We start from the raw sequence: 144,179 nt of genomic DNA on the forward strand, positions 1-144,179 counted from the left end.
CTGTCAACCAGAAGCTTATAGACACTTGCCATTTCTCTTCATCTGTCTTCTTCTGCATCATAGTGGCTCTTAACGTTCAAGCTCTAAAATGTGATGATAATTCTCAGCCTCTCTTGATTGATATCAGATGACAGCATGCTTAGTCATTACATGACTAGTGAGTAATAGGTACTTCCCAGGGGCACCAAGACCTTACTTTCTCTTCTATCTAAGTCACTATTCCTTTGTACAGAACTAAACCCCATCAGTTTAAAAACAAAAGTACTAGTGTACTACAATTTTATTCACCTCCTTCTATATTCATGGAAGCTGTGGTGGCCATGTGATCATTCCACAGATATGACACTACATAAGATATAACTAAAACAGTAAAAGATAATAGGAAAAGCCAGTTTGTCACACTGAGATAGAGAACATTCTTGGAAATACAAACTGTGTGGACACAGAAAGACACAAAGTCAGAAAAACACAAATTTTCCATCAGTATGGTTAATTCTACTGACCAAGAGTAAAGACCATTACCCAAATTAAGCCAAGCTTGATTTTCTGTCAGACAGGGCTATCTTTCTAAAGTGATGTTTGGAAGAATAGCATCAAACAGAGGAAAGGTTGGGATTTATATAATGCAAGAATAGAGAGGGTTCAGGGTTTGGTAGATTTCCAGGGGGATTGTAGTTATGTAGGAACTTTGCTGAACATTTCAAAATTGTGTGGCAGAACATCTTATCAGGGCTCATCCAATGTGTGAGGCAAACTCCATAGGGTGGGGAGCATTGTCAAACTTGAGAAACAGGTTAAAGCACAGTCAACAATAAATTTTATCAGCCAACAAACATGAACTTAATCTGATCTCATAACAAAATGGTTTCCACCCTTAAGATGGAGTCAGGCTGGTCCATCAGTATCTTATGTGTACACTTCATATTCTTCTTTATCCTGGGGAAAGACATCACTGTGTCTGTCTCATCAACAGGTTCTCATCCATGATTTCTCGCTAGACATAGGTAAAGCCTTTCATTTATGTCGGTAGAAAAGTAGCTTAATTCTCTCTCATGTCTCCCTCCTCTCCCTCCCCCTCCCCTTCCCCTTCCCCTCTGTGTGTGTGTGTGTGTGTGTGTGTGTGTGTGTGTGTGTGTGTGTGTGTGTGTCTGACTGACTGAGAGAGAGAGAGGCAATTATTCCCACATCAAAATGTGTGCTATAATGTATACTGGAGATGGAAATCATTCATCCAATCCTGTCTTGTATTCTGTTGATCTCCTTGTCTTTATTGTGTGAGTACTGTGCTATTTTTTATTAATTGTTCCATTTGTTTACATCACAAATGATATCCTACTTCCCAGTTACCCCTCCACCAGCACCCCCCAATCCCACATCCATCTTCCCCCCTATCATTTGCCTGTATGAGAGTGCTTCCCCACCCTCCCACACTCTCCAGCCCAAGATTTTTTTTTAATTACTATGGTCCTATAACGTAACTGGAAATCCAGTATGGTGGTACCTCCTGTCATACTCTACTTTTCAGAGTTGCTTTGGTTATTCTGATCTTCCCTGCTTCTACATGTTTTAAGATTGTTCTAAGTCTATAGATCACTTTTTGGAGAATTGCCATTTTCACAGTATTAACTCTTCCAAATCCATAAGCATAGAATGTCTTTCCACTGTCTGGTTTCACACTTCATTTCTCTTCTTTTTCTCTGATGTCTCAAAGTTTGTGTGTCCTATAAAATTATGCAATCCTTTTCCTAGAATCCAGAAGTTTTGTTTATGCCAGAATGCAAACTCATATTCTTGTTTCTTAAAATGTCTTAAATAAGAATGTTAACAGCAGATTTATTTATAACAGCCAAAAGTTGGAAATAATACATGTCTTACATATATCTACCAAAATGAAAATAGTTAAATGTCATAAATACATACAATAAAATAAATGTATCAGCCTTAAATGCTGATGAGGGAATATCATAGCATGGATAAGCCCAAGTACATACATAAAATTAATCTAAGCAAAGTGAAAGGCAAAACAAAACCATAAGGGCAAAACAAAACAAGATCAGAAGCTTGTACAGTGTCTGACTCTTATGGTAGCAAGAACAATAGGAGAGTTGAAGAAAATTTTCAGAGGAATGAAAATGTTCTATTTTCATTGAGATACGCCTACATGGGTGTATCTTTTATGCAAACATGTCAACTATTTGCTTCTAGTATTAGCATATCACTAATCCATTATAATCCAATTATAGCCCATTATAATTGTGACTCAATTTTTTAAATATTCATGAGAAAATTTTATGGTAACTAAATAAAGTCTGTGAGCTCTTAAAAATCAAAGAGAAAAAACCTTAAATGTATCTATTATATATTAAGAAGCATGGGAACGTGTCACAAGGGACTTTAGGTAGAAGGAAGGCTAGGGCACTGGGAAAGGCCTGAAAAGACTGCTCCTGGGAAGTAATAGAGGGTGTGTGAGAAACTGTAAGAAGACAATCTACCTTACACCCTAGATATGCATATCAGTTTGTCTGCTTACAGAGCTCATACTTGTCAAACTGTTAGATTGTCAAAGACATAAATATAAAGATGGTGACTCAAAGCTCTGAATGGAAATTTCATGCAGGCTTCTCTTTAAAAGGCAGGAGCATAAGAGCTGGCAAGATGCCTCAGAAGTTATGGGGATTTGCTCTTGAAAGGACCTGAATTCAGTTTGCATTACCAGTGTCACTCACAACTATCTGTAACCCTAATTCTAGGGGATCTGATACCCTCTTCTGGACTCTTCAGAATGTACGTGGTGCACATGCATACATGAAGGAAAACACTCACATACAAAACAAAAATAAATCTTTTTGAAGAGAAACAGGATCTATATTTACTCATTCAATAGGTCTACCAAAATTAAAGAAAACTGGGATTATGTAGCTAATTATTTTAATATAATCAAGACAGAAAGTATAAAGACTGGAAAGAAATATCAGAAATGTTGGGGCTACAGAGATGGTTCATTTGCTACAATGCTTGCTTATGCAAGCATGAAGATATGAGCTTGTTCACCAGAAACCATGTTATATTAAAAAATAAAATAAAATAAAAAAACACCTGGGCAAAGCAGAGAAGCTCTGTCATCCTAATGCTGGGGTGATAGAGACAGACAGCCCTGGGCTTGCTAGTCTTGCCAAATAAGTGATCCCTATGTTCACTTTGGAAGGCTCTTTCTTTAAGAAAGAAAAGATGAATAGTGATAGAATAAAATTCCCAGAATTAATCTCTAACCACACATGTGTATGCACATGGAGACATGTATCCACAAACACACACACACACACACACACACACACACACACACACACTGTGACATCTGTTAGTGCCATCAAGTGCTATAGGGAAATAAATTTTGGATGTTTTCTACAGTGCTTTAGCCTCTGTCAAAGGAAGGATTGTCTCAAAGTGGCATCCTAGTGTTTGCCAAGCTCACAGGGCCCGAGGTGAGGTTCTGAGAGAGGCACTTGCAGAGACGCTAAATTGGGTGATTGTTTGACAGTTCATAGCTCATAACTCATGAGGATGATTCTTATCTTAACTGCTCTCAAGTCAACTGAATCCACTGATCAAGGCTAAGAAATAGTCCCCCAAACTGACTGAAGAAACGCTGAAGCCATTACTATGTGTCCAAAATTGAGGCTCTCAACCACTCACCAGAATGTCTATGACTGGGAAAGCCTGATCCTCAAAGGGTCCAGCATGGCACATAGAGAAGCAAGTAAAAGCTATAAAACATCAACTTCCACTGCCTAAAGTAACCAAGAGAGGAGTGAGGAACAGGGTTGGCACAGTTGTTAGCACAGGACAGGAAAACTGTCACCAGATAAAGATGATAAGAGATGCTACATGATAATGTCCAAAGAAGAAATAGGAGATACAAGAGAGCCAAATATCCCCTATCCCTGTAGCTTTCCTCAGCAGACATAATTCTGGCAGTCCAAAAAGGAGAAAGGCCAACACCAGAGCATGATGGTCTTCTCCCGCCCGTTAAGTGGGATCCTACACAGTGGGGCTGGAACATGCCTGCAGAAAATCACAGATGGGACAAATCACCCATGCAGTCGTGATGAAATTAAATTCTCAACTGTGATCTTGATTAACATTCTTAAACAGGAAGCTGTGGCTGTACCCTTCTGAGGTGCCCAGTAGCAGAGAGGGAGTGCAGACTAGAAAACACATGATGTCTGATATAAATCTTGAGCTGTATCAGAAGGACAGCGTGGGACTAGGTATTCCAAGACAATCAGGACTACATAGAGAGACCCTCTCTGAAGACACGAAAACAAAAGAATAGGAAGAAGTAGAGGGAGAGGAATAGAAAAGAGGAAGAAAAGGAGGGCAGGAGGAGGAGGAGGGGAAGGAGAAGGGGAGGAGGAGGGGAGGAGGAGGGGAGGAGGAGGGGGAGGTCTGTCATTAGATGGATATGCAGTGCCCAGAGGTAATGGCACCTAGCATGTTCCAGCCAGCACCATAGACAAAAGGTTATAAGATGGTGAAGACTCAAAGATTCAGATGCACAGAAATGCAATTGGTAACTGAACTTCTCCAGGTCATCAGTAATCTGGAAGCAGAGAGAAGTGGTGCTGGTCATGTTGAAAATGTAGACAGGGAGGCATTTAATATCAACTTACCAAGCCAAAAAAAAAATCAACTGTAATTTCATTCAACTTAACCAATCCCTGTTTCATATATATATTTGCAGATTTCTGTTTAGTGAATATAAATATGTCAGGCACTTGGATTTTAAGCTGTCATGCTTACTTTTTGTTGTTTTGGTTTTTATTTGTTTGTTTTTATATGTTTCATTCATTCTTAGAATTTCACGCAATGCATTTTGACTATACTCAATCCCCTCAACTCCTCCAAGGTGTAGCCTCCTTCCCTACCCATCCAAGTTTGTGTCCTCTTTTTTTTTCTAACCCATCCAGTCCAATTTAGGCTCCCCATATATTCTTGGGTATCTAGACATCATCCTCTGGAGCATGCTTGACCTATGAGGGACCCCAGTCTTTTACATTAATTTATTCATTTTACATCCTATTATCCGCCCCCTCCTCCCGGCCCCCTTCACAGATATTCTTCCCCATTTCTTTCTCCCTTTCTCCTCTAAGAAGGGAGGGGGCTCCTTGGTACCACCCTACCCTGGAACATCAAGTCATTGCAGAACTAGGTGCTTCTCTCCCAGTGAGGAGAGATGAGACACCTCAGTTAGTGGAGTGGGATACACAGGCAGGCAACAGGTTCAGGGGCAGCCTACCCTCCAGTTTTTTAGGGAACATGCATGAAAACCACATCTGCAACATCTGGGCATGTGGCTAGGTCCAGCCCATGCTTGCTTTTTGGTTGATGGTTCAGTCTCTGAGAGCCCCCAAGGGTCCAGGTCAGTTGAGTTTATTGGTCTTCTAGTGAACTTCATTATCATTTTTGCAAGGACCACACTCTTCAAGAGAGATTTGAGGATAATTGTAGGAAGCATGCAGAAAGGGTTTGAGAGGCATGGGCAGTGGATGACTACAAGGAAAAGTTTTCCAAACACAGCAGAGAAGTTATTTATATAAATTCATAGCAGCACACACAAGAGGACAAAAATCCCAGCATGGAGAACACAGAGGGGAGGGGCTATGCAAAGTCTCTCCCACCCAGCAGTGGAACTATTGGTAATTGATAGCTGACTAATTCACTTTTAATTTCCAGGGTAGAGCCTGACACACACTGGCATTTAATAAGTAAGTATGTGTAAGTGGATGTGTGATGTTTGTTTTAAGAAGAACAAGAAGAAGATGAGGAGGTGGGGGAGGAGAGGAGGCAAGGGAAGAAGAGGAGAAAGAAGAGGAGGAGGAAAGGAGGAAGAAGGAGAAAAAGAGGAATAGGAAAGTGATTAACCTAGGACAAAGAGAGTACTGTCTGCCCTACTTTTCCATTTCTAAATTCTTCCAGGTCCATGTCTCATGCAAATTCTGGACAGTACCAATATTAAGTGAGAGAGGAAAGGCTATATCAGAGTGTGCTGAAGTCACTGTCAGTTTAGAAGATGTAGCCTTTACTCCCAGCTCTGGCCCAGTGAAAAAAGAACATACTAAGAAATTAAAATAAGTGAAGTGCTTGAAATTAGTTAAATATAGAAAAGTTCAAGATGAAATTAACTAAATTCACAATCTTAAAAATGTATGCAAAAAGGAAAAAGGAGACAGCTCAACAAATCAAATTATATGCTGTGTATTAGACATTGACTGAAAATGGAAAGAAAAAAAAAACAAAGGAAAACTACTTGTCAGGTAATGAACCTGAACTAAATATTAAACAAAGACAACTAAGTTGCATTCATACTGTACAGCTGTAAAATGGATATACAAGCTACTATTCTTATTTGAAGTTATTATATTTCCTATATAAGAAAAATCAAAAGCATAAATTTAAAAGATATCATAAATGTATAAAAAGTGAACCTGGATTGTCATGAGTTCTAGGTCAAGGTATGTATCTGGATTATAGACATAGCAAGTTCCAGACTAACCTTGATTATGGAGTAAGAAACTGTCTTTAAAAAAAAGAAAGTGAGGGGTTGGGGATTTAGGTCAGTGGTAGAGCGCTTGCCTAGCAAGCGCAAGGCCCTGGGCTCGGTCCCCAGCTCCGAAAAAAAAAGAAAAAAAGAAAGAAAGTGAGCCCACAAGATGTCTTATAGGGCAAAGGCAATTACTTGCCAGCCCCCCAAACCCACTTAAAGGTGGGAGAACTGGCTCAATGGCGAAGTGTGCTGGCTGCTCTTCCAGAGGACCTGGGTTCAATTCCAAGGGATTTGATGCCCTCTGCTGGTCTCTGCACACACCATGCACATACACGATGCTCAGATGTACGTGCAGGTAAAACCACTCGTACACATAACATAATAATAATTAAAAAATCTCAAGGTGAGAGGAGAGAACTGACTGCACAAAATTGTCCTCTGGTCTCTACATGTATACACAGCATATACACCTGCACACACACACACACACACACACACACACACACACACACATGCTAAATAAACAAATAAATAATAAAGACAATAAGTTTAAGAAACATCTAAATAAATGAAATGATAGCAGATGCCCATAGAGAGAAAAACATACCGAAAATTAAAATGTCTCCATTTCTTCCATTTTATATTCAATATTACTCCCCTGACATTCAACAAGTCTTGTGCACAATTGTGGCAAGCTGACATTTAAATTAAAAGGAATCATCAGATAGAGAAAATATGATTCAAGAGAATCCTGGGAAGAAAGACCCACTCTTTCTCCTGAAGCTGTAATTTTAAGAATTAAAATTAATTTTAAGCTACTTTCATTCTCTATCTGTGCCCAGAGCCTGGACTGTTCCACAGTGCTTGGACCCAAAACCTGCCCACAGAGAGCTGGTCTGCCAGGAACGCTCTCCCTTCTAGGCCCTCAGCCCACAGGTGAGACCCCACTATCTCTCCATTGACTGTCCGAGGACAGACCCCACCTGGAGTACACAGGACTCTGGAGCTGCAGGGCAACCTGGGATAGAGCCCTTCAGGTCTCCATCTGAGCACAGAGCAGGGGCTGTCCTACAGCTCTCAGACCCAAAACCTGCCAACAGAGAGCTGGTCTGCCAGGAGTGCTCTCACTCCAAAGACCACAGGTTCACAGGCTCACAGGAGGGAAAAGCTCCAGTCAGAGACAGCAAGACCAACTAACATCAGAGATAACCAGATGGCAAGAGGCAAGACCAGGAACATAAGCAACAGAACCAAGAATACTTGGCATCATCAGAACCCAGTTTTCCCACCACAGCAAACACTGGATATTCCAACACACTGGAAAAACAAGATTTAGATTTAAAATCACATCTCATGATGATGATAGAGGACTTTAAGAAGGACGTAAATAACTCCCTTTAGAAAAAAATACAGAACAACACAGGTTAACAAAAGCTCTTAAAGAGGAAACATAAAAATCCCTTAAAGAATTACAGGAAAACACAACCAAACAGGTGAAGAAATTGAACAAAACCATCCAGGACCTAAAAATGGAAATAGAAACAATAAAGAAATCACAAAGGGAGGCAACCCTGGAGATAGAAAACCTAGGAAAGAGATCAGAAGTCATAGACACAAGCATTACCAACAGAATATAAGAGACTGAAGAGAGAATCTCAGAAGCAGAAGATTCCATTAAAAACACATTGACACAATATGCAAAGAAAATGCAAAAAGCGGGTTGGGATTTAGCTCAATGGTAGAGCGCTTGCCTAGCAAGCGCAAGGCCCTGGGTTCGGTCCCCAGCTCCCAAAAAAAAGAAAAAAGAAAAAAAAGAAAAGAAAAAAAGCAAAAACTTCATAACCCAAAACATACAGGAAATTTGGAACACAGTGAGAAGACCAAACCTAAGAATAATAGGTATAGACAAGAGTGAAGATTCCCAAATTAAAGGGCCAATAAATATCTTCAACAAAATTATAGAAGAAAACTTCCCTAACCTGAAGAAAGAGGTGACTATGAACATACAAGAAGCCTATGGAATTCCAAACAGATTGGACCAGAAAAACATTTCCTCCCATCACATAATAGTCAAAACACAAAATAAAGAATATTAAAAGCAGTAAAGGAAGAAGGTCAAGTAATATATAAAGGCAGACCTATCAGAATTACACCAGACTTCTCATCAGAGACTAAGAAAGACAAAAGATCCTGGGCAGATGTCATACAGACCCTGAGAACACAAATGCCAGCCCAGGTTACTGTATCCAGCAAAATTCTCAATTAACATAAATGGAGAAACCAAGACATTCCATGAGAAAACCAAATTTGCACAATATGTTCCCACAAATCCAGACCTACAAAGGATAATAGATGGGAAACTCCAACACAAGGAGGGAAACTACACCCTAGAAAAAGCAAGAAAGTAATCTTCTTGCAACAAGACCAAAAAAAGATAGTCACACAAATATAATTCCAGCTCTAACAACAAAAATAACAGGAAACAACAGTCACTATTCCTTAATATCTCTTAACATCAATGGACTCAATTCACCAATAAAAAGACATAGAGGAACAGACTGGATAGGTAAAGAGGACCCAGCATTTTGCTGCATACAGGAAAACATACTTCAGTGACAAAGACAGACACTACCTAAAGGTAAAAGACTGGGAAAAAATTTCCAAGCAAATTGTCCTAAGAAACAAGCTGAAGTAGCCACTTTAATATCAAATAAAATCGACTTTCAACCACAAGTTACCAAAAAAAAAGTAAGGAAGGACACTTAATACTCAGCAAGGGAAAAATCTACCAAGATGAACTCTCAATTCTGAACATCTATGCTCCAAATGCAAGGGCACCCACATTCATAAAAAAAACTTTACTAAATCTCAAAGCATACATTACATCACACACAAAAACAGTAGCAGACTTCAACACACCAATCTCATCAATGGACAGATCATGGAAACAAACTAAATGGAGACACAGGAAACTAACAGGAATTGTGAACCAAATGGATTTAACAGAATCTATAGAACATTTCACCCTAAAACAAAAGAATGTACCTTCTCCTCAGCACCTCATGGTATCTTCTCCAAAATTGACCATATAATTGGTCACAAAACAGGGCTTGATAAATGCAAAGAGATTGAAATAATCCCATGCAGTCTATCAGATCACCATGGACTAAGGCTGGTCTTCGATAACAATAAAAACATCAGAAAGCCCACATACATGGAAGCTAAACAACGCTCTACTCAATGATAACTTGGTCAAGGAAGAAATAAAGAAATTAAAGATTTTTTAGAATTTAAAGGAAATGAAGGCACAACATACCCAAACGTATGGGATACAATAAAAGCAGTGCTAAGAGGAAAACTCTTAGTTCTGAGTACATCCAAAAAGAAATTGAAGAAAGCAAGTACTAACAGCTTGACAGCACACCTGAAAGCTCTTGAACAAAAACAAGCAAATTCACCCAAGAGGAATAAATAGCAGGAAATAATCAAACTCAGAGCTGAAATCAACCAAGTAGAAACAAAAAAGAAAAAAAAAACTATACAAAGAATCACAAAACCAGGAGCTGGTTCTTTGAGAAAATCAATGAGGTAGATAAACCCTTAGCCAGACTAACCAGAGAGCATGGAGACCATATCCAAATCAACAAAATCAGAAATAAAAAGGGAGACATAACAACAGAAACTGAGGAAATTCAAAAAATCATCAGATCCTACTACCAAAGCCGAAACTCAACAAAACTGGAAAATCTGGAGGAAATGGACAATTTTCTAGAGATACCAGGGAGCAAAGTTAAATCAGGATCACATAAAACATCTAAACAGTCCATAACCCCTAAAGAAATAGAAGAAGACATTAAAAGTCTCCCAACCAAAAGAAGCCCAGGAACAGATGGGTTTACTGCAGAATTCTATCAGACCTTCAAAGAAGGCCCAATACGAATACTTTTCAAACTATTCCACAAATTAGAAAGAAAAGGAGCACTACCCAATTCACCCTTTGTAGCCACAACTACAGTTACACCTAAACAACACAAAAAACGTACAAAGAAAGAGAACTTAAGACCAATTTCCCTCATGAATATCGATGCAAAAATACTCTATAAAATTCTCACAAACAGAACGTATCAAAATGATCACTCATCATGATCAAGTAGGCTTCATCCCAGGGATGCAGGGATGGTTCAATATACAGAAATCCATCCACTTAACCCACTATATAAACAGACTCAAAGGGAAAAAAAACACATGATCATTTCATTAGATGCTGAGAAAGCACTTGAAAAAATGCAATACCCCTTCAATAAGTCTTGGAAAGATCAGGAATTGAAGGCCCATACATAAACATAGTAAAAGCTATATACAGCAAACCAGTAGCCAAACCAAATTAAATGGAGAGAAACTTGAAGCAATCCCACTAAAATCAGGGACTAGACAAGGCTGCCCACGCTCTCCCTACTTATTCAGTATAGTTCTCGAAGTCCTAGCCAGAGCCATCAGACAGCTCAGGTGACAATAGATGCTAACTAGGATGTGGAGAAATAGGAATACTCTTCCATTGTTGATACAACAATGGAGGTACAACCAAGCTTGTACAACCACTGTGGAAATCAGTCTCCAGTTCCTCAGAAAAATTGGACATAGTACTACCTGATGTCCCAGCTATACCACTCCTGGGCATACACCCAAAAGATGCCCCAACGTATAACAAGGACACATGCTCCACTATGTTCATAGCAGCCTTATCTATACTAGCCAGAAGCTGGAAAGAGCCCAGATGTCCTTCAACAGAGGAATGGATACAGAAAATGTGGTACATCTATACAATGGAGTACTACTCAGCTACTAAAAACAATGACTACATGAAATTCTTAGGCAAATGGATGGAACTAGAAAATATCATCCTGAGTGAGGTAACCCAGTCTCAAAAGGACACATATGGTATGCACTCACTGATGAGTGGATGTTAGCCCAAAAACTTAGAATACCTATGAAAACAAAATCCATGGATCATATGAAGCCCAAGAAGGAAGACCAAAAAGTGGATGTTTCAGTCCTTCTTAGAAGGGAGAACAAAATACTCATAGGAGGAAATACATGGACAAAGAGTGGAGCAGGGACTGAAGACAAGGTCATCCAGAGACTGCCCCTCCTGGGGACCCATCCCATATGCAGCCACCAAACTCAGTCACTATTGATGATGCCAAGAAGTGCTTACTGACTGGAGCCAGATATGGGTGTCTCCTGAGAGGCTCTGCCAGAGCCATACTGATACAGTTGAGGATGCTTGCAGATAACCATTGGACTGAACAAGGGGACCCCAATGGAGGAGTTAAAGACTGAAGGAGGGAAAGGGGTTTGCGACACTATAGGAAGAACAACAATATCAACCAACCAAACCCCACTAGAGCTCCCAGGGACTAAACCACCGACCAGTGAGTACACATGAAGGGACCCATGACTCTAGCCACATATGTAGCAGAGAATAGCATTGCCTGGAATCAACAGGAGGAGAATCCCTTGGTCCTATGAAGTCTTATTTCCCCAATGTAGGGTAATGCCGGGTGTTTAGGTAGGAGTGGATGGGTGGGAATGAGAGCATCCTCACAGAAGCAGGCAGAGGTGGGTAGGGGAGAGAGGGAAAGGGGGATAACATTTGAAATGTAAATACATAAAATACCCAAGAAAAATAAAATTATTAAAATGACAAAAAAATAACAAGGCTATTCATGGTGATGCTTGCCTTAAATGAGCCAGAAGCAGAGGCAGATGGAGGGGGGGGGTGTCTCTATGAATTCAACACCTGTGTGGTCTACAGGGAGAATTCCAGAGTAGTCACCCAGAGCTACACGTCCTATCTAAAACACAAAAATAAATTTAATCTTAAATTTGAAAAGTAAACCTCAGACCAATTTCTCTTATGAGCATTGATGCATAAATACTCAATAAAAGACTCCTCAGCCTGATCCAAACATCGTCCACTGTGAACGAGTAGCCTCATGCCAGGGAACCGGGGATGGTCAAAGACATGAAAACCCATCAAGCTAATCCAGCATATAAACACTGAAAGAAAAATCACACGATCATCTCATCAGATGCTAAGAAGGCCTTTGATAAAATCCAACAACCCTTCATGTTAAAGATATCAGGGTTACAGGGCACATACCTAAGCATAATCAGAGCCATATACAGCAAGCCAATGGCCAACATCAAACTAAGTGGTGAGAAACTTAAAATAGTTCCACTAAAATCAAGAGCCAAACAAGGCTGTCCACTCTCTTTTTCTCTATTCAACATAGTACTTGAAACCTTAGACAGAGCACTAGGACAGCTAAAGGAGATCAAGGGGATACGAATTGGAAAGGAAGTAATCCAAGTATGGCTATTAGCTGATGATATGGTTGTATACATAAATGACCCAAAAAGTTCTACCGGACAACCCGTACAGCTGATAAACACCTCCAAAAAAGTGGCTGGATACAATATTAACTCAAAGAACTCAGTAGCCTTCCTTTATACAAATGATAAATGGGTTGAGAGAGAAATTAGGGAAACAATGCCCTTTAAAATAGCCACGAATAATATAAAAATAGTCCCCCTTTATACAAATGATAAATGGGCAGAGAAAAAAACTTAGGAAAACAGCACCCTTATTCAGTAGTCATGAACAATACAAAATACCTTGGTGTGACTCTAACCAAGCAAGTGAAAGATCTATATGATAAGACATTCAAGTCCCTGAAGAAAGATATTGAAGAAAATGCCAGAAAATGGAAAGATCTCCCATGCTAACATAGTGAAAATGGCCATCTTACCAAAAGCAATGTACAGATTTGATGCAATCTCCATCAAAATGCCAACACATTTTTTTATAGACTTTGGAAGAGCAATTCTCAGTTTCATATGAAAAAAAATCCAGGATAGCCAAAAAATCCTGAACGATAAAAGAACTTCAGGAGGAATCATTATCCTTGACCTCAAGCTGTATTACAACAGAGATTTAAAAAAAATCTTCATGATATTGGTGCAGAAACAGACAGATTGATCAATGAAATATAATCAAAGATCTAAAAATGAACCACAGACCTATGGACACTTGATTTTTGATAAAGAAGCCAAAACCATACAATGAAAAAGAAGTCATCCTCAACAAATGGTGGTGGTCTATCTGTATGTTTACATGTAGAAGAATAAAAACATATCCATATTTATCACCCTGAACAAAATTAAATGGAAATCTACAACTAATGGGGGTGAGGAGGTGGGGTGCATGTCCAGGACAAGACAGAGACCTGGGACAAGGGAGACACCCAAGAATCAATGGCACTGGGGAAATGGGACCTGAAGAGACCACCTCCTGTATCCAGACAGGAACCCCAGTGGAGTGATAGGGACACCAACCGGCTCACAAAACTTTAAAGGTAAAATTTATCCTGTCTACAATAAATGCAGGCATGGGGTTGGGAGACTGAAGGAATGGCCAATCAATAACCAGCCCAACTTGAGACCCATCCCATGGGGAAGCACCAATCCCTCACACTATCATTGATACTCTATTATGCTTGCAGACAGAAGCATGTTGTCCTCTGAGAGGCTCCAACCAGCAGCTGACTCAGACAGATGCAGACACCAACAGCCAAACGGTGGATGGAGCTTGGGGACTTTTATGGAAGAATAGGAGGAAGGATTGTGGGTCCCAAAGAGGATAGGAACTCCACAGGGAAATCAACGGAATCAACTAACCTAGACCTTGGGGGCTCTCAGAATCTAAACCACCAACTAAAAAACATACATGGACTGGACTTAGGCCTCCCTCACATACGTAGCAGATGTGCAGCTTGGTCTTCATGTGGAACGACTGAAGCAGAGCTATCCCAAAAGCCATTGCCTGCATGTGGAATATGTTCTTCTAGCTGGGCTGCTTTGTCTGGCCTCAGTGGGAGAAGTGCCTAGCCTCACAGAGACTCGAAGTTCCTGAATGTGAGATATAAAGGGAGGGCCCTATGTGCTCAGAGGAGAAAAAGGAGGTGTCTTAGGGTCTTATGGCTGTGAGGCCACACTTTCTAATAGTGCCACTCCCTGGGCCAAGCATATGCAAACCATCACATTCCACTCCCTGGCCTCCATAGGCTTGTTTAAACACAGTAAGGAGGCATACCTAACTAAACTTAACATAATAAAAAAGTACATTTAGTTCAACTTCCAGAGTCCCCCCAGTCTACAGCAGTATCAACAATGTTAAAAGTCCAAAGTCCCATCTCTTCTGAGATCTATCCAATCACTTAACTGTAATCCCCGAATTAAGACAGGTAACCAGCTGGACAGACTTCAGACTTTTCCATCTCCATGTCTGATGTCAAAGCGGTCTTCAGATCTTCAACTTCTTTTTCATTTTTGTTGACTACAACAAACATCTTTCTCCTGAGCTGGTTCCACTCCCTGTTAGCTTTCCTCAGCAGATAGCCCATGACTCTGGCATCTTTAACATCTTTGGGTCTCCAAAGGAGCTTCAATGTAACAAGCTTGTTTCAGTGTCTGCCATCCACACATGATCCTCCAAAGGGCTGGCTTCACTTCTCCAGCTCTGCCCTCTGTAGCAGTTTAACTTCAGGTTGATCCACACTCCACTGTTGCTGTTGTTCTTGGTGATCATCCCATGGTACTGGCGTCTCCAATACACTGGGGTTTTCTGTTGCATCTAGGCTTCACCAATAGCCTCTCTTGGCTCTCTTCTGGTGCCAAGTCTCTTTTGCCTGACTCCTTCAGTCCTGGGCCATCAATTGCAACTGAAGGTACACCTTCACCAATGGCCTTCCACGGCGTCTCCCAGTGCCCAGCCTCAGCTGCTCTTCATGACCCCTTCATGCCTTCAAAACCGGTACCACCTGGGTGACTCTTACACATTACCAAGTCCAGCTACAGCACGAGGTACAACCTTGGCATCTCTGGAACACAGCTATCTAAAAACACTTCCCAGAAGATTTCACCTCAGTGATGCTGATCTCTTCCTTAGCTCCAGCTAACCAGCATCGTCTCAGTGTTCTCCTTCTCCTCTTGAATATAAAGCCAGAGACATATGGCTGAAGCCGCTGAGTTCTGCTGCTTGCAGGAGTTGGAACATGGCCCCCTGTTCTATTACATTTCTAACTCCTTCACTGCCAAAAACTTGGCTGTCCTGGATCTTGCTCTGTAGATTGACCATGAATTTAGAGATCTGTATGCCTGTCTCCTGGGATTAAAGGTGTATACCACCACACCAGGATTTAAGTTTCTTTTTCACCTAGAACTTGCCCTGGTCCAGGCTAGCCTTGAACTCAGATACCTGCTTGTCTTTACATCCTGGGATTGGATTAAAGGTTTGTACTGTAAAGTTGCCTGGAACTAACTTAGCTGAGTGGGATCTTGCCCCAAAGTGAATACTCCCTTAATTCAATTTAATATCCTTGAACACAGGAGTCAGCTCCATTTCACTTCTGGATGTCCCTTTAATATTCAAACCATATATTTTGTATTTTTCCTTTTTCAACTTCCTTTTTTCATTAAAATGCTCTTCATGAGACTTAACCAGAGAACAAAATCTATGATGGGCATTTCTGAGACTTCCTTTGTCAATGCAATTAATCTGAGTCTTTTCACCTTAGCCTCAGGCAGATTCTTCGGATAATGGCAAAAAGCACTCACATTCTTCACCAAAATACCACAGTCTTTACAGCACTTACCGAAATTCTCCTCTGAAACCTCTTGGGCCAGACCTGCACAATTCAAATCACTCTCAGTAACGGACACTTCCGCATCCCTACAAAGATAGTCCATTAAGCCCCATTTAAAGCCTTCCACTGCTTTCCAAATCCAAAGTCCTAGTTAGGGTCTCATTGCTGTGAACAGACACCATAACCAACATTATAAAAGACAACATTTAATTGGGGCTGGCTTACAGGTTCAGAGGTTCAATCCATTATCATCAAGGCAGGAGCATGGCAGCATCGCAGCCCCCAGGCAGGCATGGTGCAGGAGGAGCTGAGTTCTACATCTCCACCCGAAGGAAGCCAGGAACAGACTGAGCATCATCCCCAGGCAGCTAGGAGGAGGGTCTCCAAGCCCACCTCACAGTGGCACTCTTCCTCCAACAAGGCCACACCTTCTGATAGTGCCACTCCCTGGGCCAAGCATATGCAAACCATCACAGGAGAGATGGGGGAAGGATTTGAGAGGGGGTGACCGAGACGGGGCAGTGAGCAGGATGTAAAGTGAATACGTTTAAAAAAAGTAAAATAAAATAAAAATTTAAAAAACATGATACAATGCAAACTACCCGGTACAACAGCTGATTCACAGATGCGGAGTAAGTCCTGTTATTCTGCCTCAAATTTCATTGCCAAGTTTCAGGTTAAATTTAAGATCTCCCCGAAAAGTTTCACCATCGTGTACGTGTAGAGCTGAGTAAGATATACATCATTGTTGTATTTTAATTGACTTATAAAAGTTGTACATATTTATAGGGTGCCATATGACACCCAAACATATGGGTATTTTGTACGGTGCTCACATTAGGATAAGCCTACCTATTTCCTGAAACACCATTTCTTTATGAAAAAAAATTTCCTTTAGATTTTTGGAAAGCATATTACCATTTTCTATAACCAGCTTACTGTGTGCTGGCACACCAACACTCACTCTTACCTAACTGTAACTTAGTGCCCACTGGTCATAACTTTCTATTCTTGCTACTTCCGCATTTGACTCAATGGTTAAAAGTAGAGTTAACATGTGAGATCACGTGGTATTTGTGTTTCTGTGTCTGTTTTATTCGAGTAAGATTTGAATGAATGAATGAATGAATGAGTGAGTGAGTGAGTGAGTGAGTGAGTGAGTGAGTGAGTGAATGAGTGAGTGAGTGAGTGAGTGAACTGATCGATTATTTACTTGCTTTTAGAGATCCTAACACTAGGAGAACAAAGAGCAAGCTTTTGAACATTTTGGCTTCAGATTCTCAAAGGAATCAAGTCAAACCAGGGTTTGTAAAAGCAAAATGACGCTACCATGTTTGAACACTAGGTGGCAGTCCATGTGCTAAAATCTTGTAATTCTGTACTTTGACAGTGAGCAGGGAAACAGGTCACACTGCATCAAGCATGCGACCCTCATCTTCATCATCTTAGCTGTCCCATTCTCTTCCTGAGCCTCTCCAAAACCTCTGAAAGCTCGTTTTGGGGTACAAATCTCCGTGGCCAAGCAGAACTGAAGCTGCTTGGCATACAGCTGACGCTTTATCTAGCGTGGAGGAGAGAGGAGGGCTGACACCAGAAACAAAGTAAGCCAAGGTTCCCGGCCGGCCTGCGACTGAGGGAAGGCCCAGTCTACACCTCTGCTGCTGCTTCTCTGTCAGAGCAGATGCCTCCTGTGAGCAATGCCCACAGCTGGAAGCCTATCAAATCGGTGGGGACCATTGGGGTTTTTGTAATTCTCTCATCATTGGAATCAAACCTTGGAGACTGGCTGCCCCATACAGTGTCTCTGAATCTCCGGGCGCCTCAGGGACTTCCATGTCACTCTCTTCCCAGAAGCCTTCAGAAATGACTCCACCTAGTCAGGCCTGCCAGCCTAGATTTTCCGAGCAAGTATAGGGCCAGGGTGGGGCAGGGAGCATGTTAACGGCCCTTGGGTGGGTGTGGGAGAGGTGGTGAGGGAGAGGTGGTGAGGGTGTCACGGTGGGTCAGGGTGTGTCTGAACGCTTTGGCTCAGTGCTGGACGACAGAGCTGGAGGACCAAGGTTCAGGCACACATCTGAGTCCCATTTAGGCTCTCTGCTTAGGAACTGAATGACTAACTCCCAGGCGTTCCATGCGGTCTGGGCTTTACTTGTTGGATAAAAGAGGCTGAGTGGCTTCTGAGTTAAACCTGCTCTGGAGATGAGGTGCAGGGATACTTTCAGACCTGGATGCATTTACTGAAGAAACAGATGGGATGGCGTGGGGTAAGAAAAACAAAGTTACAGAGAGTGTAAACTAGACCTGTTTCCCATTCGTACGATGTGGGTGTTACTAGGGACGACTCCTTGATACGCCCTCTTACCTCTTTTGCTCCTGCCACCTGCCATGAGAACTTCTTTATGCCCAGATTCCCTGAGCTCATTTTTGCCTCAAGACTTCAGCATCCTGGTGTAACTGGACCAGAGTGAGCGATGGCGACATAGAACTTGAGGGTTAGATTTATCTAAGGTCAAAGCCAATGAAGGCCTCTAAAGAAGAGAGACCCTGAGAGCCAGCAGCACCGGATCTTGCTCAACAGCCTCTGTGGCCCTGTAGTGCTAAACGTTCCCACAAGAGGGCGCTGATAGACCTCTTTCACGGAATCCACCTTAAATTTCCCTCTGCCCAGCTGTGTGTGCCTATGGTTAGGTTTGTGGGGTTTTTTGTTTGCCCTTCGAGTTTAAAAACGGTGTTTTTCTATGATGAGGGTAGAAGAAGGTTGCACCCACAAGGACCCTATCTCTTCTGGTATCTGGCACCCTGTATGCTGCTGTATTGTGTTGACTTTTGTCCCCCCTGACCTTTGATCTAAAGGAACATACATTAATATTTCCTTGATCATAACACTGTACTTGGCAATGACCCGATAGACTTCTCAGCCAATTGGGTAAACTTAAGGTTGGAAGGTTGAAAAGGCTGGTTGGAGTTTATTCAACACAATAAAAGGGAGGGCGGGTTGGTGATTAACTTGGCTCTAATTAGAGGAAGCTGTGGCTTAGTGGAGAAAAAACAGCCTCCAAAGACAGTTGTGTAAGCCCCCCCGGCGCTGGCAGTTTCTAGCTGAGTGTGGTGTCTGCCTGTCTCAGCTAAGCTCACAATGTCAGCAGCCGGTGGGCATGCAGAGGTCAGCGATAAAATGAGGGGTGAGCCTAACTGTTGCCAAGGTGGTTAGCTTGAGACCCCACCCCATCCCAACCTTGTACTGAAGGTGCCCCCTGTGCAATGTGGAGTTGAGAGAGGACCTGGGGAGTGACTGAATGTGTCCCTACCTTCCCCAAATCATGACACACATGGATGTTTGCTTTCTCTTTTCTTGATCACTCCTTTTCTTCAGGGTGTAGCTACTCCCGAGGACTGCTTTTTGCAGAGGCATCGCCAATGCAGTTCTGCACCCTGCCTCAGAAGGGGGTTAATGAAGGGTACCAGCCCTCCCTTTCTACCTAGCAAATTGTTGGCTTAACAGTTCCATTCCGTGCAATGGCATAAAACTCCTCCTCCAGTCTTCGCCCGTTTCTTCACACATGTATACTTGGATCTGTCTTCGTGCTGGCATGGCTGTCCTGCCTTAAAGTCTGTCCTGTGAGTTGGAAAGTGTGTTCCAAAAGAGGCTCTTCTCGTGTGTCTGTGTCTGAGAATCCAGACACTGCTTCAGCCTCACTTAGTGGCTCATAAGACATTTACCTCTCAGGCTGTTCCCACATCCCTGCACCAGAATCCATGGTTCCCCCAGTGTCCTGGGACTTACCCCTGTTACAAAGCACAGCTTTGTCTTTCTATAAGATCCAGAGCAGGAATGGGTAAGAGTTTGTGTGGTGTCTGAGAGTGGGACCAAACCAGACTCTGCTTCCTTCCACCTGCTCCTCTCAAGGTCCAGTTGCTCAAAGAGAAAGATGAGGATCCATTTTGACAACTCTGTCAACTGCTGCCTTTCAGTCCCTCAGAGAGCACAACTGACAAAGAGTCGGTTCTGAGCAGTTCCCGACGCAGGCATGGCCACTAGGAAGTGGGCTCAGAGCTGTTCTGCCTGGAGCTTTCAAGGTGACCTTGTGCCTCCTGAACCATCTCCTGCCAACAGCTTCCTTCACACCCTCCAGTCTGTGTGACTGCCTTAGACTTAAGCTGACGGCAGAAGACCGACCAACCCTGAGTCCCATCGCTGCCCTTCTTAACTCTCAAGGAAGGTAAGACACTCCCTCTCTCCCAACTGCAGGCTGAGTGCCTGCACCATCAAAACCATCAGCTAGTAGCCATCATAGACTAATGAGGGTTTCTTAGAGCCAGAGACAGGACTGGACTCTTCGGCTGCAATTGAGAATGTCTGACTGGTACAGTTTTCATCCTTAATGGGAAAGGCATTCATTAAATATCCACGGCCCAGCCACAGAGATGGAACTTTGTCCCTCCACATACAAAGTCTGCTTCTCTGGGAAGAAGGTAAACGGAGGAAGCCATCCTGGGTCTAGCACTTAGAGCAATAAAATGACATAGGAATGAATTTGCTTTAAATTCCCAAAGTAAAATGCCCCCATCTTGTGCTCCCCATAAGGTTCGCTTTGTATTCAGCCTCCCTGCCCCCTGATGTTGTGATGGCCTCTTGCAGTATCCCCAAGCTCCACCAGGAAGCTGGGACAACACCTCCATAAACCCCACCTCACACTGTCCCACAGCATCCCTGTACAGAGGAGATGTAGGGTGAGGGTGGACTTAGAAAGACCCAGGAAGGCACAAGGCTCGGAGAGGAGAATGCTGGGATCCACAGTCAGTCTGCTCTCTCCATCAGTAGCCCAGTCAGGGGGAAGTTTGGGTGAGAATGTGGGTCTGTGTGACACCACATTCCATTTTCTAGTCTAGTCCTTAGCACCGAGCAAAGTACTGGGCAAAATAAGTAAATAAGTAAACACTAGGTAACTGTTTGAAAATGAGTGGATCTTGACACGGGAAGATAATGTGGGGTTTTGCGTTGGTTTTGAGTGCCCATGATGGACAAAGGTCACAATTTCACAATGCCAGAGACGTCTGAACTTGATTCATGGATGGCTATACTGTGGCTCAGAGAGGCTGAGTTTCTTAGTCGCAGAGTGAATGAGTTGTTGAGGTAAGGTTTAAAGCTAAGTCTTTCTGAGGCCTAAAGCAGTACTCTCTCCCATACCTCCCTAAGGGGGAGGATTTCACCTTGGATAATGTTGCCATCACCAGTGGCTCTGAGGAGAGGTACATACATCCCTGTAGTTCCAGAGGACAGACCCCCATAGCAGCTGGTGAGAATTACTCAGAGATGGATGATGGCTGGAGCCGGAGGATAGCACTCTGGAGCAAGTGAACAATGATCCGAAGATGCTCATAACCAGGGGTGTTGTATCCAGAAAGCCCAAAGAGAGGAGAAGCCCTTGGTCCTGCCAAGGCTGGAACCCCAGCCCCCATGTAGGGGAATGTCAGGGCAGGAAGGGGGAGGTTGGGGAGGGGGAACACCCTCATAAGAAGGGAGAGGGGGAGAGGATAGGGGACTTACGGACAGGAAACTGAAAAAGGGAATAACAATTGAAATGTAAATTAAAAAGTATCCAATAAAAGTTAAAAATTAAAAAAGCCTCGGTTTTCTCCAATGTTTTATTACAAGCCTTATTTATTGAACTCAAAGGTCCCCAAGAGAAAGTTCTCATAGGAGAGCTTTCAAATGTCACAGAGTGAGTGAGTTGTTCAAATGGAGTTCAGACAATTCAGGCAAGTTTTAAAGTAAGCATTCTTTCCATGAATAATAAGGGACACCACTGAATTTAGCAATATTGAATGCAAATGCAAAAGGAAGGGAGGGAGGGAAGAAGGAAGGGAGGGAAGGAGGGAGGGAGGGAGGAAGGAAGGAAGGAAAGAAGGAAGGGAGAGAGAGAGAGAGAGAGAGAGAGAGAGAGAGAGAGAGAGAGAGAGAGAGGGGCCAAAGAAATGCCTGCCTGGGGCAACTGGCACAATGACCTCTGAGTTACCTTTGCTGTTGCTTGTGTCAGATGCTGCCATTCTCTTGGCGGACTCTGGGCACACCCTCAAGAATGACTTAATCGTCCATAATCCTAGTGGTTCAGAAGCACAGCTTCCTCCTCCAGGTTCCGACAGGGTATTGGCGAAAGTCTGAGTTGTGGAGGAGATCTGCAGAGAACGCTTAGTGGCTCTCCAGTCAGCTTTCCCTTTCCCAACCTCAGCCAGTTGAAGAGGCCTGGGCCCTTCCACGCGTAAGTGGTTCATAAACGGGCCATAACCAGCAGGTTCTAATCTTCAATGTCATTGTTGAGGGGACCCTGAAAGAAATGGAGCCCACTGGGATCTGCAACTGAATGTTGCCTCCCTGAAATCCCATCTCTCCTTGAGTAATCCGAGCTCAGAGTCGTGAATGTTTGTCTGTGTTCGTGTTTGGACTCTGCAAACGTGGTGAGTTGAGCCAAAGTTCACTAGCCTGAAGCACAGACACCTACTTTTCACACTAGAATCTTCTCAAGCTGGAATGTCAAGAGTAACGATTTATGCTGGTACAGAATTCCAGTTAACAAGATGCTACCAGTGTTGCCCCCATTGAAGCTGGGAGGCTCTCTAGGGAAGGAGATCTGGAGGCCCCTCACCCACCCACATATCATGTTTTAAGATGCTGGTAGAGGCCCAAGGCCCTAACAACTCAAAGGTTCTTGGTCTTGGTTTCTAAAGAGCTCATCCATATTCCTCTCTGTCTCTCTGTCTCTGTCTCTCTGTCTCTCTCTGTCACTCTCTCTGTCTCTGTCTCTGTCTCTCTCTCTCTCTCTGTGTGTGTGTGTGTGTGTGTGTGTGTGTGTGTGTGTGTGTGTGTGTGTACAGGCACATTTTGTATGCACAATGCACATCTGTGTGTTTGAAGGTCAGAGGTAAACCTTGGGTGTCATTCTTCAAAATACATCCACCTAATCACTTGGAACTAGCCAATTATCTAGGCTGGCTGGCTGGCTGATGAGCTCCAGGGAGCCAATGCTCCATACCTCTACACTACTGGGGTTACAAACAGGTACAACCACTGCTGGATTTTTATGAGGATGCTAGGAATTGAATTAAGTTCCTTATACTTTTATAACAAGAACTTTAGCAACAAAGCTGCCTCTCAATCCCTGATCTATATTTCTTATTTATATGATTTGTTTATTTTTATTTTCTATGTATGAATACAAATATATATACATATATATAATGCGTTCTTGGTATCTCCAGAATCCAGAAGAGGGCACCAGATCCCCTGGACTTAGAGTTACAGATGGCCGTAAGCTGCTGTGTGGGAACTGGCGATCAAACCTAGGTCCTCTGAAAAAGCAGCAAGGGCTCTTAGTCACTAAACCCTTTCTCTGGGTCCTGATCGAGAATTCCTCAATCTAAAGCTAATGATAGGGACTTGCTTCCTCTCTTGGAAGAGTCTTTTCGCTTCTTTCGTCAAAACAGACTTTCAGATTACTTAAGTAATCATCAAGTTCTCATAGACCAATACCACACCTTGTCTCCCAGCTTTACCCAGCATATAACCCCTGTGAGGCTCTATTTGGGTGACAATCAAATGCCTGTCTCATTTCACAAGAGACAGCAGTGTTGGCATGTGACCCAAGTCCAAGCTCTGCATAGTCTTGGACAAGTTCACTAATCAACCTTAACCTAAGTTTGAACCATTGACTGTGGGGAAAGATGTTGATAGCTGAATGAAATCATGTCCCTCGAGAACTTAGCACAATGTTTGACTCCTGACACATGCTCACTAAACATCGAGGGGCCATGGAGAAATATCAATAGGTTAATCTCAGAGAGGCCCACACTGGGAACAGCATAGAGTGAGCAGGTGGTCCCAGGCAGCCCTACCCTTTCCGTGCTCTCCTCAGCACGCCTGGCAGCCCAGGGAGGCTGTTATTATTACTGGAGTGTGGCACCAGAAACTGACTGGCTAACTACCACCTTTCACACATACAGAGCTGGGATATGGGCTCCGCTCTGGTGACTTCCGGGTAAGACTCTTTGGGGCCACTGAAGGTCACCTGTCGGCAAGGACTGAACGGGATGTGCTGATACAAACCTCTGAACCCAGATGACCTAGGTCTGAACCTCCAGAGATACAGCTCCGTGGTGCCTGGTGGACAGCTTGAAACCATCACACCTCCTTTCTAGGCCTCGGTGGCTTCATCTGCCATTTAGTATGTAGTCCAGACTACCCCTAAGTCCTGTCTCATGTCTGCCTGCTGCCATGCCCCTCAGACTTCAGAAGGGACTTCAGGACTCCGTCTTTGAAGCCAGCAGACCCCAAATCTCAGATCAGTCTTCCTCCTCGAACCCATGTTTTTCTGAATGAATCCAAGATTTGCCAGTCAAAAGCTCTGTAATTATCCTGCAGGGACCAGCCTGGCTAATAATTGCCCCCATTATTTTTAATTGTATTTTACAAGGTACCTTTCATCTAAGATCTCAAAGGACTTCTCAAACATTCATTACCCAGGCCCCACCCTTCCCTGCGTGGATGCGAAAGGCAGGGGTTGATTTTTAATGTCAGAAATAAAGAGTTGGAAAAGGAGGGCGCTGCAGTCCCTGGAGTTTTCTTACCTTGGCGTTCAAGGAAGAGAACAGACCTACGCCTGGAAGTGCTCACCTTCTGAGCTGGCTCACAGGACTGTCAGGAGGAGGGACTGGATGGGGAAGTGTGCCCCCTTTGTAGTCAGTGTGTGGGAGACAGTAATTTAGCCTTGCTCCTCACAACAGTTTCACTTCACCTTAGTCCTCAGCTGGGCTTTGAGCTGGTCTCCAACAGACAGACCTATGGTTGGTGACCTGAAAGACACAAGTGAGCAAGACAGGCTAACCTCCACATCCTGAGGGGCTTCAGATGGCTAGAGGGCTCTGCAGGGAGCACAGGGGAGAGAGCTGTAAACATGCAAATAGCAAAAGGACAGTGGTTGGAACGCTGTCCAAGGAAAGGACATATACGGGTTGATCCTGACCAGTATCCACCCTTCCTGTCTGCCTGTCACTCTGCACTCGGGCTCAGTCCCTGAGCCTGACTGTACATGACATCCTCTCTATACATTGTGGGTGCAGCCGTGAGGACCACATCACGTCGAACCAATCAGCACCCAACCCTTCCTAACTATAATATTTGTTTGCAAGTAGCACAGGCTGGGCCAGTAAGAAGCCTCTTGAAGACTTTTCTGGAGCTCCTAAGGGGAAAAAGAAAATCTTATCTTTGGAGTTACCAAGCTAGAAGGATACAAACATGGGACCCCTCTGGCCACTGGATGGGAAAGATGATGAAAACAGAGCTTCAGGTTAGTAGGGGCTTTTTTGCAAACCAGTGCTAATTTTTTAGCTGTTACTTGATTCAACAAAATTTCCTTTTCATCTGTTCATAAACTGCTTTGATATAAGTTTCTTTTATTCCTAACAGATGAATAAAGTTGTGGGATGGATCCCGGGTCTACTAGAGCATTGCCTGACTCCTTCCTAATGATCTTCCCTTAGCTATCATCCATTCAACCATGCATCTATTCACAATAATATGTTCAGTGTATATAAAAGTTCAAGGCACATTGTTGAATGAATGGACGACTAATGTGCCATGACAAATTCAGTGACAAAGATCACTCCCCTCAGTAATCCTATGTGGATATTAGTTGATACGTTGCAAGGAAAATTATGAACTGAGGACTTGGAACTGAGTCAGGATCAACTATCCCCAGGATGTCAGCTGCACTTAGTCAGACTTAAGCCTTTCTTTACCAAGCCTGACCCTCTTGTAGCCCAAATGGGAGGGTCTAGGTGTCATTGGCAGGCATGTGGGTTTTCCTGTTGGAGCTGGTGCTGACACTGTGACTCCCTGGTGACATGGGTGAGACGTGACAAAGACCTGTTTTTCTCCTTGTAGTGGGGTGATTTACATTAAGCATGGAACTGCCTGGGAGGCACAGAGGTGAGATGAGTGCTAATTCCTCCAAGATGGTTCTGTAATGCCCAAGAACCAGAGGGTGTAGAAACATAGTAGTCACCCTTCATATTCTTGCTTTTCTGAGGAAATTTGCAACCCACAGAGACAATGGGTTGTATCTAAGGTCACAGAAGAATTAGAAGAGAGTGATCTGAAACCCTATGACCCTATCTGAGGCACTCCACGTAAGTCACTCTTTCCTAGGGCTACCATACAAAACAAGTGGAGTCTTGTCCCAAAGGGTCCATCTTCTCTGACCGGTTACTCGTGAAGTTGATTAGTATATGCTGAAAATACCTCACTGTTTATCTTGTCTACCGTCATCTGCTCGTGAGCTATGTGCCCCACTGACAAGGTGGTTGAAGAATTTCAAGGAAACTTAAAAGTGACATTGCCCAACCCCTGGCTGCCACTTGTGTTCCCTCTGCGTGACACAGAACACTTTTGTCAGATTTTCTTTTCTTTTTTTTTTTTTTTTTTTTTTGGTTCTTTTTTTCGGAGCTGGGGACCGAACCCAGGGCCTTGTGCTTCCTAGGTAAGCGCTCTACCACTGAGCTAAATCCCCAGCCCCCAGATTTTCTGATGAAAGAGACTGGCAGGGACAAGAGGTGGTTCCCTCCCCTTCCTGACCCCTCTAGGACAATAAATACATCAGCTGCTTTCACCCTTCCTCTATAAAATTTCCAGCCTTTTCCTCCATGCCTCCTCCTTCTAAGCTAATAAATAGTAACACCATAAAACAATTACGCTAATAAATAGGGTCTTTCTTTTATTCTACCACATGTGTAGCAAGCTTCTTACTCTACATTTTCACACAGAATTTCTTGAAAGACCCATTTGTGCCAGCTGTCCACTCTTCATTATGATATACCCACCTTTAGCCTTTAGTAGGATGACTTCTCCCAATGATCATATGGATTAAAAATGAAGCCTGGGATCTTTGCTAAGCCAGAAACGTTCTTATTCTTCAGTATTGAGATGTTTCCTCAGCTTATTTGCTTTTAGTTTCTCCCCTCTCCTGCCTCCAGAGACCCTGTATATTCATTGGTCTTTTCATTAAACTCTTACTTGAGCATAGTTACTGTGCCAAAATCCAGAGATGCGAATGTGGATCATATGTCATTTTTTGAGCTCAGTGAACTTAATGATTGGTTGACATAGACAAGCGAGTTCATCCCAACATCCTGCGGTGCTAAGTGCTGGACCACAAATGCAAAGTAACATAGAACTGAGAGACGAAAAAAAACCTTGGCGGTCTTCAGATCCAATTTTCACATTGTACAGAAGAGAGAGGTAAGGCACAAAGGAAGTCAGTGGCCCCTGGCCTACAAAGAGGGCATGAGCTCTCTTCAGATACATTCATCTAAGAATGGCCTAAGATGACTTTTCTTGTGATTTAAACACACACACACACACACACACACACACACACACACACACCCATACACACACATTTGGTAGTTAGGGGAGGGGTTGCTCTGGGTTATAAATACATTTGACTCAGCTCATTATGCAATTTAAAACCTGTCTTCCTGCAGAAAACCCAACAACACACCCTGCTGTATGGTCTAGAACCACCCTTCATTATGGAAAGGACAGAGAGGGAAACCACTGAACCCTTGCAATGAGACAGAAAACCAAGATACAAAAGTTAAATGACTCATAAAGTTAGAACCTAAGCCAGGATTAGAAATTAGGCTCCCTGTCCCTTGTGCATTGTTCTTTTCTTGTTCTGTGGTAGCTATAATACCAAGCTCTCACCAGTCCAGAACAGAGAGCTAAAACTCTCGCCCAGACCCACCATAAGCATTTAGATAGGAACCTGTGTCATCCTTTTCTAAGTCAGGACCAGGATCATGGATGTGTGATGCGGGCTTTACTTTGTGTTGTCAACTTAAAATTCTTAACAGTCAACAAGGGGCCCTGAAAATCATGTAGTCAGTTCTGTTCCCAAATCCAAGGTTTCAAGGTTTCATTGGTGCTACTCAAAATGACTCAGTACATGTGACTAGTTTGTCCCTCTGTTTATTTCTCTGTGTCCCTCTATAAAAGCTATGGGGAAATGGCCTGAGAATGAGCTAAGCAAAGCCAGTAAGAGGCCTCTGTGGAGGTCCTGGATCATTTCTTAGGACTTTTATCTTTCTAGACATAATAGAATGCCATTCTCCTGGAAATGACAGAGTATATCAGACCCAGACGCCAAAGCATCTGCCATTATATGTCTTATCCTCTAGTTCGTGAGCCCTTGGCGACACTCTCAGTCACTAGGATCCTCCATATTTTCTATGTAGTATTATCTTTTGGTTCTCACATATACAGTCTTTGATGTGACCACAGTGTCTTCTTTTCCTTTCCTGGATTCTCCTTAGCTGCTACGCCCCTCCCACTCCACAGGAACCTTTTTCAACCCCAATATTAAGTCCATATCTTTCTAATCAACTGATATTTCCTCATGCTTTGAGGTTTGGCTGTGGCCCCATCTACTGTGTAAACAACTTTCCCTGACTGCCCTTCTATATTCTCCCCCCCCACAAACACCCCTGTCAAGGTTGCACACTTCTTGAAGACAACGAGTGTCACACCTTACGTTCTTGATGCCCCATTCAAAAACATACACCCGGCAATGATCAGAGATGAGTTATTGATGCCTTGATTTTTACAGGAAGAGAATTCTTCCTGGTATGACTGGGTCACAGGTTCCCAAATCCAGCTTGCCTACTGTTAATGGATGAGTCAGACAGAACCTTGTTAAACCTGTTTCCCTGGTTGAGGCTCTTGGCCCAGACCTGTTCCTAATGTCCAGGGTGACCAGAGATTTCCCTGGTGGGACAACATTGTGTTGGTGGTCCAGATGCTTACAGAAGAAGTAGCTGTCCTTATAAGGATCATCTTCCTTAACAGGATTCAGAGCTCTGTTCAGCAGGGTCATCCAACAGTGGAGGATGAACTGACTTTCTCACTGAGAATGTCTAGTCAGAGGAACCAACCTCAGCAAATCCTTTAACATGGTGTCTGGTTTCTAGCTACAGCATGACTTTTGCTTCTCATCTCTAAAAACACTCACTAAATGCCCCTCCTTCAGTAACCCGATTCTACTTTGTTGTAAATGTATTGGTTGTGCTCTATTCCCAATGCCCCAGCTGGTTCCAATGTCGCAGGCAACAGTCTCCTAAGCACTGCCCAGACCTGCCGCCCAGAGTCCCACGAGTCAGCCCCCAGGCTTCAAGAGTGAGATCACTGAAATACAGATCTAGATGCCATCCAGGGACTGATGATTTCTCAAGTAATGGGATACCATGACCTTTGAGGGTCTTTGCATTTTGACTTTGCCTCCCTTGCACATCTTAAGCCAGCAACACTGGATAATTAAGAACCTATGCCTACCATGCTTGCTCTGGCCTGTTGGCCTTTGTTTGTGTTGCTTTCAATACCTTGAAGGATCTTCTTCCTACTGTTGCACCTCCTCCTGTCCACCCCCCTTTCTGCCACTTATGGTCTAAGATCAGATTCAATGTCACTGCTCCAGGAAGCATTCCTGGATCCCAAAACTGGATGAGGTGTCCATATCACATCTCTGTTAGCATCCTACCACAGGTCCCAAGATTTGGACCAATCAATAATGCATGTGTCTGTAATTGCCTGTAGAGTCACCACTTCCTAACTTTACATGATGTGCTGTCATGTACAAGAGTTTGCAATGTTTGTCTTCTACTTCAACCGATGTTTTTCTTAGATTGCACCATGATGTCTCAGGAAGCAGGAGTTTCCTGGGCACCCAGGATTGACAGCATTTGGTTGCACAATGCGATGACAGAAAAAAAGACTCACCCAACCAATTGTCTGGTTTCTACAGCGTCCAGCTCCTTCCAGAACATGGAAAGGCAATTAATTACTTTGAGGGGCTCATTACACATTCTGCCTCTCTACTAGTTTTCTTTCTTCTGTGACTCTTGTGGAAATGGGCATTGAGATTGGTAGAAATGAAGGGCAGAACGTCAACAGTCAATAGGATGAGCCTTGGCCTTCTCTTACACAGTGTGCATGGCCTTGGATGGATCCTAACTCTAAACGGAAAAAGCAAAGCCATGAAGTTTTTAAATGTCAACCTGCAAAACAATGTTGGTAATCTTTAGTCAGGAAAAGAGTCCTTAGACACAACCCCAAGCAAATAATAGCACGAAATGGGGGGAAACTAATTGGACTCATTAAAACAAGGTTTCTTATGTTCTATGAAGGACATTAAGAGGATTGAATGAAAAGTACTCACTAAAGAAAAAAATGTTTGCAAGGGGTGCATATGACAAAGGGCCGTTTCCAAGACAAAGAACTTCCAAACTCAAAAAGCAATGCAACTAGAAAATGAGAGAAGTGCATGGCTGCCGCCCTACAGAAAGCACATGGTTAGCCATTGCTAGCTATCAAAGAGGTGCAAATTCTAAGGCTTGATGAAATGCCGATGGCGAAAATACTGAGGAAGTAAATGCTGATGAAAGATATTGGATCTTGGAGACTCTTGGTTAACATGCAGGGTGATAGATCCACTCTGGAAATGCACAGCAGTTTCTTAAAATGTTAACGATGTTTATAGCATATGACCTGCCAATCACAGTATTGGGCATTCGTCTCAGAGAAATGAATCATCACATAAAATCTGATAAACAATGTTCCTAGCAGCATCACTTAGAACAGAGAAACATTTCAAACAATCCAGATGAAATGACCCATCACTGAAAAGGACTGGATTATTAATAAACAAAACAATGTGGATGGATTGTAAAAGTACTATATCATGCAGAAGAGGATGGTCTTGAAAAGTGAGAGACTGTATGAATCCACTTACAAAATGTAAGAGATGGAGAACTCCCAAGAGACCAGGTGAGACAAACAGAGAGGAGGTGTGAATCTGAAAGATCCTTCGGTGATGACGGACCGGTGTGTATTGACTGTGCAAAGGCATAAACAAGTGAATACAAATGACGTCACTACTGTGGGCACGTAGGCAACAGGTGTAAGGAGCTTCCCTGGATTGTTTTCACAACCTGTGAGTGCACAATTATTTCAGTACAATATGTTAAATAGTAACTGAGAAGGAGGAAGTAAGGGGGCCTTGTACTCAGTGATCATCTACCTTGTACTCAGTGCCTTTAGTTTGTTCGTTTGTTCAACTTATTTACTGCCTTGCCTGTACAAGGCACTGTGCCTGGGAAACACCATTGTAAGCAAATACAGCCTTTTTGCCTAGCTGACAAAGGTTAAACAAACAGGACTTGAACCGGTGGCCCTGCCCTCAAAAAGACAATGGTGTCACTAGAACATTTCTAGTACAGTATCCCCCAACTCCCCCAACTAGAGCCCCAGAGCTCTCCTTTCCCTTCTCTTTTTGAGCTGTTCCAAATTCCAGAGCCCCCAATACATTCTTGAGTAGTTAGCAATCCTACTTCCAAGGGTAGGACTTCAACCTTACTAGAATCTGATTTTGGTTTGGTTTGGTTTGGTTGTCTCAGACAGACCCGAGGCAGTAGGTATCATGGGAAGGCACTGGAATAGTTGGTTTAGTTTTGTAGTCTTTTAGTTGTGTAGGGTTGGGAGGAGTGTGCCTGTATGTTCATATGTGTGCACTTCTGTGTGTATATGTGCACATGCATGTGTACACAGGTGTTGGGGTGGTCAGGGTTAACACTGGCTGTCTTCTGCTAGTGTTCTCTTCTTAATTTTTGAGGTAGGATCTCCCACTAAACTGGGAGCTCACCAGTTTGTTAGACTAGGTATTCAGCCAGTCCCTGGGATCCTCTTTCTCTATCTCCCCAGCACTAGGATTACTGGCATATACTTTCATGCCCAACTATTATGGGTGTTGGGGATTTGAACTCAGGTCCTCACACTTACACACCAGTACTTTACCCATCGAGTCATTTTCTACCTCCAAATTGTTTAGTTTTGTTGGAATTTTTTTGAGCACTTTTATTAAATTTTAGAATGGCTGGTTATAGCTGAAGCTTTTTTTAATTTTTGAAGTTATTTTTAATAAGTATTCTTAAATAAAAAAGGAATTTTATTACTTTAAATGTTTCAAGGAAAGAAAACAATATCTGGTGTGTGTGTGTGAGTGTGTGTGTGTGTGTGTGTGTTTGTGTTTGTGTGTGTGTTTAATGAATATGGCCTTTTGACACCTTAACAAACCTAAGAGAACAGAGGATATTATTTAAGCGGTTCTTCTCCGCTGTCTATCCTGACTGTGACCTCATTGACTCATGGCTCCATTGGTATATTGTTACCTAGGAATGCCCATCACAGTGGTATCCTTTCCCATAGTACATAGTAATTAAGAGTCCTGAGATGTCTGAGTGTTAACGTCATCTGGCCCTCAGGAGAGGGCAGAACTAAAGAGCCAAGCTTATTATCACAGCTTAAATGCATCACAAAATAATCCCAACACTGTCTGTCACCAGCAAAGATGGGCAGTGTCTGCCCTAGAGCACCCTGGAAACTAAACATGGCATGCCTTTAACCATGGAGTTCTTTCTGCTTGCTCTGTACTCAGTGATGGCATTGTCGGATCCTTAAAGTAACTGATAGCCTTATCCTTTTAAAAATTATAGTGAGATATAACACATTAAGATCCAACTGACATCTGTTTTCTTCTGCATATGTCCATGTCTTGCCCTTTCCTAGGCCTATACTGAATCTGACTGTGCTGAGGTCTGTCGCCAAGGCAGCTATGCAAAAGAATTAGTTGAAAACATTAATAAGGCAAACATTTTATTGAAATAAAAATGAAAATAATAAAATCATGTTTGCACACTTAACCCATTAACAGCATGCCAACATTTCAGTGTGGCTTTTTGAGTGGTGACTGAAGGGGGTCTGACTCTGTCTTTCTCATAGACACCGTAAACCAAAGCAAGAAGCAGGAGAACTTAAAACTGTGAGGCATTCTGAGCTAATGCTGTGGGCTCTCCAGGACTGCCCCTGTCCCCTTCATAGCTACCTTCCCTGCCCACAACAAAATAGCCTTTGCATTCTCTTGATCATTCGCCTTCGAATTTTAAAGTGTCGTTGGGGGTTTTCTGCTTATATAATATTCGATTGTGAAATTGGAATAAAGGTGAGCTGTCATGCAGATTTCTGCACAGACAACTGCACAAGCCACTCCTGCGAAGCCCACGGCTGACCACCAGGAACAAAGGTAAGCGAGCGGATACAAAGCCTTCCGCCCAGAGGTCTCAGTCAGCCTGAGACTTCCCATGTGGGGAGGGGAAGGACTCACTCACCTGGCAGTTAAGTGAGTGGTTGACAGTTGTGTAGGAGAGCACACACTCCCTGTGAACACATTCGCTTCTATTTACAGAAGACGGGATCATGCTATAGATACGCTCTACTTTCCTGTTCATCGTGTAACTCCTCTCCACATAATAAATGTAAACTGGCATCACTGCTGTGGATGACAGCCCAGTCTCCCGTCTCATGAGTGTACTGTCTTTATGTAGTCCCTTCCAAGATCTGTTACATTCTGTATCATGCTTGTACGGTTGTTCCGCAGAATAACCAGTTCTACATTCCAACCCTGGAATTTTTGCATTACAGCTATGCTATCAAGTCTTTTGATATATATTGCCAACTCCCTGGAAGATGTGTAGCAATGTGTATACCCCTGTTGGCCCCTAGTCCTCTTCTCAGCCAGTCTCCTGACGAGCCTGAGAACTCCAGGTAGGAAAGACGTAGAGTGTAAGACAAGGTTCCTCCATAGACACAGAGAATGGGCTGAACAGTGGTACCAAGGTGATAAACCCGTCAGAGACAGAAAATAAGGAGATGTGTAACCGGACTGCTGCACAGTACCATACAGTAAGGTCAACCACAGAAGACAACACCAAAGGCCTAGATGTGATGGATGGTTCTGCCATTACTCTTCAGGCAGATAACTTAGTGTCTCTGAGCCTCAGTTTCTTCCTTCATAAAATAGCATCATCCTCTGGTGGCCATTAATCTCTCTGCTTTGCACAGCAGCTAGGCATGTTCCAGCCTGACTCTCACCAAGGGACTGTTGCCCTGCAATAGAAAAGGCTCCAACCTTGGGCTCCAACCATAAGCCAGGCCCTGTCTAGCTCCTGAGAATGACTCCTTCCTATAATGGTTGGCCTCACCTTATATTTAACAATCATATTGCCCATAGTTTGAATTTGTATCAGGCTGGGTACACAAATACAGCTTGTGGCCCGGATTGGGTACATAGGCAATGGAGACAGAATTGCATCCTAGATATGAAGATGTTTATGATGACAGGATGCTGTTTAAATTTAGGGTAGGGGTTGGAAGGAATCATTTAAAACAAGGCTGTAGAACATGGAGGATTAGCGAGAAAGCAGAGCTCTTTCCAGATAAATCTTCCTCCACAGACTTCTTTACCTGCAGGGGCAATGCATACTACAGTCTACAGAGGCTTCTACATCAGAGACCACGTCAAACAAATCCAACCTCCCAATCTCTTCTATCCCTTTTAGTTCTTAACCCAGGGACATCTGAGCATTGACAATCTGAAAACCTGAAGAAGTGGTCTCCAATCTCCTGCTGGACCCTATCCAGCAGTGGACCCAGTGATCATCTTGCTCTAGCAGTAGAGAAGCCCACAGTTTTAAACACCTCACTCTGTGACCAGCACAGTGCAGGGACTTCCTTAACCTTGCAGTTAAAAGCAGAGGCTCAGGCCTGGTTTCAAAGCCCTGGTCTTCTACATGATCTTGGCTAAGTGATTTGACCTCTCTGGTCTTCTTATTCCGTGTCTGAAAAGGGAAATAATACTTGGCCAATATTTGTGCATGCAAACACTCAGAATAATTCAGTCCTAGGTGGTAACTGTTATCACTGAGATTACCTCAACACAAGACCGGGTGGTCTTGACCCTCATGCTGTAAGATCTCACCTTTCTGAGCCAACTGCCAAGACTTCACATGAGCTTGCTCTGGACTTTCCTGTATGATCTGAGTTCCCAGCCCTGCCTACTTGTGTCTCCTGCCTGACCATTTGATCTCTTTCAATTAAGGTAATCCCTTTAAAGTAATGGCTTTTACAAGCATGAGCCTCAATACATAGGAAGTATTATGCACTCAAGATGTACTGCCTGCACTGGCCATTTTAGAAACTTGGTATTAATGTTCTAATGTTACAGGCAAAACAAAATACCAGCAACCAGACCAGCAAGTTTCAACGACTTTGTCTCAGTCATTCAACTAGACCATGAATGAGGCCAAGTTTGAAACCGTTTATATGTGACAAGCCTGTGTTCATGGTGTTTGCCAACATCCCTAGAAATCAAGAAGGGCAGGGGTTCTAGACACTTCTTGTTTTATAGCAAAAGGAGCTTTGTAATGTCAGTGCATGTCAGAATTGACAGCAAGTTGGTCTGCAATAGAAGCAAGCTAGGAGCTGGATCTCAGAACAAGCCCTATTGAAACCATTTTAGGACACCAAAATGTTGAGGGACGGGAGGGCAAGAAAAAAATGAGACACTTGGAAACTCGTGGAAGAGGTTTCAGTATTCACCTGCAGATACAGAGATGGGCTTGTCCCTGGGTCTATCTCGTGGACCCTTGAAGAGGATATACAAAGTGATACTGGAGTTTAGAACGAGAGAACACTTTCCATCACGCTCAGGAAGACTAGTAGCGAGTGCATAGCTACTAGCCCTTGGCAGAATTGCTGATGGCTGCAGGCCTGGCAAGTGTACAGGACTGACTTCAAATTAACACATACCAGATGGCTACCAAGAGCCAGGCAAGACATGAGCACACAATCCCCAGACTTGATGATGTTATTTTTAAGCTGTCATTACTGAATGCTTAGTCTGTGTTTGCTCACATTTAGCACTCACATACTGTTTCCCAATGTACTACATTTTTTTCAAGCCTTGCACTATGTAGAAGTAGACAAGCATGGAATTTTATAGATGAGAGAACAGCATTCAAAACAGAGGTATCAAGCAGGCTTTCTACACCGACTTCCTGGAAGATCCTGTTGAGAGTTCTGAGTTCAAAGCCAGAGGGTTGGCAAAAAAAAAAAAAAAAAAAAAAAAATTTCACACTGTGATCAATACCTTCAAGAGGCACAGAAAAGGTTGGGTTCTGGCACGTATGATGGTGACCTAAAGACTCAGGCCTCCTGACGTCCAACCCAGGGTCTTTTCTTACTGCCCATTCCTTACAGAAAGCTCACGGCGGAGCTGCAGGCAGGCAGAGCAAATGCTGGGTTAAAATGTGACCTCTGACAGAAATTCTAGTCCTAATCCTCGGATCTGTGAGCATTACCTTATATGGTAAAGGAAAGAGCTGTTTTTACAGCTGCATTTAAATGGGGGCTCTTGATATTGGGATACCCGGATTACAGAGTTCTCCCTGAATGCAGTCATGTATATACTTGTGAAAGGCAGGCAAAGAAGTTCTACACACACAGGAGAAGGTAGTGTGGAAAGAGAACAAAGATCGGTGTGTCCACACGCCCCAAAGAATGGACAAGGAATGTTGGGAAATCGGATTTTCAGAGCCTTCAGAAGGCTCTCCTTGTTGACACCTTGATTTTGACACAGGATGCTGACTTCCCTCTAGGACTAAGAGAGAAAATTCTTACTATTTTTAATTATTTACTTATTTAATCAACTACGACAAGATTTTGAAATCACCTAGGAGATACCTGAACATGTATATGAGGATGTTTTCAGAGACATTTAATTAAGGATGGCAGACCCACCCTTAATGTGAGTAGCACCATCCCCAAGGGCAGGGGTCCGTGTCTGGATACAAAGGGAGAAAGGTGTAAACCTTCCTGTGTTTCCTCATTATGAATACAACATGACCAGTTGCCTCAGGCTCCTGCCTCCATGCCTGCCCATCATGGTGGACTGTATCCTCAATCTGTAAGCCCAGACAAACATTTGTCGTTTGTTGCCAGATACTCGGTCACAGAAGGATAATCAATATATCACGTTTGTGGTAATTATTACAGAAACCATGGAAACTAATACCCTCATTAAATGTTAATTTTCTTTCTCTTCCATACCTTCCAAATCAAAATACACACACACACACACACACACACACACACACACACACACACCCCTATACACATCGCATACACATTGAACAACAATAATATGTACTTTTCATGCACTTTGCATTGCTGACAAGAAAGATCTCTTCTGACCTGTGACAGGGGAGGTCCCAGTGTGTCTATGAAGGTGACTCTAGCTGAGACTCCTGGCAGTAGAGAATATGTATCCTGAAGTGGTCACTTCCTGTAGCCAGGTAGGACTCCCAGTGGAGTCCCAGTGGAGGGATAAGGACAGCAACAAACCCACAAAACCTTTGACCCAAAATGTGTCCTGTCTATAAACTATGCAGGGACAAAGATAGAGCAAAGATTAAGGGCATGGCTAACCAATGACTGGTCAAAATAGAGACCCATCCCATGGGTAAGAAGCAATCCCTGAGACTGTCAATGATACTCTATTGTGCTTACAGAGAGGTGCCTAGCATAACTGTCTACTGAGAGGCTCCACCCAACAGCCAATTAATACAGATGCAGAGACCCACAGCCAAACATTAGATGGAGTCTTATAGAAGAGTTGGGGGAAGGATTGAGGAACCCAAAGAGGACAGGGACTCCACAGGAAGACCCTTGGGGGCTCCCAGAGACTGAACCATCAACCAAAGACTGAAGATGGGCTGGACATAGGCCTCCTGCACATATGTAGCAGATGTGCAGCTTGGTCTTTGTGTGGGTCCCCCAACAATGGAGCAGGGGCTGCCCTTAATCTACTGTTTGCCTGTGGATTCCATTCCCCTAACTGAGTCAGGCCACCTTGTCTGGCCTAAATAGGAGAGGAAGTGCCCAGTCCTGCAGTGACTTGATGGGAAGGGGGGTAGTGATAGCCAGGGGGACTCCCCCTTCTCAGAGGAGAGGGGGATCTGTGTGAGGGGATACTGGGAAGAGAGGGAAGGCTGATACTGGGATGTAAGTTGAACAAATAAATTTTTAAAAATTAAATTAAAAATGTGTAAAGTATTATTAGCAGATATACTAAATATAATATAGAACTTATTAATACTATACCATAAACATATTACTGTATCTTTATTAATAATTAACCCACTTGGTCCACCTCCTGTCAGGACAGAGTTTTGTCCAGCATTTCCTTCAGCTCATGAATACAATGATAGCATTTTAAGCTAATGGCACTTTCCCAAGAGAAAGGTTTTGTCTCTACCTCATAGCACACACTTTGTCGTTGTTTCTGAAGGCAATGGGGCTGCATATTTTTGTTTTGTTCTCTCCTCTGGGAAGAAATTGCCAAATGAGGCAGAGCTTCGGTGTGCTATAAAACCAGTAAACAGGCAGAAAGTCCAAGGCCAGCAAAATAGAGGCAATGAACCAACCAACACCAACTTCTTGTCTTTTGAGTACAATTAGGGCAGAAAGCCATTATGAGATGCGGAATTTTTCACAATGAGGTATTCCTGGAGCCATGTGTCCTGACGCATCATGGAGTATGACGTGGAGAGGTCTGGGATGCTAATATCCAAGATCTAGGAGATGTCCGCCATGGAAGACCACAGTGCAAACATTACATCTCAAGTCAGAGTGCCCTGTGTTTTATTAATAGTCTTCACCTACCACGCTCAGAATACAATATCTGCTGCAAAGGAACACCCATTCAGAGCCTGCCCCACATGTGGCCCATGCATATACAGCCACCCAATTAGACAAGATGGATGAAGCAAAGAAGTGCAGGCAGTCAGGAGCCAGATGTGGATCGCTCCTGTGAGACACAGCCAGAATACAGCAAATACAGAGGCGAATGCCAGCAGCAAACCACTGAACTGAGAATAGGACCCCCGTTGAAGGAATCAGAGAAAGGACTGGAAAAACTTGAAGGGGCTCGAGACCCCATATGTACAACAATGCCAAGCAACCAGAGCTTCCAGGGACTAAGCCACTACCTAAAGACTATACATGGACTGACCCTGGACTCTGACCCCATAGGTAGCAATGAATATCCTAGTAAGAGCACCAGTGGAAGGGGAAGCCCTGGGTCCTGCCAAGACTGAACCCCCAGTGAACGTGATTGTTGAGGGGAGGGCGGCAATGGGGGGAGGATGGGGAGGGGAAGCCCATATAGAAGGGGAAGAGGGAGGGGATGTTGGCCCGGAAACCAGGAAGGGGAATAATAATCGAAATGTAAATAAGAAATACTCAAGTTAATAAAGATTTAAAAAAAACCAATATCTGCTGCAGAAAGATACAGAGTGAGGAACTAAAAAACTTCTTTTAAAAAAAAATTCACTCAATGTAAATTCCACAAGGGTAGAGGTGGTTTGGAGTAGAAGAGACTTGGGAAGGTATTTAACCTTCTTTACCTTATTTCACAGGTGACGAGCCTAATACTCGGAAGACCTGCACTAGATAGATGAACTATAATGGACTATCATGAAGTAAAAATGTTGTGTTAAGCCCTATAGTGATGAACACCTATAGCTCAGGCACTCAGGCCCATCCCAAGCCCATCCAAGGCCGGTCTAGGCTACATAGACTATCCTGCCTCAAATGACAACAAATACATACCCAACTCTTGGCCTTTACCTGCCTTTCTGGACATCATGTACCTGGGCAACACTCCCTCCTCAGAGCCCGGCCATGTTGCAGCTCTAGCCTTCCTGTAACACCTGCTGGGTCAAGTTAACCTACAGCTGGTGTTTATGAGAGCCTGGCCTCTTTGCACCTGGCCCGGTTGATTACTGTTGGAAAATGAGGTGCCTCTTGAATTGGGGCACCAGAATACAGGGTAGGAAGGAGCACGGCTACAGTCCTCAGTCAAGGCAAATCTTCTCTGCCCTAACATAACCTCAGATCACTGTTGTGCCCACAGGGAAACCCTACAGGAAACTCACTTGAGGCAAAACTTCATACAACCTCACTAACGATCCCAACAACCTGAGCAAAACCTACACTAACCAACCCCTCCAGCCTGAGCCAAGAAAAAGCATCTGGCAAACAGATGAGTGTTCCACTTTTGAAACTGAATGGCATATTATCGGTACCTGCAAAAATACCTGAAGACAAATAGTGACTCTCTCAGCGTGGCGCCTTAGCTATTCCAGGCAGTACAGAGCATTTAGCTGAGGCTATCCTACTTGGAGACATGCAGATGATGATGGTTCCAGTGGGCAGGATCCAGTCTCCCCAACAAGTGAAGCACTATCAGCATCCGTGTTACCCGCTGATTCATTCATTTACTCAAACAGTTCTGGTAATTGTTCTCTCCTTGGCTTCACCCTTCCTTGTGGAGGAAGGCTATAATAATATGCCTCTCCAATGTCTGGCTCCTTCCACCTCTCTCTCCTCATCTCAAATACAAAAGTGACTTACCTTGTAAATGAGCTTAAGGGGGCAGGCTTTGCATTCTTCATTCAGTCTCTCATTCTTCCCTTTGGGATCTGCCTGTATCCATGGAGCATCCCATTTTTCTGCACTCAGGGAAGGCGCTGAGATGCTCACAGTGGTCCAGGAGGAGTAAGATTGCAATGGGCTAAATTGATGCTTGCAGAGGTGCGATATTAAGCCATTAGCAAGAAGATCTAAGCCCCCCTCTCTAATATTAGCCGTTTTTATCATGAATAAAGGTGACCATCTGACTTTTCGGAGCATCTTGCATAATGGGTTCTGAATTTCTATGAAGGAAAGCTGATATTGTTTCCTGACTTTCACAACTCCAGTGACAGTTGAGCTTTTTTAAACTGTGTATGAACTGGGCATGCACACATACCAGGCTGAGTAGGGCAGGAGTATACATCCCCAGTGACTCACAGTCAGGACAAGACAAAGAAAAGGAAGATAATTTGTTCTATATTTACCAACAAAAGTCCAGCTATACTGGTTTGGACTTTGTCAACTTGACACAAAGTGGGATAATCTGGGAAGAGGAAACCTCAACTAAAAAAAAAACAAAAAACAAAAAACAAACAAACAACAACAACAACAACAAAAAAAAAACTCCTGTATCTAATGAGCCTGTAGTCAAACTATAAGGAACTTTTTTTCTATTGATGATTGGTGTCGGAGGGCCCAGACCACTGTAGGTGGTGTCACACCAGGCTACTGTGGGTGGTGCCACTGCTGGTTAGTTGTCCTTGGGTTGTATTTTAAAAAATGAATGGGCCAGGCATGGTGGTACATGCCTTGAATCCCAGCACTCAGGAGGCAGGAGGATCTCTGTCAGTTCAACGTCAGCCTGGTCCACAAATCTAGTCCAGAACAGCCAGAGATAATTCAAAGAAACCCAGTCTTGGGGGGGGGGGGAAGAATGTGTGTGTGTGTGTGTGTGTGTGTGTGTGAGAGAGAGAGAGAGAGAGAGAGAGAGAGAGAGAGAGAGAGAGAGAGAAGAGAGAACAATAGAAGAGTCATCCATGGAGAACAAGTCAGTAAGCAGCAGTGTTTCAAGGAATTCTTCATGACAGACCATAAGCTATAAAATAAAATAAACCCTTTCCTCCCACAAGTTTATGTTTATGGTGTTTATACCAACAACAGAGAAGTAAACGAACACACTAGCCTGTCAAAGACTTTGCCCTGGGGAAAACAGAGTGGTTATTCATCTCAATGTGAAGTCTTTGCAATATTATTGCAATAATAAAGAGGCACCCAGAACCCTGAAGGGGAACATAAGGAAACCCAAGGCTTCCTGGGAAGAAAGGTATCTTGGAGAGGAAGTGCCACTTTCCTGGTAGTGAAGAGCAGGAGTATGGGGGCAGAAGTTGGAGAAGTGGGTGGAGTCGAGTAAGCTACTTCCTTGACTGGCACTCTAGAATATCCAGGGAGTAAAGTTAAAAGCAAGCATACACCTTTTCCAAGGTCACTTGAAGAGTTAGCCAGCCCATAATCTTAAATTGGACCCCATATCCGTAATATGAGACCTGAAGCTTGTTTTCTAAACAAAGAAATAGCCTCCCCATTTGTCAGTAGATGATGAAAGCATTCTGTATTAATTTTGTTTTATTTTCTCCCTGAAGTATTTGTAACTTTCTGGGATGAAAATACGACAGCTTAAAACAATCGGGAGCAGGCTAGGTAGATAGATCCGTTGGCTCAGTGCTTGTGAAAACAGGAAGAACTTTCAATTCCTAGACCCTACATTAAAAAGCCAAATGTGGCTGCTCCTGCTTGTTACATCAATGACAGGGAGCTGGAGGCAGGTAGATCACTGGGACTGGGACTCACGTCACCCAGCGCAGTCTAATCTGTGAGATCCAAGCCAATGAAGAGACTGTCTCAAAAGAGAAGGTGGGTGGTCCCCAGGCCTGCAAGGAGGCCGAGGCAGTCCGGTTCTACGGTCCTTAGACACCCAGGCACTGATGGGAGCTGTGCAGAAGAGCTGAGAACAGAGTTCGTCCCGCCCACGCTGGATCTAGCCCGGGCCGAGGGGGAGGGGAATGGGAGGGAGGGAGCTCTGGCTGGGGGTGGGGGGGAGCCTAGGCTTGATGGTGTTGGTGGGCTGTAGGATTAAGCTTGGACTTGGCTTGGTGGCGGCTGTGGCAGGGAACGCAGAGGCCTTTTAGGGGAAATTAGACGGTGGGTCTGTAGGCGAAGGCCTTCTCCATGGCTCCCTACAGTGGATCCGGATGAAAAGAGGCAGTCATGGTTTTAAGACATTTATTGTCATGGCAGAAAGTGGATGGGTAAAGCCGTACCCTTCTTCTCAGGGTGGGCCTGAGATTAAATACTTTTTTCAGGGAGGAGTGTCTGGGAAGGAGAGTTTATTGGCTAAGTCCTCCAGGTCGCTAGGTACCTCATTAAAATGGAGATCTGTCTTGAGTCTATGTAACCATAGGTCACATCCTCTATCTGTGGAGGTGCTTGGGGCGTTGCCCTTATGTGACTGAAGGCCACAATTTATGGGGAGCTGTGGCTACTGACAGGGGCCTGGTGCCGGGAAACCAAGTGAGGTGCCTACTGATCCTCCAGGGTCACCGAGGTTGTGAGCCTTTGCTCAACAAGGCTACCTTTCACCATCCCACAGCCAAGCTCTCCATGGCTTTTGTCAGGGGAGTGGGAGGAGCTTTGGCTGAACCCCAATCTCTGCTCTGACTCTCCTCATGCTCTGGAATAGCCATGACTCACCAGGGAAATAGATCCAACAAGAAGGACTGGGTAAATGAGAGGTGATTAATCTGTACACAATTGGAACATAAACAGGAAGACAAAAAATAAGTAATTAGTTGAAAGATATTGTATAAATTTGATTTTGTCGTGGAATATCTTGGTTTCTCCATCTATGTTAATTGAGAGTTTTGCAGGATACAGTAACCTGGGCTGGCATTTGTGTTCTCTTAGGGTCTGTATGACATCAGTCCAGGACCTTCTGGCTTTCATAGTCTCTGGTGAGAAGTCTGGTGTGATTCTGATAGATCTGCCTTTATATGTTCCTTGGCCTTTGTCCCTTACTGCTTTTAATATTATTTCTTTGTTTTGTGCATTTGGTGTTTTGACTATCATGTGACGGGAGGAGTTTCTTTTCTGGTCCAATCTATTTGGAATTCTATAGGCTTCTTGTATGTCCATCGGCATCTCTTTCTTTGGGTTAGGGCAGTTTTCTTCTATAATTTTGTTGAAGATATTTACTGTCTCTTTAAATTGGGAATCTTTGTTCTCTTCTTACCTATTATCCTTAGGTTTGATCTTCTCATTGTGTTCTGGATTTCCTGGATGTTTTGGGTTAGGAGCTTTTTTTGTTTTGCATTTTCTTTGACTATTGTGTCAATGTTTTCTATGGTGTCTTCTGCCCCTGAGATTCTCTCTTCTATCTCTTGTATCTGTTGGTGATGCTTGCATTTATGACTGCTGATCTCTTTCCTAGGCTTTCTATCTCCAGGGCTGTCTCCCTTTGTGGTTTCTTTATTGTTTCTATTTCCATTTTTTAGATCCTGAATGATTTTTGTTCAATTCCTTCACCTGTTTTGTTATGTTTTCCTGTAATTCTTTAAGGGATTTTTGTGTTTCCTCTTTAAGGGCTTCTACTTGTTTATTTGTGTTGTCCTGTGTTTCTTTAAGGGAGTTATTTATGTCCTTCTTAAAGTCCTCTATCATCATCATAAGATGTGATTTTAAATCCAAATCTTGCTTTTCTGGTGTATTTGGGTATCCAGTATTTGCTATGGTGGGAAAACTGGGTTCTGATGATGCCAAGTGGCCTCGGTTTCTGTTGTTTAGGTTCTTGCCCTTGCCTCTCTCCATCTACTTGTCTCTGGTGTTAGCTGGTCTCTGACAGTGGCTTGACCCTCCTGTAAGCTGGTGTGTCAGCACTCCTAGAGACCGGCTTTCTCCCAGCAGGATCTGGGTACAGATTGCTGTGTCCCAGGGTCAGTTCTGGGTGCAGGTGGAAACTGGAAGGATTTTGTCCCAGACTGCTCCTTGGTTCCTGTGTGAGGGCTCCAGGCAGGTTCTTCTTGGGGCAGGAATGTGAGCAGAAATAGTGGTCTTACCTGTGCTCTCAGGATTGCTCGCACTTCTGAGAATCCAGCTCTCTCCCCACAGGACCTGGGTACAGTGAGCTGTGGCACAGGGTCAGTTTCGGGCACAGGCACAATAGCTGATAGAGATGCATACGTTTGTTCATGAGTCCATAGTCATGGGTTTTTAAGGAACTGGCTCATGTAGTTTTGGAATAATGTATCTGAAAGCCATATACAAGTCAGCAGGCTGGAAAGAGATCTGGCTAAGAACTGATATCACCGTCTTGAATCCAAAAGTTAGAATCTATGTTACTAGCTGAAGAGAGGAAAATGTGTTCTGTTTGGGAGGGGAAATCTCAATCTTTGCTCTCAAGTCCTTCAACAGATTGGATGAAGCCTATCCACACCACATATGGCAAAAGGCTTAAAGTCTACTGGTTTTAAATGTTATCTACATCTTAAAAATAACTTTATAACAATATATAGATTAGGATTTGACTAAGCAATTAATCACGGTAGTCCAGCCCAGGTAACATAAAAATCAGCAATCAGTTCCACTCTTAAACAAGTAACCTCCCATCTCTCATGCAGTTTCTAGAAATTGAGATCAAATGATACTTTATACTTCCTAATGCTGCGACCTTTTAATATGGTTCCTTGTGATGTGGTGACCCCAGTCATAAAATTATCTTCATTGCTACTTCATAACTGTAATTTTGCTACTGTTTTGAATTGTAATGCAAATATCTGTATATTCTGATGATCTTAGGTGACCCCAAAGTGGTAGTGACCTACAGGTTGGAAACCACTCCTTTATATGATGCCACATTAACTTCTTTGAATGTAGGCTTTCTTTCTAATGTTCATCTTCACAACTGTTAGACAACAGGTTTTTATCTATCTCGTCTGCTGTTATCCCAGTGCCTAGATCAAGCCCTAGCATGTCTCACATTGGGATGGTCTTTTGCCTGATTTCTCTCAAAGTCAGAGGAAGCATGGACTGTAGAACTTCAGGCAAACCCAACACTTTCTCACTAAAGAGCTTTCTGAGAGTCTTTACCAATACAGCTCTGGTGGAACTTGAAGAAGGGAGAAGAGAAGAGGCTCTCTCCAGGAATAAAACAGAGGGCTTCGCTTAGCCTCCCTCCCTCAGAAGTGGGGAGCAACAGACATTTTGGGTACTTCTAGCATTTTCATGTAAAGCTACCTCCTCAGAACCTCAGCATTTCTCCCACAGTTTGCAGTGCTCACTGCAGTCTCAGCACTGGTGCCTCTGGGAAAACTCTTATGTCTGAAAGTTCAGCCCAGGCTTTCACTCCTCAGGCTAAGATCTGTCAACATGGCTTCCAGTCTTCCATCTCCCAGCCTTACGGATGGCGGCTTCCTCAGCAATTACTAAGCTTGACATCAACCCAGCCCTGGTTTTCCTCTCAGGCCTTCTAATGCCGTGTAACCACTTACCTCTGTTAAGTTCACTGAGTTGAAACTATCTAAAGAGGTCTATGTTGACATGATGATGCCTCCCTCAACCATAGTATTTAGGCCTGCAAAATATACTAGCTAAATCAAATTTTTTTCGGAGCTTGTATTCTCAAAATTCATAATTCAAAAGAAATAAACTTGCCTGTCCAAGAGCTTTTAGAGTTAGTTGAGTGGTAGGACTCTGAATGGGTTTGCTTTGACCACAAAGGCATAGTGAATCCTCACTGGTCAGGCCTGGCTCCTGGACTGGGCCCAGTGCTCACAACAAACATGTACTGAGTGTGAATGGCAGTCCCCTGAAACCACTGAGGATGAATGGAGAGCCCGTTTTCATGGACGGGGAGAGCTGATAGACAGAATCAACACTTCCCCAACACTGTGACTTACTGTCTTTAGGAAGAAATAGACACATTGACAAATTGCAATCATGTAACTAGAGTGCCCAAGTTCACTGCTGCCCGTCACTCAGATGCCAAGGAGCCAAGATAGAAATTGAATCTTTTATGCTTTATTCATAAAGTTGGCAATGCAAGAAAAAGTGGATTCACGTCCTAGAAGCCTGTCTTCCATCTACTATCTAGGTGACAGGTTGTGTTGGGGGGAAAGGAGGGAGCTAAGGCAATCTATCATTTGAGGGCTGGTCAGGTGATAAGCAATGTTTCTGCGACTTTCGAAGTCTATGCTTCTCCAGTTATCACCTCTTTCTCTTTTTCTCATTCTGTTGATGTTTAGGCAATTCTGAAAAGTCTGACTTAACTTAGTTCTGCTGGTATCAACCTTATGCTCAGCTTTGGGGCAGTAGGGCTGGGAGAAGATTAATTCACAACAATCTAATTAGTCACAGTATGTAACACTAGGTTAGTAATCACATGCACGAGTGTATTCCTCTCTCCTGTGGAGTACACATGTGTCTATAATTCAAAATATGATATGAATGTGGGGAAACCCAAGGTAACTGGGAGTAAGAGGAGTGTTCATTTTGCAAACCACAGATACCACATAGTTTGTCCCTACAAAGCCATCACCTGGAAGGAGGGAGGCCCTGTCACTTCACAGACTCCTTTGGGCTCCAAGACTTATACTTTCTCACTGTGAGTCTAGTGTTCTTGTCATTCATCCTGGCCAGGTCACATCGCCCCAACTGTTTTTTAATTCACGGAAATTTCAATAATGTTCTTTTTTTTATATAGAAGCCTCCAGAAAAAGAAGTAATTTCAACTAACATATTTAATTCAATCATGATTCTGGTGCCACCAATCACCCAAAGCACTCATCCCCAAGTATCATACCATGCCATATGGTTCTTTCATTTGGGCTTCTAAAAACTCTCACAAAATAGGAGCAGACCCGTGACTTGGCTGAGGGAACCCAGCTCCTGGGCAAGAGTCCCCGGTGAAGAGCTAGCTCCATCTGTCTCCTAGATCAGCAGTCCCTGTCACTTCGTCTCCATAACAACTGAAGGATGGTTGAGACGACTGAAGATGTTTAACCAGGAAGACTGGAAAGGGGTGGTGACATCATTCCTTCAATTGTCAGTAGGCTTCGCTGTAAAACAGAAGCTTCACTGAAAATTTTCACGGCCCCTTGAAGACAAACAGAACCGAAAGTGATATCGAGTTCTGCTTAATATAACGGAAAAGATGGACGGTAGAGAGTGTACACACATTAATGTGGATGTTCTGGAGATAACTATGGCAGCTCCTACTGGGTGTGACAGAGTAAAAAAACCCTGATGCATACAGCACATAGAGTACAGGACTTCTAGCACATGTTTTTAAATTTATTATTAGTGAGCAGGAGAGCACGCATTCATGCATGTGTGCCTGTGTGTGCATGTGTGCGTGTGTGTGTGTGTGTGTGTGTGTGTGTGTGTTTGGGTGCTGCAGAGCCTCTGTAAAGGCCACAGTGCAGCTTTGTGGAGTTGCTTTCCCTTTTACATGAACTCAGGGAATTGAACTCAGATCATCTGCCTTATACAGCAAGCTCCTTTATCTACTAAACCATTTTGTAAATTTTGGGTACAGAACTTTTAATGGTCATATAGATATGAAATTATTTCTTTTTTAAGATTTTTTTTACATTTCTTGATTGACTAATTGATTGAATGTAGGAGCCATGCCACAACACACATTTGAAAAATCAGAGAATAATTTGCAGGAGTCAGTTCTTTCCTCCCACCACATGTTTTTGAGGGATAGAATTCCAGCCTTTACCCTTGGCAGGAGGGACTGCCCATTGAGGTATCACATTTGCCCTTAAATTACTTCCTATGTTCTGCCTACCCCATTCCCTGAAGTTATATCCTTGTAAGTCTGGTTTATGATTCTGAGTCACTCCCAGCTGGCAAACTGACTCCCCAAAATAAAATAGACAAGAAATAAATAAATCTGTAAATAAAAATTACCCATTGGTTAAAAAATGATTAATTTTGTATTGATGATTTCTGTAAACATCTATGTATCTGTAACTGTTCTAATCTACCCCCAGGACTTCCCAAAATTCTTAGTTTCATGTTTATTGCTTAAAATTAGTTTCATGTTTATTGCTTAAAAGAATCCATTTTTATACAGTTAGGGTAATTCTGCTTATTTGGGAATATTTTTCCAATTTCCATATTCTTCGTCATAGGATAGTGATCTACCTGAAGGAAGTGAGGACAGAATGGTCAGGCTTCTGGAGGTGTTCCCTGAGCACTTCCTTCTGCCTCGCTCATGGGTCCCTCACCCCAGATTCTGCACAAAGCAGCATCATGGAGGTGTCTATCTCTTTCAGATGCAGGATTCCAGCTTGTCCTTCACTGGAGGACTATCTCCCATGGGTGTTTGGAGCTGGGATCAAACCGTCTTGGCCTTGGAGCTGATAATTTTCTTTTTGCTTGTCTGTCCCATAAGATGAGCAACACAGGAAGATTTCCCATGATACACTTGGGTGTGCTGTGTCCACAGATCCATTTTGCAGGAAAGAAATTTAAAACCAGAGACTGAGTGTCTTGCCTGAGGTCCTGTGCTACTGATGTCTGGTGTATATCTGAAGGACATTGAGGATCTTGCCCAATGCTTTTTCCTCTGCCCAACACAACTCCTTCACCAGGTTTAATTTTTGCATCTCTAATGGAGAAGGAAACTGAGCTAGGAAAAGACACTCTATGGATCTGTGAAGTGGCTCAGCTCTGATCACAACTGGACTGGCCTCTAATGTCCTCCATTCAGGTCACCCAGTGACATAGTATCTTTCTCCGTTCTGAACTGCTCTACCCTGGGGACATAACTAGCTCTGTGAGCTCTTTGTGCTTGTGTTATATGAAGCTTCCAGACAGTTGAGTTCCTCATATGCCTGGTGATAACACCTGTACAATGGGCTTCCACCAGAAGCTTGCAGCTCCCTGAGGCAAAAAGGGAAGGTGAAACACTCTTCTCCTTACTCAACTTTTAGGGACAAGCACCTCTTCAGATTAGTCCTGTGGCTAGCTGAATTGTGAGCTGTAGGCTAACTTCCAGTGTATATACCTTCCTCCCCAACCATGTCTTGAGGGTAGTTCCTGCCAAGTTTTACCCCTTTCGCTGAGCAAACATTTATTGAGACCTAGGCTCTCCTCGTCTCTGACTGGAGGCAGTGACAGACAGTTATAATACAGTGAGGCGAGCACTCTGCAGAGTGCTGTGCTGTGCTGTAGGGCAGAGGTGACAGTCATCCAGGCCCCAGTGACCCCCAGCTCCCTCTCAGTCTTTGTCTTCCCCCTCCCTTTCATTTGTTCTTCCTGTCTCCATCTTGCTCTCTTCCCTCTGAATATTTATTATTTTTCTACTCTCCTAGATGCTGTGAGAAGTTGACTCTGGATCCTTGTGACTCACATTGTACATACTTGGCCAAGATAGGAGAATCCATTTCCTCCTAATTTTCTGATCCCAGTGTCCTTTACTGTCTCTTGGGTGTGTGTCTTAGTTAGGGTTTCCACTGCTGTGAAGAGACACCATGACCAAGGCAACTCTTATAAAGGACAACATTTAATTATGGCTGGCTTACAGGTTCAGACGTTCAGCCCAAGATCAGGAAGTGGGGAGCATGGCAGCATCCAGGCAGATATGGGGCTGGGGGAGCTGAGAGTTCTACATCTTGATCTAAAGGCAGACAGGAGAAGATTGGCTTCCCGCTGCCTAGGAGGAGGGTCTCAATGCCCACCCCCAGAGTGACACACCTACTCCAGCAATACCTCCTAATAGTGCCATTCCCTGGGCCAAGCATATACAGATCACCACAGTATCCAAGTCCCTGTTACCACATTGGCCTCATTCTCTAGAAGGTACTTCTCATCTCAGACTGGTTTCTAGTTCACTTCTCACTACTCCAATATCAAATTTCTCAGATAGACAGAAATCGGGAGAGATCTCACTTCCTTCCCTGACTTTCTGCTGTGGGTTGAATTCGGCCCTCCAGAAACAGATGTTCAAGTCTTAAGTCCTGGTACCTGTGAATATGACGGTATTTGAAAATAGGATTTTATAGAAATAATCCAAATAGAGTTTGCATTGGGCAAGGGTGGGACCTAAACCAGGGACTGCTACCTTTACCAAAAGGAGAGAACAGTGCAGAGACAGAAAAATGGGGCGAATGGCATAGGAGAAGCAGAAGTTGAAAGGATACACCTACATAGCATGCAGGACTTGATCATGACCACAGACATGAACAAATGCAAGGGGCTAGAGCTTCAGAGAGACCACAGCCCCGTTCATACTCTAAGTTAGGGTCTTTAGCCTATAGAACATCAAGGTGATGATTATATGTTCTTTTAAGTCACTCATTGTAGTATTTTTCTCTGGTGGCCTAGAACATTGATAAATGATCCTGAAGGTGTTTAGGTTTTGGGGGTTAATGACTTTCAGTGATTGGTATTGCATGTACTGTAGGTTCCCTCTTCTGTAAACTGTTCCTACTTAAAATCCTTGGAGACCCTGGCAGAAACAAGACACTCTAGCACAGTTGCATGAACAGGACAGGTAAGTAACCAGAGAACCCGTAAACCACTGAATAAATAACTACTATCAATAATGGCTTCTCCCTCTCTAAAGATTCTGAATAAAAGGGCATCGACTCAGTGACAGGGAAGCAGGAGGCCATGGGCCCATGAAATGCTCTAAAGTCAGAGCTCTCCTTATGTCCTAGGACAGCAGGTCTTGACCTGTGGGTTGTAACCCCTTTTGGGGTTGAAAGAGCCTTCCACAGGGGTCACCTGAGACCACCAGAAAACACAGATACTTAAATTATGATTCCTAATAATAGCAAACTTATGTTATGAAGTAGCAACGAAAATAATTTTATGGTGGGGGGGGTCACTACAATGTGAGGAACTGTTTAAAAGGGTCCCAGAATTAGGAAGCTTGAGAACCACGGAGCTAAGAGGACACACCTTGTTTTTGTTTTGTCTTCTGTGAAGTGGTGGCCGTTACTATTGCCACTTGACTGATTAGCACGTAGAAAGTTAGAGCGGTAGGGCCTTTCTAGAGTGAAGCTTGATTCTCCAGAGCAGCTGTGAGCTTGAGCAGCCACTGGAAGCACTGGATAAAGTTTTGAAAGGCTCTGAGCTTGGAGCTAACTCCTGGATTCCGGCCTTAATTCTCCCTGACAACTGTGAGGCCAATGCTACAAGTAGGAAATGCTGCTGCCCTCATCATTTGGGTATTCTTGGTCTTAACTCGTTGATACCGTATTGCTGGATGCTCTTGTGTAACTGATTATCTCACTGAGGTACATAACTCTGAGGCCATGGGGGAGGTACTGATCCCTGCTCTGCTTGTCCTATAGCCTAAACCGAAGTGGCAACCTGGGGGTGATGTGGTTTGCAAACTGTAGAGCCCGAGATGGGATTCTTTGATGCAGATCAATGTTTTGAGCACTTGGGAGTTGTGCCAGCTGCCAGAGATATAAACAAAAATGACTGGTGTCTATTTTTGCACGCAACAACTGAAAGGTGAGCCGTTGCCATGGGCTCTGTACTGTGTCATGTGTTGGGAATAAGTTTATATTGAGACAAGTAAGGCTCTGTGCTCACAAAACTGCTCACCATGGGTAAGAAAGGTAGATGTTCTAAATGTGAATGTAATGTAGCCCTCATGTTCTATTGAGGCTGTGACGGAAGCATTAGACGGTGCTACTAGCATACTTAATGGGGCATCCTAACCTGGCCTATGAATCTGGGAAGGTCACTCCCAAGGAGAGGATATTTAAGTGTCCTTGAGAAGCACCTGAACTGAGAAGCTGAGTATGCAAACCATGCTCAGCGATGACCATGTACTTAGGTAGAGATGGGATTCGTGCCACAGCTCCATCAGTCAAGGTAGATTTAACACCCATAGCAGAATACCCTGTGTCTGTCATTCTCCTCCCAGTACTCTCTGTGTCACAGATAGACCCAGACACATAGACACTTGCATGAGTGCACACACAACCACACATATCCCCCACACACTAACGATTACACACGTATATGGTTCTGGTTAATTTAGCACACAAAATATAAAACACACATGGGCTCGTAACTCAGCACGCATTTGCAGGTCTGTGCACCAGATGCTATCTGTGAAGGTCTCTGCCCCGACTCAGTGGGAGCATTCAAACTAAGAAAAGAGAGCAGGTTCAGGGAGGGGGAGGAGCAACCACCGGTTAGCAAGCAAAGCGCAGGGGAGCTTCTAGTGGAGAAAGAGTTCTCTTCCTGGGAAGTGTTACAGCCTTTATATGACAGATAACAGAGTAAGGCAATAGAGTAATTCTCACACACCTTTATTCCTTCTGGATAGGATATTATATACAGTTTTAGGAGTGGGCTGAGGTCTGACAGTGGGTACTTCCTGTTCGCTTGATCTGAGATGTTAGGGATGCCTCATCTATACATGGAGGAACTTGAGGGCAATGATCCTACTTGACCGATGCTCACAACTGCTTCTTCGGCTGTGTGACAGGGACCTGGTGCTGGGAGCAGGTGAAGCTCCTGCTGTCCTTTTGGGTCCCTGGGACTTCCAACCGAGCTCAACCCTTACCAGGCTTCTTCTCACAGTCCACCACCCCACACGCATTCATGGTGTTGTTTAAACTAGCTCCCATCTCACGACTAGATCTTGACGTTTCACAAATGAAATAAAAGGTTTTCAACTTTTTCATGAGTAAGACTTGTCCACAGGCAGAAGACAGAGGATTAAGCAACACATCCTAGCAGGCTCCATGACTGTCTGAAGGCAACTCTCCATCACAGCCTGCCTCCCAGGAGAAGTGGGTCCCTGTGGCCTCTTGGAACTTTATCCCTTTAGCATGTGTCACCTCCGCCTCTCTTCATCTATTGCCACCAGAAGAGCAGTGACTATGTCCACTGCATTTAACCTCTAAAAGTGTCTTAGCCTATACCTGGCACAAATCGGGATCTCAGCCAACACTTGACTTAGCAAGCACTCCTCCCTACCGAACCTCCAGCCTGCCGCACAGAGCCTTGGCATTTTCTACCTGTGCCTGTGAGGAGCTGTGCACAGATGAATGTGTGGGCTTTGTTGTTTCTTATTGTTATCACTGTTTGCTTTGTTTTGACATCCCAAAGGGACGTTTTGCTGTCACTATGATAACCATCACAGCCCTCTGCTTCAAAACATGCCCGTGGCCTTGCCAGAAGGAGCAATAAATAAGCCCAGAATCGAAAGTTTAAGCAGAACAAAGCCAGTCATCACCCATACTGTGACCGCAGACATTAAGATATCCTAATACGAAATACTCAAATCAAACAATTTCTCAACATTGTGATAAAAGCACTTAGTGTGATTTGAAGACCTGGGCCACCTTTGACACCATCCTTACAGACGAGTTTTTACACTGTGGTTGGTTACTTTTTTGTATATTTGGGCATTTCTTGTTCGGCTTCACCGTTTGCCAGATGTACAGAGCATGGTGGAGGGGAAATAAAAATGGATGCTCAGAGATAGCCCACAGCCATGAAGAAAGATAATGACCTCTGCAAGAACTAGAAGGCTGACTTTAAAGATGAGCATGGTGAGTTAGTTATAGAGCCTTTCTCTTGGTGCTGGACAGTAAGCCATGGGAATCAAGAGAACAGGCCTCTTTCTTGCTCAGATGCTCTCCCAATGCTGAGCAGGGTCTGGTACGTAAGAGAAAATTAATCTGTGCTTGTAGGGTGAGGATAGTCCCACCTATGTAAGTATGTTAGAGAAAGAAAAGGCTTAATCTTAGAAAGCTACGTGATCAAAGCTAAGAGGAACCATAAAAAAGAGGGCTTTCATTGTCTACTTCCATACAGATTTACATATGAGGACACCTACAAAAGGGGAAGTGGTTTGTTCAGAATCATACAGTGCTGTGGGCAGACGAATACCCTGCCTCTCCCTCTTCATAACTGTACTTGTCCATAGGGTTCCTTATATAAGGAAATAATGGTAAAATAAAGTCAGAGTGGGCTCTAATCCAGTTTGACTCCTGTCCATACAAGGAGAAGGAATTAAGAATAGGGACCTGCAGCGGAGAGCTGAGAAGGCACATGGAGAACAAGACCATCTGCAAGCTAAGGAGACTAGCCTCAGAAGAAACCAAGCCTGCTAAGTCCTTGAGCCTTAGGCTTCCAGCATTCAGCTCTATATGAAAATAATTTACCAGCCCTTTGGCCATTCAGTCAGCACTGCTTTTTTTTTTTTTTTTTTATGGCAACCCTGGAAATCTAATACACACAGAGAGTGTAAACTAGAAGCCAGGCTTGCTGAATCTCTATCCTGTCCTGTTCACACAACAGCACCCAGCTGGTCCCATTCAATGCTCTCCCAGTCCCCGAGAAGGAGCGTGACAATTACAACGATACTAAATAACCCATTTACAAAGGCTAGAGTGTACCAAGCTGTCCTCTAAACACTTCACACACATTGATTCGTTTAATTCTTTCAACGGTACCACGAGTATCATTTGGTGTCCCATTTACAGATGAGAGAATTAAAGGACAAAGACATAGCAAAAAAAAGATCACAAAAATCACTAAAGGCTGAAGCTGTGAGTCAAGCCCAGGCAGCTTCAGGAGCTCACACACATGCTCATCTACTGGGGGCATGTCTACAAAAGTATTGTCAAAGGTGAGAGACAGGTGAGACAGCCCTTCACATCACTGGAGACTTGCTCCATAGAGGAATTAGACACAGATACGCTTATCTTAACCCTGAGTAGCTTGTCGGAGGGATAAAACTAATGAGCAGAGTGCATTCAGGGGCCTGGCTAAGAAGTGAGGTGTCAGAATTTATCCAGTGCAGACTCTTGCAGTATGTTAGGACATCCAAAGGAAAGCACAGGGCAGACTTCAAGCCCCCTCGAGTTCCACAGCACCTTAAACAAGTCCTTAAAGACGAAAGAATCAAACTACACCAGCCAAAGCACTAACTAATAAAGAAATGAGATTGAACCCTCTCTCTTCCAAGCATTAAGCAAATGATTGGGGATTCTAGAATCAGTTAAAACCATCCCACGGATTAGATACAATGTATGCAGAACACTGGTAAGAGTTGCTAATGCACGCTAAGCAACCAAGGAACAGACATCAGATTAAGTAATGATCAGGGAGTGACCACATTACAAGGTTCTCTCCTCTGTGAAACCCTCGCCAGGCTTCATCCTATGATATCCAAATCACCTGCCTTTTCCTCTTGCTCTGGAGGAAGTCACTTGCCCATCCTATTTGTCATTCAGTTTGCTCTGCATAGCATCATAAAAGTCGATGACACATTCGTATATCCACCCATCGACTCACTGTAATTACAGTGGACAGTTTCTAGGTCTCAGTGCTGTTCTGGGTACTGGGAGTTCCTACACAAGTACAATGTGTTTTCCATCCTCAGAGGGTGTATGCTTTGTGGGTAACCTATGGTGTACCCAATAAGTAGGGCCACTGACAATAATAATACACTTATACTTTGACTGTTTCAGGGTAATATTTTTTTCATGGGTTTACCCAGCACTTTATTTCCAGACACTTATTTCATGGTTTATAGGATATAGAGGCACAATATTAATTCTATTCTGAATGACCTTCTAAAGATCTAACCAAGCTGGGTTCAGTAACAGACACATCAAGGAATTATCACAAAGAACTGGGCTGCGTGCAGGCCCAGGAAAGAACCACTGTTTTCTGGATGGTGAGGTAGGAGAGAGCTCCCCACTAGTAAGAACCAAGAGTATTATTGCTTCATAGTCCACCAATCTGTGCAAGACTTAAATGCCAGTTCCTCCATGCATTCCACTGACAGGGACAGGTGAGGCTTGTCCAGTTTATCTCTACCTTCCCTGTGGAACTCTTATATTTTCTGCTTTCTTTTTTCTTAAAACTTATTTGGTCTCATTTTATTTAATTTATTTGTGTGTGGGGGTGGGAGGGTGGGGTGAGCGAGCTTCTCTGTGTGTGTGTAAGGATCAGTGGAAAACATTGAGACTTTTCCTTCCCCCACCATGATCCTGGAGAACAAACTCAGGTCAAAACAAAAAAAGGCAAGTGCCTTTACCGCAGCTTATATCTTCTGCTTTCTTTGAGGAACTAGGCCCTGAGGATAGAAGTGCCTTGCTAAAGAGCACATGACTGAAGAGCAGCGGACATTTTAACAGCTAATATCTGTAAGATAGTACGTGAGACAGGATGCTCTTCTCCGGCCAAAACCCCTACTGTGGAACTGTGCAGACTTTTCCTCAATTAATTTTTCAAACGCTTACATGAAGTTGTTCTTGACTCCATTTCACAGTTGAGAAGACTGAGGTGAGGGAGAGATTTTCACAAGGATATCTAGCTTTGGGGTAACCCACTCCAGGACGTTGGAATAACAGCCTGAACATGCATCTGAGTGGGAACCTGAAGTGGTGCCAAGGGTGGGGCGAATGAAAGAACATGGAGGGGTGGGACAGAGGGCGGGGATGACCGGCAGTTCTCTAGAGGTGAGAAAGTCCCGCCCCCAGGAGAGAGAGGTTCGGGATTGGCTTCTCGTGGCGGATTGGCAGCTCTAGGATGCGCGCAGTGAGGAGGGCGGGGCGCGAGCCGGAAGTGGGCGAGAGGCGGCTGAGGCGTGCTCCGAGAGCGGCGGCCGCCACTTTGCGTAGGAGCTGCGGCCGGGCGGGTACGGGGTGTGATGGAAGGCCCGGGCCTGGGCTCGCAGGTGAGCGCGGCTGGAGGTGGGCGGCGGTGGGGACGCAAGTCCCGGTCAGGTGAGGCGATTCCGCGAGGACGGCGGGGCCTGGGCCTTGGCCACACTAGGAAAGATGCTGGCTGTCCTTTTGAGGTAGCCGCAAAGCGAGGCCGGGTACTCCTGCCGCCTCCATTGGGCGGCAGGGTGTCGCGCACCGGCGCCTTAGACGCCTAGGACCTGTAAGGTGTCAGGTGACACACCTCGGGTAGTACAGCCAGCCTTGGACCTTAGTCTGGAGTCTGAGAGATTCTGTTGAGAAATTTCCAGCCCTAGCGCCTAGGCTGCCGCCTTCTCTCCACCTTGTGCTGTCTTAGCTCCTGTTCCCATCCACATCCTTCCTAGTCCTTGAAAGCATCGAGCCTGTGGAGGCAGGAGGAAGGGAGCACTATGGTACCATCTGCAAAATCCCAAAGGATTCTATTCTGAGAAGCGCTAGATTAGTCCCAGAGGACAGAGGAGGCCAAAGGGGAAGCTATAAAAACCGAGAATTAAGAATTTGTTCCTTTCGAGTGTGACCTCTAAAGACTAATAACTGGCATTGAACAGATTCCCACATAATATTTCCGGGCTTCTTCTATCTTAGCAAATGGTTAGCATGTGCCACACGCTTTTATGCCCACCTTTTTATCCCAGCATCAAAGTCCTTAAGCAAAAGAAACCCCCATTTACAGGTGAGAAAACTGTAGCAGTCTCTAATTCAAGCTGAGCTGGAAGTAGATTTTTTTTTTTCCTCAAGCAGTTTGAGGTAGTCACCTTAGGTTTTGGACCTTTAAAGAAAAAATTTTCCCCAATTCCAAGAGTGTTCTTCATATCTCCTTATTTTTCTTCTTCAACCAGTTTGGTGTAGGTTTAAGTGGAAAAATAACATGCTGAGGTGTTTCTGTTAGGAGTTCTTGCATTTTAAAAGAAATAAAAAGAATGTGCATGCGGGGAGCCTGGCTTGCTCTGAAAGAGTGTAGAGTCTTTACGTGAAACAGTGTCTCAGTATTTTTCTCAGGCTCGTGACTGCCACTCATTAATAAAAGCCTGTGAGAGCTTAGGTTTACTCTGCTGAAGGGAAAATAACCCTGCTCAAGTTCCATGACATCAGAAGGGAGAGGATGATTTTAGAGGTTGAAGTTGGTGGGGCAAGCTAGACTGTTGTTATGATAAGTGCTACTGCTACTTTCTTGAGTTACAATGTGAAGAGCTTACACTTCCTAGAAATCCCCCAGTCTTGGTCCTTCACTCCTTCTCGAGAGCTAGGTAGGAGTAATTATTTCTAATTTTAAAAGTGAGAACAGACACTCGAGAAAATGTAGTCACATGCTAGAGAGCAACTGAGTGGCACGGCCAAGATTCCATTCATTCATCTAGTAAATGTGTTTTGAATGTCTCCTGGAAGTTGGGCTCTATTCCTCATGAACAAAGCAGACAGAGCATCCCTTTTGTTGAATTTGCTTAGTGCTGATAGTTTTGGGGGTTTTCTTTTGTCAGAATTTTCCTACCCGGCCTGGTTCTTAGTTATGTTTAATACCTCATCTTTTACAGTTCTGTTTGCTCCAGAATCTCCCAGCTACACTGGGCTGCAGGCCGTAATACATACTTGCTCTATGTCTCTCCTATGTATTGATGTGGCTTATCCCTCCATTTCTATAACGTCTTCAGACAAATCTCACCACAGTGTAGCTTTTTGATCCTCTTATACTTAAAATTGCAGGCCTTTTTCATTGTCATCACTAACAGTAACACTCCCTGACCACACTCCCTGACCTCCCTCCTGGTTTCATTTCTCCCCAGCATTTAATATCATGCAATATGCGGTGCTCCTGATGAGGTGCTCTCTCTCTTCTGCTAAGTATTAAGTGTCATGAAGGTAGTGATTTGTATCAGATGCGTTAATCATTCATTATGTTGTGTTGAACATAAAAAAAATGAATCTAACACTAGTGTTCAACCAGCAGTCAATTTAGAAACTTAACTCTGATACTTCTGTTAATATTGTGACAAATATTAGTGGTGTTCTGTCATACCTCCCTACCCCCATTTTATTTGCCAGTCAGCCTTGCCAGAGTTTTGCAGATCATGATTTCTTCTTAGAATCCACCGTAACTTCAGAATGCTTTAAAACTAATGTGATTGCATCATAATTGCCATATAGCTTAAAGATGCTCTGTCGGGCCTGCTCAAAAGCATGATGGCATGGAAAACAGCCACTGTTAACTCATGGATCTGTGCACCAGAAATTTGAATATACTGGTTCAGGTTGCTTTGTCACCCCACTCCTTTGTGTCTGGAGCCTCAGCAGGAAAGACTCATAAGCCAGATGAGATGGCTAGCTAGAGCTGGGATAATCTAGGAGTGTTTTTACTGGCAGATCTAGCGTTTGATGCTGACTCTCACACAGGTGCCTGGTCTAATGCACAGCGTGGTAGCTGGATGCTAAAAGAAGTGTGTCTTAAGAGAAAAGAAGAGAAAGCTTCTTCCAGTTTCTAAAGCCTAGGCTTGCGGACTGGCACAGCAGCGTTTCTATGCTATTTAATCAGTGAAGCAGTTCACAGAGCTTAGAGTAAAGAGAAAGTGACATAGACCTTCACCTCTTCATGTTGAAAATAAGAAAAACTGGGGACTCATATTATGAAAACTGCCACTGGTGCACCCTTATACCTCATACATAATTTTCAGTTTGGGCCCTTTTCTTCCCTATGGAGAAGTATTTAACTATATATGTCTTTCTTGTTATTCCTTTTTTTTTTTTCTCCTTCTCCCCAATACCCCACGTATCTTATAAAAACAAAGAAACAAAACATGGTACCCTGGTCCTTTGAATCATTTGTGAACTGGAATCTTAGGTGGACCAGAGAAAATCAAATGGATCAGAATCATAGACTATGTAGAGCCAGCTGTCTTGCATTTGAATAGATTATAATTACTGTGATACAGAAAGAATCCTAAAAGGTTCTTACTTTCCTTGCAATGTAGCTAAGTACCTGTTGGTTTTGGCTATGTATGCCTCTGTGTTTGCTTATTTAGCAGATAGATCCAAGCAAACCTATCCAAAAGAGCATTATGGTTCTTGTTCCGGGTGAGATGAGGGGATGAAAGCACACCTCTCTCCCACTGAACGTAGGTATGAATCCGGCAGACTTTAAAACATCTCCTGAAGGACCCCGGAAAAGTAAATGGTAAATCATATTAAAGATGACGGCAACCAAAGTCCATGAATGTACTTTACCTTTGTCGCCTCTGGTTTGCCCCGTTACAGACTTGAGCCCTGGAAGGGGACGTTGCTGTAGCAGAGCTCCATGAGCAGTGTCGTTAGTTCACTCAAGAAGCAAGAAAGGGATCTTTTGGCAGCATGAATGCTAGGACTTTCCTCAGTAGCCAGAATAATTGAGATTTCAAGGGTAATTTCTGGAATTGAGCACAAAACCAAAATCCATATGTGAAATAATAAGTTGATAAACTGGACAACAAAATTTAAAACTTAGCCAATGAACAATTCTTTTAAGAAGCTATAGCCCAGGAGAAAACATTTTGAAAGTCACATATTTCTTGTACTAATCTAGATTGTTTAATATCAAGAACTCTTAAAACTTACAGTAAGGAAACAAAAGGCACAGATGAAAAACAGAAGGTAGATATGTTAGCCCAGGACTGTTAGACCAGCACTTAGGAAGCCGAAACAGGAAGATCACAAGTTAGAGGCTGAACTATGAGACTCTGAATCAAGAAGAGAGGGTGGCAAAGGCTTGAGCAGAAACTTCATAGAAGATATGCAGAAGACAGATTAGCACATGAAGCAATGCTTACCCCCATTCACCACTATCTATATGTAAATTAAGACCCTTATGAAACATACCGTACATCTGTTGTGCTAACAGTTGACTAAATTGGAAGTGCTCTTTTAAAGTCTCTTTCTGGTTCCCAGATTGGTTTTGGTTGTTTTGGGTTTTTTTTTTTTTTTTTTGTTTTGTTTTGTTTTTCCTATCCTGTATTATTTTGTGTCCTCTCATGCTACAGTTAATGAAAGAAGTGTTATGATCCCTATAATTATAAACTGATTTTCTGTTTCAGTTCTATCCGTTTTTACTTCATGAATTTAAACCATTGAATTCTGTATACATCCAGTGTTACATCTTCTTATATAACTAGCTCTATAATATCATGACGTCTCTTTTATTCCCCAAAATACTGTTGACACTGCTTTGTCATATCTTCAGATGACCACTACATTCCTCATGTTTGTGTACATCTTTCTGTATGTTTCAATTGAGCTTCCCATAGACAGTCGGCATTTTTCTATCCTTGTAGACTTTACTCTGTATATGCCTATATAGGGTACGTTCTTTTTATATTTTTTAATTTAGGATGTATGCAAATTATGTCTTTTTGTTTTTAGGAAGCATTGCAAAACTTCTAAGTATCCCAAATCTCAAGTGTCAGTCCCCCACCTCAAAAGCACACACTCACTCACCCTTAATTCTTTGCTCAGCTTATTTCTCTTGAAATCTGCTCTCCCCTTGAGCCACCTCAGCCTGTTGCATGGATTATTTCTGGCTTCTCATTTATACAGAGAGGCCCTGAGGCTCTAGCAGCCCTTTTAACATTATAACCCAACTTTGTTACAAAGTAGCCTAAAATAATCACCAACCATCTCAATGTAGTAAGTAAGTTTGCTGTGTCCTGTTGGTCATATTCAGCCACCTCATAGGTGTCTTCAGGAGCATGAGGCTATGGGCCACAGGTTGGACATATTGAAAGTATTTTCTCAAATTCTGACATTTTGGGGTCTATGGTAAGGTTCACCCATCTCCCTACTTTTTTTTTAATTGGAAAATTTTTTTTACACACTATGTTCTGATCATGATTTTCCTCATCTCAGTCTCTTCCAGGTCCTTCCCGTCTTCCCATGTACTCAAATCCATGCCCTTGCATTCATGCGCACTGTGCTCTTAGGTGGGCATGCTCTCGCTCCTGCTCTCTCTCTTCCTCCCTCCCTCTCCCTCCCTCTCTCTCCCTCCCTCTCCCTCCCTCCCTCCAAAAAAAAAAAACTTTCTTAAGTTCTCATTTCTTAGATACTTTGCTTTTATTCACAGTTAAAATAGTTTATTTTGAGTGTTTTGTCCAGTTTTCTAGGTCTTCTTTAAAATAGGACAGTCAATGGTGAGATCTAATCCTTATTGCATTGTACACTAAAGTAGAAGGCCCTACTTTATAAGTAGCTGAGAAAAGAACTTGCACTTAGGAGTATTAAGTGCTGCCTTCTAAGGCAAAATAGAAGTCTCATAAAGCATCAGCAAGCAGAGTTTGATGATACCAACAGTTTGTGAGGATGAGAACCATGAAAGTTCCCAGGCCCTGCTCTGGAAAGCTTAATTGATGTGGCCATTTTAAAATGGGCTTAGCATACCTTAAATGCCAGACAGTTAAGCTCTGGCTACGTATTGTTAAGAATTGTTTATGCATGAATACTCGGAGACATACACAAGCATATGCACAGCAGTACTCTTAGCAGTACTAGCCCCAAGCTAGGAAGATTCAAGTAAGTGGCCACATAAATAAGTTGACAGTGGTATGATAATGCTGGGTCATTTTACATCAACCTGGTCGCTTCTGTACTGGCTGTTGCTGCATGACCAATAACCACACATATAATGGCTTAGAGTGCCTGTTTATTAGCTCCGTGTTTCTGCTTGTCGGAAGTCCAAGCCCATCTTACCTGGATCCTTTGTTCAGGGTCTCACAAGCTGCTGTCAAGGCTGAGCTGTGTTCCCTTATGTAACTTAGAGTTGTTTCTCAAGCCCATGTGGTTAGTAATACAATTCAACTCTGTGCAGAGGCTCGATACACACTTTCATTTTCTTGTTGTCTGTCACCCAGGAGTGCTTTCACTTCTAAAAGCTACCCTCAGTCCTTGCCACCCGGGCTTTTTGCAGTCCTTTTTGTTTCATAGCAGCCTGCTTTTGTAAAACCAATAGGAGCTGCTGCTAAGGCAGTCTTAGTCACCCTGTCATAGCCTACATTATCCCACCACCTTTGTCATATTCCTTGCCACCGGAATTTCCATCTTCAAAGGGAAAGGAAATTGCAAGAGTTTGATCATTAGGAAGTGAGAATATGTTTTAGGGTGTGCTCACCACAACTCTGAAAACAAGGTCCTGGTAATGTTCCTTCAGTGCCCGTATCCATGACCTTCTACTACTGCAGCTACCAAGGCACGTTTGTGCCTTTTCCGATGACCTGTTTTATGACACTTATAGTTTGGGTTTTTCTCATTTTAAGCATCTTCTAAGATAAAGTTTTCATTAAGACACTCCAGTAAGAGTTTAAAGCAATTTGATTTGTTGCCATAGGTATTGTTGACAGTATAAAATGCTTCATTCCATGATTGAATTTTGGTATTAATTGTTCTACATGCTTTGTCAATTGCTCTTACTCTTCAGTGCAGGAATCATAGCCATGGATCCCATGTTCCAGGATTTGGTCAACACGGCATCTGTGCACATGAAAACAAAGAACTTGCGAAAGCAAAAGAAATTCTTCCTCTTATAGAGGACTCCAGTAACTGTGACATTGTCAAAGCTACACAGTGAGTCTCCTGGATTCTCTGTTAAGTCCTTAGAGTCTCTTCAGTCATGGTGATGGGTATGCAGTTGGTGGCACTCTGTGGGCACTTTGTTAACTGTACCCTGACAGCTCCTGCACCAGATGGGTTTGCCATTCCAGCATCCAAGTACCTAGTGCAGTGTGCAGTGTGCCTTGGCTGTTCCATTAGACCGTGAGCAGCTTTTCAGCAGAGCTTAACCTTCTTTCTCTTTGTACCCCAGGCCTTTTGCTTAGTTTCTGTCTTTTATTAAGTGCCTCGTAAAATGTTTACTGGACAAATGAATGATTTGGAACAAGATTAAAACCAGACTCTACTGTGAATTTCAAGTATTCTACAACATAATACAGGAGTGGAATGGGAAAGAGCAGCTTATGTTTGGGATATTAATTGCTAATTAGTATATATTTCCTGCATTTCTGTTTGCTGGCCCCAGAGGACAGGTAGTTAGAAGTGTATTCTAACAGATCCGTTCCTTGTGCTAGAAATGGAAATGAATTTTTAAAATGTTCTGCTTACAGTGACCATCATGTGGATATCCATGTTGCCAGGGATCGCCAGGGCCATCTTCATGGAGTCCTGTTCATTTCAGGGACCAGCTAAACTCTTGCTTTTAAGCATAGTTTGAAATATGTTGTTTATCAGACAGAGTTAGGTAGTAATTTATATTTTAGTAGTCAAGTATAATCATTATAATGTCCATTTAGTGTAAGTCACACTCATCTAATTACTGTAAAGGAAATAGGATTGCCAGTCTATCTTGGTATCATTCCTGTTAAAACCCTGTTTGGCTTTAACACTAACCAACGTTTATGTTCATTATTCATACATTGACAGTTTCCTGAGTGGGTTATTCCAATTACCAGTTTATATAAAGTTAGTTTAAAGACCCCAGGTCTACTGCTTTGGGTGAATACTATTTGATAGTTTGTATTGCTTTGAAGATGAGAGTATTCTTAAGGGGAATGTTGGCTTTAATCAGAATGGGAACACTGAAATGTCTCTGTCACCAGGATGCTAGACATGAGCTGCATTCACAGGGAAGCTCAGTAAGAACCCATCTTTGATGTTCCTTTAGGTCTCGGACCTTCACAGATGATTGTGGAGATATCTTTAGACCAGTGGTCCTCAACTTTCTGATGCTGCAACCCTTTAAATACAGTTCCTCATGTCATAGTGACCCCAGCCCCAAAATTATTTTCATTGCTACTTCATAACTAATTTTGCCACTGTTACAAGTCGTGATATAAGGATCTGTGTTTTCTGATGGTCTTAAGTGACCACTGTGAAAGAATTGTTTAACCTCCAAAGGGGTCTTGACCCACAGGTCGGTGCTTTAGATAGGGGACAGAAACAGAGAGACAAACATTATATTCAACAAATAGTATGTTCTCTTATGTTTCTCAAATAAAAGAAATATTGTTTTCCAGTAAAATGTCCAAAGTGACCTTTAAAAGATGGATAGTCCAGCTATGACGATGTGCCATTATCAGAAGCTTCCGTGTATTGTTTACACATACACATTTTTATCGAGCAAAACATTTGCATTTAATTGTGAAAAAGTGAGATCATTTTGCCAATTGATTTGAGTTTTGACCTCTGAGGGCCAGTTGCAATTTTCAGGTCCTTCTAAATAGAAATAAATTTCAGAGAAACTACTAAAAATATATGTTGTGGTTAGTTTTTATTAAAAAGAAATGTTGCTAATGTATGATGTTTAAAATTATGAAAGCGTTACAAAAATAGCCCAGCAGACTCAATATCGTCTAGACTCACCTTTTCTTTTCCTTTTGTCCATTTTACACTTGCTCTTCTCATCTGTATTCACAGTTATCGCCCCCATGATGGCCTCTGAATTCTGTTCTTACACTGATCTAAGCTGCTTCTTCCATATTGCCACCAACTCAAATTCTCAGCGTTTTTCCTTTTGAAATGACTTTCCCGGTTTCCAACTGAACTGAAGATGAACTCCCAGTCTCACCCACCTTGTGTGGTCTTGCCCCTGCCTCTCCACTGTATTATGCTCACCATTGCTAAGCTGCTTCTGTTTCTTTGAACATCTATGCAGTGTTTCACATCTCAGTTTTGTACGTGCTATTCTTCCTGTCCAGAATGTCCTCCCTTCTTAAATTACAGCTTGTGTGTCATGTTTTAGATGCCCCAAGAAGAACTCTTGTCTGGCTCTACATCCTGGCCATTTCTTGTTGGTTTATCTCATTCCAAGTTTGCTTTTAGGGTTTCACCCACATTGTAAGGCAGTTGCATAGGTGTAGTTTGCGTCATAGATAAGATTGAAGTCAGGAGCCAACACTGTGCTCAGACAAATGAAGTTACTGAAGGAGAGCAGGTGTGAGGACTAAGGCTTAATAAAGTGTCTTCAGCTCCATGTGGGTGAGTCCATCAGTTGGTACACTGAGCTTACTTTTGTTTGGCTTTATGCTATTTCCCTATTATGCGTTAATTAGAGTTAGACCATGTCCAAGAATTCGCCATTGTGAATTCAGCAATCAAGTTTCAACCATTCTTGCATCCAAAATGTTTTCCTCCCCCTTCTCAGAGGAGAAGGGAGAGGTGAGTGGGGGGAGGAGCTGTGTAAGGGAGGAACAGGGAGGGGGGGTGAATATTGTGATGTATATTGAGATGTAAAGTGAATAAATAAATAAATAAATGGAAAGAAAAACAACATAAAAGGCAAAAATTAAAAAAATATTGCACCTGAATTTGTACTGTACATTAATAGAATTTTAAATCTGTCATGATTGCCTATATAATACAGTGTGACAGTTATTTACATGGCATCTGTATTGCATAAGTAACTATAATGACATAAAGTATGTGGAAAGATATGCATATCTACTGTATATGACACCTTATTTTATAAGGGATTTGAACAGATACACAGATGCTGGGATGCTGGGAGGGATCCCAGAACATGGGGCTCCAAGGGTACCAGGAGCAGCTACTTTGTATTTCCATGTTGACTAAAAAGTTGTTTGCATTAAAATTTTAAGATAATAATAAAGTTGGGGTAAAAGGAAGAAATTTTGACATACAGAATTATTGTAATGGTATTAATTGTGCTTTTCTTTTCCTTATTTAAGATACGGAATTTTTGAACGATGTAAAGAGCTGGTAGAAGCAGGATATGATGTCAGACAACCAGACAGAGAAAATGTGTCTCTTCTTCACTGGGCTGCCATTAACAACAGGCTAGAGCTTGTAAAGTAAGATGGGTGTGTGTGTGTGTGTGTGTGTGTGTGTGTGTGTGTGTTTGTGTTTGTGTGAGTTGGGCCACCTATAGTCTTCCTTTGTAAGTGAAAACCAGGAATTTGTCACACATCAGACATCAGTTACCTTAGCATTGGAGAAGGCCAATCATAAATCAGACCCATCATAAAGATAAAAGATAGTTAGGGAAAGGGGATGTGTTTTGAAAAGAATAACATTATTTTCTCAGGATAGAAGTTGCATCTAAGTCTAGAAGAAGCAATGAAATATTTGGGTTATAACCTCAGGAGGGATAGATGTGTAGAGAATTAGACCTTGAAAATAGTTAAATGTGGAATATAGTTTGAAATGAGCGTATAATGGTTTATATAGTTCTTCATACAGAAAGCCCTGCTGCCTACACATTGTTTGGTATAACAGTTTCTAATTTAATTTGTAAAATGCTGGTGGGTAGTGAGGACTTGAGTGTATATCTTTCAAATCAGAGGACTATATGTGTAAAATTCTTGAGGCTTAAAAAAATTAAAATTTACTAGTTTAAAAATATTCTAACACATCATACCAACAGACGAACTTTGGTATGTTCTTCAGATAATGTGATGCATGAAGCACATCTTGGAAGTAAGGAAATAAACTTCTCTAAACTAGAGAAGAAAATTGCTTTCATTACATTACAGGTTTGCTATATACAGTACCTTGTTGTGGTAAGATTACAATGGAACGTTTTCTCTCAGTTCCCATGAGTCGGATCCGCTCACTCTGGCTGCCGCCCTCTCTGCACGGTTTCCTTAGCACACCTGGCATGCATGCACACACTCGTGTACACACACAGAGACATATCTCGTTCTGCAGACCCTTGTGCAGTCTCATTCTGCAGAGGGAACAAAACCAGATCCACACACTCCAACTGCCTCTCAGCCATTTCTTTTTCACACACTTATCCTCTTTAGCCCGGTAAATCCAAGTTCCAGAAACTTGAACTTGTAACTTAGCAATTAGATGTATATGTTAAATTCTCAACCCACAATTCATCCACACAATAAATTCACTGCCAATTAATAAAGATTTAAACTGCCCACCTAGACAAGATAAAATTGACCCAGCCCACCTGGATTTGGATCATCCTGCTCTGTTTTCTTCATCTTGATTTTTTTCTCACTCCTCTTCCTACTCCCTCCTTCCTAGACTTTTCCCTGCCTACCCTTCCTTCTCACCCAATGATAGGCTATGCCTTGTCCTCGACCGACCTTGCTGCATAAGGACATCATCCTACAGTACCTCATACTCTTTGTTCCCAAAATGGAACATTCATAATTTCTAATTTGTCTAAAATGCTTTTAAATAAGAACTTATTCCCACATGCTACTTCTAATTATGAACTGCTAAAAATGACATAATCTCACCATTCTCTTTCTTCTTTAAAGCTATTTAAGAGTGCTTAGTCATTAGAATGTTTAGAAAAGTTATGTGTTGGGCTTGTGGGTGATGGGGGATGCTAATTATAGCAAAAGTAATTATGATTATACTATAAGTGTTTCACCAGAGATTGTCTGATGCTGTCATACATCATTTTGAGACTTCCTTAGATCTGGGCCCTTCAGGAGAATTACTGTAATTTCTGTTTTATAATATTGTGTGAAGAAAAGTTGAACTGGGTTGGTAGAGTACTTGCCTGTCAGACATGGAGCCCTGGGTTGGATCCCAGTGCCACATAAACATGCACACCTGCATTCCCAGCACTGGGGACATGGAGAGAGGAGGATCAGAAGTTAGTTCAAGGTCATCTTTGACTGCCTAGTGAGTTTAACACCAGCCTGGGGTACATGAGACTTTATCTTGGGAGGGAGAGGATAAAAGAAAGCCTTTTTCTCAATGTGAATCTTAAATTTCATGTCTTACTTTCGTTGCCTTTAACAGGTTTTATATTTCCAAAGGTGCTGTGATAGATCAGTTGGGTGGTGACTTAAATTCAACTCCTCTTCACTGGGCCATCCGGTAAGATGTCTTTCAAAGTTTTGACATACATGGCTAATGGCAGCCTGTCTTAACCTCAGCTGCAGGCAGGGGAATGGTTTTGGGTTTTTTCTTTTGTTCCCTTGGGGGTTTGTTTGTTTGGTTGGTTGGTTTTTGGTTTTTTGGTTTTTCAAGTTTTTTTTGTTTTGTTTTGTTTTGTTTGTTTTGTTTTTTGATTGTTTTGTAAATAAAGTGGGATTTGGGGTTTCTAGAAGAGTTGTTTTAGTGTTTGATCTTGTACTCCAGTATGATAAACAGACTCAAATGCTTTGGAATTTCTGTTTTGAAACTGGAATGAACATATCTATTTGGTTTGTATAAATGATCGCAATAGTTCAACTATAAAGCCAGTGTTCAGTCTTAGCTGCTCATTTGGAAACTCAGTGTGGTGCTGTTTTAAGGAGATTGGAGAAGTCAGTCTCCTTAGAGTGTATCTCTGTCTCTTAAGATCAATGGGTAAACTCCTTTGAAGTTGATGCATCATAATCTTGAGTAGGCTGGCTTAACATGGTACTTACGGCATCTTTCTCTTCTTTGCTGTGAGATGCACTGATCCTCTGAAGATGAGGGACTAAATCTGTCTGCCTAACCTGCTCTACTTGCTAATGTCATAATTCAACTGAAGTTAAGCGTTACTGCAAGGCAGGGAGCTGAATCTTTTCTCCATAGGCAAGAGTTTTGAAGGACCTAAGGATCACTCTTGTCCTTCAAGATATTGATGGTAGTTTCCATGAAAATGAGTTATGTTTGGAGACATACACACACACACACACACATATATAGTTCTTATCTTAATATTTTTACAATGTATCCATAGTCTTACTGTTATACTATAATATTTCTGGCTCACCATGTTTTTAGTTTGCTTGCAGGGTTTTAAGGTTTTCATTGTTCACATTAGTCATTTGCTATTACTGTTTGCACATGATGCATTAGGTTTAATTTAGATTGCAAGGTTATCAAGTTTATCATTTGCCTCAAGCATAATCATGTAATTCTGAGTTGGACTATTTAAGTAAAAGACAGTTGTGGCTGACAAAATGGCTAAGTGGTTAAGAGCACTTACTGCTCTTGCAGAAGACCAGAGTTCTGTCCTAGAACCCGTTGTGAAGTGATTCCCAACTCCCTGCATGCAGCTTCAGCTTCAGGGAATCAGACACCACCCTCTGGCTTCCTATGGCATGCATGCATTAGGGCACACACATACACCACACACACACACACACACACACACACACACACACACACACACCTATACATAAATAAAAATAGTTCTTTTCTTTTTTAACGAGTAGAAGTCACTTGTACAACCACCAGTATGTAAAACACCTCCCTGGGTATTTTTTGGGTTTCTACAAGAATTCTGCTTCTACAGAATAAAACACGGGAATTTCCTGTTCACAGACAAGGGCATTTGCCTATGGTCATCTTGCTACTGCAGCATGGTGCAGACCCCACTCTGATTGACGGAGAGGGATTCAGCAGCATCCATCTCGCAGTCCTGTTTCAGCACATGCCCATCATAGCATACCTCATCTCTAAGGGACAGGTATGTTTGGACGTGTGCCTCATATTCTAGGTGGTGTAATTTGAAGATAGTGGGAGGGTTAGTGGCCCTGGTCTACCCTCAGTTTTAAATTAGAGTTAATGGCTGTCCAGATACTCAGAACTAACCTTAGTAAGCCAACCTGGCTCTTGAGCACTGGTTTTTATGGCTTCATTAGAGGGAGAAAGACAGGTTATTTTAGCTCAGCATCATTTAATGTTTCTGAAACTTGTAAGCCTGTAATAGTTTTTCTTATGATACCAGTAATTTTCAGGGTTTTTTTAAAAAACATGACCTCAGAGCCTGTATTTTTCTTCTGCTTGAGTGTAGAAATGGTTGTCAGATCACTATTAACCCATCGCGTGCTTTCATTATTTGAACTCAAATGGGAGGCCAATTTGAATGTGAGCATCTCATTTATTGTTCCCCGAGTCATTCCACGAAAATGACGTCCTCAGAGCATGGGTGAAATTATAGGCTGTCGGCGGTGGGAGTTCTGCTGTCAGCTATGCTTGCTGCAGTGTGCTCTGACAGCAAGGTGGTTAGTGTGTTAGCAGTCTTGTCTGGAATGAGTGTGGAAACGTGTTTGCACAAATGCCATTGGATTGATTATTCTCCCGCCATAAGCACTTTCTCTCAGACAGCCCAGTGAAGTGGAATAATTATAACCTCTTGGGCTTCATTTTTTAAAATGTATGAGAAAGGAGACCCTTGTGCTTCTTCCCAAGTTCTCTTTCTCCAGGGCCTTAAGAACCCTCAGTAACGTACACTCCTTGACTTGGTCAGAGCACTGCCGCACCTCACCCTTGCCATGTTTTCTAAAAGAATAATAATATCCTTATTGAGATATGATTCCCTTTTTTCTTCTCTTCCAAAAAAAATATAAAAAGAGTTTTGAATTTTTCTTGTTTAACTCTTTGAAGCAAGTGCAAAAAAAGAAATGACTCTGAAGATAGGTAATGCACTATTATTGTACTAATGGCAGTGTGAATCCATGGGGCAAGGTGTTTTTTTTTTTTTTTTTTTTTTTTTTTTTTTTTTTTTTTTTTTTTTTTATTAACTTGAGTATTTCTTATATACATTTCAAGTGTTATTCCCTTTCCCGGTTTCCGGGCAAAATCCCCCTCCCCCCTCCCCTTCCTTATGGGTGTTCCCCTCCCAACCCTCCCCCCATTGCCGCCCTCCCCCCATAGTCTAGTTCGGGGGTTCAGTCTTAGCAGGACCCAGGGCTTCCCCTTCCACTGGTGCTCTTACTAGGATATTCATTGCTACCTATGGGGTCAGAGTCCAGGGTCAGTCCATATATAGTCTTTAGGTAGTGGCTTAGTCCCTGGAAGCTCTGGTTGCTTGGCATTGTTGTACTTTTGGGGTCTCGAGCCCCTTCAAGCTCTTCCAGTTCTTTCTCTGATTCCTTCAACGGGGGACCTATTCTCAGCTCAGTGGTTTGCTGCTGGCATTCGCCTCTGTATTTGCTGTATTCTGGCTGTGTCTCTCAGGAGCGATCTACATCCGGCTCCTGTCGGTCTGCACTTCTTTGCTTCATCCATCTTGTCCAATTGGGTGGCTGTATATGTATGGGCCACCTGTGGGGCAGGCTCTGAATGGGTGTTCCTTCAGTCTCTGTTTTAATCTTTGCCTCTCATGGGGCAAGGTTTAAACTACATGACTTCAAGATCTCTGTCATTTTCAGTGGTGATTGTCACCTATTCTCCATTTTCCTTTCACATCATACAATACTTTATGTCATATATTCATATTCTTCCTTTAAAATATTTTATAACAATCTATGGATTTTTCTCCTATAAAAACAAAGTACTTTTTTTTTAAACTTAAGTTGTATTAGAACCATTTTTAGAGCAGTGACAGAGATGAAAGGGTTAAAGAAGTATCTACTAAGAAATGCAACTTTTTATACTGTGTTCACAGTTTTGCTAATTGATTCCTCTTTTGACTAGAGTGTGAATATGACAGATGTCAATGGACAGACACCTCTCATGCTGTCAGCTTACAAAGTAATTGGGTGAGTGTCACTGGATCCCCTCAGTCTGCTTCTTGGTTCCTATGAGCTTTCTGTAAATGCACTCTCAAGTATTTTAGCCTGTGAGATGCTGAAGACTCTTCACGTGGCCTGAGGAGCTGTACTTAGAATACACCAGTGAGTCATTTTTCTCTAGGAGGCGTTTTGGAACAATTTGAAAGTTTACTAAGTTCATATTCCTTAGCATATGTTCATTATTGACCGATCCTTTTTTGTACCTGAAGAGATAACAAATTTAAGTGCTGTCATAATCACAGATCTCCATGATAAACCCACTTTCCTAACAGCAGTGAGCGAATTTAAGGTTCTCTGCTGTTGCTGACGGCTCTGATGACACTGACAGAGCTGGTGCATGAGAGAGCCTGTTATAGGATATGGTCAGACACATTCCTGCATGAGTAAGACGTTTAGTGTTTAACTGTACAGCACTTCATATTGGCCAAGGTTAAATTGACAGGTTTTTTTTTTAATATTAATCACTGAATAAAACAACAACATGAAGAAAATTTTTCTTATCCTCAGTATTACTATCTAAATTGAGTCATGGATATTGCAAGCTGCCATTTAAGGGCTGTCTTTCTTGTGTCTTTGATCTTTCCTGTTAATAACTAGAACAGAACTCTGAAGAAATCCCGTAGTTCTTCAGAGTGTTTTCTGGTAAATGATACGCTAATCTTAAAATTTCTCTATTTGCAATTTTTTTTTGTATCTTCATCCTCACTAATGCCTTGTGGTATTGTTACTGTTTTGAGACAGGCCAGAACCAACTGGATTTCTTTTAAAGTTTAATCCCTCTCTCAGTGCTGTTGATAAAACACATCAGAACACTCCACTTCACTGGGCAGTTGCTGCAGGAAATGTTAGTGCAGTTGATAAACTTTTGGAAGCTGGTTCTAGCCTGGACCTCCGAAATGCTAAGGTATGACCTGTATTCTCGTCTTCAATTCATTATATCTTCAATTAAAAGATGAGTATTTAATATACCTACAGGTAGCTAGCTATTCATTTGGGTTTTAAATACGACAAGGTAAATATTAACAATAATAGCTACTCTTAGAATAAACATGTCAAATCTATGATTCTGATGAAAAGCGTTTTAGTACCTATAATATATATATAAAATATAAATATAATTTATTATAATTAATTTACCTTTTTAGGGAGAAACACCTCTTGATATGGCTGTACAAAATAAAAACCAGCTCATTGTTCACATGCTAAGAACAGAAGCCAAGATGAGAGCCAACAAAAAGTTTCGACTTTGGCAATGGCTACACAAATGTGAGGTACTGTGTGTGATAGAAGTTATTAGCTTTTGTCTTTAGGGCAGCAGAGAAAACTAGAGATGAAACATTGTGCTGAGGTGGATCTACTCATAACATCTTTCCTATGTCCCGCCCAGCCTAAAGGAAGAAATAGGGCATTTTGCTGGTTGTTCAACATTAATTTTCAGGTGGATGGCACCAAACTATGTTGGACATTTGCTAATTAGCTTTAGGAATGAATGTAAAAATGTAAAATGGATTTGATTGCTAGAGTGGCACCTACTTGAGCACAGTTCAGTGTCTAGTAGACGTTTGCACTGTGAGGTGTCTGTCCTGCCTGCCTGTGACTGAACCTCCTCATCTCCTTAGGTAGTACGTCCTTCCTTCCTGTCTGTCATGGTGCGTGCTGTCAGTCATACCCTGTATCCATGCTAGTGTCCTTCTGGCTGGTCCTACTGTCAGTATGTCTCTAGAACCTGACCTCATCACTTCACACATGACACATTAGTCCAGCCTCGTTAGTCTTCATGTAGATTTATTTTCCTATTGAAAAAAAAAAATCACATTTTTTTTAAGCCTAGCAGTTCCTCTCTATAGTGTTCTGAACTTAAAGTGAACTAAATAATTAGTGTGGTTCATGTAGAAGATAGTTATGTCCAAGATTTACAATTGTAATGTTCACATGTAATTATTACTCTGTTCTGAAATTATTTTGTGGTTATATTATAGATTCTAAATTTATTTTTATGTCATACCCTGGGAACATCTTAAAGACTTGATGCCATTTGAAATTATCTACTTCCAGATGCATGAGTAAAAGTGGAAGAAAATAAGGCAAAGTGCGTTTTTCCTCTTTGCTATTTCAACAAGCCAGCTTGCTTTCTAGAGACTTCCACATAAGGCACGGAGTGCTTGAATGTAGAGCCCAGTGCCACTGCCCACGGCAGGTTTCATTCCTTTAACATTGTCAAAGTAAGCTGAAGCATTAGCACCCTAAAGAAGTACTTTAGTCTTTGATCCCCCCCAAGTGCCAAGACCCCCTCTTTGTTTCCTGCTTCTCTGAAACCTTTCCCAGGTTTTCAGCCTGGCTTTCCAATCAGTCTTTCTTAGTTACATATTGACTGTGTTGGCTAAGATCCTGCTCCTTTCTGCCTTCATAGTCTTGAGAAAATTTCTCATTTACTGCCTTTCCACCTATGTACAATTTACTCTCAAGACTTGGAAAATGCTAGGCCCATTGTGTAGACTGCCTCCTGGATCTGCCCTGGGTGTCCATTTGCACATGCTCCAAATCAAGCTTAGCCTTTCAGAATGACTTCTCTGGCCTTCTTAGTGAGGGTCGTACTGGGTGGGGCTCCAGGGGCAGTCACTATAGCCCTCAGTTCAGTCTGGACTGTGTTGATTTTGGTAGTTCCTTCAGTTGCTTTATTCTTCTCGGTGATGTAGAATACTAACTAAAAGAAAATATTTTTATTATCACTTTTCTTTTAAAAATGCCATTTTTGAGGGAAAAATATAAAACATCATTAAGTAAAATTTGTAAGATTGTCTCTATTGTATAAATCAATCATTTTTTAAATTTGACAGCAATTTAAAGGAAATTTGTTAGTTCCATTAATTTGTACTGTACTTACAAAGTAGCCTTTGTACTGAACTAATTATTGTCATGAGTGCAATCCTAAGGTTCTAAAACTCTAATTTCTCAATAGCTCTTCCTGCTGCTGGTACTCTCCATGATCAGCCTGTGGGCTGTTGGATACATCCTGAACTTCAATTCAGACTCTTGGCTTTTAAAAGGATGTCTTCTAGTAGCATTGTTGTTTCTGACATCTTTGTTTCCAAGGTGTGTATGTTATTAGTATTTGCAAGGCTGGTTATTGCATTTCCTATATAACTACCTACTTCTGTTCTCTATCAGCTGGAATCTCAAATTGGTGTAAATAAATATTACTGAGCCATGTGGCAGCACCCTCAGCATGGTGGGAAGAAAGGGTTTGATGGTATAGCTTTGGGCTGAAAGCAGATTGTTCAACGCAGTAGTGGGGTTAAACTGACAGTTGGTGGAAAGTAAACAATGTGAGCCAGACATTTATCATATCACTCAGTTGGTCAGCAATGGAGAGAGTTCTGTAGCCATTTTATGTCTTAAGCATTTACCCATTTTTTCACTTTTTTCTCATTTTAGTTCTAAATTTATTTTACACTAGTTATTTTTCTACCTGACTGTTTTTAGGTAAAGCAGACTGTTTATAATGGGGGGATGTTAATAAAATAGTAAATGCATTGTAGTTCTCTTTAAAGCTAACACACAGAGAAAAATGCAGAATTATACTGATGAATCATATGACCAGGATCCAGGTTTAGCCCTAACACATCCCAGTCTGATCTCAGAAAAGGTGCTCTTTCTCTCTGTGCCTCAGTTTCTTCATCTATAAGTGAGGATAATCCTAATAATGCCCAAGCCATGGCTAATGCATATAAATGCTTAGAATAGTATCTGGTACATGATCTGTACTTGTAACCAATTCTGTCACTTTGCAGTCCCTTCCACACCTTATTGACAAGGTGTCAGTTCCTCACATGAGTGTGCGTGTCATCCTGAGTCCCTTGCATCCTTGATTTTCCCCTTGCCTTCACTCCCAACATTTATCCTGCCAAGCCTCCTAGCTGGTCTCCCGCCTTCTCTCCTATAGTGTGCCCATATAGCACTCAGGCAGATCCATTTCTGCACTGTATTCTTGTTAAAGTCTCCTAAAGGCTTGTTGCTATGCTCAGAGTAAAGACTATGTCCCCTCCTCCCCCTTCTCCTTGCCCACACTGCACTCCACCTGCTTTCTGCTTCTGGAACACAACCTTACTCCCACCTGAGCCTTGCTGGCCCCCTGGCCTCAAGTGTTTGATGCTGGGTCATTTGGTAACTGGAGAAGCCACCAGGCCAGGCTTCAGACATCCTGGTGCAGGTCTCTTCATAGCAGCTGCCTGTTCTATAAAGCCGGCCTTGTGTCTGCTTCTGAGCATTTTCATAACAAAATGATCCTTAGGGAAGATGAGAAGGAAGTGCACCCTGCAGTCTGTGGCTGTGAGAGGGTATCCCAGAGTCCTGCTGCTGCCAGCACTTTCTGGAATAAGTAGCATGTACTACTTTTTGTCATTAAAAAAAAGCAGCAGTAGAGAAGCCTTTACTTAGTCACCCGAACGAAGACCAGGAAAGTTAGGTGCAGACAAAGAGAATTTAAATGTGGAATAAAAGTTCAAATTTCTAAAAAGTAGCTACAATTGACTAAGAAAATATGACTTAAAATTCCTAATTTTCCTTGGATATCTAAATACATTTTAAGCTAAATAGTAGGAATCTGTCATTAGGATTTTCTGAGTTTTTAAGACACACTACGAGCCAGCTAGCAATTTATACTCACCTATGACGGGACCATTTATTTAGTTATTTGTATGTTTATATTTAAATCCAAATTATTAAAAACTAACTGTAGGCGTAGCTTTGGTTGATAACTGCTGTGATTGGCATGTGGGTACATTTCAGTATGAGTCCAGTGCGTGTGTCAGGTTGTCAGCTGCAAGCCTCTGTTGTCACTTGGATGCAGGGGTGGTTGCTTCTTGATCCAGACTGCTGTGTGACACCTGTCACAAATAACAAGCTCTTGTAGATTTGGGAATTCACTGAACCATTTAATTAGACCAAGTGCACTGTTTTTCCCTGTAAAATCTTAGTTCAGACATGGAGGTTGCAGCGAACAGACTCCATTTTTTCCTATTGTAGCATGTACCTGGAGTGGTTGAGGTCCTTGGTTCTTCTTAGATATGCTATTGTCTTCATAGCAGTTTTTTTTTAACTAAACATTTTAAATGTTCCTGTCATAGGCACCAGTTGCCAGCCCTTGCTTCCTCTTCTCTCTTTAAATCCACCACTAGCCATTTCTGATGGAAATTTTAAGATGTATCTGGGTAAAAGCACATTTGTTTATAAGGTGTCTATTGAATTTGATGTGGAAGACGTTTCTGTTTTATTTAAAAGTATAGCACTGAGCTCTGGCACAGATTAAAGGAGGCCATCGGCCTGCCTGCAGTGGGAGTGAGATTCTTACTGCTGCTGCAGTGACCACTGGCCTTTTAGCTGCTGTGTGTGTTCATTCTGTGACTGCTTCTGAAGTCAGCTCCGAGCCAGAGTGCTAAGGCTCTGCACCCTGTATTTCATAAGCATAACGCTACCCTTTTGACAAAGCTTGCTTACACATGAAGGTGAATTTCCAGGTATTTACAGTTTTATATTTGTGAATGAAATAGGAGTAGCTTAGAGGAACTGGAATGTGTACTTTTGGAAGGTTATTGTACAGTTTTCTCGTGTACAAGAATAAACTGACACAGTCAGGGAAGAAAGTTGCTGCTGGCGTAAATGTCATTGTTATCGGGGAATTAGAACTGAATTAGCATGAATCCTACCAGTGCCTTACTTCACTAACATGCTTTTACCCTTTTCTTTGCAGGTTTTTGGTTGGCTATAAGAACCTTGTGTACTTACCAACAGTCTTTCTGCTAAGTTCCATTTTTTGGATATTTATGACTTGGTTCATCTTATTCTTTCCTGATATCCTTTAAGCTTAGATGAAATGCACATCTTGTTTTACTTTCAAAAGTCACTAATGCCAGCTGGGCATGGTGGCACATGCCTTTAATCCCAGCACTCAGTAGGCAGAGGCAGGAAGATCTCTGTGAGTTCTAAACCAGCCTGGGCTACAAAGCAAGTCCAGGGCAGCCTGGGCTGGTTACATTGAGAAACCCTATATCCAAAAACCAAACCAAAACAAAGTATTATATCCATTTGTGACAGCGTACACACGCCCAGGCTTCCATCTCTTCCCAGACTTTGTCCTTTGTCCTTCCTGTAAAGCCATTGGAACACTGCTTTGCTTATATGAATGGAAAAAGTGTGGTGGAAAGAAGTGTGCTTCTTAGCTTACTGCCTTACTTTCTATGCTGTGTCTTTTCTGATAATGGTATTTCTGAAAAGAAGAGGGTGCTTATCAAGGAAATGCATAAGGGAAGCTTAAGGATCTTTCCCACAGGGACAAATAAGATGGCGCGAGTTTCAGAGTGCAGGCATCTACAGCCGTTGTGCCTAGTTTTTGATTTGATACTGTTTTACTGTTTCTAAGCTTCATTTCTAATATGGGTTATTTTCCTTTAACCTAAGCATAAAGCATAGGTATCACTGGGCTTAAAAATACCCTTTGTCCACTGATTCTGTGATGGTTTTAATGAATACTAGCTTTCTTACCACCACTTAAGGCTAGCACAGTTCCTGTTGGCCATTTACAGATGACCCAGTATTCATAGAGACTAGGACAGTGGACATTGTATTGAAAAGGGATGATTGATACTTTTATGTCACTGAACAATTTTTGAAATTATAGGTTTTATCAGTTAGTCTAGATTTTAGACATCAGATTATTTTGATTTTTTGCAGAATCAAAAATTAACAAGACATATAATCCCATCATAGTTTATTAACCTCGCTTGCAGAAATTCTCACTTGACTATAAACTAGGAACTGCTTGGTACTTGTAAAGGTGTATTATGGTCAGAGGGTTGATTTTCATAACTAGACAGAACCTTCAAGTGTCAGGAAGAACTCACATGCCACACAGAGGCACCAGTTTGAGCGTGCTGTCTGAAGGCCTGTGAACCAGTAGGTGGCACACCTCACTCGAGGTTAGTGTTTTCCAGGCCGAGTGCTGCTGCTGGAACTGCCCTGTGGATTAGCTGCTGTTTCGCCTGTAAAGACGTAGCCCAAATAGTTTTGTCTTTCTCAGGCTGCCAATTAGGATTGACCCAGGGCTTCTGTCCCATAGCCGTGACCTCTTATGGGAAGAAGGTCGTGGAAGCATGTTGTCTTTGTTATTAGGCAGCATGGGTCTCTACATTTCAGGACCTTTTTCTTAGTTTGTTTATTTCAGATGAGATCTCACTTTGTAATCCCGGCTACCCTGGAACTTGCTATAATGGCCAGACTGGCCTCACACTCACTGCGATACATCTCCTGAGTGTTAGATTATAGGCCTGCACTGCTGCACCCAGTGTAAAGGCTGGCTTTCCTCCCAGTCAGGGATTTGAACCCATCTCCCATACAAAAGGCAGAGATAATCACTAACAAGGATGACCTTTTCTTTTTGTTAATGTGTCATTGGGCAAGTCACTTAACTTCACCAAGTCTGTTTTTCTGTCAGTTGGGAACAGTAGTACCAGTCTCTTGGGGAGCTGCCAGGAATATTGTGCTATAAGTGAAGAGCTGTACACAGTCCTCATTACATAATGGATTTATAAATAATACGTCATGTTTTAGGGACAACTCAGAGATCGTTTTCTCTAGGTTCTTTTATGTGTGCAGTTAAGTAATGTATTTGGATTTTATGAGTAGGACTGGATGAAGGGAGAGAGGACCTTAGGAATGACTCAAGCTACAATTAAGACTTGGTAAGAAATGATGAGGCTCTGAGTGCTTCCTGTGATCCTGGCTATACTTAAGTCTAAGTGCTGGATAGGTCAGTGTAAAGCCGTATGATTTCAGGGTCAGCTGTAGATATGACTTAGTTTTTAGGTCAAGCGAGAATCAGGAGCTTGCTATGCTGATACATGCCTATGATTCCAGCACTTGGGGATGAGGTAGGAGAATGAAAAGCTTAAGGCTAACCTGGGCTACACAGTGAGTTCAGATCCAGCACAAAGCCCTAGGTCTGATACCACCAGATGAGAAGGAAAAGAGGGAAGAGAGAATTGGGAACTTTGAATGAGGGTTTGGTGTAGCCAGTGAGCAAGAGATCTGTTTGCCTTTCGGGTGATGAGCGAAAGTGCAATGCCTTTCATTAGGGAGAGGAAATCTAGTGATGTTCGTAGAATTTGTCTTATTTAGTAGAGACACCAAGTTAAGTCAGCTTACTGTGCAAGACCACCATGTGACCGAACCAACAGAATTTTAAGAGTATAATGTATAAGTTATTGGGACGTAGTGGAGAAAAACTGGATCTAATTTTTTAACAAAAAGCCTCTTGTGTGTCATTTAGAAGTGTTCCTCTTACTTCGTTCCAAATAAGCTTTGTTAAAATTCAGTTTCATACAACTATCTGGCCTCTATCTCTTCCTTAAAACTAGCCCCATTTATGTATTGTGGCAGACTAAGTGTCTTAGTCAGGGTTTCTACTGCTGTGATAAAACATTGACCAACCGCAACTTGGGGAGAAAGCTGTTTATTTCAGCTTATAGCTTGTTGTCCATCTTCCAGAGAAGGTCAAGAGCACTGTGGAAGCATGTTGTCGTCCTTGTTACTAGGCAGCATGGTTCTCTACATCTCAGGACCTACCTCAGGGTAGACCTGGAGGCAGGAGCTAATGCAGTGGCCATGCAGCAGTGCTGTTTATTGCCTTGCTTAGCCTGCTTTCTTACAGTACCAGAACCACATGCCTCTGGGTAGCACCACAGCATAGTCTGGTGGGGGTATTTCCTCATTTGAGGTTCCTTCTTCTCAGTGACTCTAAGTTGTCTCAAGTTGATATAAAACTAGCTAGCACAGTAAGCCAGCAGGACTCATTCTGCCTGTCTAAACCAGATGTATTTGTGCTAGTTTATTTTTGTTTGATCTTTGAGATAGTGTCTTACTAAGTAGCTCACAGTAGCCGAGAATTCCCCCTGTACCTCAAGTTGGCTTCAACTCAAAACCCTCCTGCCTTAGCCTTCCAGGTGTTGACATTCAGCTCAAAGTTCAGTTTCCAACTTTGAGTAGTAAGAGTTGAGCATCTGTTTTATGGCCTCTGAGGTTAATAGAATGTAGCTTGGAAACACCTTATAAGGCAATACAGTGTCAGGCCAATAGTATTTACAGTGGGCAAAGTTAGGCTTATTACTATCTCATTGGCTTATTACTGCATACTCATTTCTTCTCTGGAGCAAAATGGTACTTTGTGTTTTTAAAAAGTACCACTTTAAAAACATTTTAAAGTAGACAGTTTTTAAACCTTATAATCTTTTTTAGCATTAACATACTCATATTAATAGCCTTTCCCAAATAGTATATAATGTATACTCATTTTGCAAGGAGGGCATTTTTTTATTTATTAGTATTTTCTTTTATTTACTCACTTTACATCCCACTCACTGACCCCATCCTATTCACCCCCTCCCACATTCTTTCCCTCCATCCCTCCTCCCCTTCTCTCTGCCTGGGTATCCCCCTACCTGGGCACATCAAGTCTCTGAGGCTAGGCCCATCCTCTCCCACTGAGGCCAGACAAGGCAGCCCAGCTAGAAGAATATATCCCACATACAGGCAACTGCTTTTGGGATAGCCCCACCCCCAACCCCCAAATCCAATTATTCTGGACCCACATGAAGACCAAGCTGCACATCTGCTACATATATGGGGGAGGCCTAGGTCTAGCCCATGTATGATCTTTGGTTGGTGGTTCAGTCTCTGAGAGCTCCAAGGGTCCAGGTTGATCTTCCTATGAAGTCCCTATCCTGTTAGAGGCTGTAATTCTTTCTCCTATTCTTCCATAAGAGTCCCCGAGCTCCATCCACTGTTTGGCTGTGGGTGTCTGCATCTGTCTTAAGTTAGCTGCTAGGTGGAGCCTCTCAGAAGACATTTATGCTAGACTCCTTTCTACAAGCATTAATAGCATCATTAATAGTGTCAGGGATTGGTGCTTGCCCATGGGATGGGTCTAAAGTTGGGTTGGTTATTGGTTACCCATTCCCTCAGTTTCTGCTCCATCCCCTTTCCCTGCATTTCTTGTAGATAGGATAAATTCTGTGTCAAAAGTTTTGTAGGTGGGTGGGTTTCTCTGTCGCTCCTTTGGGGTTCCTGCCTGGCTACAGGAGGTGATCTTTTCATTTTCCATATCCCTAATGCTGTGAGTCACAGCTAAGGGCACCCTCATTGAATCTTGGGTACCTTCCAGACAGGTCTCTGTCTCTTCTTGTAGATACCCCTATCTAATCTGCCCCATCAGTTGCAGGTTCATATTCATTTTCATTGCCACCTGGCCATCAGGAGGTCAGTTTTTAATTCAGAGCAGTTACAAGGGCAGGTTACTAAACTCTGGTAAGAAAACCATGTAGGCATTTATCTACCTTACAGGGAAGTACATCAACATCTCAGACCCAGGTGCATTTCTTGAATTGTCTTCTGACAAAGATAGAGAATATTTTCCTGGATGGTCTGAGGAAAGCCACAGTTATACCTTGAAAAGTTATATTTCGTAGGTGTAGAGGTTTTCCAGGCTTCAGGAAGGTTGCTGGCTTTCATTAGTATTTAAAATGGGCTTCAGTAATGAAGAAGCGTTAGTTACTGGCTGACCAGGAGCAGATAGACTTCTGTAGGATTAGAACGTGGAAGAGGGGCACTTTGGGTGGTGGGTGTACATGGGGAAGTCGGGCAGAGTGCAGGGGGGAGAGGGTCATGGGAGCAGTGAGAGCATTTGCGTACTTCACACACGATGCTTTTCTCAGTAGAGGTCGGCCATATTCCTTAACATGACTTTAACATGCAGCAGGCAGCCCTTTCTACTTTGCTTTTATTTTCAGCATCATGGCCTTTCTCTATTTTTTCTACAAGACTTGGGCAACTGATCCAGGCTTCACTAAGGCTTCCGAGGAAGAGAGGAAAGTGGTGAGTCTTCCGTTGTGGTTTTCTAAGAGATGCAGCCATGCTGGCCTTTGGCACAGCTGCATCTACAGTGTCTGCTACTTAGTAGGTTCAACATAAGTGTGGGCAGATGGGATCAGAGGTTTCTACACTTACACTTTTTCATTTGTATACAAGACTTCTTAGAAACACCTATTTTTTTGTAAAAAGTGATCCCTCATGAAACTTTTTGAGACTTGAGTTTTGTTGTTGGAACTCCCTCTTCATCACAGTTTTAGTCGTGCAGCCTGCCTGCTTGTCTGAATGACAGTGATGCACCATAGCAGGTTTCCACCCCATAGCTGAGGAGATGCCCACCCCCTTTTCTTTCTCTGTGCAGTTGCCAGAGACGTGACCTCTGCAGCTGTCCCTGGGGTTTAGAAGTTAGGGAGAGCCTTGTCTTGTACCACCTAAGGCCTGACCTGAAAGGCCCAGGCCTGTGCTTGGAGCCATCAGTTTGGATGCTTACCCATGAATTTAGCTTCTTTTTTGATGAGTGGTGTGTATGTGTGTCTGCATGTCTGTGTTTCTTTCTCTGTCCCAGCAAGCTGTAACTGGGAGATGCATGTCATTTCTGAGAAGGTGGTAAGGGGTATGGAAGTATAATTTTTTGCAGTCAGACTTCTTGGCCGCTGCCTAAAACAGCACCTTGAAAAGTGACATTATTTCAAGAAGAGAATCACTGGGTTGGGAGTATTCCACATTGCTATTCTGGCCAATTCTAAAGCTGGAGATGGCATAAAAGCTGTGAGAATAGCACGTGACCATGGATAACACTGCACCCTAAGGTTAGGTGTTTGTCTTTCAGAATATCGTCACCCTTGCAGAGACTGGCTCTCTGGACTTCAGAACATTTTGCACATCATGTCTTGTAAGTCTCTTTTGCTAATACTTTGTTTTCTTTAATTAGGGCAAATTCCTAGTAGCATTGCTTATGTAAGCATTTATTCGATCCTCCTGATGTGTGCATGCACTTTCCTTTTTACTGGGTTCTAATTTTGTATTTCTGTCAGACCAGTTTTCCACTGTGAGAATATGAAAGAATATTTATACTCACGAAGCTCTCTGTGGCTAATCTCTGTAACGTATCCATAGTGCTTTTCGTTTGCCTTTCCTGTCATGAAGTGTATGTTAGGATTCCCTGCAAGTCAGAAGCACCTTATCTTCTCAAAACTGCATACTGAAACCTCTTACTTTGCAGTTGAGTTGAGGCTTAGAAGGGAGTAAATGATTAGAAGAACCTGAAATGGAACTGGGACTTCCATTTTCTTAGGCTCCAGTGCTAGTGCTGACTGTGGCACTGCCTGCGTTTTCCTTAGCCAGTATGAACAGTCTCTGAATTCAGATCTCTTAGTGAAGGCTCATTCCTGTCACGTACAGAAATAAATATTAGTAAGGCCTTCCAGAGCGTCTGAGTGACTGAATCATCTATAGGATTATTCGTGCAGTCTTCTATGACATAAGATTAAAGTTTTGCTATGATCTGTTGCTGCCAAGACCATCTTTGCTTAGGCCTCTCTTAATTGCCCTCAGATAAGGAAGCCTTTAAGATCACTCCATTGCCACGTGTGCAACTCTTGTGTGGCTCGCTTTGATCAGCACTGCTTTTGGACTGGACGCTGCATAGGTAAGAGACTTACTTAACCTCTGTGGTAAGTGAAGCACTTGTGTAGCTAAGAAGGGGATGCAAAAAGAAATCGAAAGGCATCCAAGATCTCCATTTTGTAACTCTTCAAGAATCTTTGCAGTGAAGACTTGGGAAATAACTAACGGATTGTTAATGACAGTGATTGTCAGTTGTGTAGTATTTTGGAGATTATGAAATATTTTCATATGTGGTATCTGATTTGATCATTGGAACACACCTGTGAGGTTGTTATTGCTATCTGCATTTCAGAGCAAAGGGTGTAAATAATTGAGATCGTCTTTGTCATATTAGTTCCTCATGCCAAATGTCACACTCTTTCTTTAGGTTGTGACTTAACTTTCTTACTTACCCTCTCCTCCTGCCTCGTTCAGTGCTCAGATAGGAGATGAACCAAAGTTAAAAGGACCTGTGAGTGTCTTCTCTAAAGAGTTGCTTTTATCCCTCTGAGGCACCTGAGGCTGCAGATCAGGCTCAGATGTTTTCTCCTGGAGGTGGCGTCCCAGTCTTCCTGGGCCCATTCTGTCATAAAGATTAAATGGCTGACACTCTGCCAGCTAAACTGAATGACAACAGGGAAATCATTATAAGGGACCCAATTACTGTGTGTTTATCAGATTATATTTGGCCGTGTTTCCGCCTGCATAGTCCTGTTTAGTGAGAGGCCTATGAAGTGAGAGAGCTCTGATCTCCTCTTGCTGTTACAATAAGACTGGGATCAGAGAAGCCAATGACTTGGCCGCAGTGGCTCAGCTGGGAATCATGAACAAGGGACGCTTGCTGCAGGATGCACTGATGGCAGTGAATATTCCTGCTTCTGAGGGAACCGAGACTGGCGTGGTGGTAACTGAAAGTCATTTATGTTGTTAGCAGCAAAACACTCTCACAGTCTCCACCAAGCATCTGACACTTCTACAGCCTTTTTGTAGGCCGTGTTTCCCCTCTGCTGTTCCTAGTGCCCACCACAGTTGGGATGTACTTGCCACTCCTCACATTTGCTGTCTCTGTTCCCTTTCAAGTCAGTCTTTGATGTCCCTAAACGCACTGCATGGGAAGGGACCAGATGTGACTTCGCCAGCGACTTCCCACTAACAGTGTAGGCCAACAGTGTAGCCCAAAGCTGGCTTTGCCTGGTTAACTTTGCTTTGTGCAATGTCCTTTCCTAGGCTGGTAGGAACCATTAGTGGACGTAGAGGGCTGACTCTCAGCAGAGCCGTCTCATTTGGTAGTATTCAGAAGCAAAGCAAGCTTCCTTTCTGTTTACTTAGAAATTTTTTCACAGAGAAGTAGTATTGTCTAGGGAGTCATTAGGAAAAGAAAATCTCAAATGTTTTCTTTCTTTCTGACAGGTTTTGGCAACCATCATCATTACATCTTCTTCTTGCTTTCCCTTTCCATGGTGTGTGACTGGATCATATATGGATCTTTCGTCTGTAAGTATAAGTGTTTCTTAGAAGCTCATGCACCCATACCCAGGTCTCTTTCTCATGAGCCTTTGTCTGCCACATTCTGGCCAGTGTGTAATCCAGACCTCTAGTGAAAGAATGAAACAGAGGCCTTTAAGCCTGGGAAACTGCAAGAAGTGTAATAAGAGGTAACTCTGCAGTGCTTAGAAAGAATGCCTGGGTGAATCTGAGTGGTCAAAGTAGAAATTGGTTAGTCTTACCCTCCTGTGAAGAGAAACCAGCCCCCGAGTGCAGAGCACTTCCCTTCAGTGAGTAAGGAAGAGGGGGACAGAAGGGGCTGCTTTGGGGAGGTGGAAGGATAGTGGTCACAGTAAATTAAAGAGCGAATCTCGGAGAGCGCAGGCCATTTGAGAAGAATTAAAGGAAAACCAAGAAACAAGGGGGAAACCATCACAGTGGAGAAGTTGGGAAGAAAATATTGGCTCACTTGTACTGTAGTCCAGGGACAGAAAATAACCATCAGTAGCATTTAGTAAAGGTGCCTAGGTATCATGCAGGGCTGTTCTGAGGTGACTGGTGAAGGACAGAGTTTAAACTGAAGCCTGAAGGATGTTGGTGAACTCTTAAGAATTGTGTGACTATACTCCTCATACCTTGACGTGGGTGTCCTAGGGGAAGACCTTGTAGTGCTAGCATTTGTTTTTCTGAGTATTAAGAACTTCAGGCTTTTATTTGTTTATGTTTTTTGAAGACTGAGGATGTTTAGTCATGGACTTGACTCCTGATCTTTTACATCTGGTTACCCTCTGTTTTGTGGCCTCCAGTGTCCGAGCTTATTGCTGTGAGCCAAAGTCTTCAGAAACAGTGTTTTTTCTTTCCTCCACCTCCAAACCTGAGTACTTTGACTTTTTCATCATCCCCATTTCCTTGTTTAATTTAAATGTGGGGATTATGGGGGAGGTGTTTTTGTTGTCTTTTATCTACATTTTGTTTGTGGGAGGGAAGGGATAGGAGGGAGATAACTTGCAGGAATCAGTTCTCTCCACCATGTGTGCTTCAGGAATCAAACTCGGGTCATCAGCTTTGGCATCAACAGCCTTAAGCAGTGAGCCAGTTACTAACACTAAGGCAGCTCACACGCGGTCCCCTGACTTCCACTTCCCTTTCTTCAAGCAGCCACAGTTACAGATTCTATTTCGTCTGAGTTTTCTTATTTGAAGGTTACTAGAGTCTGAATGGCTGGGTTGCTCTGTGCTCTGATGTAGGCATAGTGCAGACTTCAGCCACGGTCAGATCCTTTTCCTCCTGACATGTGGGGTGTTTGTTCTCTAGGGAATGCTTTATGAAACAACCATGGCCGCTCAGACAGGTCTAACACAGTCAGAAGTGAGCTCAGTTCTTGTCCGAATTCATAGCAGCCCTGAGCATTTTAACATCTTAGATTAATTATGTCTTATAGAAAAACATTCAGGATCTTAACAGAGTTTCTCTGACAGCTGCCTTCTTAGGCTTGACCATGAAGCCTGTTCTTGGAAGCCTTCTAAGTTGGCCCGTCGACCAGCTTGTCACTTGGACTTGATGAGCCAAAAGGAGCCAGACTTCGCACCACCTTTGTCTGTCCTCACTAAAAATAATCTCATTATTGTGTGGAGGTCCAGCACAAGACCATGCTGATAAGGACAGCAGCAATTTTCCATCACATTCAGTCTTTCCAAGTTGGGTTTCTTTTTTTTTTTATGACAGACATTTACTTTTTCCCTCCTTTGTTTTCCTTTTCTGGCTTTGACCAGTGTTCATACAGCATTTTATGAAGAGTTACATTGGCTCACACTTCTGTAGCCCATCAGAGTGTGCTTTGTCACTAATGAAGGTATTAGATCATTGATTGTTTCTCCAGACAATAAACACGAGCTTGTGCTCCTTTGTGCTCCGTTCCTCTTACCAAGGCCTCGTTGCCATTCCTACTCCTTTGTCTGGGGTTCATGTTACTACAGCAGAGCCATGCTAGATAACCTCCACACTGTTAGCTGTGTGTCTCAGCACAGCCTCTAGCCACTTCGTCTTTTGTGAGGCCTTTTTTAAAAGGAGAAAGGTGAATCAGAAAGCCTGCATCGTACAAGTTACAGGGAGAAAGGTGCTGCATTATATCAGGAAGGGGTGTGTAAGTGTCAGAGCCACCTAAAGATGAGAACGATTGGTGTGGAAGAAAAAGAATCTCTGTCCTGAAAGGAGGTAAATTTGGATGGAAGGGACGTGGGGGAGAATTGAGAGGGGAAACCATAATAAGGATACCATTATATGAGGAAAAAAATCTCTTTTCAGTAAAGTGGGGGAAGCCCTGACATTAGCCATTGACTACCTGGGAAGGCTGCATTAGCATGAATTAAATTGCTGTTGTTACCTTGCATAAAATAATGTAAACGACCACTTGCAGCCATGTCTGTGATACTAAGTGTGAAGTCAGTGTGAGCACTCCACTGTTGGTGGTGCTGTTATTAAAAAAAAAAAAAAATCCCAGGAGGAAGCAGTGGAAATCCGCAAGCTAAAGGAAGCTAGATATTCTCCCTATTCAACAGCTGTTTCTTCCACCTGCTGTGGAAATTGTATTCTGGCTTTTTCTTTCTCCCATCAGGTTGCATAGGATGCCTCTTCCTTTGCTACCCTAATGAGAAGCTCTAAAGTGTCTCATTTGCTTTAATGTGTTGCCGTGATTGTTACTCGGCTCTTAGGGTGCTTTAGGCATATATTCACAGAAGATGGTTTGGGTCCATAAAGGAGAAATAGGTATTCAAGACTAAAGTGGACAGTCTTGGACTCATTTTCTTCCTGTCCCAGGAGGTGCTCATGCTGCTTTGGGGGAATGCTTACAGATTGTCAGAGAATCCTCAAAGCACAAACTGCAGATTCTCACTTCAGAAGGAATCTACCCTTCACATACTGTGACAGTACCCGTGAACCTCATGACCGTGAAGATGTGTTTCCTTATTTCTGCTACTTCTTACCTGTTTTCTCCGTGCAGCTGCTCTCAGTTCATGGGTCAGTGTTCAGGAGAATGGCCACTCTTCTAATTGGCACACAGATTCCCTGGAGGAGGGAGTAGGCAGTTAGTGTTTGAATCTTGCTCTCTCTCTCTCCTTGTGCTAGCCTGCTCTGTCTTGTGAGGCCCTTTATTCCAGCCTTTCTTTGATTACCAGTCAGGCTGGTGTCAGGAGTACACCTGACTATCTGTCATAGGTCGTGTCCTGAAGGTGTTTGGATTGTGTATTATATGTATGGTGCCCACAGCAACCCTGCTCATCTGAACATTCAGTGTTTATGTTCAATCCTGTGTTCAATCCATAACTTCCCTTAAAGTGAATAGCTTAGATGTCGTCATCTGCAAATGTCAAGCCCTTAAAACTTTCTAGCCAATGTATTTTACGCTCAGTATGTTAAGTGAAGATTTTTCTGGGCCCTTTTTATCTGTATTCCTTTTTGTGTCGACTGCTGGTGTGGTGCCATCAAAGCCTCACGACCGCTCAGACCTGTTCTCATCGCCGTTAGCTGAGCTGGCATTTAGAAAGTAAACTTCTGAGTTGGATTTCTGCTTTTGTTCTATGTTTTGCTTTACTTTTGATGCTTAGGTCTTGCACCAGGAGCACATGTATGCTAAGGATACTTTGCACCCTGAATTCTCTCCCCATCCTGTTGAAGTTGAATTTGGATCTATGCTATTGCTACTCCCCGAATAGAACTATATAATTTTTATCTTCTTGAAGGATAACTAATTTTTTTGCCATTGTTTATAATGCTTTCTTTTCCCCCTTGTGGATTTGCAGACTGGTCAAATCATTGTGCCACAACGTTCAAGGAAGACGGACTGTGGACCTACCTCAACCAGATAGTGGCCTGCTCTCCCTGGGTTTTGTATATCTTCATGCTCGCAGCTTTCCATTTCTCATGGTCGACATTTTTATTAATAAACCAACTCTTCCAGGTATTTCTCATATGGCTCTGAATGACTTTTCAGTGACTAATAGTTGATTAGAAAGACTTGACTTTAAAATCTGAAGCCCAGCGTCCAGCCCCACCCCCAGGGCTCCTCTGTGCGTCTAGCATGCCGTCTTCCACTCTTCATTTTTGGTGTCCTTGTCTGTAAGATGAGGCTCACAATGTCCATCCGCTCTCACAGGCAGCTTAAGTTAGAATAATACATTTCTGAGACTGTACCCACTCAGGAATGGTCAGTCTGGCCTTTTAATTTTATGGCACAGAAAAGCGAATTGAGTTGTTCAGAGTCACCTAGCAAATGGAGACGTGATCTTCTAACAGTGCCATTCAGGGTTCTTTTCATCTTGTGTTGAAGCTATATAGTGTGTAGAAACATGATATAAACTATAAGTATTATGCAAATACAAAGCAGTTATTTTTCTTCAATTTTTCTGATTCTGTTACCTTATATAACATTTCAGTAGACACAGGAGATGGGAGGATGAAAGGCAGGTCACTGAGCAGTGGGCAGAGTGAGCACGAGTTGAAAAAGTTCATGCACCAGGGCAGTAACAGCCGTAGTTTTCTGCAGAGCTTCCTCCCCGTCCTGTGTCCTGTTACTATGGTCTGCCTGTATGAAATGAGCAGCACTGATCATTTTAGACAGTTAATACTGGGGTTCAGAGCAGAGCAGATCCCACTTGTATGGGGGAAATACTGATAGACGTAAGAGGAGAAGAGAAGGAGGTCAGGAGAATGCTGAGGAAAGGAACTAACCCTGAAGAGAGTGAGCACCCCCCCCCCCTCCTCCTCCTCCTAACGTCAGCTGCTCGAGCAGTGAGTGACAGTCAGTGTCGTCGGGGAGTGCTCACGTATGTAGTACCAACATTTAGCACACTTTCCAAGATATTTACATACCGTGGACCCTTGAGATAGGGAACGTGCCAGAGTAGAAGCTCTATTAATGGACGAGGAAACAACGTCTTCCAAGGTCTTGCTTCTGGCCAGAGGCCCAGTGAAGAGCTGCATGAGGTTCAGACATCCTTAATGGCTAAGGTGTGCATAGAGTCATAACACCTGTAATGCAAGCTCCAGAGGCTAAAACATGATACTAAGACATCAAGGCCAGTGTGGGCTGCATAGTAAAACCTGTCTCCAAAACAGACATGATAGATAGCATTAATATTTAAAGAAAGGTTGATATATTTGTCTGTACTGAGGAAGGTTTAGATAATTTTCACAAACAAGAATTGCACAATTGTTTATTTAAGGAACAAAACAATCCAGTTCTTTTTGATTTCCTGAATATCCTGACTTAAGACAGTTTTATCTGCATTAACCAAACTGAGCAAGCAGGCTGCTGGCTGGGAGCAGAGCCTGTGTCCGCGCACTGGCCTGCTGGTCCCATCTCTCCTGTCTGAGCTCTGCAGCCTGGAGCACTTGCATCTCCTCGTAGTCCTCAGCGTGCGTCTTCGACAGTTGTCTCTGACCGTTAAGTCCATTTTACAGATTGGAAATTGATACTTGGGGTATTTCAAGGTTTAGATTAACTAACCTTGCAAACTGTTGTGGTCTATAATGATTTCAGAGTTTTTAATCACCTTACTCATTACTCTTTAAATTTATGACTTTGGATGTTCTTCCCTTTGGTATATTGGCCTTTTAAAAGAAAAGCTCAGAACTCAAAACTGTGATAATTGCACTGACACTCCCTTGCCCGATTTCACTTGTTCAGCAAATACGTGTTCCTATGTTGAAATCTAAATATGGCTGTAAGACATGGCTGGATTAGTGAGAAAGTATTTTATAGTCTGAGTCAATGTGCAGTGCTTTCCTGAGTGTTAATAAAATCAAGACAATAAATCTAGCCATTGTATTTACATGGCGAAGTACAGTGGAAGATTGTGGATCTTTGTCCTCCATGTGATCTTTTGCTAGAAAGTCTGAGGGTGTTGCCTTTATAGAATAAACAGTTGCCACCATCCTATAATGCACTTTTAAGAGTGGTAGAGCCATGATGTTTTAATTCTTAACTTGCCTCCATCTTTTTCAGATCGCATTTCTGGGCCTAACTTCACATGAGAGAATCAGCCTCTTAAAGCAAAGCAGGCACATGAAACAGACATTGTCCCTCAGGAAAACACCATACAAGTGAGTGAGTTCTGATCTAGTCACCAAGTCTTTGGAAGATTCACAGCTACTGATTTCCTGACCCAGTTCCATTTTTTTATAACCTACCTCATGGAACTGAGCCCATCTTTCTTGGAAGCCTCAAGGAGGTTAGGTTTTCAGTGATAAGGTCATATGCCTGATGGGGTCAGGAATTCAGTCTACTGGGCCCAGTGCAAATATAAGTTACTTTGAAGTTTTGCCCAGACGGGGACTCTCCAGTTGAACCAAGTGATCACAGGTTGTGTGTTGCTGGCAGGGAGTCAGTATGAGATAGTTAAGCATGAGGCTGACAAGCCAGCCTCAGGGTCCTCTGTAGAAAGCATCAGGCAGAGTGCCTGGCGGGAATTAAGCATGGCCTCCTTGCCCCGGTAATTCTTTTATTTCTCTTTGTAACGTGCCCACCTGGGTCAGGGAGAAGCTACATTTTTAGATTTAGAATATGTATCCTTAGAACTTTGGCTCCGTAAAACCTATTGAAAATTAGAGTGCTTTGTAGGAACTCTGATCTTGTGATGTGAAAGACCAGGCTTTGAAGCTTATCTCCCTGCCACCTACATCAGTGTCTCGGAGGCTGGGCATGTGGCAGAAGTGACCCAGAGCCCTCAAGAGATTTGAGCACTCACTTCGTATCTCATAAGCAGTCTGTTTCAAAGCCTGTTCTTAGTGTTTGGCTGTTAGACAGAGTAATCAGAGACTGTTTTGAGATTACGGTGTGGATTTATGGAGGAGGGAAGAAATGGCTACGACCAGGCCTGGAGAGTAGTGTAAAGCTGGTGATCATCTCTTCAAATTGGCAGTCATACGTCTATATCTTAGTGGTTTAGCTAGGGGAATGAATATTTTATTGAAGTCTAGAAGCATGTCAGAGGTGCATTCCTCTAATCCCAACATTCAAGAAGCAGAAGCAGCTGAATCTTGAACTTGAGGCCATCACGGTCTACCTAGAAATTTCCAGGCCAGCCAGGGTCATACTATATACATAAGGTCTTACAATGTAAGACTTTGCCTCAGAAAGGTGGAGAGGAGCCCTTAAAGTACAGAAGTCTCATGGCAGAGGTAGAAGAGATGTATTTCAAGCAGGGTCTGATAGAGAAAGAAGGAAGGGTGGTCTGAGGCCTAAAGAAGCTTTCGTGGAGCAGCACAGGTGAGAGTTGAGCCTTATTTGCTAAGGATAAGAACATGAAAACAAGCAACTAAGGACTTAGAGTCACTCTGAGGCTAACCTCCAATTCCTGTCCAAAGCAAGATCTTACTTCTTTGCCCACTGGTTAGCTTTACTCAGTAACATTTCTTGAACTTGACCCTGTGATTCCCAGAATGTCTCCACTGTCACTCACTCAGTTCTGCACCTATAGCCCTCTTCCTGGAAAGGCATTCCCTGGTTAGGTTACTCCTTCACAGATAGCAGCATGATGCTCAGGTAGAGCCGTTCTAACAGCAGCGTGGTCCAAGGGCGCATACACAGTTAGTGTATATAGGTTGGCTTTAGCATAAAAGATAGGGCATAGATGTGTGCATTAAGGTTAAGTATTTCCTGTGCTGGAATAAGATAGAACTGTTTCAGGAATTCGATGGAGAAAAAGTGATGCCAAAGATCATTGCAGTCATGCAGGCTCTAAAAGATTGTTACTGTCAGTTAGATCTTGAGAGTCAGCCAGCGATAACAGTGAGTGTTACAGGCTCACAGTTCACCATCATGGAAGAGCAGCTGACATAGGAGTAGAAGGTTTACAGAGCTGGGTTTGGGGAAGTAAATCTTAAAAGTGTCATTGAGTATTGTCTTGAATACAAAAATAAAGCGGTTGGATTGGACCCTCTGGACAGAGAGGTATCTTGAAAGGGAAGTAAGAGGTTGTAGATGTATTAAGAGTTCTATGGGACAAGATAGTCTCCAATGTGTCAGGTAAACTGAAGGAACTGGGACAGGGACGTCATTCAGAAGCTTAGGAAAAGGCCACCTTCCGGTTACAAATCTGGCCTATGTGACCTTTCCGATAAAGTCCAGAGAGAATAGAAGGAATAAACTTAGTAATGGTGACTAAGTTTAATTAGTGACTGGTCGTGAAGAGAAGTGATGAAGAAATGTTATTGGAGTTGTTGACCTGCTGTCGGGGGGCCTCACAATAGCTATTTAGGTCCACAGATGGAGCTAGGTTTCAGCTTTAAGGTTCTGGACCACCTCTTACCTTTCCAAGGTCCTCTGAGAGTGGTTTTACAGATGTTCAGTGAATGCTTATGGTTTGGGTGAACACTTGTCAAGAACTGCACAAGAGATGCTGAGCTATTCTGTCTTCTCTTCTTTTTTCTATAGCCTCGGATTCATGCAGAACCTGGCAGATTTCTTTCAGTGTGGCTGCTTTGGCTTAGTGAAGCCCTGCATCATAGATTGGACATCCCAGTACACCATGGTTTTCCACCCAGCCAAAGAGAAAGTCCTTCGCTCCGTATGAAGAAAAGCCCCTCAAAATGCACTCGGACTTGTTTTTGTTTATGCTGGTGCTCTGAGATCTGAAAGTGAAGTGAGATATTCAGCTCCCCACAGTCAAAGTCTCTGGGAATGAAGTCCTCAGCAAGAGTGTACCTTCTGTCAAACCTGGAAAGACAGCCTGTTACTGAGCAATCTGGCAACATCTTTTAAAAAAATATGAAAATATTTTCCCCAAGAACATGAGTTACTTTTTTAAAAAATCATAATAGTCACTGATTATGGATAAAAGTATTTTCAAATACTATATTGGCTTTTTAAAAATAGTACTCTTTAAACTTGTAATTTTTGATAAGTTATTTGTCTTTGTTGTGTCTATAAATATGTAAAGAATATTTAAATAGATGTATCTGTTTTGCTTTCACACTTAATAAAAACATTTTTTATACTTGAGACTTAGTTTCTAATGCTTAACATCTTTAGAATCTTGAAAAGGTGGGTTGACAGACGTAGTGATTAGGAATGAGTTGAAATTACTGTTGATGCCAGTAAGCGGTATTTCACCTAATTTCCCTCTTAGACTTTGAATACATGAAGTCTTAAATATTTGTCTAGATTTTCACCCAGTGCCATTAAAATATCAGTCGGTTAGTGATTGTAACTACTGATTTCCTGTTCTAGAGGGAATGCTGAGTCTGCCTAACTCTTGGTGTAGTTTACACAACTCTCCCAGTTACCTTTCTCACTGAATCCTTCCTTGGGTCCTTGTCATGGGGGGAAGGTAAGTTTCTCCTCATGGCCTGTACACCCCTGAGCAATGCTGTTCTGTTGAACCAGTGTCACTCTGGGCCACTGCTCAGTTCATCAAGGATCCTCACTCCTTCCTCCTTATTCCAGATCCTCACCGATGGAAAGTACATTTCATGTCTCTGTAAGTTATTCCACAGTGAATGTCGAGCTGTTGTAATCATGGAGCTTTGTAGAAGACGGAGGGAATGCTGACATACACGAAACTATACTAGGTAGCAAACATTAAAAGCTGTTCAGATGAGTGCAATAGGACATCAGAATTTAGAGTCCAAGGAGAGGCTCAGTGGATGCTATCAAGAGATTGTGAATGGTGCCATTTACAAAGGACAGGGCACCAAAGCAACAGGAGATAGGATAATCTAGTTGTACTGAATTTGGTGCTTCAAAGTGTGCATTTGTCCAGGGAATAATGTGATAACTTTCTCTTCAGTGGCTTTAAATATTCTCAGTACTGGTGTCTAAATGCAACATAAGGCTCATTTCTTGCATTCTGTCTAGCTCTCAGCAAGTGTCCTTCCATTCTGGACCCACCATTACTGAATGTTTCCATATCTAAAGGACCTTCTGTGTCTAAAGGTGTGGAGAGCATGGAGACTCTTCCAAGAAACTTTGGCAGATGGGACACCCTTATCTGAACCCCATCATCTGTCCCAGACAGTAACAAAAGAATCTGGGAAATGTAGTGGAATCAAACAACCCCAGAGTCCATGAGAATCGTTTACTTCTTTCTAAGCTTCTTCACTGCATATCTTTTCAGTTCTAGCACGTCCTGTTTTGTCTGGCTTCTGTTCTCTTGTACCACATTCAACAAATGTTTGGGGAGTGCCCTTGACTTGTTGTTGTTGGGGTTGGGGCAGGGTCATTGTTTTGTTTTGATTTTTTAAGACAGGTTTTTTCCTTGTAGCTCTGGCTATCCAGGAACTCATTCTGTAGACCAGACTCAAGAGATTTGTCTGCCTTTACTTCCCAAGTGCTGTGATTAAAGTCATGCGCCACCACCCTAACATGGCTGTTTTGAAGACAGCCTTCCATGGAAGTTGGAGCATGGAGGAACTGATGGGTTTGCCTAGTGTTCATAGCTTTTTAATCAAGAGATTTATGCTTTTTATTTGCTTTCCAGGTAATTAAGGAATTGCAGAGAGGTAGGGAAAATGCTGTGGTTGCTTAAAGATTCAAGCCACCAAAGAAGCAGAGAAAGACGTGTCTAATTGGCTGTGTTTCATTAGTGAGGCTAGCAATTTGATGTAAGAGAAGTTTAAGAAACTTGCTAAACCCCAAAGAATAAGAGAAGACCATCCTCCTGTCATTTGTAGCAGGACCATAGGCCAAGTCTTGCTCTTATTTCCCAATTTCCACAAGTTTGGAAAGCCCAAGATAGGACTAAAGGATCAACCTTTCAGTCCTTCTATTAGCTTTGCTTTTCCTCTGAGAATTGGCTTTCATATTCTCTATTTCCTGAGACCTCCTATTTCTTCCCTCAGGTATGAGGAAGAGAAGATGCTTCCGTACTAAACACTGGGACACCATCTTCCTTTGCCTCTTTTTCCCATCTCTTCTCATATCTAACACTGAAATTCATCCTTTGCGGCTGGTTTTTAAAAACTAGTCTGTATGTCTGTATGTCTGTATGTATGTATGTATGTATGTATGTATGTATGTATGTATGTATGTATGTCTCTCCCTCCCCCCCCTCTCTCTCTCTCCCCTCTCCTCTTTCTCCCTACCTCCCTCTCTCCCTCCCTCTTTCTCCCCCTCCCTGCCCCAAGCCTTCCCCTCTCTTTAAAGGAGACAGAGAGAGATGGTACCATTAAAACGTTTATTGTCTCTCCCACCCCAAAAATAGTAAATAATGAAGCATCTTTTGCAGATTCCATTTCCGGTGGTCTCTTGTTACGTCAGTGCAGCCTATGACTGCTTCTGAAGAGAAATGCTGTCCAGCTACAAAGGAGGCTGCGGGGCCAAGTTACATCTATGGGGTCACTCAGCCCTGCTGTTGACTAGCAGGGCTGTGAGAAAGCACGCCGTTTCACTCCTTCTTTTCCACTTGGTGTGTAAGCCCTCCAAACCCAATGCCTGTGGGGCCAAAATTTTTGGCATAGCAAACTGCGAACCAGAAAATAAGAGAGAATATATTGATTAGCATTGCTATTTTAGGTCACTCCTGAACATCATTCTTTTTACTTGCCAGTGGTAACCATTGGGTAAATTTGGTTTTTAAAAAAACAAAGCTGTATTTAGATTTGCTAATAGTCTTTGCTTACGTCTTTGCGCTTCACGGTGTTACTGACACTTTCTGGTACAATAGTCCACAAGAACCAGCTAGAATTGCCTGCCCAGCCTTCTACCCTGCCATGCCCTCCAGGCAGTCAGAAATGCTTACAGATCCTGTAATGTACTATAATGTCCTTCCGAAGAGGTTGCTGTTTCTCTTCCTGGGAGACCCCTTCCCACAACCAGATTCCCCTTCAAGCACAAATATATCTATATCTATGTCCATAGATAGATGGATAGATAGATAGGATGGATGGATGGATGGATGGATGGATGGATGGATGGATGGATGGATGGATGACAGATAGATAGATAGATAGATAGATAGATAGATAGATAGATAGATATTGGAAATGGACGTAGAGAACCACAACCAAATATTAGAGCTCTGGGAGTCTTGTGGAAGTTGATCAATGGCCCTGAAGGGGATAGGACCTCCACAAAAAGACCAACAAAGTCAATTAACCTAGGCCCCACACACCCATAGCAGATGTGCAGCTTGGTCTTCAGGACCCCAACAACTACAGGAGGGGCTATCTGTGACTCTGTTACCTACCTTCAATCATATCCCCCAAACTAAGCTGCCTCTCTAGCCTCAATGGGAGAGAATGTTCCTAATCCTGCTGTGACTTGATGTGCCAAGGTGGAGTGATACCCATAGTGGGGCCTCTCCCTTCTCAGAGAAGGGAAGGGGAGGTGGGGGAGGGGCTATGTGATGAGGGGATCATGAGAAAAAGAGGGGCTGCTGTGATAGGAATGTAAAGTTAGTGTGTGTGTGTGGGGGGGGGGCGTATGGGTGTGTTTGTGTGTGTTATAGCTGTTAGACAGCATGCGGATTCCTGCCCTGTGTCATCATGGACAAAGTTTTGGCAATCTATGGTTTTGAGGTCTGTTTGAGACAGTTGTGTAAGCCATCCTAGCCTTTAACTTACTATCTATTTGCTTCTGCCATCCATCCCAGTGTGGGGATTATAGGTATATGCTGCTATTCCTGGTACTTTGCCTCAATTAGCAATCCCTCTTTACCCCTCAACACACACCCAACCCACATACTCTCTCCTGTCTGCCCACCACAAGCCTTTGAACATTGTCATTAGGTGATGATGTTTCTCTGAACTGCAAAATAGAGATCCTGCAGGGTTGAGGACAAATTAACTTTGCCCCCTAGTATGTTCTTGCTTTACTAGGTGTCAGGAGGGAGCTAGGCCTTGTCATCTCTGACAGGATCAAGGGATTGTGGCAGAGATTGAGGGGCAGGGCTACAAGAATCAGGACAAAAGATAGTTTGGTCCCTGTGTTTGCTAAGTGACTTGCAACATCAGAAACAGATGTCAGAAGGGGAGAGAGGTATACAGATGAGACAGGGTGACCTTCCCCTCAGTCAGGCGCCCCATCTGTCTCCCACAAAAAGAGAGATGCTTGGGTTTTCTAAAGGATTACCATGCTGTTTGTCTAGGCCTAAGGCAGGACACCATTTTTCCTCATCTCCCTTCCAGGTACCTGTGGTCCTAAACCCCAGAACGTCTGCAGACTTCCAGTAGGGAAGCCCAGAGCTGGGAGCAGTGGCTATAACCATTTTCCTTTGGTGGTATTGCTTCCTTCCAAGAGCCCAAACTGCCAAGCTGAGCATCCTGATTCCTGGAAGACCTAGGCAGGCCTCTAAGCACCTTCCCCTCTCCTCAGACCTTTAGGAAAAACCACTTACCTTTGCAATAAAGCTCCCCATCCTTGTCAGTGACATTTGTGGACTCCAGGCTCTTCCCACAGATGGCGCAGCGAAAGCAGGTCTTATGCCAGGGCTGGGGGTCACAAGAGGGTTATTTATCAGGGAGGCAAGCATCACACTGTGGTTCCGTTTCAAGTCCACTGGCCAGCAGCACACAAAGCAGCGCCACTGCCCTGGCCTTTCTCTTATGTAAGAGGACCCTCAACTAATAATCCCAGGAGTTTCAAGAAAATAAGATGTGATGGCTTTATCCAGCAATTCTTAGAACCCTGCCAGTGGATTTATAATGACGATTTGAATGTGTGATTCTTCAAAATAAACTCAATAGAAAAGGGTTTCCCCAGAGTGACTGAGGTCCAGGGGACAAACTAGTTAAGAAAGACTTGTCTGATAGGCAGTGGTGATGTTTATATTAAATATGAACTTCCAGAAAGTGAGAGGTGAGGAGCCAGGCAGTTACTCAGGCAAAGCCAATCTTGTTTTCACTGCCTGTAACTACGACAGCAGAGAGGTGCAAGGCTTAGCCTTCCTGCAAGCCACCTCTCTCTCTCTCTCTCTCTCTCTCTCTCTCTCTCTCTCTCTCTCTCTCTCTCACACACACACACACACACACACACACACACACACACACACACACATCATTGTCTGGTCAGGCATGGCCCATTGGTTCTTGTGTGTCTACAAATGGCTGGTCTTTGTGTGGGAACAGCCCTAAGCTTCAAGTTAGATTCCTTCAAGGCTCCCCTCTCCATATTTAGAATTAACACACCCTCTACCCAGGTCCAGTTTCTTTGGTGAACACCCTGACTTCAGGCTTTAAACAGAATCCTCAGGGCAGTCACATTTCTGTGTATGTTTGATGACTTTCCCACATGCCAGGACACCTACAAGTAAACTTGTGTAGTAGCAGAAATCAGCCTGAGATAGACAGCGCTGGTGGATTTCCAGACCAGACGCCTCCGGAGGGAGTGGGCACAGAATTATAGGGGGAGGAAGAAGGACATTTGCACCTTTGTGTCCATGAAGATAAGAGTATGCCTTCCCCACCCCCAGTACACTAATTCTTATGGTGACGAAGTATACTAGTTGTAGTTCTCAAAGAGCACTAGGTAACAATCACGAAACTAGGAAATGTGTGGTTTCTGAACAGGTTGTGGGAGCTAAGGAGGATGAAGGCTGTGGCCCCCACCCACAGTCCCCACTTTCAATTCTCCCACGAACCTAGTGGAGAATCTGAGATTTGGCTCAGCCAAACATCCTCACCTTGCCACCTCCCATGACCTTCTCAGCAGCATATACCGACTTTCCGCATCGTGGGCACTTCTCTGATTCTCCAAACTTCGCAGAGAACTTGGAAGGGTTGCTCGTGGTGGCTGCACGTGCTGGCTTTGGGGATCTGGAGGAAGCATAAATTAAATGAAGACCTTCCTCGGCACACACTATAAAAATTGTGTCTCGTGTGACATACCTCACTGTACTGTGCCTCTTTCTCTTCATCTGGAAAGTGGGGGTCATCATGGGACCTGTCCCAGTTGTTGGGCAGGTTAAGAATGATGACTGCGTTGCAGCACTGAACACAACCTCTGTCGGTGTGGGTGGGCCAATGTGGGTCAGTTTGAATGGTTTTACACCTTTGCTTTCACACGTTGGTGAGTGTTCGGTACACGTTCATGTGTTGCTATTGCTGTGCACTTGTTGGTTTGCTTTGTCCCTCAGATTTTTCTGTACGATCATGGAGCCAGCTGATTATCCGAGTGGTGAAATCTGTTACCTATAACTCCAATTGACCTCTTCTTATTCATCCCAAAGTCGCCGTCCCCTTCAGAGCATAGAGGAAAAGATGCCACGCCCTGCATATGTACTCTTTGATGTCCCCTTATACTTGGTGTCCCCTGAGCCTTACCGGTGTTGGATAATGGGAAGAGAGGGACCGACAGACAGGAAGAGTCAGCATCTCCTGCTGGTGGAGCTAGGAAGAAACCCTGGTCTCCTAAGACTTTTCACTGTTTTCCCGATGGCAGAAAATGGACTTTAAATGATGCGAAACAGAGAGTGCAGCTAGCATCACACCCTTGTCTTTAACGAAAGGTCTCCAGCTGGGACTGAGAGTAATGAGAAAAATAAAGGGGTGGGGAGATCCCTTTTAGCAGTGAGCACACATCCCAGGACTTTTCCAGGTTCTATAGTAGATGATTCTCTTCCTAAGGGACCAAATGACAAAGTGCTCTCTGAGGGGCTTGCACAGTTGAGCTAATCTTTCTGGCTAATCACCATAGGGGATCAGCCCCATCAGACTGTTTTCAGTTCTGGATGGTGGTCAGTGGTGATCAACAGTGAATTCGAGGATTGGGGATGGAGACTGAGCCGACAGTGGCCATTGTGATTTCCCACACCCTTCAGGTTGTGTTGGGGATGGGGAGCATCTGCACTATGTATGGGCTGCAGACAATCAAGGAGGCCCACAAAAGCATTAGAATTGATTCTTTCCTTCAGAGGCTCATCCCCAGACCTTGCATTGCAAACATTACTCATCTTACAGCCTAAGAAAGAAATCGTTCATAGCGAGCACACAGAGGACCATTGCTTTCCTGCTGCATTTATGTGATTTACACAGAAGCTCTCCGGGGTGAAGAAAAGAGACTCCATGCAGTTTACAAAGGCCAAATAATGAAACATCTGTACAGTCTTAGTTTTCTCTTGACATGCAAACCAAGAACCATCATGTAAAAGTAATTGCCCTTTAGAAAGACAGATAATTTAAAGAAAGTCTCCAGAGAGACAACACATTGTTAGGAGTTGGTCAGACCGAGCGTTCCTATTGTTGGCAAGTCAACAATAGAGTCCATTCTCCCACTTCTGGAAAATGTTGCTATGGAAACAGAATGAACCATCTTGATAATTGGAGAGTCACAGAGAACCAAGAAGCATGGCAGTAACTTACTGTTGGAACTGCAGGCCAAGGTGCTCGCCGGTGTCTGTGCTGAGGCAGCCAGCGCCTTGTCCAAACCCGATCCCCTTGGGGCCATACTTGCGCCCATAGCAGACCTTACAGTAGATCTCTGACTCATGAGCTGCCACTGTGGTGCTGTCCAGAGCCTTCCTGCAGGCCACTGCAGAGAAAAGGGAAAGTCAGAGAGTTAGAATTGAGCTCCCCATCCCTCTCTTCTGTACATGATGCTCAGTGTCCCAGAAATAGCCAGAGAATTTTCCTAGTCACTCTCAAGAGAGTCCTCGTTTTTGCAGATGAGGAAAGGGGTTTAGAGAAAAGGCAAGCTATGTTTGGCCTACCCAACTGGAAAAGGGGCAGAAAACACTGCCACCAAAGTATGTAGCCTTGGACCTTCTCACAACAGGGCTTCTGACCAACAAGTGAATCATGCTGAATGGTGTCAGGGAAGTTAGGGGGTAGGGACCAAAGTATCTATCTACCTGTCTATCTGTCTGTCTATCTACCTATCTATCTATCTATAGGGACCAAAGTATCTATCCATCTGTATATCTGTCTGTCTGTCTATCTATCTATAGGGACCAAAGTATCTATCCGTCTAGATAAATAGATAGATAGATAGATAGATAGATAGATAGATAGATAGATAGATAGATAGACAAACAGACAGATGGATAGATACTTTGGTCCCGATAGATAGATAGATAGATAGATAGATAGATAGATAGATAGATAGATAGATATTTGTTATTTTTTGAGACAGGATTTCTTTATGTAGCCTTAGTTGTCGTGGAGTTAGCTCTGTAGACCAGGCTAGCCTTGAACTCACAGAGATTGACCTGCCTCTGCCTTCTAAATGTTAGAATTAAAGGCATGCACCATCACTGTCCTTCATCAAAGTTTCTGAAGAACACTGTGGAATTAGGGGTGGGGAGGAAGGGACACAGGTGACTCACTGGTCCCCTCGGTCTCCCATTGGCTCAAGCTGCCTGGTCACTGTGTACTACTCACCTTGTGTCATTTGTCTCCAAATATAAGATAACTAATCCAAGATGAAGTTTACAAAAGATTTGTTTTTCAAACTTGAAAGGTCTTCGTGCATGATTGCGTGTGTGCACGTATGCGTATGGTGTGAGGAATTTAACTGAGGGCCTCAGGCATACTAGCCAAGCTGTCTACTGTTGAGTTATACAAGCAACCCTGAGGGTGGGACTTTTAGAGATGCAAATGAAAAAGTTAAATCATCTAATAATACTTAATAATACACATGAAGAGTAAACTGACTTGGAAACGCTGTTTGTCCCTTATCTCACACAAACTGGGGGATTCCATTGTTTCTTGGCATCCTCCTTTCAGCCCCTCATTTCTGAGACAGCTGATTGCACATCTCTGAACAGCTCATGTTCACTTAGCTCGATATCTGAGCCTTGACAGGCAGCCCTTCTTTGTCCCCTGACCAGGAGGCTACAGTATGCAAACAATCTCAACACGTACAGCCTCTTACCCGCCGTAACACATAGGCAGTGAAAAGTGTAAAGAATTTCTGCAACTCAGGCTGGAGGGATGGCTCAGCGGTTAAGAGCACTGACTGCTCTTCCAGAGGTCCTGAGTTCAATTCCCAGCAACCACATGGTGGCTCACAACCATCTGTAATGGGATCTGATGCCCCCTTCTGGTGTGTTTGAAGACAGCAGCACTGTACTCACATACATAAAATAAATAAAAATCTTTAAAAAAATGTTTCCACAACTCAATGAAATGCCATAGCGCTTTGCAATAGTGACCACTAAGTGCTTATAGCAATGGTCTTTAAGTGAGATCATAACCTGAGAAATAATAAGTCATGTGTATTCTTTCTAATCGTTTCTTTAAAACAACAATTTCTCCAAGTGGGCTTTGTAAGTAGTTTGGCCCAGGTGAGATTGTGGCAGGTTAATAATGTATTTCTGAAGTGATTGCTTTGTTGTTAAAAAAAAAATAGTGCAATTGAGACAGGAATGAAAGGAGGAGCTGAGATTGCCAATGAAGTAGAATGGTTCAGGGGCTAAAGGTTGTCGAGACTGGAAGATGGGAGTATGGGAGAGAATTTATTCAAGTACCTATTGGTTAAAAATCTTTGCAAAAAAAAATAATTAAGTCGTTGAGAGAGTGTCCAATAGCATGAGAGACTTTTAAATGCTTTGGATAAAGACAAGATTTTCTTTCTTTGAAGAGTAATTTAGGGGAAATGTCTTACACTGAGGCATAAAAGTCTGAGACCCTTGTCTGATCTTGCTGCCATCGGTTTCCACCCTCCACAGTTGCTAACATATTTGCTAGTGGTTTAGATGCTGAATTCCAGAAGATAGGGATTTTCTAACTTAACATGTCCAGACCGCAACAGAGGGCCCAGGTCTGCATGTCTGATGAGTGACTGATGGAGTAAATTTACTTGTCATTAGATATCAGTGACTTCCTCTGGTACACAGCATTGAATTTTAGAACTGGCGCTGACCTTACTTCCTGTGACTTACCTGGTTCTACCTCTCAGCTCTCCATGACAGCTTGTAAAGAGAACCTCACAGTTCCTGGCCAATTCTGGCTTCCAAAGAGCTTTTTAAAAGCATGTTATTATATTTTATTTAGTGTGTGTGTGTGTGTGTGTGTGTGTGTGTGTGTGTGTGTGTGTGTGTGTGTGTTAATCTGAAGGAATTGTTTCTTTCCTTCTGCCATATGGGTCCCAGGGATTGAACTTAGGTCATCATCAGTCTTGGCAACAAACACCCTTTACCCACTAAACCATCCTGCTGTCCCCTTCTGACCCCTGAAGAACTTTAGTACACAGCAGTAGAAAACTGTGCTGTCCAGTACCATGGCAACCAGCTATGTGTGATATATTATCATGCTCACAAAATCACACCCAACTTCAAACAGTGAGAACACTAAAAGAAAATAGCTCATGAGTAATGAGGCATATATTGGACAAATATCTCATATACATTGTGTTAAATGAGATATTTCAACATTGATTTTTACCTAGTCCCTTATCGGTATACTTATAAAATGATGACTAGTGTGGAATGTTACATATATGGTTACAGGGTGAGTACTATGGAATGTTTTATGGTTTACATGTAGCTCTTTTGGAGAGACTAAAGTAGAGGACTCAGTACTGGAGTCTATCTAGAAGAAAGAACAACACTGATAGGATAAGCTGACACTTGGCTGGAATCTAGTAAATCTCTTGGAAATTATATAGAAAAGTGTGCCTCTCCCCGGGGCCCTCTGCCACACAACTGAAGCTCCACCTATGGGCTGGGGGCAAATGGGACAGGCTATCAAGTGCTCAAAGCCTTCTGTGGCTCCATTGAGCATAGCCATCATCTGTCTTGGCAGAAGTCAAGACAATCCCCAGTGAGAAGCTTCCATCCACTCCACCTCCTATGCCAGCATCAACATTAATTAACAAAAGCAAGACAAAAGCTGGAAGGATGACTTTCCAGCTATAGGGCCCCAGTTTTCTCCTATAATAAACCATCGAAAAATCCATCTTCATCTTATAGATAGAGAAACTGAGGCCCACCATGGTAAAACAACTTCCCAAGTGACACAGTGAATGGAAAAGCCTAGACTCAAACCTTACCATTGGTTTAATTCCAGTGTTCTTACCAACTCTATTTACTTTAAAGAACACTAGCTGTTTTTAGAGAAATATCAAAAGGTTTGTGGAATGGAAAATAAGTTCTAGATAGTTGTAAACGAACCGTGGATATGAGGGACGTATAAGACTTAAAAGATAATTGCCCGTCATTAAAACCCAAAGTATCAGGAAGCTTGTCAACCTAGTCGCCAACCCTTCTTTTCCTCTATAAATATGTTTGCTAAGAAGGGGAGGACCACAGAACTGCAGCTGAGAACACAGCGTGTCAGTGTTTCTGGCAGATGCATTTGGAGTATATAGCTCTCAACCTCATACTTGGAACTTGGGCACTGAAGTTCTGTTTGCAACCACTAGGGTGGGACATAAGGGTTAGAGCTGATCCGGCTAATGGATCCTGCCAGATACTGAACAAAGCTAGCCTGGGAACTATCAAAAGCTTTAACCTAGAAGCAGAGACAGTAAGTGGCTATCTCAAAGCCATAGCCCATCTCTCCCAGAAAAGGACTAAGTACTATCCCTTAGTCCTCACTCTACTTGCCACCTGGGATTAGAGATGAGAAATGACCTGACCAAAGTCACATGACAGACCCTCGGGTAAAATCACAGTAGCTCAGAGCTCCCTCAGTTTGGGCATTTGTAAATCTGTCTGGCAGCTGTTGGTAAAGGGTTCCTTCAAGGAGTTCCTGTGCCTAAGCCCAACATTTACGCAAATGGAATCGCTGCCCACTGCCTGACCTAAGTCTTTTCTTGGGGAAGACCAACCACAGCTGCCTTTGCTGACAGCTGACCGGAGCCACGCAAAGGGTCAAATCTAATTTGGCTCCAGACAACTGTTAGTTTCCTTTCTCTGCTAAATCACACTTTGGAAAATGTCACAGAGAGCAGGGCCAGACCCACTTGTCCTGACTTTGAGCTTGGTGAGAGCGACACTGAACTGGTGCATGATTAGAGAAAGTGCTCGAGGGAGCACTATGCCTGATCCTCGTGGAGTCCACTGGTAGCATTTCTCACAGCTTCCTGGCCATGCTCCTACATGCTGCCCACAGCATGAGAGCCACTGACAGACAATAGTAGGACTAAATGAGAACTCTGAAGCCCCCTGTGGCACTCGTGCCCCAATCCCCATAGGGTCTGTCCAACTCACTGCAGTGGAAACAGGTCTTATGGAAGCTCCTCCCATTGCACTGGATTTCTTCTGCATGGTAAACCGTCTTGTCGCAGGCTCCACATTTTGCACCTCCACCCCAGTTCGGCATGGTGAAGACTCAGGGGCCAAAGTCAATCTAAGAGGACATAAAGCAAATACCCTAGGTTTAGATGACATCAAGGGGAAACTGACCTAGAAGTACAGTGTTCTGAGGACCAGGGGACAGCCTGGTTCATTCAGTCACTCTCTCATTCGCTCATTCAACAAATGGCCACCCTCAACAAATAGGTTCAGACCCTGAAGGCTTTGAGAAATCTATTTATCAAATCAGCTCAGCCCCCCCTTTGTTAAATGCCAGAGACATCTGTCCCTGTGTATCTCCCAGGGTTACTAGAAGGAATAGACCTCTAGTCTTATGCACATAAAATTGTATGCTAATACTACATTTCGTCATCTGAAGTTTGAAAGTTATCACATCGGAAGTGGGCTTAGCTTCTGAACATGACATGTTCTTGGCGGCTCAACTCTACCCTGACCACCTTAAATCTGTATAGATACAGTGAAGGTTCTGGTTTGGAATACCACAGAGCAGGCAGTGTGGATGCTGCATAGTGTCTTACAGTCTTAGCTCATCCAGTTGGCAAATACAAATGAGGTAAATAGCGACGTGTCTGTTGTCGAAGAAAACCATTTCCAGCCGTACAGTTCAGTGCTCTAGCAGCTCAGCAATCTGGCAAGAGAGACTCTGCTGTCTCTCAGCCACCCGCCCTCAGCATGCTATGTGCATCTAGAGGGGGAGCCGCGCTTTTTTGCTACTGATCCCAGACACTTCTCCTTGGGGTGTTGTTAGGGGACCAGGTGATTCAGTGTGTGGGAAGAGACTTCAGACCTCAGGAGACTCATGGCAGATGGTACTGACCTGTCCCCCTGCACCTTTGAGACACATTCTGCCTATAGCCACACCTCTCTTCACTCAGCTTTTCACTGGAGGAGGAAGTTTAAGAAATGCTGATAGGGGCTGGGGATTTAGCTCAGTGGTAGAGCGCTTACCTAGGAAGCGCAAGGCCCTGGGTTCGGTCCCCAGCTCCGAAAAAAAGAACCAAAAAAAAAAAAAAAAAGAAAAGAAAAAGAAATGCTGATAAAGAGTAAGCCACAATGTGCATGTGCGGGGCTGTAAGTGCGAACCCGAGTTTTTAGTCTCCTTAGAGCAAAGCTGAATTAAGCTGCTGATACTCAGTCCATGTATGAAGCCCTGTTGTCTGCCCAGGGACTGGACTTTCCCAGGATCCTTTGACTTTTTAGACACTGAGCACTATCATGCCACCATCTGAGGCTGCTCTGGCCTTCCCTTTCCCTTCTGGGAAGACAGTTGCCTTCCTTTAATAACTGTGATTAGCGCTAAGCCCTCTTGGGTCAGCTCTCTGGGTTGTGTCTCATAACAATGACAGCTTTTGCTAAGAAACAGAAAGTAAACAGAAAACAGACCACTGAACCTGACCCTGAGCTGAGGAGACAGTCCCTATCTGAGCACCCCCTGAAATGCCTTTCCTGTCAGAGGTCAGAGAACAGCCCAAGTCTCCTCTCTGTCTTCTCTTGTTTCTTTAGAAAAAATTTTAGGAAACAACTTCAAAGGAAAAGGAAACATTTCATAGGAGTTTCTGTTCTGCCATTGATTTGACTCAGAGGAACAGAAAGAGTGAGATGAAAGGCTGGAATCAAGTCTGCATCCATTCATCTGTTCATTCACTCACTGCGAGCTTACTACCTGCCTCTGTGGTACACTGTACTGGGTACTGAGTGATGAATCTAGGTGAGAACATAGAAAAATGGCGAGTTGTGTCCCCTGGCGTTGAGAAGCCCATGTTCTAGTGAAGAAAGAAGACAGGAGTCAGAACACCTTGGACTAGACTGTTACGGTAACTCAGATGACAGAGAGCTGTGAGTCACACAGACACAGAAGGGGCCACATTCAGATAGTTTTAAGGGTGAACAAGAGTCCAGCAGATAGAAAACAAAAAGGGGGGAGAGCGTTTCAAGAAGATTTAAGAATTAAACAAAAAGGCATAATAACTTCACATCTCCAAAAAGAGCCTACGTATTTCTATTGGACTCCGTTCAAACTATAGACGCTTGGGTTGGAACGAATTTTGAAAATTGTCCAGCATACTCATTTTCAGCCAAGATGGCTACGTAAAACGCAAACACTTAGGGCTAATGCTCAGCCAATTTCTTTTTCCCGGATCCACCCTTCACTTCTAAAAGATAATACATTTTCTAGAAAAGAGCAGAATTGTGGGATTGCGATCATGTTTATTTTGATCGCGAGTTTCAACGTAATGCAAACAGAAGAGATGTACGAGAACATGACAGTGACCCTGTGGAATGAATGATGTGGAAATTGTCTGTGAAAACAACCCCGGGTCACATTTCTCATTTCATATTACCAGTGACTCCATCGGCATGCCCAGCAAGTTTAATGGGAGACTGATGTGCCTCTTGGGAGTGTGTGTGTGTGTGTGTGTGTGTGTGTGTGTGTGTGTACACATGCATTCATGCATTTGCCTGAGCATACTTTATAAAACAAGGGTAAGATTACATATAATACCTCCTCACCAGCTAATGCACCAACAACATTGTTTGTAAGTGATCACAACTCTACATCTTACATCCATCAGGACACAAAACCCAACATAGAAACACAGAAAGGGTCACTTAAGAGATGCACACCCCTTCCTGAAGAAGGGGACAAACATGCAATGGAAGCTACTCAAGGACAATGTATTCGAGTTCTTCTTCCACCACTCATGACCCAAAAGGTAGAGGTATTATTTGTGTCCTGAATCAGAAAACATGGGTTCTGATTGTCATTTATCCCTTGAACTTGAAGAAAATAAATGTTAATATCTTCTTGTGCACAGGACCTTTGTGAAGGCTGTGGAAATATGGTGGGAACTGAAAGCAGTGTTGAGCTGTGACTGTTTTCTCTATTGCAGGTTCCTCAGACACTACACCTGGGCTAATTAAGTCACTGAGATTTGAAAACACACTTAGGTCCTGGCTTACAAATGACCTTTTTGGCTTCTGCATTGCTTCGGAATAGCTGTGTTTCAACACCCAGAACTGGGCTCAGGAAGAGTATTTACCTTGGCACAGTATCAAGAGATGGGCCATTTGTTTATCAGTGTTACTTGGAACTGGCAAGGGTCATTGAAGGTGGGACACCAAAATAGGCCTGATTGTCACTCAGCACTGTTTATCACCAGGGTCACCATCACACCGCCTGGCACTGCTTTCTGGGACTATTCCTGAGGTTGCTGTTGCCATAGGCAAGTCATGGGTCAGAGTTGAAAAGGGAGACAAGAATTAATAAGGATGAGGTGGAAGGCGAGGGCTGCCATACTAGCTGGGGACAGGTTGGATAGTCTTGGCTACTCTAATCCCACTGAGAGCTGGTCTTGAATGGGCTTCTTAAATAATAGTTCTGTGAAAAGGAATTATCACTAAATGGGAATTCTCTATAGTGAGTCAGTGGGATCAGATCTGGATCTACTCTCTAGCTCCCTTAAAGCTTTGTGGTCCAGGAAAGCCATTAGCTTCTTTGATCTTTAGTATCCTTTCCAAAATGAGAGCTCTTTGGGAAGTACTCAGAGAATTGCTTCAGTCCCCAGTGCTGCCACACTGTTAACTGTATGATACTCAGTAACAGAATGTAAGTTCTAACTGGTTCTGCTTCTGCTCTAAACTGTCACACGCCATCTGATTTTGCTAAAATAAATCCAAACTGTTCACTGGCCAGTATTCTGGATTCCCTTCCTTTCTTCTTCCCTCCATTCTTTTCCTCTTCTTCCTCCTACTTTCTCTTTCTCTTCCTACCTACCCCCTGCAACTATAAAACTGAAAGATAGTACTCTAGGACAAAGTGGGGTAGACACAAATAGCATTTCGTGGTTGTGTTACTTCTTAGAGTCCATTTAAAAATCTGGAAGACAGCTAGGTGATGGTGGTACACACAGTTAATCTCAGCACTAGGGAGGTAGAAGCAATCTCTGTTAGAGGACAGTCTGGTCTACAGAGTGAATTCTAGGACAGCTTGCCTGGACACAGAAAAACTCTGTCCTGAAAAACCAAAAGTAGATGACAGACAGACAGACAGGCAGGCAGGTAGGCAGGGTGGGTGGAAGGATGGATGGATAGATGGATGGACGGACAGACGGACGGACAGACGGGCAGACGGGTGGATGGGTGGATGGCTAAAAATCTGGGAGCCGTGCTTAAGCCAAGAGTTGGAGCAGAGACCTCCAGCAGCTCAGTAACTTGTTCAGCTCACTGCCGGCTCACCAGCTAATTCTAACACAAGTCTCCACACGGTGAGTTGAACTGACTGAGACAAAGTCCTCATAGGAGCCCTGCCTGGACTCTGTGACAGAGTTAGTACTATCTCGGAAATCGCCACTCACGTGAAAGGTTCTAGAGCACAGCTCTTGGAGCAGGCATTGTCGTAACTCACAACCAGGAACTCTTCCAGGCAGATGCTGTTGAAATCAACTTTTCAGGTAGGGAAATGCATACTTGGGGAATTTACATCCCTGTCCTAACTCCCCTGGCTAGGCTGGAGCTCCACTCTCTGACTCCAGAGCTGTGCTCCCATACGGATGCCAACCACTGTTCATGTTTGCATCAATACATCTCACATATTACAGCAGCCCAACACCGCAAATTGTGTCATTCCTAAATTGGAGATGAGAAAATTATACAGAAAGCTAGACAGAGTTCGACCACGATCACACAGCCAATAAATGGGAGAGCTGCATTTAAAAGGCTAATTAACTTGACCCTTATGCAAACTTCTGCTGCAACATGTCTTCCAGGAGGCAGACGTGATTGAGCACTTCCAGTGACCAAGTGTCTCATCTGGTGGGAATCTTACAGATCCATTGTCTCTTTATGGGACATTGATGAGAGGAGTCCTGGGGACTTCAACCTGGTAACGTAAGGGGCATCCCAGGAATACAGTGGTGTTCAAACATGGAAAATTCTCTTCCAGAGCTGGAAGTCTCTTTTATTGTTGATTCTCATCTCCTTTGGGGATGGACATCTATGTGACTAGAATGCAGCGAAGCATCTTCCAGAGCCCTTCAAGCCCTGAAACTGAACTGTGAACTGTGAACTGTGAACTGTGAACTCTAGAAGCCTCTCTTTGCAGAAATGCTGCTTGGCAGCGTCCCCTCTTGAGTGCCATCTCTTCTCTTTATTCAGCAAGACAGACAGCAGAGTGTGAAAAGGCACAGGCTTTCGAAAGAACTAAAGCCACATTCAGAACACTAGCAATCTGATCTGGGGCACACAGCTCAGACTCCTGAGCACAGCCCCCACGGATGTCAAAATGAGCAGGTTTGTCCCAGAAGGCTGAAGGTAATAATGGTGTACTGCATACACATTCTTGGCGCACACAAGGATCCAGTGATTTTTGTTGCCTTTAGAGTAGCATGATGGTTGATTGGTGTGATTTGCTGTACAGTGTTTGAATCTATTTTTGCAAAACAAGCAAAGCTCTCTCTTTTTTTTCCTCCTCCATGAATATTCATTTCAGACCACAAATCAACTGTTTCTCCAGCATTTAGAATCTCAGCCACCCATGTGTGGCTAGCACAGGGGAGTGTCTGCTTGCATCCCGGGCTGTTTGTATCATTGACTGAGTTGGCCCACAGCCCACTCTACCTCTCTGATGCTCTCGCTGAGCTTGACTTGCCAATCACCAGGGCTTTGAAGGAAAGCAGACCCATACAGAGTCCCATACTGTGGCTGAGGAGAAGCTTGCCGTTTTTGCTCCTACAGTAGGAGTCAAGGGCAGTGGGTGGCTTCCTCCTGATCTTATAAACCAGGTGTATGTGTGAAGTCTCTCCACCACCACCTTTTATAAAACCTTGGAAGCCCTCGGTGCTTAGAAATAATCATGAATGTTGGCTCTCAGACATGGTGGACATGTGATTTGAGAGACCATAATGCGCAATTGTAGTACCCTACTCTGAAATTATCTCTTATTTCTGTTCTCAGTTCTGCATTGACCTTTGTGCTTTAAAGACCACACTGTACCCTTATCACATCGTGGTTCTGCTGCTTTCGGCTATGTGACCCCGTGTGAGGGCTGCAGTTCCTTGAACTTTAGTTTCTTCCCCTACAGAATGACTCTTCCAGGACTGTCTGAGACTCTAAAGAAGCCCTTACATGTTCTGCGATTTCATGAGAGCAGGTAGGCAGCAGTAGATGCTGGTCACTGTTGATCCAACAATTACCTTAGTGAAGCTCTGCATAGGCCCTGGGCTTCAGGGCTCCAACACATTCCCTGCTTCTCTTGCTGCTTCCTTCCCTGGGAGAGACATTCAGTTTCCACCTAGGCAGGAATCATATTTCTCTTTGGACCTGCCTCCCAGCCCTCTATACAGTGAGTACTCCCAGACATCTGGGCAGCATGCTCGTGCTTGGAAGGCTGCCTGCCTGGAGTTATATTTCCTGTGTGCGACACGCCTAGGCCTGTATCTGTCCTCTTAACAAACACATTCATCGCCTTTCACCACTGACCAGCTTGTTAGCCACTCTGACTGCCAGCCTTTGTCATCGTCTCCTACCTCACAGAGAAGAGAAGGCTCAGCACCCTTTCTGAAAGGCTTCATTGATGCATGCAGCTACATTAAATTCGTAAAGTACTTCTCCGAATCTTATTTAGCCCACACAAATCCCCTGGAGGTGGTCATCCTTGCATTTTACTGTCCTGAAAGTGAAAATTGGGTGCCTAAGAGATATTCAGAGTTGTGATGTGAACCTTTGCCTCTGTTTACTTTGCTTTTCTTCCTATGGTTCCCAAGAGTTAAGAGTTTGCATCCATCATGGCTCTGTCTCCATTTTCTGGGTGAGGCCCTTCTGGTTCACCTGTTGTGTGCTGCCACTTGTTCCTCTCACCCTGCCCCCAAGGCTGCCTCTTACCCCATCCAGTCTCTGCTCCCATCTAGCCTTTCATCCCATTCAGCCTCTGCCTCCATCCAGCCTCTCACCCTCTCCCTTGTGCTCTCTTGCCTCTGACAGGTATTTTTTATGGCAGACACTATGCCCTGGCTCAGCTATACCTCCTCCTCCTAACCACGAGGGTTACTAACACTGAGCACCGATGAGAGAGTTACGCAGAAATAAACCAAAGCCAAGTCAGGAAAATCTCCACATTTTCTGGGACATAAAGCAGTTTTACACACATTGTAATGAACTGGTTGAATGGTGGTGCATTTTGTAATTGAGAGGGCTGTGGTAATTTCATGCAGATGGCCATAGCCTGGCTTCATATGATATACCCCTGGTCTTTGTTTTGTAAAAAACAGCCTAGCGTGTTCAGCTTACCTTGTTTCCCTTAACACTCAGTCCCCAAAATAAACTGAGGACGTAGAGTACCCATATACCCCTAGTAGGCTTCCTGGCTTATGCCTCCATCCACCCTAGCCCTGAGATAGGAGGCAGTCCATACTGTTTATTAACTGGCATCCTACCACACTACAATTAGGTGAGCTCCTCCAATGGTTACTTTGCTCTTCCGTGGAGGGCTCACCACCCTGACTAAGGGCCAGAACAGATATCAGAGGTGGTGGCTTTGGTCTGCACAGCATTTCAGCCATTGCTTAAAATCATGGCTTCTCATTGAGTGGCTATTGAAAAGAAAACCTTGAGTAAGACCTGGGGAAAATACTGGGAATCACCACAGGCAAGGCATTCATTTTCCCATTAAATAAGAGGGTTTAATGAATTTTCAGCATCACGATGTCTTCTTTAGGACCAGTTTTGATGAATTTTAAATGGCTAAAAGCATGCCTGAGGCCAAACATCATTGGTGCGTATCTATTTTAAAAAAACGAATCTGGGATCCCGTTCATTCACCCATACCTTGAGTGGAAACGTTTTATGAATTGAGGTGGGAAAGGTTCTCTTCTGTGCTGTCAGATCTCTGACACTTGCCTTGTAACCATATAGTACTGTGGAGTTTAAGAAATGTCACTACGTTCATATCACACCCTTGAAGGAAAAGTGGCCAAGACCCCTCCTTAGAGCCACTCATTGCCTTCTTGTGTCGCTGACCTGCGACTGCAGTGTACGTTTGTTGAGCTCTATTTCCCTCTGCTTTCCTCTCATCTGACTCAGAAGATGGGACCACACCACTATGACAGTGACTTTAGACCCAGATTAACCCCCATGCCCATTGCTCCCAACTTTACATTTAGCTTTGTTTTATGCGTGCTAGGAAATCAAACACAGACCTTTACACATGCCCCCCAAGTCCAGCCACCCAATATCAATCATGCTCTTAGGAAGTTCAAAACAACTGCTAAGTCCACCTATGGATCAAGTATAGAACTTGATCCTCCTCCTATGTTGCCAGAGTGGGTGCTGGGACTTGGTTATAAAATATACCTCCACTCTATAGGACTCTATAGGCACTCTATAGAACTCCATATAATCCCATCCAGTCACCCAGTCAGTCAGCCATCCCAACCCAAATGCCTGTTTTGATCCACTTACCTGCCTGTGTGGTCTCTGTCAGCTCAACTGAGTAAGGGGACTCTTATCCTCTTTAAATATATAAAGGCTGTCACCAGCCTTGGCTCGGTGAGGGAAGGGCAGTGGGGAGGCTGAGGAGAGAGGGTGAATAAGACACGAGTAACACAATTGCCAAAAATAGCCCGTGACCAAAGCCCTTAGTTGTGTCCCCCGCCCCCCATGCCAGCCGGGAGCCTCCCGGAGAACAATATCAGTTGGGTTCTATTTTAATTGCCATTTGCCTGAGGCACCAAGAGATGCGTTTGTGAAGTGTACAGTTTCTGACTGAAGACTTAGACTTGTACAAAGGGTTTTATATTTAAAATCATTTCTACAACACTCCCCACTCCCCCCTGTGTCCTGCCTGTTCTGGAAATCAGCACAGGCTACCTGCAAATGAGTCATGAGCCATGCCTGGGAGCCCTTTGGAATTCCAAGTCCCAGGTCACTGCACTGTGAGAAGTACTCAGAGCTAAAAATAAGAGTGATGGGGGTCTGGCACACTTAGCTAATCTCTTCAAGGAGGCGTGCAGGGGAGGTGGGGTTGACATCAGCTAATCATCAAAGGCCTGTTTATCTGATGAAGAAGTGTTTTCTCTCAGTTTTGAGTCACTTTATTGATTAATGGACTAGTTCGTGGTTTAGACTATGGCTTATGGTAATTTCAAAAAGATGGGCATAGTGTTGCTTTAAATGAAATATGCGCCATCCGTGTTTTCATGGAAAACAGCATAGCTTGTTCATTTGAGAAATAAAGCAGTGATGACTACCCTACAAGGTTGGAGGATCTTAAGAATTCTTGTAGGATGGCAGTGTTTAAAGTCGAGTGTGTGTGTGTGTGTGTGTGTGTGTGTGTGTGTGTGTGTGTGTGTGTGTGTGTGTGTGTCGTCCTTCAGATGGAAGCTAGAAGTTCATAAGTTACCATTCTCAGCTACATAACATGTTCAAAGCCAGCCTGGACTACCTAAGACTCTGCCTCAAAAAATATGAACAAATCAAAAAAATTGAAATAAAACAAACCCTTCAAAATTTTGTATGCTTTGACACCAATATTTTTTTAACAAAATTAATGTCAAATGGGACATCAACAGGCAAAATCAATAAAACAAGAGCTCAACCCTGCTTCTTGTGTACTCCTTAATGGGCATTAGAATACGTTCCAGGTCAGTTCATTAGGAGAGTCTGTACCGACTTCACCAAATTCTTACATAACTGAAAGGGTTTCAGCGATGACAAATCTACGTATCCCAGAGGATCGTTCCACAGGGCTTATTTCTCTGAAACCACAAGCATGTAGGCTAGTAGTCTCTCATGTCTTCCTGTGATCTTCCTTCTGTGTATGTGCGGTCCCATGTTTTCTTACGAGGATACCACTTAGATTGGATGAGAGCCTACTCATGTGGCCCAGGTTCCTCTCTGAAGCCCACATTTCCAAGTACAGCATCCCATTCCGTGATGCCAAGGTCGGAAGGATGTAACTGTGCACTTTAGAGGGACCCAATTCAGTCTGCACTTGGGTGACTATCATACACTTTATTCAGTTTCCTTATTAATTTAATTTGTTTCCCGTGGAAACCTTTATGACCCCTTAAATTTCATTATTTTTTTTTTTTGTCTTTTAAAGTTTATGCCACTTAAAATGTTGTGGGTCATTTCAGTCTGAAAATTCATGTTGTTTTTTTAGCTTTGGAAAATTTTAATGTTTTATATTAATTCTTCCTTCTGATGACCATTAGAAATTAGAACATTGTCTTTTTGCATTTATTCAAAAATTTCTTAGCTCAACAGTGACTTGAACGGTGGTTCTCAACCTGTGGGTAGTGACCTCCTTTGAATCGAATGACCCTTTCACAGGGATCACGTGAGACCACAAAAAAAACAAAAATTAATAATAGTAACACAATTACAGATATGAAGAAGCAGCAAAAATAATTTTATAGTTGGTGATTACCATAACATGAGGAACTCTATTGAAGGGTTACGGCCTTAGGAAGGTGGGGTGCCAGTGGCCTAGAATGAATTCATATCACACCAAGTATATTCAGCCACTTATTCACTTACTTATTTAAAAATAATTCCATTTACAAGTTTTTCAAAGTTATGTCTCACTGTATAGCCCAGCTGGGCCTATGGGATTGCACTTGGCTCTATATAATTGTTAACGCATCTAATTATTTTTTCCCCAACCCATTCTTGTTTTACGGTTGTCATATCATCCTGAATCTCTGCAGACATTAATGACACTGAGGACCAGTCTATTGTCTCTATTCTGTTTTCGTGGTTATTGTTTCTTTTGTGCATTGGGTTTAGGGATCCTTGTAATCTTGGTTTTCTAATGTATTCCAGATTCTTGGTTGTCTGTATATAATTCTGAGAAGTCCTGCTTTTGTTTTTGGTTTTGTGGGGGGGGGGTTTGGAGGGGGTTGTCTTTGTTGCTGTTTTTCTCCAGGTAGATAGCATTCCCAGTTGAAGGAATTTCCCTTCAACCGTGGGTCAGGGATGAAGCATGCTAAATAGCGCCGTACTATGTCATCTAGGTATGGGGTGGAAGTTTCCAACACTTCTCAAGGTCACTAGTTCTTGGTGAATCTCTCCAGACTTCCTGACAACCTTAGACTTGGGCCACACTGGCCCTTGACCTGTTTCCTTGCTCATTATGATGGTGGTCCTCAAGTTTCTCTCCTATATTTCTACTGATTCCATTTGGAGTGTCCCCAGAGCACCCCTCACCCTCAGCACTGGGCTCTGCCATGTGCCTGGGTCCTCTTTCTCCAGAAACCCACAACTTCTACTTCTGAATTCCTTACCTTCTGATGGACACTCTCTGTTTTCCACTATTACCTATGTTTTGTTTTGTTTTTCGATTTTTTTTCCTGTAATCCCATAGTTACATTCTTCAACAGGGTAACCGGTAGCCACATTTGGCCACTCAGATTGAAATGGTTTAAAATTAAATAAGATGCCAGATTTCTGAGTCCTTGCAAGTCATGGGTTGGGTGCCTACACACAGAGGGTAGCATAGAGGGGAAAGGCCCATCTCTATAGAAAGTTCTGTTGGTCTGCTCTGCTGTGGAACTTCTCTGTGTGAAGAATGCAGAAGTGCCCATATCCCGTTTGGGACACTATTGGGGAAAATATGCAGCCTGCCTGGGTTGTAGAGCAGGGCACCAGGACAACAGGAGCTAAAGTTGACCCAGTGGTGAATGAATGGAAATGCTAAGATCTGAGCCCATTGCTGCTGCTACATTGTTCACCCAGCGGCACCGTTACAGAGTAAGCCATCAAGAGGAAGGCTACAATGGAGAGCAGGTCCCAGAGAGTGCCATACAGTGAACAGTCTAGGACACCCTCTTTAAACAATACCCCTTTAAAAGAAATCGGAAAGGGAGGAGCACTTTTCTGTTATAAGGTCTTTATTTAATCCACACAATAACTTGGCCACGAAGGAATTATTTTTCCTCCCACTGTATTGGTGAGCAATGGAGATGCAGCTCCTTAAGATAGTCAGTCCTCCAACACACATGTGAGTCCAGCAGCCTCGGGCTGAGAATTGACCTCTTCCCCTTCTAGGTGCCCCTGGAGTAGCTAACCCTTAGCAAGTCATTGGAACAAAGGCACTCAGATGGAGATGTAACTCCAAAACCCTTCACACTATGGTCCTTATGTTAGCTCGATCTCGGCCCGGTCAGTGAACATTTTTGAGCAGCATACCCATATTGCATATGCAAACATATATATTATGCCTATCTAAGTTATTAACACATCCCTATAATGTGCATATTATGAGACACATTACAGCTGTGCACCGAGAAGGAAGGAAATAAAATAGAATCTCTCATTCTTTTCTCATTCTCAATTATCTCACATGTTCCCCTGTCGCTGTTCACGATTCCTGGCTTTAGAAATCACCGGTCTGAACGGTGACACACAAAAGAAGGAATATTTTAAAGAAGAATCTGGCAACTAGGAACCTCTGCTTCCATCCACTCATCCAACCTCCTCTGAAAAGAAACTTAATTGGGCCCTGATGTATTCAATGTCAGCAGCATTCTTAAAGAAACCAGGGCTTTCTGCTGTCTCTATGCACCAGTGATCTGACATTTGTCTTTGGTTCCTATTTCAAAGAGAGAATTAACTCTAACCTTCCTCTCAGAGGTTGATGCTGGACCTGTGTCCTGTCTGTGAAAGGCATAGAAATGGACAAACAGACACCTGAGTGTCTTACAGTGGCTATTTCTATGAAAGCTGGGTAACAATATTGTCATTTTTACTGACAAAAAAGCGAATAGCTCCATTGTTCACATTATGTGGGCATTTTTAATTGGTCAGTTCCATAACATAACGATTCTAACATGATGCTCTTCAACTTCAGAGCTCTCTGTTGCAATGGGTTCTCTTGGGTTCATCTGCCTCTCTGTCCTTCTATGTCTGTTTTTCTCTCTCTGAAACAGAGGGAGAATATAGGTACAATTACCCACTCTTTGCAGATGAAGAAGCTGGTTCAGTTATATTGCTAGTAAGTCAAAGCTAGGACCTAGGACCTCCATACCAAAGGCATGGCTTGACGGAAACTTTCACTACAGTGCTCCTATACCCATACTTTAGAGGACTCTAGGTCTGACGTCTGCATGGAGAAAGTACAAACTTAACCTCAGCTTACACTGAGAAATTAGCAAAGCTTTATTTAATTATTCCTTCATGGTCAGGAGAGGCTGCTTCTGTACTGAAGCCCTTAAGAGTATCCTTGAGCAATACAGTCTCTGAAGTGGCTACCACAGGCCAGCAAACTGACCAGGGTAAACCGTGTGAACACCATTCAGTCTGTAAAACTGTCTTAGGAGATATCTCAGTAGGCTGAACAGACACTGGTCACCTATGCCAACAAAAAAAAATGTTCGATGTCTTCTGAACCCGTTCCTTCTTTCTCTTCCTGTGACTCCTCATTTTGTCCTCACTCAGACGTCCTGACAAACTTTTCTAGAAGTCCTCACCGAGCTTTCCCACCTTCCTCTCGTCTGGTACCTCCACCAGAGTTGTCTGAAGCAGATCCGACCATGGCTATCTTGAACTGGAAGGCTTCTCTGCTCGTGTCCCCTGCTATGAGGTCATGTCCAAAACTGTGACATGGCATTTGAGTTTCTTCATCTTACTCCAAACCAGCTTTCCAACTTCTCCTCAGCCCTTCCTTTAGCCTATCTTTCAGCCTCTCCAGTCTAATCGCTGTGCTCCCAAAATAGCCAGGGCGTTCATGCCTCTCTGCTTTGCTCATGTTCTGTGCTCTGCCTGGAATGTCCTCCACCTTCACATCGTCCCTGGTGTCCCTGGCGGAATCTTCCTCATCCTTCAGAAGGCAACTCACATGATTCTGTTCCCCCAAGGCCTTTACACTTCCCCTTTCTAGGTGGGATGTGCCTCTTTGGGTACGTTTTTCAGCATGGGTAACTTGCAGCTCATTAGATCTTGAGCTTGTTAAGGGCTAGTTAGGGTCTTAGTGACCTGTGAGTCCTTGATTTTTGATCACTAGCGTGTTTTTTTAAAAAAAGTTTTGTTTGAAGTTCTTGTTATAATCTCAGCATTCAAGAGGCCAAAGCAGAAGGAACAGGAACTCAAGGCTAGCCTGGGCTGTTACATAGAAAGACTTTGTACCTCCCTGTCAAAAAAGGGCATAGTAAATGTATTTTTCAAAACTTAATTATTTTATGTATATGAGTACATTGTTGCTCTCTTCAGACACACAAGAGGGCATCAGATCCCATTACAGATGGTTGTGAGTCACCATGGGGTTGCTGGAAATTGAACTCAGAACCTCTGGAAGAGCAGTCATGATCTTAACCACTGAGCCATCAATCCAGCCCGTAAATGTATTTATATAACTGAATGATTTTGATAATTTTGTAATTTAATTTCTATTATTTCTATGTGTGAGATGTATGTATGTGTGTACTTGTGTACATGTGGAGATCAGAGGACTTTTAGGGAGTCAATTCTCTCCTTCCGCCATTACACAGGATTTGGGGATGGAACTCAGCTCATGTAGCAAACAGTGTACATGCTCACCCATCTCACGGGCCTCATTTTGAGTGATCTGAAGGAGCCAAATTCCCACCATCTCTAAGATAAACAACAACGATAACATAAAAGTTCAGTCAAAAACATTACTCACTTCATTTAAAATATTAAAATAATGCTTAAATGAGCTTTCACATCATCTGGAGGACTTTTACTGACTTTACTTAAGTTTATTGTGTTGATGGTGCAAGAACACTGCATTAGAATAGACAGCGTTTTTGTGTATTTTTTTCCCCATCCTGGGTACAGAACCTATTGCCTTGTATGCATTAGGTAAGAGCTCTACTACTGAGCCACACCCCTAGCTCCCCAGCTATGGGTTTCCAGTTATAGCTTTGCAACTATAAGCTGTACGCCTTTCTGGTTTTATTATCTGTGGGGTATGCACACTAGATGAGAAGACCTCTCAGTTTATAATTTGATCATCCGTATTTTCCAGTGGTGTAGACCAAGCTTTCATTTCCCTTTGAGTGTGAATGACTTTTCTCAGCAGGAGTGGTCAATCTACATTGTCATTTGCTTTTGGTGGCCATATTAAAAAGATGTGGTGTTAGGAAAGGCACTGATTATTTTATTGAGTAGGAACTCTAGATATGAAGGGTAGTAAAATCAAGAGCTTCCCCAGCTCCCCATGGTAGTTTCCTGTATTGCTAGAGCAGCTTCTTCTGCTTTAGGGCTGACTGGTAACAAGGCAAGGAGAAGGAAACACATCAGAAATAGCTCTGCTATGTTGACTGTGTGGCTCTCACCAGCTCTTGGGAGGCAGAGGCAAGAAGATTGCCATAAAGTCAATGCCAATTGACTAATATGCAAGGTGACTTCCAGGCCATCACAGGGTTATGAGTAAGAACAAGCCAATAAACAAGCAAACAAATCAATATTAGGTAATCCATGAGATCATTAAAAATGGAGGACAGACTACACCTGCCACACTTTGGAAGCAATTGAAGATGAAACAGACAATTATTGGATGCTGAGTTTAAAATTCAGGCCCTTTTAAAGAAGCTGTCCAAAAGCTGACACAAGTCCAGTTAGAGCTGAAACATTTAAAGTGTTGTGTGACACCGTCTCTGTCTCCAAATGTGACACTGTGACAGCCTTTCCATAAAAAAGGATGCCTGATGTTTCTCTTTCTTAGAAGTAGCCCTTGTGGTTTAGCGAATATTGGGATTCACAGCAGAACTTGGTAGAAGTCACAGGGCTCCATCCACCCCTGCTTAGTATGGATACACACTCATTTCTTTTATCCTCGTTGGCAGAGAATGAGTGAAGAGGCAGGGGACATACACAAACCCCATGACATCAATTCAACTCTGCTCTCTGCATTAGTATACTATCATGCAGGAAGACTTCCTGACTTTAAAATTTACTACGTCTCTCTATTAATCCCACACCACCCCAAACCCCACTAACCCACAAAACCCACTAACTTCTGTACTGTCTTCATAGACGTTCCTTCTCTCGAGTATCTCATGGTTGGCCATCAGCATGTGGCCTGTCCATCCTGGCCTCCTCTACTTGGCACTGCACTTTGAGCACTCCCTGAGTCTCCTTAGCTTGCAACAGCTCGTTTCTTTGAAATGCTGAGTAATGTTACTCTCTGGATGTGCCGCAGATTAGTCATCAATTAAACTGCTGCCATTCAGCTCAGTCACTTCTGAGTTTTGGTACTTAATGAGGAGAATTTGCTAGAAGCCCTCATCACATCTGTGGAGAGGCAGGCATTGGCTTTGTGTCAATATACATTTTTGTGTGGCATAACTCATCTGGATAAATAAAAAAGAGCTCAATTACTGCATCATATGGTAAGAGTACGTTGTATTTAGCTTCATAAGGAACTGCCAAGCTGTCTTCAGAAGAGCCATGACATTCTTGCACTCTTGCCCTCAGTAAAAGATGTTGTTGCCATTTCCCCATTAGCATTTGGGATTACCAGAATTTTAATTCTCATCCATTCTAACAGCCACGAAGTGGACCGCAGGCTTCTCTCTTTGTACTTTCCTGAGGACATGGGATGCTGGGTCTCGCCTCATGTGCTCATTTGTACTTAGATCTATGGTGGAACGTCTGTTCTGCCCGTTTGCCTATTTTCCTTTCACTGGGTTGTTCATTTTCTTATTGTTGAGCTTTGAGACTCTGTTGTACATTTTGGACTTATCATGGGTGTGCTTTGGAAGTATTTTCTCTTAGGTTATTGTTATCGTCTCATTCTTTTATAGTGTCTTTTATAGAACACTACAAACTGCTTACTTTCAGTAGACCAATCAAAGACAAATCCCACTTTTGCCACTCTAACAGAATCTGTGGTTCCGTGTTCTGCCTCTCCTGGTGGGGTGCCCTGGTGCCATTAGTGCACTGGCTAGGAGAGGGTGGGGCAAAGTCCTGAATGGGTGGGGTCTGAAGTCTGTCTCTTTGCTCTCGGGTGTCAGATGTTGCCTGAGAATAGGATGAATAGGGTCTATAGGTCTCTGGTCCATCTGGGGAATGCCGAAAGTGTTACAGCTCGTAGGAAAGGAATAAAGAGGTTCGGATAACCAGCACAGGGTGAATTGCTGGGGACCTGGGTCCCATAGTGGCTGCAGTGGTGGCAGCGATGTCTGAAGCCAGTGCTCTGAGAGCAACAGGACCCTGGCCAGGCAGGTGGGTCCAACATCCAGCAGGGAGTATGTTGGGGGGAGAAAGGCCTTTCCCCAAAAGCAGCTTGTTTCAGACAATCCTTGATGAAATAAACTGTGGGCTTTATTCAATGCAGACAGAGACTATATGAACCTTGGGGAGTGGGATGGGATTTGGGGGTAAATACATTCTATTGACTGAGACGAAGGTGCTGGCGGTGCTCTATTTGCATGGGGAGAATTTCAGGGGCAACGTTACATAATGGGTGGCTTGTGAACATCTAGTTGGCAGTCAAGGTTATGTATCCCCAAAGCAGGCATGGAAATAAGGAGGGAGTTAGCTCTACTCCTGCTGTCTCAAACTCTGAGGTTCCTGGGTTTTGAGCATGCTCTGCCTCATCGGTCTCATGCCCATTTCACTGGTGGCAAGGTCCACGCGCCCATAGAACCCTCACTCAGAGATGTTCTCATAGCCTTTAAGTTGTGCTTTCTTTTGTTTTGTCTGTTTTCCTTTGGAGACAGGGTCTCATGTTTCCCGGGCTATCCTGGAACTCCCTGTGTAGCTGAAGATGACCTTGAATGTCTAATGTACCTCCCTCCACCTCAAAAGTCCTGGGACCACCGACCGACAAGTGCCATCATTTCCAGGCTTATGCGGTGGTTGGGACCTAACCTAAGATCCCTTGCATGCTAGGTAAATAAATACTCTTCCAGCCGAGCCACATAACTAGCCTTTGTTTTGTTGAGGTTTTGTTTCATTTTTTCCTCTGAGCTCAGGTTCCTGTCCAACACAGCTCAGGCTGACCTTGATTTTATTGTAATCCTCCTGCTTTGGCTTCCCGGATGCTAGCACTAAAGCATGAGCTGTCCTAGTGAAATTAGGCTTTGTTTTGTTTGTATTTCCTTGACTTAGGGATTAGAAAGCATAAAAAAACCCACTTGTGATCAAATCCAATGTGTTTCAAAAGTTCATTGAGGATCAGATATCGTGGGGATGGCAGGCTTCAGACCTCTTTCTGAACTATGTGGCTGCGTCTTATGTCACAGGCCGAAGGGTATCAACTGATGGTCCATAAACCAAGAAAGGAAATGCGTTTCTGTTTTTTTTCTTTATTAACTTGAGTATTTCTTATTTACATTTCGAGTGTTATTCCCTTTCCCGGTTTCCGGGCAAACATCCCCCTAATCCCTCCCCCTCCCCTTCTGTATGGGTGTTCCCCTCCCCACCCTCCCCCCATTACCGCCCTCCCCACAACAATCACCTTCATTGGGGGTTCAGTCTTAGCAGGACCCAGGGCTTCCCCTTCCACTGGTCCTCTTACTAGGCTATTCATTGCTACCTATGGGGTCAGAGTCCAGGGTCAGTCCATGTATAGTCTTTGGGTAGTGGCTCAGTCCCTGGAAGCTCTGGTTGCTTGGCATTGTTGTTGATATGGTGTCTCCAACCCCTTCAAGCTCTTCCAGACCTTTCTCTGATTCCTTCAACGGGGGTCCCGTTCTCAGTTCGGTGGTTTGCTGCTGGCATTTGCCTATGTATTTGCTGTATTCTGGCTGTGTCTCTCAGGAGAGATCTACATCCGGTTCCTGTCGGTCTGCACTTCTTTGCTTCATCCATCTTGTCTAATTGGGTGGCTGTATATGTATGGGCCACATGTGGGGCAGACTCTGAATGGGTGTTCCTTCTGCCTCTGTTTTAATCTTTGCCTCCCTATTCCATGCCAAGGGTACTCTTGTTCCCCTTTTAAAGAAGGAGTGAAGCATTCGAATTTTGATCATCCATCTTGAGTTTCATGTGTTCTGTGCATCTAGGGCAATTCAAGCATTTGGGCTAATAGCCACTTATCAATGAGTGCATACCATGTGTGTTTTTCTGTGATTGGGTTACCTCACTCAGGATGATATTTTCCAGTTCCCTCCATTTGCCTATGAATTTCATAAAGTCATTGTTTTTGATAGCTGAGTAATATTCCATTGTGTAGATGTGCCACATTTTCCGTATCCATTCCTCTGTTGAAGGTCATCTGGGTTCTTTCCAGCTCCTGGCTATTATAAATAAGGCTGCTATGAACATAGTGGAGCACGTGTCTTTGTTATATGTTGGGGCATCTTTTGGGTATATGCCCAAGAGAGGTATAGCTGGGTCCTCAGGTAGTTCAATGTCCAATTTTCTGAGGAACCTTCAGACTGATTTCTAGAATGGTTGTACCAGTCTGCAATCCCACCAACAATGGAGGAGTGTTCCTCTTTCTCCACATCCTCGCCAGCATTTGCTGTCCCCTGAGTTTTTGATCTTAGCCGTTCTCACTGGTGTGAGGTGAAATCTCAGGGTTGTTTTGATTTGCAGGGAAATGCATTTCTTAATGTCTGTATATGGTGCAGTGTCTATCAGGTATGGTGTGACAGTCAGAAGCTATGCAAGCGAGGGGCTCTGCTCTGAGATCAGCTGGGACATGAGAAAGACATCCTGTTTCCTGGAAGATGAGAAGGGTTTGCCTCCATAGTATTTGAAAGAAAGTGTTCATGGCGATCATGGGTCGCTGTAGGAAGAAGCAGAGCATGTGCTGTGACAACTGCAGATCTTTTTATAGCTGTGGATTCTTTTATAGCTGCTGAGATACGGTGAAAGGAGTGGAGTGGTAGTTATTATTCATCTGTTTGGTAGTGTTTCAGGTCTATGAATTCCTTTGGATTGTGGGTTGTCTCCCAGTCTAGTCTTTCCAAGCTCTCTAAGAGTTCCCGGAGGCTATGGAGTCAGTAGAGGCTGACCACAAAAGTTGACACTTAATGTTGGCTGTCTGCAAAGAGAGGTTTCTTTATGCATTCTTTGCTGGACATGTGAAATCAGAGACTGTGGGATCCATTTCAATAACAAAGCCTATGTTTTTAAAGTAGAAGCTAACTGGAAATTAAGTTACCTAGTCACCTAGTCTAGGATGGTGATTGGGAAGGAATATGGAAAATGAAGGCCATACCCCTGGAAGTGATAATCTTAGACAACCGGAAGAACCAGACACGTATACTAAGAGAAGACCTGGAGATGAAACCTACAGGAAATCTTCAAATATATGACGAACTCTCATACAAAGGAAGGAATCAGTTTCTTTCAAGAAAGTGCAGCTGGAGGGAACTAGCCGAAAGAAAATGGGTGAGTGATTAAGAACCCCTCCAGAGGTCTTGAGTTCAATTCCGAGCAACGACAGGGTGGCTCTCAAACTTCTATGACAGGACTTGACACCCTCTTCTGGTATGCATGTGTACACGCAGACTGAGTACTCATACATAAACAAATAAACCTAGGGGGAAAGGAAGGGAGACTGGCAAGCAGTGGTGGCCCAAACCTGTAATCCCAGCACTGGGGAGGCAGAAGTAGGTGAATCTCTGAGTTCAAGGCCAGCCTGGTCTACAGCACCAGTTCCCAGTCAGCTGGAAATGGGTGACAGGTTGCCAGGGTTACACAGAGAAACTGTTTCAGGGGAAAACAAAACAAACCTGAAACCAGTGAGTACAAAGTAGCAGATGAGTTGATTTTATTTTAACATGAAAGAAGGATTGTGAGCTGTTTTACAGGGCAATGGTTTGTTTCCCACTCTGTAACAGTGATAGAAAACAAAACATTTCCTACAGCCCACTGTGGGAGAGCAGCGCACTGACTCCCACCTGCCTGAGGCTGGAAGGACAGACAGCTTGGGACCCTGTGACCCATTTTCAGCAGGGCGACTGGGAAAAAGACCTACTTTGTGGGATCCATGATCTTCAAACTCAGGGAAAGCGCTTTATCACAGGAAACCTTCAGGTAAGGTCTGGCAACAACCCAGAGTACGGCACAGCAATTTTTAAAATATATCTAACTGCACGTGCCTTTTGATGTATTGTTTCATGAGTTCTAATGAATGCACAGACCCAAGTCACCATCACCACCCCGGTGATGATTAACTTTGGTCGACTTGATTAGATCTGGAATCAACTAAAACACAAGCTGCTGGAAACGTCTGTGACGAGTTTCCCCAGATAAGATTATTTGAAGTGAGAAGACTCACACTAGACCTGGGTGGTCCCTTCTGCCAGATAAAAGGGAGACAGAACCAGGAAACTTGGATTTTTGCCTGCTTGTCTTCCTCCAATCTTGCTGGCGAGTTCCTCCGTCCTGTCGGTGGCCACCATTGCATTTCTGCACTGATATTACTATAGTGTTGTATTGTAATAAAGACCGGTCTCTCTCCAAGAAGTCTCTAAGCCATCAACACTAGTCTGAGAGTGCAGAGGCAACTGGGTCTGTGGTCTAAGAAACTGCTGGATTCTCTCCGGTGTGAGAGACAGCCATTGTTGGATGACCAGACATATTATTAGGCCAATCTAATAAACCCTCCTGAATTTGTATATTTATTCTACTAGTTCTGTTCCTCTAAGGAACACTAAAAGAATCCCAGAGTTTCCTGTGCTTTCCTTTACGGTCTACTTTTTCTCCTAATTACCTGTAACCACTGATCTCTTCTCCACCGCAAGCTTCTGCCCTTTCCAGATAGTCATATAAATCAGATTCAACAACAGGCCAGCCTTTCGGGTCAGATTTTCCTTTTTCCTCTTTTAAGTAGTATCTTTTATGGGCATTTTAAAATTCATTTTGAAGCCAGGTTGTAGGTTATATAAGTCCAATTTCATAGGTTATACATTTGGAGTTGTACATAAACATTTTACCTTTATGCTGGCTAATTAATTTCCAGAATAATCTGCAACTTTGAATGTTATGTATGGAAGCTATGAGCCCCATTAAACATCTTCTAGTGGGCATTGTTTTGCTTGTTGTGTGTTTGGGTAGCAATGGGCCTGGTGTCTCACCTTCTGAAGGTGAGGTTCCAGTGTCCCAGGTGAGAGATAAAGAACCACCCAGCTCATTGCCACACGGTTCATACTTTCAGGTAGCTGTATTTGCAGTCTGTTCATGGAAGGAGCCTCTGATGAGGTTACTCTGTCTTGGCTAATGTCAGAAGTCTTCGGAGACAATTAGGACACCGGAAGATATCCCTACATTATTAATCTTCGTGGCTAGCAACGTAACTGAATTACCTAGAAATCTTTTTTAAAACATAGGTTCAAGAACTCTATTCTACATTAGTCTCAGGAAATAGAAGCTCCCCGCCCCCCCCCCCCCAAATCATCTTACTGATGCCGTCTGGGTGGTTTTGGTACAGCCAACCTAGGACTGGTTTAGGGACCCAAAGTTAAGGTTGAAATAGGAAGCTCTTGAATGGTTCAAAGTAGGATCTCCAGGACCAGATCTCTGTGATCCAGAATGACTCACTCATGCAGCTTCTCGTTCCCAAAGTGCCAGGCTGCTGACTCCCTTCAGTCCCCAGCTAAAGCTCCAGATTGCAGGGTCACAGCACAGAAGGTATTATAAAGATATTATAAAGCAGACAGACAGTTCTAGGACTAAGGTTAAGGTAAGGTTAAGGCAGAAACCCAACAGGAGAATGAAAGGGATCTCTGTGTATCAGAAATCTTTCGTGGAAGTAACCACTTCCTGCAATAGTAGCAGCCGTCCGCTCTAAATCTGCTTTATGTGGTATTAGCCAAGAGGAACGCCCAGTGTGCTGAAGCCTAAGGATTAGTGGTTTCCCTGGAGCCCCCTGTCCTCCTTAGGACCAGCCCTTTCCCATCTGCTTGACACAATTGGCGGAATGCTCTTTTGCTTATGCACCCGGAATCACTAGTGAGTTTGAATAGATTTGCTTTCTGCAAAGGACCTCAAAAACAACTCCTTGAGATACTTTTTTAAAAGACAATATACTTTCTTTTCGTTTTCTGGAACTTTTGCTACCACCAAACTACTATGCGTATGGTGATCATGCATAATATCCATTGTATTCTCATAGACATATATCGGGTTTTTACCATCCAACACCTCAATTACTCCACTGATGCCTTCCCCTTAACTAGTCACCCTTCTATGTTCACGTCTTCTGTGGGGGCAGTGAGCTTCACTAAGGTTGCTTCCAGGGGAGAACAACCGTTCTGAGAGGTTAAGTTCCTTATCCAGGGCACCCAAGCAGCACAAGAAACCGGACTTCAGCTCCTAGGCCAAACATCTTGGGTGAGGAGGCTCCAGGCATTTCGCCCAGCTGAGTCAGAGGCTGCTGGGAGGTGTGATGCATTTGTAAAGTGCGCTTTGATCTAAGAATGCTTCAGCTCTGGGATTTGCAGCTTTGAAAGTACTGGCCAGTAAAGTGGCCCACAGCTTGCCAAGTTGTGACTAGTAGGTACATCCTATTCTCTGGGCTGTTGGAAGCAGACAGCCTCCGCAATCTTTGACTCCAACCCATTTTCTCTGTAAGTCCCACATGATAGATTTGGGACTTAGTAAGGAAAGAAGAATTCCTGTGAGTTAGAAATAACTTCTTAAAGGAAGTAAACGGTAACACGTTTAGGGGAGGAGAGAGGGAATCGGAGGTTTGAAAGGTCAGGTTGCTTTGATCAGTGAAACCATATGTACAAGCTGATCTGGAAAGCTGAGGCTGTCTAGGCACTGGAGAGAGCTGCAAGAGGGCCAGTGACAGGGAAACATCTGGTGATGCGTTGCAGCCACCGCTCCAAGTAGAACCTGGCACCCTGAAGAAGTAGAAGACAGAAAGTTGGAGCCCCTGGGTAACTTCCTATCTGTCGCCGCATTACATATCCATGACCTTCAGAGAGTAAGGGTGGCTTTGTTTCTGCTTCCGACATCTTGTGCAAATTCTCATTTGGACCAAATCTCAGTTGTAGCATAACAAAATTTGATGTAATGTTCTGGAGTACTCAACTTGATACAGAGTAAATGGCCTCTGGGTGGAGCCTGAGATGGCGGCGATGGCTGCTTCCCATGGGCGTTAATGCGAGCTAAGTGCTGTTCTCGTCTGTCATGAGCAACTTGGGGTCAGACTATTTCTCCACAATGTGCAAGTGATATGGGGGCCTCGGCGCAGTCACCACCAGGCACATCTGCACTTATACCCGGGCCTTGCATGCCTGCTGTGTGGGGGAGACTTACACCTTTACCTTTCCGAAATTAGCCTTCTCAACATGAACTTGATAACAATTATCTCGCCATGCTGCCTTCAGGCTGGCTAACAGCAGGAGCCCAACCACGTTTATTATTACAACTTCCAACCTCACTTCTCCCCAGCGCTTCTAGAATGTTTTTTTTTTAATTTTTGAGAATATCTCTGTGTAGACATGACTGTCTTGTCCAAGGGTTGAACTGACAGTGAATATGGAAACAAACTTAATATTGGGCACACTCCCAGTACTAGAGGTTTATAGCGCTACAGCGATAACACACTGGGGCCTGTGGGATAATGAAAAAGACCACTGGTTGTCAGGGAAAGTCTAAGGTACGGTCTGTCCCCCATCAAAGAGGAAAGGGGCCTCCCTAAGTGATCAGAAAGGAATCTACTAGCTTGGAATGGTTTATAAAAGCAAGTTTCATAACACGAGTTCCCTTGGACGTTTTCAGATTTTTCTGAGTCAGGGAACATATCTATCATGACCGAAGACGGACAAAGCAAGTAGAGGCTGATGTCAAAACTAGAGACCAAGAACTATAAAACATGGACCCACAGGCCAGTAGATGGCTCAGCATATAAAGGCACTTGCCGCCTAGACTGGAGTTCAATTCTTAGCTCCCACGTAGTGGAAAGGAGAGACCCGTTTCTGAAAGTTGTCTTTTGACCACGAGTATGCTATAGTAAGGACACACAGACACAAGAGGTGAGTGAATCAATTAATCAATAAACAAATAACAAGAAATCAAAATATAGAACTGGAAAAGCTTAAAAATCTGACCTTTAGATCTCAGAAGGAGGTTCATTTGCCTGATTAATACCTTCTGAAGGCACTACTGTATTTTCAGTTGCCTACGTTTTGTTCATTGCATTTGTGTTCCTAAATGGTAGCTGGTGGCCTAGGAACCGTGAAGGGAAGTTTAAACTGTGTTAGTCTTCTTTAGGAATCCAGGAACTACATTGCCATTTTAGAAAGCTCCTACTCTACTGTCTATGAAATAAGAATGTCTCATTAGCTGAAGGTGGCATCCGGTTCATTATCAGAGGTACTTGAACTTCATAGGTTTGGGTTACAAGCACGTACCATCAAGTTCTTTGTATGCAGGACTGGGGATCAAACCCACGGCTTTGTGCATACCAGCCAAGCACACTACTAAGGTACTTCCCCCCCAGCCCTGAAAACATTTTCACTCAGGATAAAACTTGAGAAGGGTTTTCACACAGAGAACATTGTAAACCACAGATTAAAAGGGCTTCATACAACAGACCAAAATGTCAATGTGTGAAGTCGAATGCAGACTTTAGAAAGTTGCACACACAGATGGCCCTGCTTACATCCTGGTAGACCATCCTAGCCCAAGACAAAATAATGTGTTAAATCTTCTAACGGCCTCATAGCTCAGCAGAGCCATGCTCTGGGGAAGAACATCTGGATTCCTTCACAATCCCAAGAGACTGGGAGGGGCAGCAAGCGCTGCCCAGTACAAGAGATTACTGTATTGCATATTATTACCCCAGGACATGATCAGAATTCAAAAACTCTACAGCCCTGTTTCTGATAAATGCCTATCACTTTTGTGCTATAGTGAAGTCCCATAGTCATAACACAAAGCGTAAACCAGGCGCAGACTACAGTATCCAAGCGTACCTCAGATGTCTTGGCTGGAGCAGGATGTGTTTCCTACCTGCTTCTCTTCAAGTTGAGCATTGTGAAAGTTCCGAAGGCCTTGGCTGTGTTTTCTCTGTGATCTGGTGTCCTTTGGGGTTTTTTTTTTGTTTTGTTTTGTTTTGTTTTTTTGTTTTTTTGTTTTTTTTTTTTTGTTTTTTTTTTTGGTCCCAGAAATGATGAATTGCTCTGAGCAAGAGATACTTACTGGGCAATGTCAAAGGTTCAGGAGGTTGGCAGATGGCTGCAGCTCAGATTTACGCATAAGTGAGAGCCTTTGCAGAGGCTGAGGAATTGCAGCCAACTTGACTAAAGGGTCGAAACGACAGAGTGACTGGTAGAAGTGCAGCATCCTACTCCAGGAGTTCAGATGAGGCTGGATATTTGACCCACTCTTGGTTAGGCATGGAGCAGCCTCCAGCTATGGGCCACTGGGCTCCAGCCCCATGGAAATAAAATTCCGTAAGGGGAAAGAAAGGAGCTGAGGATATAGTTCAGTTGGTAGAGTGCTGATTTAGCACGCGCTAGCCCTGGGTTCGATCCCTAGCAGCACTGCATAAAGGAGGAGTGCTGACACGGGCCTGTAAGCTCAGCACGAAGGAGCTAGAAGCAGGAGGATCAGTAGTTCAAGGTCATCTTCATCTATATAGTGAGTCTGAGGCCAACCTAGGCTATATTAAACCCTGTCTCAAAAGGGTAGGATGGGGAGAGAGATAGGAGGGTAGTTTGGGGAAAAAAAAATGTTGTTCAGAGAAGTTTTATTAGCATGGTGCCTAGTATCTTGACAGTTGTTCCCAGCCAAGGAAATGGAGTGTGTTCCTAGAAAAGCCCAGAGTCACATTTCCTTTGTGAATGCCCATAAAACAATGAACCATACTCTGACAGGAAGAGGGTATTTATGGGCGCTGGCGGGCTATGTGGCTACACGTATCTGTCATTGTCCAACAGAGTTACCACAAAGTTAGTATCTTAAAACAGCACCCATGGATTATCTGCCCCAGTGTGCCAGCCGCCTGGTATGGCCCAGGGATCTCTGCTTTGTGTTCAAGGCTGCAGCCAAGGTGGCAGTTGGAGCTGTGATCCCTTTCAGGCTCCCCCATGTAATGATTCTTGTCAGCTTTCTATTGTGGTGACAAAATAAAATACCTCAGAAAGAAAGAATCTAAAGGAAGATACTAACAGCCTCAGCGGTCCCTGAACATGGCCATTTAACCATTGTTTTGGGGTTTGTCTGGTGCAAAACTGCTCTCTGCCTGACAGCCATGAGGCAAGGATTGCTGAAGGGGCCAGGGCCAGCTCTATCTTTCAAGGACTGCATTTCCCCCAAAGAACTACACTCTTTAAACAGGCCCCATCTCCTAAGGTTTCTACCACTTCCTCAAACTTCATCAGATTATGAATTTGTCAACGGTTGGAGCATCATTCATGCTCGAGCTCACGTGCTCGAGTTCCCTACCTCCTAACACTGACGCACTGGAGACCAAACCCCTCAACACGTGAGTCTTGGGGGAACACTTCATTCCTTGCTCTTCACAGTCAGGTTGAGGACAGAATTCAGTTTTGTGGCTACTGGCAGGACTAGAGTTGTTTCCTTCTGGTTGTGTTAGCTGTCGGCTACCTTTAGGTCCTAGAGGCTGCCCACTACTTCCTTGGAATGTTGGACTCTTGGAGTTAAAAGTCCTCAAAGCCAGCAAGTGGGAAAGATTCAAGTTAAGATGTGAACTAGTCTGATAGGAGCAGGTAACCACACACCAGACTATACACACCCCATTCATTTAATGGTTTCTTGATCGGGAGCAAGGCACAGGGCCTACCCACACTCAAGGAGAAGGGTGCAGAGCCCAGGAGGCAGTGATCGAGGGGGAAGTCTCGGAATTCTGGGATACAGCTGAGAGATTCTGCCCCGAGCTGTCTCGATAGCTAACATAACTCTTAGGAAAGAGGGGCATCTGGCTTTTCCAGGGAGTTTCTTCACATGGAGGATAACAAAATCAGAGCAGAACATTGGCTTCCAACCTGTCTACAATGGGCTACCTCTCTAGACCAACAGGAAAATCTGTCATCTTACCTGGGCTTGGCCATACAGAATGCATCTTTAAAGATAGGTGACCCTGTGAATGTCCAGAACAGTGCAGAGCCTCCCATAGCTGTTCAGTTTCACTGAGTTGGATGGGAAGGTTGAGTCCTGGCAAAGACTGTAGACTTGTTGCCTTAAATTCTACCTCAGTGGCCTTGTGATCTGGGCTCGGTAACACGCAATTCAAATGTCTGTAGTTCCCAACATTAGCACATAGGAAACAGATATGATGTTCCTGAAAGACTGGGGTCACAAAAGGCGGCTCTTGTCTTCTCAGCATGTGGCCTGTCCTTTAAGGGGTCAAGATGCACCTTGAGCACGCCATAGCTTACTCTTTCTCTAGAGCTCACTGGGGTGTAGTATGTGTTGGTTCTCTGCCAAGAGGAGAGAATCCTTACTGCAATTCCTTCTCTGGAGCTGGACCATAGAGAAGATATGGGACAGTGGCTGCCCCTCTCCTCTGCATAGCAGGTCTGGGATGGGTGCTGGGCAGAGACGGGGACTACCTTAGCTCCTCCTGTCTTTCACCAGTTCTCTTAGCCTCTCTACACCGTCATTCACTATCCTAGCAATGCTCTGGATTGTGGCAGGGGAAGGGGTTGGAGTACAGAAGAAACCTTCCTGTGACCGGGTGTCCAAGGAAGTCATTCCCAAGAACCGGCCTCTGAGGTTAGATAAGTTATCAGTTTCTCTCGACAGTGAGTGCCCTATGTGGCCAAACGAAAGTGTTAACTACATTTTAGAAGAGTTTTAATTTCAACAACTTATGATTAAAAATACATTTTATAAATAATTTTTTCCATAGACTTGATTGAGGACTGTAAACTCTACAAAAAGACAGACTGAAACAGCAAAGGATTAAAGAAATTACAAAAAAAAATAGCTATCGCCTCCCTGTGTAAAAATACATTATACATCACACAGCATTTCCTTTGTGCAAAGAGTTTGAGCAGGTGCTGTGTTCGGTAACTCAAACATTTGCTGAGAGGGAAGTAAACTTTAGTAAAGTTACTTTGCATAATAATAGAGGCACAGGTGAAAAAAATGAACCCGCCCACCCCCAGAAGTTAATGTACCTTAGTTCAACATCTTATTTTATAGTACTGAAGGCTGAATTTGGCCTTGTACAAATGTGTGAGTATGTATGTATGCATGTGTGTGTGTGTGTGTGTGTGTGTGTGTATGTGTGCATGTGTGTAAGCATGACAAATATCTGCTGTGATATTGAGTAAAACCCCAAGTATTTACAGTATTTTTAAAGGTGGTGTTCTCTCTCAATTCGTATGTGTATATCGTCTCATTAAATAGCTCTTTAGAGAATTAAATTAAACCACCATCTGTCAATCAATGGACATCCTCAGTTGAGACTTCCAGTTTGCGCTGTGGGACAAAGAGGGTTCCAAAGGAGGTTTTGTTAGCACCATCGAAATCCATGAAAGATGAGCTGGTGGGCTTGGTTGGTCCACCTGGAGTACGGAAGAAACTTTCAGCCACCAACTGGGAGCCTTTGGGCGTCACAGGAACAGGCTGATTGGAGAGAAGGAGGATAAAAGGTATCAGACCCATGGCGACCTGTGCTCCGCAGAAGACTCAAGACTGGGCTGGATGGTATCTGGAATGCCTGGAGACTAATATATCCTGTATGGGCAAGGTGAGCTTCAACGCATGTCTTTGCATTCTCAATTACTGTTGCTAAGAGACAAAAGCTAATGACAACCTAGTAATATGGATGCCTTGGGCATTCTTCTTGGCTCTGCAAGGAAGGTTTGCCCTCCGTCATTCACCCTGTCATAATTCCCTCTCCAATGAAGGAAGGCAAACATGTGCCCTCCTATGATACAGATAATCGAATTAAATGGCAATCCATTTAATGGCAACTTGGGGGGCAGAAGCAGTAGGATCAAAAGGTCAAGGTCATCTTCAAGTTTTAGGCCTAACACCCAAATACCAAATACTCTTACCTGCTGTGCCCCTGTCCCAGCAACTGGTTGTCCATTTAGTTGGCTTTGGCCCAGGACTGGAGAGTCATGGATGGTGGCCCTCCCTTGCCGAGAGCTCAAGTTATCTGGTATGACGCTAGCTGCTTCTACACGTGGGGACAGAGGGACTGTGCCAGCTCCAGGCCCGGGGCTGGCAGACATCTGCACGCCGGGGGAGATGAGTCCCAAGTGCTGCAGTGTAAAGTTTACAATGGCTGAGCTTGGGTTCTGGGTGGGAGCAGGGTGGCTGGAGCTGAGAGCCGGGCTGTTCCCAACAGGTACGGCTGCCATAGACGTCGGGGAGACCATAAGTTTCAGCGGTGTCACATGGAATGGGGGAAAATTCACAGCAGTGAGTTCAGACGACGCCACTGGGATCACACCTAGAAAAAAAAGGGGGGCGGGGTGATGTCTTAAAAGCAAGCATTTGTTCAGGAAGCTGACGTCATGTAAGTGAACTGCACGCAGGCCAGCTCATGTATTAATGGTGATTTGCCATCTACTCACCTGCAATTGGGGAGCCGTAGATCCTGTGGTTTGGGGAAAGTGTACCTGAGTTTTCTGTGTTAGACAACATAGGGTCTGGCCCCAGGGATGGGCACTGGGTAAGAGGGATTAGGTATCCTGATGGGAACAGGGTCTACAAAATAAGGAGAAAGCATTTATCTCACACACGTATAATCAGGTAGTCCATTCAGTAAAAGGAGTGGCTGAATACAACCCAAGACCATGTCCGACCTCTCTTTTTCTATTTCCACAGGCTTCATTGGAATGCAGCCTTACCCTTTGTATAGGGGCTGTTTGTACCCCAGCAGGGACAGAGTTGAGTGGGTGCAACGGAAAACCTATGTCCTAGGGAACCAAACACATGTGCTAGCTGGTCTTCCAGGTTTTCGGACTCCTGGTTTAGAACTAAAGAACTGCACGAGCAGGCTATTTCCTTGTACATTTTGTTCCGGGCTGGCAGGCTCCTCGAGTGGAAAGCAAACCGAGTCAGAGGCCAAAGCTGACAGGCAGAAAAGAAGCACCAATTGGTACATAATAGAGACCCGGATGCCAAGAGGCACGAGCCTCCGTGGTGGCTGTGGATGTGGCTCCCACCCCGTTAGATTGCTGCACATTTCTAAACACAAAGGGCCCCCAAAGTCTGCCCCTCCCCCCACACACCCTGTACTGGAATGGGAGGGGGGTGGGGGGCTTTAAAAGCTCAGCTGAGACACGGAGGCTTCCTTTCATCCTCTTTCAGATGCTTCTTCTCTCTGTTGTCAAAACAACAGCCCACACTTTGATCCCTAGCTCTTAATCGGTCTTTTCCTTGGGAACCAGCGAACTCAGCATCCACAGTGCTGAAAGATTTAAACTGTCTCTCAGGTGCCTGGTACTGCCTTGCAAGATGAAAGATGCAGGGATGGAGAACTCTTAATGGCTGGGTCTGGATATGCTACACCGGGCTGCCTGCTAATGCCATGGAGAGTTATCCTCTCTGAGGGACAAGTTACTGTGGTTACTGGCTTGACTTATTACTCAGTTTCTACAAATTACATTTCTAATCCTTTTAGCCTATAATAATACCGTTTTTTAAAACTGACAGAACGAGTGGATTTTGGTTTTCCCCATGAATGTCACCTCTTACAGCCTTCTGCAGCCCTATCTCCTCGTCACTCGTCCTGTTTTGTTTGCTCCATCTTTATGACCTACCATCAGACATGGCTGCATTTGTCTGCATACCGCCTCCGCCGCCTCCATCCCTACAGGTCTGGGGCCTCAGAATATGTTTATTGAATGGACTTAGCACCTGAATCATTTTCTTTTTCTGTCCAGTCCACACTGAGGAGTCAAAATGAATTCAACAGAGATGGGGACTATGGGACGTGAGAAATCCAAAACCTCTAGTCTGGGTTACCCAGGGAACAACTGAAAACCACTGCAAAAATCACACCTACTGGCCTAGAGAGATTATGGCCTTTCGGGAATACTGAGTCAAGCCAGGGCCAATGTACACCTCCTAGCATGTACATTAAGTGCGAAATAACTCCAAGAGGCATGGATGGTTTGACTGTTTCCTATGAGGCTATCCTGGAGGAAGATTCCAGACTCAGGCTGCCTCAACAAGCAGTGGCAGATAACGCCATCCTGCCACTATGGTGTCCTGAAGGGATCACAGAGCCCTTTATATATCTCTTCGCGTAATAAATTCACCTAACCCCACAAAAACTGTAGAGTACACAGAAGCAGCTATCGAAGGTGGGTGATGGGTTAGACTTGATGTGGGGCAATTTCTTCTAACCTAGTAGATGGCAGGGAGGGGTGGGGAGGTGTTGGAGGAATAAACTCATTGACGGATAGAGAAAAACAAGATGTGGAGAAGTCAAATTCACAGCGGGGGCAGAAGGGATTGAGTTCTGCTTCTGTGCTTAGTTGCATCTGTTAATGACACTTCGTTTCATGGGCCGCCATTGTCCTGTGACTCCTATGACTTCTGAGTAAGACTCTCAAGCCCATGACACACAACGTGTGGGCAGTTGTACAAAAAATATTAATCCTTTCCTGATCTAATCTTACCTAAGAAAATCTCCTGGAGGGCCAACATCTTTAGAAGCCAAGGCATCCACCATACCTTTGGTTCGACAAGATCAGCTTGATTTTTCAATTTACACACAAAAAAAAAATGGTAAACATGAGGAAAAGATGGGGTGGGCATATTCCCTTCTAGCCAACAGATGCCGGGTACATGACACCAAGCAAACGGTTGAGGGATGACTCAGAAGGCACTTTACGGGAGGGAGGCCTGTGTATTCCCGCAGTTGTGGTGACAACTGCTTATAAACTATTTATGACTCTCATGACAAGTGTTCGTGTTCCAGTATGGGAACGGAGAAATGGACTTAGGGACAGCCACCTGTGACGCTTTAAAAAGAGAGCAAGTCAGCTTTTCCTTCTCAAGGTTTAAAAATGTTCCTGCTGTCATCCTTGTGAGGATTAGCTGTCTGGGACTTCATTTGGATAGAGGATGTTAAGGGACAATTCTTTGTCTTGTCAGAGACAGCTCTTTGCTGAAACTTAAAAGCGCCATCCCACCTGAGGCTAGCTATACTCACCGTGGGGGTGGGGACATTCTCAAGCGCCTTCAGGTCCTCTTTAGGTTTCTTTATGGGACCGGGACCACCGTCCTCCAAGGCGCCCGTCCTCTTCGTGCCTCGATCTCCGGTCGTCTCCTTGCTTCGATTCTTAGCACCTTGCCTTTCTGGTGCTGGCTGCAAGCTTCCGGGTCTGCAGGAGGCACTGGACTTTGTGGCATCCGTGGCCGTCTTCTCAGTGGGGGCGTCTGTAGGGTCTTTGGATCCGGTAGCATTAGAGGACTGGGTGGGGCAGACTGTTGGGCTCAGGCCATGGGGTGGTGTCAACATTTGGGCTTGGGCAGGTTGCAAGTAGATGGCATAGGATGGGCCCGAAGGGGCCTGAGGTAGGATCACAGGCACTGCAGATGACAATGGGCTAGGGATCAGGGGGACCATGCCCAGGGGCTGGATAAGGGACGGAGCAAGCAGTTCCAGCTCAGTGTTCACTGCAGGGTCCAGGGGAGCCAGTGGTTTGTAGTGCCCAGATCTTGTTAGGTTGACTTTTACTCTCTTCCTGGGTTCACTGAAAGAGAAGATTTATGGGACGTCATACAGCCACACTGCTCCTAAGCACTCGTGTGTGTGTGTGTGTGTGTGTGTGTGTGTGTGTGTGTGTGTGCGTGCGCACGCACAGGCATGTGGAGGCTAGAGGTTGACATGAGACGTCTTCCTTAGTGATTTTCACCTTTTCAGTGAGCCCGGAGTTCATCAATTTAGCTGGAATGGCCAGCCAATGAGCTCCAAGGATCCTGCAGTGGCCATAACTCCACAGTGGGATTAGAGATGGCTGTTGCTATCATTTTAGCTGAGGGGGCTGGATAATGAGCCCGATGGAGCCTCCAGCAGTCACACCTTCACTGTGGGATTAAAGGTGGGGGCTGCCGTGCCAGGCCGTTCACATGGGCTCATGTTTGAGCACCCGGCACCTGACCCGCCAAACCATTTCCCAATCCCCGAGTCCTACCACTTTTTGGCCCAGGTTAAAGCCGCACTTTCCAGGACAATAGCAGCAGCTTTTTGGTCTGTTTTGGCTGAGGACGGACACTGTAAACACCATCTCTCCAGTATCCCCGGGTAATGCCACCCTTGCATAAAGCAAACCCGTTCTAAGACCACACTGAGAGGACAATGCATCTCGTTTCTATCCGAGCTGCTGGCCTACCTTGACTGCTCCTCCAACTGCATCTTGCAGATAGCAGCGAGCTGGGCCATTTTGTTTGGGACGGGTGGAGAATTTTGAGAACTCTCAGCTGGTAAAGCAGAGAAGGGAGAGGATAGTCAAAGGTTAAGACTGAGTAGTCAGGTGGAAGAAAACTTGGGCGTCCAAGGAACAGAACACACAGGTCCGCCACCTAGACGCACAGCAATCGAACGATAAACCTCACAGAGCGCTTTCTAGCCTTAATTCATAGGCATGAGGGATCGAGTAGGCTAACAGGGAGCAGATGGGAAGTGACCCTTAGTGGAGCCTTGACTTTCCAGGAAAACGTACCTTTGCTGCTCTTGACAGGGCTGCTGGGAGCGGAACTGATCTTCCTCCGATCATTTTCTATGCTCTTTACCAATTTGATAAGAGATGGGTGTCGAGTAAAGCTGGGTTTCCCCCGTGTAGAAAAGAGGTTTTTGGCACAGTTCTCTTTTGCAGACTGCTCAGCCTCTAAGGAGGCGGTGAGAGGCATGACTGGGCTGGAGCCTGAAACGGAAGAAGAGGCCAGTGAGTGTGTGAGAGCACAGTTGACCCTGCTTCCCTGCTACAGAGGGAATCAAACTGCAGCAAAGGGTAACAGCATGGGGTGCCTACTGTGTGCACCTGCTCTCAACGCTCTGCACAGGGAGCCTCTCAGTTAGAGATAGTTCTTCGTGCTCCATCTCTGGCACTGCACCGCACGGCTGGTCCTCCACATCTGAGGAGGGCGTGTTCCAGAACGCCTCTTACGTGCCGAGAGCTGCAGAGGCACATGCCTCTCACATACAATGACGCAGAAGCTAGACACAGCCTCCAGTCTATGCCGAATCTTCTCTTGGTTACTTGAGATACCTAATATAACGCCCATGTTTACAAATAGTTGTCACTACATAGTCTTTAGGGAACAGTGACCAGAAAACATTTGCACATGTTTGGTACCAAAAAAATTTTTTTTCGTTCCATGGTCGAACCCTTCGATATTAAACAGGTGGATACCGAGAGTGGACTGTATCTCGAAACCAGAGGAATGCCGGTGTGCTCTCACTATTGATTTTCCTGTCTTGTGATGTATAAAGTATTGTTTATTTTTCTCTTCAGGGGAATGTTGGAGCTGGTGAAGCTGGTGACCCTCATGTCTGCACCACATGGGAGGCCCCTCTTAATGCATTCCATGATGGATCTGCGAGCACAGCCACAGAAGACAATGGCCAAGGATACACTTTTATGAAAATACCCTGGGCCTGGGTTATGCAGCCATCACTATGGCTCCTAAACCTTCATCTCAAATTCCTGCACCAAAGGACCTCTCCCCGGACGTGTGTTCAAAGTCACAGTAGCCACCTTTCTATAGCAGTGTTCGTCTTGGACTGCTTTTCCAATTATCTACATATGGTCTTCCCACGTGTGGGGCTACGCAGCGAGGAGGGGAGAGAATCCCTCTAGATTAAAAAGATAAGCAACGACAAGAAGAAAGCATACACACCACTGTTATTTGGGCTGATTTCCGGGCCTGTCCATTTGAAAGCTGGCTTCCGTCCTCGTTCTTCTGTAACATGAACTTTCTTGATAAGATCCAAGCTACTCAGAACATTAGCAATATCGTACAGCCTCCTAATTTTTGCTGGGGGGCGGGGGGAGACAAAAAGCATGGATAGCATTAAATAGAATAACGAAAGATCACAGGATTTTGTCTCCTAAGAAAGTCAGGTGTATTCAAGAACTACCCTACCAGCATCGGCCAGAAACTCCTGACTCTCTTCAAGTTAGTCTAACAATGACTATAATATAAGATATACAATAACTATGACTTCTAACAACACTGACTGAATTGAAACAAAAAAGGAGTCTTAAATAATTCAGGAGTGACTGCTTGTCTTGAGTTTTGAAAGGGCGGTGGTCCAGGTTTCGGTTGGAAG

At 43.6% G+C, this 144,179-nt stretch overlaps 3 protein-coding genes across 5 annotated transcripts in view; 1 reads left to right on the plus strand and 2 right to left on the minus strand.

The window, feature by feature from the left end:
- Positions 1-57,273: 57,273 nt before the first annotated feature.
- On the plus strand, positions 57,274-95,853 carry Zdhhc13 (zinc finger DHHC-type palmitoyltransferase 13). 2 transcript variants are annotated; one of them, NM_001395115.1, is made up of 17 exons: positions 57,274-57,389; positions 63,845-63,990; positions 67,107-67,229; positions 69,151-69,228; positions 70,651-70,795; positions 72,748-72,812; positions 73,587-73,749; positions 73,991-74,116; positions 75,805-75,938; positions 78,595-78,695; positions 83,644-83,768; positions 84,592-84,654; positions 85,317-85,410; positions 86,778-86,861; positions 90,653-90,810; positions 92,857-92,954; positions 95,287-95,853. In NM_001395115.1, the coding sequence occupies exons 1-17, from the start codon at positions 57,363-57,365 to the stop codon at positions 95,423-95,425; spliced, it is 1,869 nt and encodes a 622-aa protein (NP_001382044.1). In that variant the 5' UTR covers positions 57,274-57,362; the 3' UTR covers positions 95,426-95,853. The 2 variants fall into 2 exon arrangements, with proteins under 2 accessions (NP_001382044.1, XP_038940918.1); XM_039084990.2 differs by having other exon boundaries at positions 57,288-57,389; positions 63,850-63,990.
- Positions 95,854-98,012: 2,159 nt separating this feature from the next.
- Csrp3 (cysteine and glycine rich protein 3) lies at positions 98,013-116,591 on the minus strand. The gene is made up of 6 exons (NM_057144.2): positions 116,498-116,591; positions 107,939-108,077; positions 103,149-103,317; positions 101,471-101,603; positions 100,187-100,280; positions 98,013-98,313 (listed from the first exon to the last, which is right to left on the minus strand). Exons 2-6 carry the CDS (start codon positions 108,048-108,050, stop codon positions 98,237-98,239), a joined length of 585 nt encoding a protein of 194 aa, NP_476485.2. The 5' UTR covers positions 108,051-108,077; positions 116,498-116,591; the 3' UTR covers positions 98,013-98,236.
- A 19,068-nt stretch (positions 116,592-135,659) lies between these two features.
- Positions 135,660-144,179, minus strand: part of E2f8 (E2F transcription factor 8) — an 18,554-nt gene continuing 10,034 nt past the window's right edge. The window contains exons 7-13 of one of the 2 annotated variants that reach the window (NM_001100580.2): positions 143,747-143,884; positions 142,570-142,770; positions 142,240-142,327; positions 141,057-141,600; positions 138,466-138,598; positions 137,941-138,341; positions 135,660-137,506 (exon numbers count right to left, since the gene is read on the minus strand). In NM_001100580.2, the coding sequence (NP_001094050.2) occupies positions 137,324-137,506; positions 137,941-138,341; positions 138,466-138,598; positions 141,057-141,600; positions 142,240-142,327; positions 142,570-142,770; positions 143,747-143,884 (1,688 nt within the window). In that variant the 3' untranslated portion in view covers positions 135,660-137,323. The remainder of the gene's footprint in view (positions 137,507-137,940; positions 138,342-138,465; positions 138,599-141,056; positions 141,601-142,239; positions 142,328-142,569; positions 142,771-143,746; positions 143,885-144,179) is intronic. The other variant, XM_039112420.2, reaches the window with a different exon arrangement.

The sequence above is a fragment of the Rattus norvegicus genome, chromosome 1, assembly GCF_036323735.1.
Source record: "Rattus norvegicus strain BN/NHsdMcwi chromosome 1, GRCr8, whole genome shotgun sequence".
Taxonomy (NCBI): Eukaryota; Metazoa; Chordata; class Mammalia; order Rodentia; family Muridae; genus Rattus; species Rattus norvegicus.

Coding starts and splice junctions, on each gene's coding strand:
- Zdhhc13 (NM_001395115.1), top strand. CDS start 57,363: ATGGAAGGCCCGGGCCTGGGCTCGCAG. Junction 85,411..86,777: donor TTGGACTGGACGCTGCATAG/GTAAGAGACTTA, acceptor TCTTTCTGACAG/GTTTTGGCAACCATCATCAT. Junction 86,862..90,652: donor CATATATGGATCTTTCGTCT/GTAAGTATAAGT, acceptor GTGGATTTGCAG/ACTGGTCAAATCATTGTGCC.
- Csrp3 (NM_057144.2), bottom strand. CDS start 108,050: ATGCCGAACTGGGGTGGAGGTGCAAAATGTGGAGCCTGCGACAAGACG. Junction 100,281..101,470: donor AGGTCATGGGAGGTGGCAAG/GTGAGGATGTTT, acceptor TGTGACCCCCAG/CCCTGGCATAAGACCTGCTT. Junction 98,314..100,186: donor TGGGGAGCTTTATTGCAAAG/GTAAGTGGTTTT, acceptor TCTGGTTCGCAG/TTTGCTATGCCAAAAATTTT.